Source organism: Saimiri boliviensis, chromosome 11, assembly GCF_048565385.1.
Source record: "Saimiri boliviensis isolate mSaiBol1 chromosome 11, mSaiBol1.pri, whole genome shotgun sequence".
Lineage (NCBI taxonomy): Eukaryota > Metazoa > Chordata > Mammalia > Primates > Cebidae > Saimiri > Saimiri boliviensis.
This window is the reverse complement of record NC_133459.1, coordinates 30,391,048-30,531,709: the sequence shown is the minus strand read 5'-3', so window position 1 is coordinate 30,531,709 and position 140,662 is coordinate 30,391,048. Positions and strand designations below refer to the sequence as shown.

The window sequence follows — 140,662 nt, the reverse complement described above, 5'->3', positions numbered from 1 at the left end:
CCTAAAGATACACTGAGAAAAATACCAAAATGACTTATACACAAGGTGTTCGTTGTGGCATGATTTGAAATTTTAGAAACAATCCAAATGTCCAACAGTAAGAGATGTCCTCCCAGCACTTTGGGAGGCCGAGTTCAGGAGTTTGAGACCAGCCTGGCCTGAGAAATCTTATCTCTACAAGAAATACAAAAATGAGTCAGGTGTGGTGGTGGGTGCCTATATTCCCAGCTACTAGGGAGACTGAAGAGGGAGGCTGGCTCAAGCCCAAGAGGTTGAGGCTGAGAGCCCTTACTTCTTTTTTTTTGTTTTTGTTTTTTTTTTTGTTTTTTCTTTTTGTGTGTGTGTGTGTGTTTTTTTTTTTTGAGAGCCCTTACTTCTTAATTATCTCCTGGAAGTCTTAAAAGCTCATCTTCATCTGGACATCTTGTTGTTAGTAAAAAATACTGGGATTATTTTTGAAACTGTTTTACAAAAATCACAGGATAATGCAAATAAGTAATTGTTGGTGCTGGAATCTAAAATCTTTAGTGTATGAGAAAAGAAGATATGAGGATAAGACCAAAGAGGTTAAATAAAAATCCTGAAATGTGAGATTGGAATTGGAACTACCAGCAGAAACTCTTCATCCTTTGTTTTCCCTGTTCAAAAGCATGCGTTTCCTAGCTCTGTCCACTGAAAAGGTTTAGAAACGATGGTAACCCGGCAGCAATGCACACATTCGTGCCTAGATTGTGTTTGCCATCTGCCAAGAACCAGGGCTCCTTGGAGGAATGGCAGATTCCAAGTCTGGAAAAAGGAGCAGACCGCAGGATCCTGGAGCATCTCGTTGGGCCAGAAAGCAAGGACATTGTCAAAGAGTCATGGCATCACATCCAAAAGACATAGGGGTCGACAAAAAGGGACACTCACTAGCTAAAGATGCGACAACTTATCATCAGAAAGAATAATGACTGAAATGGATCAAAACGTACTGACTATATAAACACTCATTTGTTCATATTGATAGAGAGAAAGCCCTAAATGCGTATCATTAAATACCACTGGAGGTAACCAGGGTACAATTCCTTCCTTGTCCTGGGAATTAGCAACGGAAAGAATTAGGCCCTCATCCTGTCATTTTTCTACTATTTCATCTCAACTTAAAAGCCCTAGTTTATGAAGGAAAGTTCTTTGTTAAAAAATTCCAGCCAATAAACGTGAAAGGATTAGAAAACCATCTTTTTTACAACTCTTAATAAAATGATGGATTCAGGCAATAATACCGTATGGATGAAATTATTAATGTGAAAAATTGATGGAGAATTTCATAATGGAGGAATCAGATTGTCACCACCTGAGCCCATGGGCCCACCCTAGCACTGCTCTGTAGCTCCTGAAGTGAAGCCAGGTGCAGTACACAGCCCCATGCAGAGAACGTCTGCCTTAGTTCAGATTTCCCAAAAAAGCAGACTCTAGGAAAAAGGATCTGGGTGCAAGCATTTATTTGGGAGATGATACCAGAAAGCATCTGTCTTTAAGGGAATAGGGAAGTGAGGCAGAGAAGGCAGAAAGCCAATACAAAGTGAATTAATGAGTGGGTCCCTACTCCGGGAACTGGAGCTCCGTTCCTCTGGGGACCCTCTGAAAGGCTGTACAGGACATGTTGGAAACCTTCCCTAGAGAAGCGGGGCTATTTAGCCACCAGTCTCCACCCAACACTGGCCAAAGGCTGCTCGGGGATGTTACCTCCCTGTCTCTTCTCAGGAGCAGAAAATGCCCTCAGGTTGCAAGACTCAGAAGGTTTGTAGGTGGCCTCCAGCACTGGCCCATAGGACATGGTGGGACACTAAGAGTGCCTGGTCTGGCATTTTGCCAGAAGAGTTGAACTTGAGGGCGGACGTCTATCTACAGGAAACGCAGGGATGGAGAAGCGAGTACATGATACGGGGCAAGGAGTCCGGTAGACACATCCAAGCTGTGGGGCGCCACAGGACCAGTGATTCCTTCAACAAGGGTGTTCTCTGAGCTGGTTTCCGCTGTAGGCAACTGGGCGTATCCCGCTGGGACCCCTTGGAGAAACCAGGAGGAATGCCCTCAGAATGGTTCCATGGAAGCTCGAATTTATCCACAACTCCAGTCACTCATTGCTGAGGGCTGTCCCAGGGCCATCAGCTTCCTGGACAGCCAAGCTGTGTCTGCTGGGGGGTCAAGTGGCCTTCTGCAGCTAAGGAGAAAGGCCAAGGGCAGAAAAGCTGAGGGAAGGGTACATTTGAAATGGGGTTCAAGCAGGGTGCACCCAAGTGTGCCCCCCAGATGCCCTGAGTCAAGTGGGCCAAACAGGCGTGAGGAGCGCCCCACCAGTGTCTGTTCGGTGTCTTGGCAGGTGATTTCCTGCTGCAGGTGCACTTCCTGCCTCGCGGGGCACCTCCAGCAGACGTAAGAGCTCTGGCCCTCACCAGGTACCAGAATCTCTCTGTATGGGTTGCAGTGGATGTGTGGACCCCCTATGGTGTGTGTGTGTGCGTGTGATATGAAAGCGCTTTGTAGCCCTGCCTTGCTCTTAGAGGTACCCGATAAGGCCAGGCATGGTGGCTCATGCCTGTAATCCCAGCACTTTGGGAGGCTGAGGCGGGTGGATCACCTGAGGTCAGGAGTTCGAGACCAGCCTGGCCAAGAAGGTGAAACCCCATCTTTACTAAAAAATACAAAAAATTAGCCGGGTGTGGTAGCAGGTGCCTGTAATTCCAGCTACTCTGAAGGCTGAGGAAGGAGAATTGCTTGAACTTGCTAGGCAGAGGTTGCAGCAAGCAGAGATTGCGCCATTGCACTCCAGCCTGGATGACAGTGAGACTCCAACTCAAAAAAAAAAAAAAAAAAAAAAAAAAAAAAAGAAGTACCCGGTATTTCTCAGAGTGGTTTTACTGGACCCAACCCATTTCCTCCTCGCAGACAGGGGCTCTGTGAACACTCGAGCTTGGTCATTGCCACTTCCCTGCTTAAGGTCATCCAAACAGCACTGATGGCTCCTGAGGTCATAGACCCTGAGATGCTGAGGGGCTGGAGGTCAGGCCACTGCTTGGCTGCCTGGGTCAGGCACCTGGGCCTGTGGGTCTTACATGGGTGTTGAGAAGTTGATGGGATGCGGAGGTCCAAAAGGGAGTACCATGGAGCTGGGCTTCTCCACCGGCCCCTGCCCCTGTTCTGGTCTCTGTCTCTCCCTGTCTTTCACCTCTGGGTCTCTTGGTCTCACTTTTCCTGTCTCGCTGTCTGCCTCAGGGTCCCCCTCTCTCCTTCCCCTCACCCCACCTCTGTACTGGTTTCCCTACCCCTGGACCCACTTCTTTCTCACTCCTGGCCCCTGCCCTCCACCCACCTCTAACTCCATTGCTCTTTGCACCCCTTCTCCCTCATCATAGTTTTCTTTTTCTTTTTTTCTGATGGAGTCTCACTCTGCCATCCAGGCTAGAGTGCAGTGGTATGATCTTGGCTCACTACAACCTCTGCCTCCTGAGTTCCAGACATGAGATTCTCCTGTCTCAGCCTCCTGAGTAGCTGGAATTACGGGCATGCCCCACCATGTCTGGCTAAGTTTTATATTTTTAGTAGAGATGGGGTTTCGCCATGTTGGCCAGGCTGGTCTCAAACTCCTGACCGCTTTGGCCTCCCAAAGTGCTGTGATTACAGGCATGAGCCACTGTGCCCAGCCCCTCCTGATAGTTTTCTGCCATCCTATCGAGAGCCAGTTTTCAAGACAACCAAACCCAACCCACCACAACCTAAAAAAAACTCTTAGAAACAGATTTAATCACAAACATGCAATACAGAAACATTAAAAGTTCGATAGAGGAAAAAACTTCATAATCCCTTCACCCTAACTTGGCAGCTGTGGTCAATTTTGATGATTCCCTTTCAACCTTTTAAAACGACTTTTTCAATATAGCATCTTATACTTTGATTTTACATTCTGCTTTTTAAATCTTAATAATAAATCCTTTCAGTGGTTTCCAATTTCATAGCAAAACCAAAGCGCCTTTACAACGGGCTGCAAGGTCCTTTGTGACGTGCCTGTTGGCTCCACCTCCCCTCTAGGAACCTCCCTGGCGTGCCCTCCTCTCAGTCCCCTCCCTCCTCCCTGCCACTCTGCTCCAGCTACAGTGGCGTCACCGCCCAAACATGCTAGGTATGTGCTCCCACCTCCCCTCGGGGTCTTCACACGGGCTATTTCCTTTTCCTGGAATGTCTTCTCCCAAAAGTAAGCATGGGCCACTCCTCACCTCCTTTAAGGGTGCCTCCTCACCTTCTATGGGTCACTCAAGGATCGCACTCTCAGTCCAGCCTATCATGGTCACCACCTAAATGGCAACATCCCCAACTTAATTCCAAACCCAGTTTTTCACGACAACGATGCTGCAAAACCATTCTGCACATACATGTTGGACAGACCCTTTTGCTCCTGACTTTCTCAACCATCCTCTGGTTGGACATTTTGGTTGAAGTGGAATTGCTGGGTTTAAAAGTGTACACACTCAAAATTTCTATAGAATTACCAAATTGCCCTTTAATAAGCCTTCACCCATGGATATTTCCACCAATGTCAAAAGAGGATGCTTTCTTCCCTTATCTGCCTTTTAAATTTTTGCCAATTTGCTAAGCAAAATGTATCTTATTGTTGTTTTAACTTGCATTTTTCTAATTATAAAGTCACTGAACATCTTTTCATATACTTATTAGACATCTCTATTTCTTCTGTGAATTCTCTTTTCATATTTTGCCAATTTAGTTACTAGGTTGTTGGCCCACTTTTTGTTGATTTATAGGAGCTCTTTACATATTGTAGATCACTTTAACCAGGGTAGATTATACCATTATCTAGTTCTACCCAAGAACAGCTTGCAGGTGGTCTTCATGCCATATTACTGCCTCCTCTGTGGGTATCAAACATCCCACCCTTGGTTTGGGAGGCTGGTGAATATCCTGAGCCATGTGAAAAGGGAAGGCATTACTAGGGGTAAGGAAGTGGATGGGGGCCCTCAACAAAGTATCAGGACATGGGTCGGTATTATGCCGCTGAGCACTCCAGACAGCTGTTAATGAATGCCCTCGTCAGACAGCGCAGAGTCGAATGGCTGATATGGTTTGGATTTGTGTCTCTGCCTAAATCTCATGTTGAATTGTAACCCCCAATGTAGGAGGAGGAGTCTGGTGGAAGGTGATTGGATCATGGGTGTGGACATCCTCCGTGCTGTTCTTGTGATAGTGAGTTCTCATGAGACACGGCTGTTTAAAAGTGTGTAGCACCTCCCCCTTCACTCTCTTCCTCCTTTTCTGGCCATATAAGACGTGTCTCTGCTTCCCCTTCACCGTCTGCCATGATTGTAAGTTTCCTGAGGCCTCCCCAACCATGCTTCCTGTACAGCCTTAATTGACTTCCTGTACGCCATGAGTCAATTAAACCTCTTTTCTTTATAAATTACCCAGTCTCAGGTAGTTCTTTATAGCAATGAGAGAATGGACTAATACAATGGCTAATGAAGCTCTTCAGCCAAGGTGGCTTGTGGTATCCAGTGGCCACAGAAGGTCTGCTGGGGATGACTCAGTCCCCAGGAAGCTCCCCAGTAGTGGTGACGGAGGGGGCTTAGCTGTCTCTGGGCACTGACTCCACTCCTCTCCTTGGGGTCCTACAGGTCCAATTCCCCATGCCGGATTCCCCTGACCTCTTCCAAGGTCACCTCTCACTCCTACTCCTTTTCTCTTTCCCAGCTCAGTGACCCATTTACTTCCCTCAGGAAAACACAACGTGGGTCTTCTCCATTCCCTCTCAATCCATCGTTAAGGCATACATTTTATCTTCAACTTCCTCCAAGACCTTCCCTTTTGATTTTCAAGAGCATTTTCTTCTCTCTGCAGAAGGAGCCTCTTGCAAATCAAAAGACTTTGCCTTTCAAAAGTGTGATTTCTGATGTGGGCTTCAGTAGACTATGCAGAAAGTTAAAAAAACAATGACGTCTAAACACTGTTTCTCTCTCTTTATATTCCTGCTACAAAAGTACAAATTCTCCTGGAGGTAAAATGAAATCTCTGACTGATGTGAGGAAGTGAGCAAAATAAAAGCCAAACTGTTATTATTTCAAGGTATGTTTTTGTTGCATTCCCACGTCTATGGTGGGTTTGTTTTCCTCACCTGTTGCTCGTCTTTTAACTTTGTTCACCAAGTCTTCTGTCATTCAGAAGTTAAATGCTTTTATGTAGTCAGATCTGTCCATCTTCCTTACTTTTCTTCGAATGATTTTATGGGGCTTTGTTTTTTACATCGAGTTCTTTAAAGAACTTCGCATGTGTGTGGTGTGAGGTAGGGTTCAAAGTTTCTGTTTTTCAAATTGGAGAGCCATTTGTCCTCATGCCATTTATTAAATAGTCTGTCTTTTCCTCATGGATTTGAAATGCGACATTTATGATTGATAGACAGAATTTATCTTGTTTTATAAGGTTTCTTTATTTCTGGCTTAACAGTTTTCTTATTTTTATTCATTAATTTTTTTTTCCTGTGGGGAAGGGAGAATGGGGAGTTGGCGTTTGATGGGTACAGAGTTTCAGCTGGGAAGATAAAAAAGTTCTGGAGCTGGGCGGTGGTGATGGGGGCACATCATTGTGAATGTACTGAATGCCACTGAACTGTAAACTTAAAAATGGTTTAAATGATAAATATCATGTTATATGTGTTTTACCACAATAAAAACTACTGAAAATGTTTTCTTGGATATTCTATTCTTGTGTATTTTCTTTGTATTTTTTTTCCCTTCTGCATTAACTTGAGAATCAACTTGTCAAATCCATTTAAAATGCATTTCCTTTTTATTTGTTTTAGAGACAGGATCTTGCTCTGTCTCTCCTAGGCTGAAGTGCAGTGGCATGATCAGGGCTCACTGCAGCCTTGAACTCCTGGGCTCAAGGGATCCTCATGTCTCAGCCTCCTGAGTAGCTTAGACTAAAGGCTCCTGCCACCATGCCCAGCTAATTATTATTGTTATTTGCTTTAGAGACAGGGTCTTGCTATGGTGGCCCAGGCTGGTCTCAAACTCCTGGTCTCAAGTGATCCTCCCACCTTGGCTTCTAGAAGCACTGGGATTACAGGTGTGAGCCACCATGCCTGGCCAAAAAACACCTTTGCTATTTGGATTTGAATCACATTGAATTTATAGATTACTCTTAAGAGAACTGACATCTTTACAGTACTGAGTTTTACCGCCCAGGAACATGGCATGTCTCTCCATTTATTCAGATCTCCTTTTATGACCTTCAGTAAAGTTTCATAATTTTATTCATATCGGCTTATTCCTAGATTTGTGATGGCTTGTATTGCCACTGGGAATGGAATTCTGAGTATGGCCCAGGGGCTGTTGCTCAGTTCTGTCCCCAGCCCGGCCTCTAGGATGCATGACTGGCTCCAAAAGGCACCTGTGACAGGAAGTCCCAGTTGCAGGGGTCACTGACTGTTGCAAGCCTCGGCAACAGGAAGCAGGTGGATCCTAGCGCTAGAGGTTTGGCAGCCAGAGGGAGGAGAGAGGCTGGGATGAGCTGAAGGAGCTGGCAAGGTCAAGAGGAGGGACCTTCAGGATCAGAGGAACTCGAGCTTATAATCAAACGGATCAGGAAGAGGGAGAATCTGAAACGGTGGAGATCGGGGCTGATGCTCAGAATGAATACTGATGTAGCTCAAATGCCTCTTGCATGCTGCAGAACAGATTGTGGCTTTGGAGCCAGGAGCCCAGAGTTTCAACCCTGACCCTATCACTCACTGTCTAAGTCACTTAGCTTCCAGAAAACCCAGTGTCCTCACCAGCAAAATAAGGGTGAATTCTAATTATATGTTTAATTGTTTAATTATGTGTCTGTCTTGCACTGGACTGGAGCTCTGCAAGGGCAGGGACCATGTGGGTTTAATTCATTAACGTGCAGGGCTGCAGCCAGCCCATGCGGTGCTTTTGAGGGAATTCGAAAAAAGGAATCCTTTGGGGCAGATGCTGCTCTCTGAGCCCACAGCTTGGCAAACAGTCCCTGGGCTGGATCTCAGCCCTACTTGCCCCTGGGCTGGGTGCCCTTGTGCCAGGAACAGTCTGCCCTGGTGTGTCTACCCAGTGCTTAGCACAGGCTGGCACTGGGGAAGTGCTCACACAGCATATTGAGTAAACAGATGATTAGATGTGGCAGTTTAGAGAGACAGATAGAGAGAGAGAGAGAAAAAAAGAGAGAGCCACAGAGAGAAAGAGAGAGGGGAGCCAGGTATTTCTGGGAGCTCTTGAGGGGTTCTCACTTGTGCTCAGAAAGAAGTCCTCTGCTTCCAGGTGCTGAATAACATGGAATTTTCCAAGTGCTTCATTTCATATATTTCTGCAAGGGTCAGAGATGGTGTCCACTAGTCCCGAGGTTGGGACAGGAATGGGCCAGGCTGATGACCTGAGGGGAGAGACCCCCATTTCCCTGAGGCCTGGGGAACCCCCATGAAGCATTCTCCTCGTGAAAGGGGGAGCCTGACTTGGTAAAAAAGCCTTGAGCAACGCAAGGAAGTGCTACTCAAGTGCCCACCCAAGGAAGAGCAGAGAAGAACATTCTAGGCAAAGGGATAAAGATACAACAGCCCTGCAGCTGCACAGAGCTGGCTCGGTCCTTTGGAGAGCTGAATATTGGCTGGCGTGGCTGGCTCTCCAGGCATCACAGGACCTTCTTTCATTTGGTGCCCTTTGGGATTTCCTGCAACTGTGAACTTTATGAAGTTCGGATAACTGAGACATACGCACTGCACCTCTGTACCTGCCAACACATACTGCAGTTCTTTCTATGGGGCCAGCCTAGGGGTGGATAGAGTCATCCCATGAAATAGATAAGCATCCCAGCTCCACTGGGTATTTCCTGTGGACTTTGCCAATTCCTCTCTGACTCCTCTATCTGCAAAAAGGAAATAAGAACGTCCAACTTGCCAATTTGTTGGGAACTTTCTGCCCTCAATAATAAAGGCAGATGCGGTCAGGCACGGTGGCTAACACCTGTAATCCCAGCACTTTGGGAGGCCGAGGCAGGTGGATCATGAGCAACATGGTGAAACACCGTCTTTACTAAAAATACAAAAATTAGCCAGGTGTGGTGGCACACACCTGTAATCCTAGTTACTTGGGAGGCTGAGGCAGGAGAATCGCTTCAATCTGGGAGGTGGAGGTTGCAGTGAGCTGAGATCGCACCACAGCACTCAAGCCTGGGTAACAGAGCAAGACTATCTCAAAAAAAAAAAAAAAAAAAAAAGAAAGAAAGAAAGAAAGAAAAGAAATAATAATAAAGGCAGATAGTGTAATAAAACAAAGATAATTTAAAACTCCAGGAAAAACATAAAGGGCAGAAGGAGGGAATTATACCAGGACACTCCTTGACTCAGCAATAAAAAATATGTGGATGGTCACAGTAATCCTCAAGCTCTTTCTTTTTCTGTGTTGGTGGAACTCTTCAGTACAGTGCTGAACAGAAGCAGCAACAGCAGGCAAACTTGCCTCGCTTCTGACTTTGCAGGAAATGATTCTGGTGTGCACCGTTAGGTGTGACTGCTAGAATAAACAATTGTGGGAATGGCTGAATTCTCACGAAACCTCTGAACCTTTTCTTGTTGCGAAGGTTTCAAGGTATCTCCTTGTCTCCTTGAATTTTCCTGCTTCACTCATTCCATGACTCCACATTGCCTGTGGGATAAAGTTTGAGCCTTATTTTTTTTTTAAGATTGAGTCTTGCTCTGTCGCCCGGGTAGGAGTGAGTTCAGTGGTGTGATCTTGGCTCACTACAACCTCCGCCTCTGCCTCCCAGTTTCAAGAAATTCTTGTGCCTCAGCCTCCTGAGTAGCTGGATTACAGGCATGTGCCACTATGCCCACTATGCCTAGCTAATTTTTGTATTTTTAGTAGAGACGGGGTTTCACTATGTTGGCCAGACTGGTCTGAAACACCTGGTCTCAGGTGATCCCCCCACCTCAGCCTCCCAACGTGTTGGGATTACAGGTGTGAGCTATGCACCCAGCCAAGTTTGACCCTCTTGAAAATCCAGTGTGCAAGCTCTTTCCCTCTTTCCCAATCCTGAGTCTTCAGGGTTTACCCATTTCTCCTGGATATTCCAGGTACCACCCTTGATGATAGCTTGGCTTCTGCCTTAGAATATCTGCTGTATGCTTCCAAGCCCACTGCCTTTGCTCATGCCCTTTTCTTTACCTAGATCTTTGCCTGGGATCCTTTGTTACTCTGACTGACCTTCAAAGGCCAACTCACTTCTTCAAGATGCTTTCCTCTCACGCATCTTGGCATTTGGTATAGGACAGTTCCGGACACACGGCCCAACACCTTCTCGAGTCTTAAAGAATCTGTTTAAGCCTGGGCCGGGCACGGTGGCTCAAGCCTGTAATCCCAGCACTTTAGGAGGCCGAGGAGGGTGGATCACGTGGTCAAGAGATCTAGACCATCCTGGCCAACATGGTGAAACCCCGTCTCTACTAAAAATACAAAAAATTAGCTGGGCATGGTGGCACGTGCCTGTAATCCCGGCTACTCAGGAGGCTGAGGCAGGAGAATTGCCTGAACCCAGGAGGCGGAGGTTGCGGTGAGCCGAGATCGCGCCATTGCACTCCAGCCTGGGTAACAAGAGCGAAACTCTGTCTCAAAAAAAAAAAAAAAAAAAAAAGAATCTGTTTAAGCCAGGCATGGTGGCTCATGCCTGTAATCCCAACACTTTGGGAAGATCACTTGAGCTGGGAGTTGAATATCAGCCTGGGCAACCTAGGGAGACCCCATCTCTACAAGAAATTTAAAAGTTCAAAAAATTAGCCTGGCGTGGTGGCGCGCAGCTGTGCTCCCAGCTACTTGGGGTGGGGAGATGAGGTGGGAGGACCGCTCGAGCCTGGGAGGTCCAGACTGCAGTGAGCAGTGATCGTGTCATTGTGCTCCAGCCTGGGCAACAGAGCAAGACCCTGTTTCAAAACAGAGAGAGAGAGAAAAAATCTGTTGAATAAATATATAAATGAACCTCTAAGTAAAACTCTGGGTCACCCCATAAGGAAAAAAATCCTATTCTTTCAACAAATCTAGACTGTGCTGCTGCCTCAGCCTCCAAACTTCCCACACATGTTCCAAAAGTTTGCCTTTTGCCTTTCTCCTTCAACAGCAGTTTGGCTGAAAATAAAATTCTTGAGTCACACTTTCTCTCCCTGATGACTTTGTAGGTATCTCTCTATTGTATGCTAATGCTAGATATTGCTGTGAAGAAGTCAGAGGCCAGCCTGGGATTTTTAAGTGACTTTTTTCTTTCTGTGTAGATTCTCAAAGGAATCTTTCTTAACTTTATTTTATTATGTTTTATTTTTTTGTTCTTAACTTTAAAATCTAATAATTTTTAAATAGTATATGTATATACATATATATAGTGTGTGTGTGTGTGTGCGCGCGTGCGCGCGTGTGTGTGTGTGAGAGAGAGAGAGAAAGACAGACAGAGAGAGACAGAGTCTTGCTCTGTTGCTCAGGCTGAAGTGCAGTGGTGCAGTCTCGGCTCACTGCAACCTCTGCCTCCCAGGTTCACCCAGTTAATTTTTTGTATTTTTAGTAGAGATGGGGTTTCTCCATGTCGGAGAAGGCTGGTCTGAAACTCCTGATGTCAGGTGATCTGCCCACCTCGGCCTCCCAAAGTGCTGGGATTACAGGCATGAGCCACTGCGCCCGGTCTATTTTATTGTGTTTAGAGACAGGGTCTCACATTTTCTCTCTTATCGTTTAAACGTTAAAATTTTTTTCTCATTTAATTTTTCTTTCTTCATTTCTCTCTGACATGTTGCAGCAGTCTGTCTTGTGTTACTTTCTCTTTAACTTCAAGGTCACAATGAACTAGGATCGTGCCATCGAACTCCAGCCTGGACAGCAGAGTGAGGCTCTTTCTTCCGTGTTTTTTTTTTTTTTTGGCCTGGCTGACTCCTACTCACCTTCCAGATCTCAGCTGAAAAAGTCCACTCCCCAGGGAGACCCCCCTGACTCTCCAGAACTCAGCAACCTGGGATTCTGTACCTTTTCTGCTGGTACACAGGGTCAGGACATACTTTCATCCAAGGACAGACACTAGAAGCACTTGGTCAGCCCACAAGGCCTCGTTAAGGTGAAAGCACAATTTCCATTTGGCCTTTTGAAATACTGACAGTAGTACTGGGGCCCCCATGACAGGGCTAACTAGAGTTGTTGGGCACCCTCAAATGAAAGGAGAGTCTTAGTGAGGGGGTGAAGGAAATGCCAGGTCCCTCCCGTGGGCTTTAAATCCAATGAAGAGGGACAGAAAATTCAGCAGGGCTGTGTTCTGGGATTGTCTGGGCCAAACCATGGGTGTCGGCCAGGAGCGGGGTGGGGCTCTGGTCCATGGAGCTCTCTGGAGGAACAGAGACTAAACTGCCTTACTGAGACAGCTTTGGCTTTTCGTTTAATTGTGTTTTAATTGCGCAAGTGACATTTAAACAGCACTAAAGGCAATGTTTAAAAAGAAATAAAAGTCATTGGATTACATCCATCTTACACATCTGATGAGTTGGAAAGAGCACCGAACTCGGAGTCCAACACAGCGGGGTTGGCGCGCGTCTCCGCTAATTACTGCCTGCACCTCCTCTTGCCCTTCTCTTTGCCTTCGCTGCCTTACCTGTAAAGGGAAACAACTCTTAGCTCACAGGGAGCAGGGGAGAACTGGAGGATTCAGGGAGATCATGTGTGTGTAAGCCCTGGGCATGGTGTCTGGCCTGTGGGGGCACTCAGTAAAGTTTCTCTTTTTTATCAAGACGACTGTTTTCATTTTGTTATATTCTCTGCCAAGCTTTTATCAAGTCCAGATGAACATTTCGCACACGGTGATCATGTTTTAAGTTTAATTTTGCAATCTGCTTGCAAACTTTCTGTGTCATAAATGCTTGTTTCAACATTTTCATAATGATTTTACGGTGGAACATCACGCCATTGGGCCTATATATCATTATTTATGTAACCATTCTTCTGCCATTGGACATTTCTCGGTGTTATAGATAGTTCTATATTTAATTCTGCATTCTGTGATACTGTTGCTGTCATTTGTAGCTCATCTGTGGAAGACTGACTCTTCCTCCCTATTTTACTTACTACTTCAATTTCTGCACTTGAATCGCCTGCTCATGACCTTTGTACCCATCTCTCTTAGCAACTCAGATATTTTTTATAGATGTGTATAAAATCTTTACATCATATATCTATTATCCATTTTTCATTTTCCCCACTCCCAGGTGACATTTTAGTTAGAAGTTATTTTTCTATTACACAAACTCTAAACATTTTATCTTTCCGTCTTTGCATTTGTGATTTCTTTGGTTGAGTTTATACAACAACAAATATTATGTGAACATCCAATCTGGATGCCAGGTACATGAAGAGGTATGGGGTTAAAAGACATCCCAGTTCCTGACCCCAGAAGGCCTCAGTTAAGTTGGGGACATACACTGGAAAACAATCACAATATTGCCCTCCTAAGTTCTAGAGCAGCAAAGAATTGCAGCAACAGCAGAGGCTGATTGCACGGTCTCTCTCTCTCTCTGTACCAGGTCCCATTCTAAGAACTTGCATATACTATCTCATTTAAACCTCACAACAATTTTGTGACTTAACTATTTTTATCCCCATTTGATAGATGAGGAGAATGATCGTCAGAATGGCCACACGACTTACCTACGTGCCAACAGTCAGTAAGAGCTGAAGCCAGTATTTGAAATCAGACAGTTGGAATTCAGAGCTTGCCTTCTTAATTACCATACAAAAGTAGCTCTTAGGGCAAGGATGTGGTGATGATGCCAACAGAGGTGATAGGCATGGAGGTGTACATCAAGGAAACCCTCCAGGAGGAGGTGAGTCAAAGCTGAGAACAGATAGACAAAGACCACTTCACCACCAGGCAAGGGGATGTGGAGGAATGGACATTCCATGAATAAGGAAGAGCTTTTCCAAAGGCTTGGAGACATAGCCCCTTGAGAGACTGGCCAGAAGCCTCCAAGTTGAGGTGGTTCTATTATTACTTACATTTCCTTTACCTGTTTTTTCATCACAAATTCCACGTTAGGTGCTGGAGATTCAGTGATGAACAAGATATTCAAGGTACCTGCCTACCTGGAGTTAACAATCTAATTGAGGGACACAGGAAAAAAGCCGTATTGGCCATTTATCTTTCATTGCTGCTCAACAATTTAAAAAATTATTCTCTAATAAATAATCCAAAATAACTTTGGATTATTCCTGATATCTTGAGTTCCTCCTCAGAGCCAGTCGAGCCTCCCGTGCAGCTAGGGTGCAGGGCTGTGACCTCGGTTCCTCCAGTCACACTTGTCCACCTGAGACACCAACGGGAGATGAGCTATGTGTGGGAACAGGGCACCCTGTTTCTGCCAGCCTGGCGGAAGCCTGCGGTCTGGAGTCCGTGACAGTGGCAGCGGGTCCCCATGAATGGGGCTCCGCAGTATGCTTCCTGGAGAGCTTCCTGAGGCATCCAGATCTTCTTTCTCTAACATCCCTAAATAACTTTCCCTTCTACGGAAACTGGCCGGAGTGCACTCTGTTGTCTACAAGTGAGAATACTCATAAACATGCAAATAAACAAATAAATATGCAGCTGATCCTTGAACAACCCAGGTTTGAACTGTGCGGGTCCACTTACACACAGGTTTTCTTCTGCCTCTGCCACCCCTGAGACAGCAGTACCAAGCCCTCCTTTTCCTCCTCTTCAGCCTACTCAGCGTGAAGACGACGAGGGTGAAGTCCTTTATGATGACCCATGATCCATTTCCACTTAAGGATTTGTGTTATTGGTGAGATTTCTGGTCCACGGTAGGCTGTTATTAGTTAAGTTTTGGGGGAGTCAAAAGTTATTAATAGACGTGGATTTCCGACTATGCAGGGGTCGGCGCCCCCATGTTGTTTAAGGGGCAACTGCACACGCTGAGGAACTAAGATTTGAGAGGTTAAGAGAGTGGCCTAGAGTCACCCAATGCTGTAGCTGGGACTGAAACCCAAGAAAATGAGAATCTAGAGCCCCGTCTCTTACAGGATGCTGTCAGATCAACACCCCCATCTGGTGGGAGCAGTCCTACAGGGGTTGCTAGTATCCTCTGGTGATCATCCTGCTCAGCCTGGGCAAAACATGAATTTCTTCTCTGCTTGTGAGGGGCACAGGTTGCAGGTGGCTCGGAAGAGAGCCTTTTCATGTGGTGCCGTGGCCCAAGGCTGTCGAGCTCTTTTTTTTTTTTTTTTTTTGAGACAGACTCTCGCTGAGTCACCCAGGCTGGAGTGCAGTGCCGTGATCTCCGCTCACTGCAACTTCCGCCTCCTGGGATCAAGTGATTCTCATGTCTCAGCCTCCCAAGTAGCTGGGATTACAGGCACCTGCCACCATTCCAGGCTAATCTTTTTTGTATTTTTAGTAGAGACAAGGTTTCACCATGTCGGCCAGGCTGGTTTTGAACTCCTGACCTCAAATGATCCGCCCATCTCGGCTTCCCAAAGTGTTAGGATCACAGGCGTGAGCCACTGTGCCCAGCCCTTGTTGAGCTCTTGCAGAAATCTATTATCATCCTCCCTTGACGACTGCAATGTGATGGGATTGTGTATTTATTTTATTTTATTTAAGGAGAGTCTTGCTCTGTTGCCCAGGCTGAAGTGCAGTGGCACGATTTCGGCTCCCTGCAAACTCTGCCTCCTGGATTCAAGCAATTCTCATGCATCAGCCACCAAGTATCTGGGATTACAGGTGTGCACCACCATGTCTGGCTAATTTCTATATTTTTAGTAGAAACAGGGTTTCTATGTTGGCCAGACTGGTCTCGAACTCCTGACCTCTAGTGATCTGCCCACCTTGGCCTCCCAAAGTGCTGGGATTACAGGCATGAGCCACCATGTTGCTTTGTCCTGCCAAAGGAAGACTTTTAAAAATGAACCGAGGGTTCAGGTCAAGAAGGATTTAAAATAACAATGGTAGGCCGGATGCCATGGCTCACAGCTATAAGCCCAGAGCTTGGATTGTGAAATCCCATGCCTGGCCAAGATTGTGTATTTTTATTAATGTTATTGTCATGAAATTCCATATCCATCTCAGGGTCAGAAATGAGTGAGGGACAGGGTTTGGAGCCTGATGGGCCTGCCCCAGGAAGGGAAGGAAGACACAATCCAGGAGTGTGGCCCTGATGCCATGGGCCATCTTGCCCCCTGAGTGTCTACTTGAAGGAGGCTGGCTCAGTGGCCCTGGAAGCCAGATATATGCCCTTTGACATCACTGCTAAGACTCCCTGCAGAAGGGAAAGTGGGAGTTCCTGCCCACAATTCAGGATCTGCTTTAATTAAACCAGTGTCTTGTCCAGGGTGACAAAACAAGTTGCCAAGAGTGCTGAGCTGACAGCAGGGGAAGTCAATCGCACAGAAATGATTTACCTACTGGCAGGACCAGTCTGTTAGCAGCTCAAGATGTGAAGGGTTTTTCCATTGATGCATTTCTTTGCATTTTCCAAGGCTGGTAGATCAATAGTTACAAACAGCTAAAATAAATGTGTCGGCTCCGTATGCCCTCAGACCGGAAGATGGACTATTAGATAACTCAGGTGCCCATCAGGTGTTACTGCTGTCAGCAGCTGCTGTCCACGACCTTGCTGCATCCTCACAACAGCTTTGTAAGTCGGGGCTGCTGTGTCTGTTTCAGAGATATGGAAACTGAGGCTCAGAGAGGGGACACCATTACCCTGAGTCCCAGAGCTGGCTGGTCATTGACCTCAAGGTCTCTGCCAGTGTCAGTTGTTTGCTTTATATATATATATATGTGTGTGTGTGTGTGTGTGTGTGTGTGTGTGTGTGTGTGTGTGTAATATATATGTAACATATATGTAATATATATAAAGTAACAGCATTGTTAATGTTGTCAGTTTCTGTGACGATCCTCTGAGAGGAAGCGCTGCTTGCCCAAGGTCACACAGCCACTGAATGGCAGGGGTAGGGTGAGAAGCCAGCACGTTTGTTCGCAGAGCCTCTGCTCTGAGCTCACCTGACTAGCCGTCTGGCCTCTGCACTCCTGCCCTGGAAATCAATGAGAGAAAGGCCAGAGACATCAAGATTTGTGTTTCTCTGAGAGGCCCCTGAAGGGAGAGGCCAGCTCCTTCCCCATTCACAGCACCAAAGGTGTCAATTCCCAGCTCGGAAGGACCTACTCCCCAAGGCTGCCGCTCTATTTTTAACCTTGAATCCATCAATAAATGGAGCCTGGGAGAGCAGCCTGATAGTAAGAAGAGAGGGAGGGACAAATGATTAAGCACTTTCTGTGTGCTGGGTGTTATGTGAAATGCTTGACATGGATTATGTACTTAAATCTCCACAGCATTCCTATAAAATAACTACTGTTACCACAATTTTATAAATAAGGGAAAGGAAGCTTATAGAGGTTACGGAGCTTGCTGAGGCCAAGCAGCTGAGGTGCAGAGCCATGATCCCAAGGCAGATCACACTCAAGTGTGAAGTCCATCAAGTCCACATCCATGCCCTTTCTTCCTCACCTCCTGGCTCTAATGCAGCATGACTTGACCATTGGGCAGCCTGGTTGGAGGAAGGGTGGGATGGAGCAGAGAGTCAGCACATAATCTCTCCAAGTACTAGGGACATGCAGGAAGGTAGGAAGGAACTTGCTCCAGCTGGTTGGCTGGGAAAGGTTTCATGGAGACTGAAACCCAGACCTTAAGTCCCCAGATGGAGGAAGGAAGAGCCCTGTAGGAGAGGATATTAGGTACTTTTCAAAAGTTATCGCCTGATATTGACAGCAGTGATCAATCCGTGTGAGCTAGTCAGAGGCTATTAATGCCTCTCTTTTACAGATGACAAAAAAGTGAGGCTTTGAGGGATCAGCTGACTTCCTGGGGTCATTGGGATTGGAATCAGAGTCCGGTGGGATTACAGGCATGATTCCAGCAACCATGACGCTATCCTGGCCAATGAGAGGGTGTGGGATAAAACCAGTTGCCGGCAAATGGACATACATCTAAAGTGTGGGAGTGGAGAAGATAAGGTAGGTTTCAAAGGCAATAGAGGGGCAGGGCTTTTTGTTTTGCTTTGTCCTTTGAGTAGGTTTGTTCATACGCACTGAAGTTGGCAGCTTTGGCACTAAAGTGATAAAGCTTTTTGGAAGCTGGAACTGGAGGACAGACAGACTCAACCAGGGGAAAGGGCATTGTTTGTGCGTGGCAGTGGCTGGGTGGGGGAAGGGCAAGGTTCGAAGTTCAGTGTGTCCAGCCGCTCTGAGGTCCCCAGGACCGGAGGCTCAGCCAGGGCTCAGGGTCCAGAGTAGCAAGTGGCAGGGGTGAGTGAAGGCGGGAGAGGTGAATTGGAGTCTCAGTGGCATTTGATGTTTGACATCAGGGGAGTGGAAAGCCTTCAAGGAGGTAGGAAATATACCATACCCTGCATTAATTGGGGTACAACAAAATGTTAAAGAGACACAGGGGCCTACTAACAGCCAAACTGAATACTTTGAGCAACAAACTAAGTAAAGTAGCAATGGATTATAACCCAAAGTGTAAAACCAATACACTGAGTCCAGATGACATAAATAAGTAATTGAACAAATGATATAAATAAGTGAATGAGAAGGGACAAATCTCCCCTGCAGATTCCAAATAATTTATGTAGATGGTCCACCCTCAAGGAGGTGGCACATAAGCTCCCACTCCTTATGTGTGGGCTGTGCATAATGACTTCCTTCCTAAGGGTAAGTATGGGAGGGAGCGTGGACAGGAGGAGTCACCTTCTCAGTGGAGAAACCTGACAAACCCTACTGGGGCCAGGTGACCCAGGTCGCCGTCGGCAGTGTAAGCCACGTTTATCCAAGTGTGTCCCTCAACAGCCTGGGTCAGGCTGCCAGCAGCTCCTGGCGGCCTCGGAAAAGGGCCATTTTTCATAAGTACGAGCACATGCACCCCAGCAGCCAGCGCTCTGGTTTCCTCCTGGCTGTGTCTGTCCATGTGCCCTTGGGATGAGGATCAGGAGCCATGGGGCATCTGGCTGTGTCCACAGAGCCAGAGGCACAGAAAATCCAGCCACCTTGGCTGCAGCCCAGGACTTAGAGGTGCAACCAGGCTGAGTGGTGTCTGCACAGTCAGAGGCACAAACAATGCCCAGTACACTTGCCGGTGACCTGCAGCTACGGTTAGCAGTGTCCAGGGGCAGCAGCCATGACCTTCAGTGCAGAGGACCAAGGGGCTCGGGAGGAGGCCCCAAGGAGCAGAGGCAGCTGGCAGCTTCAGTGGGTCCTGGTGCTGGTGGCCCTGGGGGGCAGCGGTGTCCATCTCTACGCAGGAACTAAGCCTCAGGACACGGAGCTGCAAGCCCTGTATCACCAAGCCTCTTACTTGGGTCCCTGAGGATCTGCTCTGGTTTTCCAGTTCACAAGACAGACAACCATGAACATGACCTTTAGCAAATGAGAGAAGCTGGGAGTTGGGGTGACAAAGTGACCTGAAGCATGTTGGGCTGGTCAGTGGAGCTGTGGACAGTAGTGGTGACTGTTGGCTGAGCGGCCCCACTGCCTTCTGCTGAAGGGCTTGGAAGGGCCTGGCGTGCACAGTGCAAAGCAGTGGTGCCTGCTGCCTGCTGACCAAGGCTGGGCTGGCACAGGACGGGCAGGTTAGAGAGTGCCCTGGGCAAGCGTGATTTGCAGAGAACTGCTCTTCCTCCGGGGTTCACGTCCTGGCTGCTCAGTATGGTCCAGATCCTCCCTTTCCCTCCCTCATTCCCACAGCTCATAAAGCCAAGTTGAGGGATGTGTGCGCAAAGGCATCCATGGAAAATGAAATTTTATTCTCCCCAGCCCTCTCCAGCAGCTTGAGAAGCCAGTTCCCCAAAATCAGTACACCTTAGGGAGGCAAGACCAAGAGCTCCCCTCAGCTGAGCGCATGATGGATCCTTTTGGGAGCTAGAGGGAGCCAGTGAAGCCCCCAGCCTCCTGCGGAAAGACCACAAGGAGTCCCGCCTGATGAGAGCTGCCCGGGGCAGCCGGGAAGGTGCCCCAGCCCCAGGAGCCTTCTGGGAAAATCAGAGTGAGGCTGAGTCCATACCCAGGATGGCTGCTGAGTGGGGGAGGCAAGGCTGACGCCCAGATTTCTGGCTGGAGAACTCAGTGGAAGGACCGCAGGACCTGAGCTGGGGACAAAGGAGGAAGAGCAGCTGGGGTAGGAATTGGGTACTGGCCACACGACATAAGCAGGCTTGGAGGCTGGAAGTGGAAGGTGGCTCCACTTGGGCACGGCAGGACACAGCGTGTTTCTGCCCGCACTTCACTTGTATCCTGCTGGACCTCAGCCTGGAAGGCCCAGCCCCCACCCTAATCCATGGCCATTTCCCTGCCTCGGCAGTAGCACCTCAACCTCCTCCATCATCACCCTTGCAGGAGCCCCTTTGTTCTCACTCTCTAGAAACTCGCTCTGCCGGGCGCGGTGGCTCAAGCCTGTAATCCCAGCACTTTGGGAGGCCGAGGCGGGTGGATCACGAGGTCGAGAGATCGAGACCATCCTGGTCAACATGGTGAAACCCTGTCTCTACTAAAAATACAAAAAATTAGCTGGGCATGGTGGCTCGTGCCTGTAATCCCAGCTACTCAGGAGGCTGAGGCAGGAGAATTGCCTGAACCCAGGAGGCGGAGGTTGCCGTGAGCCGAGATCGCGCCATTGCACTCCAGCCTGGGTAACAAGAGCGAAACTCCGCCTCAAAAAAAAAAAAAAAAAAAAGAAAAGAAAAGAAAAGAAACTCGCTCTGACCTGGCCTCCCTGAGACTCATAGAATTCCAAGGCTTGCAGCCCACTCAGCCAAGAGCCACTCCTGCAGACCCTCCCAGCTTCTGCATCTGACTGGCTTCAGCCACAGGCTCTTTTGGAGGAAGAAGGGAGAGAGCACAAACTAGCAGGCATTGAGCACCTTCTGGTCTAGGTGCTCCTCTGTCCTCACCCTCTCTGACGCCTCATAACTGGCAGCACTGGGATTTGAACCTGCATATGACTGGCCGCGAAGTCAATACTCTTTCCTTGAGAGGACTGTGATGCCCCCATTACTCTTCTTTTTTTGTGTGGGGCTGACAGAGTCTTGCTATATCACCCAGGCTGGAGTGCAATGGCACAATCTCAGCTCACTGCAACCTCTGCCTCCCGGGTTCAAGTGATTCTCTTGCCTTAGCCTCCTGAGTAGCTGGGACTACAGGCGCCACCACGCCCAGCTAATTTTTGTATTTTTAGTAGAGATGGAGTTTCACCATGTTGGCCAGGCTTGTTTTGAACTCCTGACCTTGTGATCCACCCACCTCAACCTTCCAAAGTGCTGGGATTACAGGTGTGAGCCACTGCGCCCGGCCCCACTGCTCCTAACACGGAGTTAGCCGCTTGCTTCTGCCTCTCCATCACCCCCTCCTTCCCGGCTCCTCCTCATTTCACCATAAACTCAGTTCTTTTCTACACATGCCCACCACTTGACCTTGCAATCTTCTCCTTCTTTTGGCTACCCGACCTGTTACTTGGCTTTCTTCTGTTGCATCCATATTGTTCCACCCTCACCCCCTTGAGGTTTCCTCAGCCTCCCTCCCCTGCCAGCCACTACCCCAGAGTCGCCAGTAACCTGGGGCCTCACAATGGGTCCTTTCTTAGTCATTACATTTCTAGGCCCCTCTGCAATGACTGACACTCTCAACAGGTAAGCTACTCCTTGAAAAAAATAAGATTTTTTTCTACTTCTGAATTTAAAAGACACACACACACACACACACACACACACACACACACACACGCATATTTATGAAAGATAGAGAACAAGAGAGAGAGAAAGCTACCAAGGGCCAGAAATTGGTCATTAAGAAGCCTGATGGCTGGGCCTGGTGGCTCACGCCTGTAATCCCAGTACTTTGGGAGGCTAAGGGGGACGATCACTTGAGTCCAGAAGTTTGGGACAAGGCTAGGCAACATGGTAAGACCTCATCTCTACAAATAATTTTAAAAAATGAGCCGGGCCTGGTGGTGCATGCCACCAGTTGTACACCCGTAGTTCCAGATACTTGGGAGGCTGAGGTGGGAGAATTGCTTGAGCCCAGAAGGTCGAGGCTGCAGCGAGCTGTGGAGCTGTGATCATGCCACTGCACTCCAGCCTGGGAGACAGAGCCAGAAGACCTCATCTCGAAAAAAAAAAAAGAACGCTGATAATACCAGGCGTTAGAGAGGATATGGGTTCACAGGGTTTCTCAGAGGCTGCAGATGGGAGTGTCAATTGGCACGAGCACTCGGGAAGACAGTTTGGCGTTCGTTTGTAAAGTGGAACATTCACTTATCCTCTCTGGAGCTGCCTCTGGTGCAGCACCGCCTCCCCTCCACTCACCTCTAATTTGAGCCCCGGCTGCAGCTCCCCTGACCGCATGGCTCACCCAACACTAGCAAGTCCCACCTCAGCATAAGTTGTATATCTTTTTGTTTTCAGCCCACACCCAAGCACAGCTTGGAGGTGTGGGGAAGATAACATGCCAGGGGCAGCCCTTGACAGATGGGACTCAGGAGCTTGTCGATAAAAATGCCCCTGTCGTCCATTCTCTGGGCCCACAGTTCCAAAAATCGAGTTCTCCAGCAGTGACCCTGATGTCTTCCCTGTCTCACTCTTTCTGCCACCTTCCTCCTGCTTCCTGAGCTTACCCCCAGGTAAACAACCAACAACAGACGCAGGGAGCATCTTAGTCTCTGTCTCAGGCTCTGCTTTAGGGAGACCCAAACTAAGACAACTATGACCTAGCAATTTCACTCCTTACTTCATATGCAAGGGACACTCTCATGCTGGAGTGTTCCTGTCAGCACAAAACCTAGAAATAATCCAGAGAACATTCCAGAGAACCACCGAGAGGAGAACAGACACATACATTTTAGAATAACATGCAACGGAATATTACACAGGAGCATGGGTAAATGCAACAATATAGATGAAACTTAGCAATATAATTTTGAATGGTAAAAGGAAATTCTGGCCAGGTGCCGTGGCTGATGCCTATAATCCCAGTACTTTGGGAGGCTGAGATGGGTGGATAACCTGAGGTCAGGAGTTCGAGACCAGCCTGGCTAATATGATGAAACCCTGTCTCTATTGAAAATACACAAAAAAATTAACGTGATATGGTAGCAGGTGCCTGTAATTCCTTCCAGCTACTTGGGAGGCTGAGGCAGGAGAATCACTTGAACCCAGGAGGTGGAGGCTGCAGTGAGCTGAGATCAGGCCTCTGCAATCCAGGTTGGGTGACCCGGATTTCTAATTTGAGAGCAGGATGCCATCTTAAATAAGAAAAGAAAAAAAGAAAATTCCAACATATATATAATTTGGGGAAATAGATGTGGATGTGATAAAACTACATAAAACAGAAAGCAAAAGAACACAACGCAGGATTCAAATTAGGGGTTGCTGTGGGTGGATAAAAGTGAGGAGAATTATATCAGTTGGTGTAAGTTCTTTTTTTTTTTTTTTTTTTTTGAGACGGGAGTTTCACTCTTGTTACCCAGTCTGGAGTGCAATGGCACGAGCTTGGCTCACCGCAACCTCCACCTCCTGGATTCAGGCAATTCTCCTGCCTCAGCCTCCTGAGTAGCTGGGATTACAGGCACGCACCACCATGCCCAGCTAATGTTTTGTATTTTTAGTAGAGACGGGGTTTCACCATGTTGACCAGGATGGTCTCAATCTCTTGACCTCATGATCCACCTGCCTCGGCCTCCCAAAGTGCTGGGATTACAGGTTTGAGCCACCGTGCCCGGCCTGGTGTAAGTTCTTATCAGCATTTTGGTTTTCATCTTGGGCAGTGGTTCCATGGATATTTTTATATAATTAAAATAGGCATCCTAATACATAAATTCATAAACGATTTAAGGAAGGCCTTTTGTGGACCAGTGATGAGAATGTGTACCATATACCCAATTATTATGATAAACCTCATTCTATGCAATTGAAGCCAAATTAAAAAGAGTAATAAACAAGGCTAGTGCAGTGGCATGCCTGTAGTCTCAACTATGCAGGAGGCTGAGATGGGAGGATCGCTTGAGCCCAGGAGTTGGAAGCTGCAGTGAGCTATGATTGTACTACTTACACTCCAGTCTGGGTGACAGAGCAAAGCCTTGTCTCTAAAAAAAATTAAAAAGTAAAGTAAGATTATTATTTTTAAATGTAAAAATACATAAAATCACAAGAAATAAAAGTTGTCATCCAGAGATAATCTCTAGCTATCAACATATAATGGAGATTTTATACATTGTTCTTGGGAATAAATATGTCTGCATGTGTTATCTGTATAAGGAGGTGATACTATATACAATTTTTTAAAAACTTTAAAGAAATTTCAAGTCCTATATATTTATTGTAGAGTAATGAAAAAACACAAGAGGAGAAAGAAGAGGCAACTTAGGGCCACTGTCTGGTGGCGCATACCTATAATCCCAGCACTTTGGGAGGCCAAGGTGGGCAGATCATGAGGTCAGGAGTTCCAGACCACCCTGACCGACATGGTAAATCTGTCTCTACTAAAAGTACAAAAATCAGCCGGACATCGTGTCACGTGCCTATAATCCCAGCTACTCAGGAGGCTGAGGCAGGAGAATTGCTTGAACCTGGGAGGCGGATGTTGCAGTGAGCTGAGATACGGCCATTGCACTCCAGCCCGGGCAAGACTCTGTCTCAGAAAAAAAAAAAGAGCCACTGTGAGCATTCTGGTACATTTCCTTCCATTCTCTTCCTTTGCATAATATCACATTATGACACTTCCTCCACACCATTCAATATTCTTTGAAAACACTACTTCTTTCTATCTTAAATTTTTTTGAGATGGAGTCTCGCTCTGTTGCTCAGGCTGAAGTGCAGTGGCGCAATCTCAGCTTACTACAACCTCGGCCTCCTGGGTTCAAGTGATCCTCTTGCCTCAGCCTCCTGGGAAGCTGAGCTTACAGATGCCCACCAATACATCCAGCTAAGTTTTGTATTTTTAGTAGAGACAGGGTTTCACCATGTTGGCCAAGCTGGTCTCAAACTCCTGACCTCAAGTGATCTGCCTGCCCTGGCCTCCCAAAGTGTTGGGAGTACAGGCGTGAGCCACTGTGCCTAGCCTTTAAAATTCTTAGTGTAGTAATTTGGCAGTGGAGAAGTCTGGAAAACACTTTCTACCAAGCGGTGAAGGTTAATATCACCTGCCCCCCTGCTATGTTGAGAGGAGAAGGCATTTTCCCCATGTGGCATTCTTTCCAAAACTCCTGAGACCAGTTTAATCTGGAGAAAAACATCAGGGAAATCCAAATGAAGAAACACTCTACAACACACCTGACGATTACTCCTCAACACTGCCAAGGTCATGAATCACAGGGAATGACTGAGAAACTGTCACAGATCAGAGCAGACTAAGGCCATGGTAGCTAAATGCAATGTGGTAGCCCACACGGGAGCCTGGAACAGACAGAGGACCTGAAGGGGAGAACTGGTGGAATCCACATAACGCTTGGAATTTAGTTAATAGTAATGTACCAATGTTGGTTTCTTAGTTTACACAGAGACCACAGTAATAGAAGATGTTAACAATCAGGGAAAATAGGTGAGGAGTAGATGGAACTTCTTATATATTTGCAACTTTTTCTTAAGTCTAAAATTATTCCAAAATAAATAATTTATTAGGGAAAAAAATCCACAAAACCCCAAATGGTCTTTCCATGGCTTCCAGGATGTCATGCCACTGTTTCCTTCCTCCTTCTCTGACTGCCTCTGGGTATGTTTTCCTATTAAAAGACAGGCACCACCACAAGGCAGACCCAGTCTGATTCCTGCCCTTGTGGGGCTACAGTCTGGCATAGGGACTTTGGATGGAGCTGGACGTGAAGTTGGCCACCAGCTCTGCTTCTCTCCAGCCAAACAATCCCTAGCAGGTCACGTATGTGAAGCCCACCTTTGCTCTTCTGTAAAAAATGAATAATGGGCAGGGTGCAGTGGCTCATACCTGTATTTCCAGCACTTTGGGAGGCTGAGGCAGGAAGATCACTTGAGCCCAGACAGGCACTTGAGCCCAAGAGGTAGAGGCTGCAGTGAGCCATAATCGTGCCACTGCACTTAAGCTGGGTGACAGAGCATGATCCTGTCTCTGAAAAAAAAAAAAAAAAAAAAAAGCACACTCACAAAATTATACCAGGTAAATACTGATCACAAGGAAGCAGTGTGCCAATATTAATATCAGAAAAACTGAATTAAAGCAGAAGAACATTAATAGGAAGAAAAGGCACATTTGGCACTGATGAAAGTTATAATCTCCCAAAAAGACGTAAAAATTTATGAATTTGCATGATTCTAAAAAAGTGTTTTTAAATATATATAAAGCAGGAACTTACAGAGGTAAAGGAAAAAATTGACAAGTCCATAATAATTGCATGAGATTAAAAAAAATTTTTTTTGAGATGGTGTCTCACTCTGTTGCCCAGGCTGGAGTGCAATGTCTTGGTTCACTGCAACGTCTGCCTCTCCAGTTCATGCGATTCTCCTGCCTCAGCCTCCCAAGTAGATGGGGTTATGGGTGCCTGCTACCATGCCCAGCTAATTTTTGTATTTTTAGGGGAGACGGGGTTTCGCAATGTTAGTCAGGATGGTCTTGAACTCCTGACCTCAAGTGATTTGCCTGCCTCGGCCTCCTAGAGTGCAGGGATTATAGGCATGAGCCACTGCACCTGGCTGATTTTTATTTTTTATTTTATTTTTATTTTTATTTTTTTGAGACAGAGTTTCACTCTTATTACCCAGGCTGGAGTGCAATGGCGCGATCTCGGCTCACCGCAACCTCCGCCTCCTGGGTTTATGCAATTCTCCTGCCTCAGCCTCCTGAGTAGCTGGGACTACAGGCACGTGCCACCATGCCCAGCTAATTTTTTTTGTATTTTTAGTAGAGACAGGGTTTCACCATGTTGACCAAGATGGTCTCAATCTCTCGACCTCATGATCCACATGCCTCGGCCTCCCAAAGTGCTGGGATTACAGGCTTGAGCCACCGCGCCCAGCATGTTTTATATTTTTAGTAGAGATGGGGTTTCACCATGTTGACCAGGATGGTCTCGATCTCTTGACCTCGTGATCCATCCACCTCGGCCTCCCAAAGTGCTGGGATTACAGGCTTGAGCCACTGCACCTGGCCACCTGGCTGATTAAAAAAATTTTATTTAAAACATTTTTTTAGAGAAAGGGCCTCACTCTGTTGGCCAGGTTGGAGTGCAGTGGTGCTATCGTAGCTCATGGAAGCTTTGAACTTCTGAGCTCAACTGATCTTCCACATACTAGTATGCCTTCCTATAGAGGGTTGAAAGCCAAAAGCTCTTTCCCAGATTCCCTTACAATGTGTGTCTCAGATGTGAATTATTTTCCACCACTTAGTGCTATTGTGCAAGATCTGAAAGGCAGATGAGAGGCCAAGACCATTGTCCTTTTCTGTGGGCTGTTGCTGCTTCCAGGCACAGCTGTGGCTCTGTTGAGTTTGCCCGCATCAGTGTCTGGCCCCTAGTGTTGCGCACGTGGGCAGTAGGAGCAGCAACGGCAGTGCCTGTATGAGATATTTGTATTGTCGCTCTAACAGTGTATTTATAAATACAGTTCTAATGTGTGTTCTAGGCCCAGCCTCGGGTCCATTCCTACAGCCTCCCAGTGACTTTTTTTTTTTTTTTTTTTAAATATAATAGGGTCTGGCTCTGTCTCCCAGGCTGGAGTTCAGTGGTGTGATGTTGGCTCACTCTAACCTCTGCCTCCTGGGGTCAAGCCATCCCCCTACCTCAGCCTCCTAAGTAACTGGGACTACAGGTGCACACCACCACATCCAGCTAATTTTTGTACTTTTTGTAGGGACAGGGTTTTTCCATGTTGCCTGGGCTGGCCTCGAACTCCTCTAAGCTCAAGCAGTCTGCCTGCCTCTGCCTCCCAAAGTGCTGGGATTACAGTCATGAGCCACTGCGCCTGGCTTTCCAATGACTTCTGAAACACTCAATGCCCTGTATTAAACCTCATTCTGCTTAAAATACCTAGAGTAGTTTCTGTTCCCTGCATTTAACACTGATTTCCATAGATTCAAGTTACTATAGATTACTATGGATTTGAAAAACATGAGTAAAAAGCTTGAGATAAGAAAAGCTTAAACTGTTGGCTGGGCGCGGTGGCTCATGCCTGTAATTCCAGCATTTTGGGATGCTGAGGCGGGTGGATCACGAGGTCAGGAGTTTAAGACCAGCCTGGCCAACATGGCAAAACCTTGTTTCTGCCCAAAATACAAAAATTAGCCAGGCGAGGTGGTGGGCACCATCTTTTTTGTGATCCCAGCTACTCGGGAGGCTGAGGCAGGAGAATCGCTTGAACCCAGGAGGCAAAGGTTGCAGTGAGTCGAGATTTTGCCACTGCATTCCAGCCTAGGTGACAGAACAAGCCTTCGCCTTGAGGAAAAAAAAAAAAAAAAAAAAAAAAGGAAAAGCTTAAACTCTTAAACTGATAATTTTAATCATTTTTCAAGCATACAATGAATATTAACAATGACTGACAGTATATGAGATGACAAAGGAAATCTTTAAAAAAAATCAACATCATATAGACCATTTTACCTTATCACAAGGTAGTAAAAGTACATTTTAATTTTCTTTTTAATAGAGAGGGTCTCACTGTGTTGCCTAGGCTGGTCTCAAACTCTTGAGTTCAAGGGATTTTCCCACCTCAGCCACCAGAGTAGCTGAAATTACAGGGGTTCACCACCATGCTTGGCTGAAACATTTATGTATATATGATTTATTTGTTTTTATTTAGAGATGGGGGTATGTCTCACTATGTTGACCAGACTGGTCTTGAACTTCTGGCCTCGAGTGATCCTCCCATGTTGGCTTCCCAAAGTGCTGGGATTATAAGTGTGAGCCACCATGCCTAACCTGAAACTACATTTATTTTTAGTAATAACAGGTAGCCACTGGGCCTGGTGGCTTATGCCTGTAATCCCAGTGCTCTGGGAGCCTGAGGCAGAAAGATTGCTTGAGCCTTAGAATTTAAGACCAGCCTGGGCAACATAGGGAGACTTCATCTTTACAAAAAATAAAACTGTGAGTCAGGCACTAATACTTTGTTTCCCTAGAGACCCTGTCTCTAGGCTGGGACTACATGCATGCACCACCATGCCTGGCTAATTTTTGTATCTTTTATAGAGACAAGTTCTCACTATGCTGTCCAGCTTGTTTTGAACTCCTGGATGCAAGTGATCCTCCCGCCTTGGCCTCCCAAAGTGTTGGCATTACAGTTGTAAGTTACCTCATCCAGCTAAAGGAAGAGTTTTAAAAATGAACTGATGGGCTGGGCGCAGTGGCACACGCTTGTAATCCCAGCACTTTGGGAGGCGGAGGTGGGCAGATCACGAGTCAGGAGTTCAAGACCAACCTGGCCAACATGGTGAAACTCCGTCTCTACTAAAAATACAAAAATTAGCTGGGCATGGTGGCATGTGCCTGTAGTCCCCTACTCGGGAGGCTAAGGCTGGAGAACTGCTTGAATTGGGACCCGGGAGGCAGAGGTTGCAGTGAGCTGAGATCCCGCCACTGCACTCCAGCCTAAGTGACATGGTGATAGACACTTGTAGTACCAGTCACTCAGGAGGCTGAGGTGGGAGAATCATCTGAGCCCAGGTGACTGTACACTGCACTTCAGCCTGTACACAGAGCGAGACCCTATTTAAAAAAAAAGAAGGAGGAAAAGAAAGAGAAAGAAAGAAAAAAGAAAATGCAATAACAATATTAAAGAATAGAATAATTTAATTAAAATGTGTGCTATTTTGATGAAGAAAAATCACAGAAATGAATTGAAGGCCTGAAAGAATGGAAATACTGTACATTTATGGATGAGAAGACTCGGTATTATCCAATTTTATCCCTTATCTGTAAATTCGATGAAATTCTAATTTAAATCCCAACAGAATTCTTCAAGGAACTTGACAAAATGATTCTACAGCTCATATGGAAGAATAAAGGTATACAGTTAGCTAAAATGATTATAAAAAACAGAAACCAAGTGGGGGGGGGTGGAGCTTGCTCCCCCAATAGCAATATTTATCACGAAACCATAGATCTAAAACAATAGAAAGAATAGACAAATTGATCAATGGAAAAGAAAAGAAAGCCAATAAATAGGCCAGGCGCAGTGGCCCATGCCTGTAATTTCAGCACTTTGGGAGGCCAAGCTGGGCTGATCACCTGAGGTCAGGAGTTTGAGACCAGCCTGGTCAACATGGTGAAACCCCATCTCTACTAAAAATACAATAAATTAGCTGGGCTTGGTGGCAGACGCCTGTAATCCCAGCTACTTGAGAGGTTGAGGCAGGGGAATCATTTGAACCCATGAGGTGAAGGTTGCAGTGAGCCAAGATCCCACCACTGCTCACCAGCCTGGGCAATGAGAGTGAAACTCCATTTCAAAAACAAACAAAAAAGCCAAGAAATAAATTGCATTCGTTCATGGGAACCAGGTATATCGCAGAGGTGCTGTCATGAATCAGTGGAGCAAACAGCTAGTAATGGGGGTAAATGGCGTTAGCCCAAACCTGGGCAAAACCTTACTTTATTTTTTTACGACAATGAGACATTTTAGAATACCAGGAGATAGGCTGGGCACAGTGGCTCATGCTTGTAATCCCAGCACTTTGAGAGGCCGAGATGGGCAGATCACTTGAGGTCAGGAGTTTGAGAACCATCTGGCCAACACGGTGAAACCTCGTCTCTACTTAAAACACAAAAATTAGCCGGCTGTGGTGGCACATGCCTGTAATCCCAGCTACTCTGGAGGCCGAGGTAGAAGAATTGCTTGGACCTGGGAGGCGGAGGTTGCAGTGAGCTGAGATTGTGCCACTGCACTCCAGACTGGGTGATGGAGTGAGACTGTCTCAAAAAACAAACAAACAAACAAACAAACAAACAAACAAACAAAGAAAACCTAAGTAGAATACCAGGAGATAGAGAAACTGACCAGAGACTGGCTGGCTTCCAAAACCAGTACTCGCTAACCTTGAACAAATTACTTAATCTCTCTGCCTATTTCCTCATCTGTCAAATAAGGATAATAACAGTTCTGACCTCATATACTTGGTGTAAGGATTAACATAGGTAAATTAATAGAGGCAAAGTATTTAGACTAGACCCTGGCTCAGTACAGCACTACCTAAGTGTTAGCCATGCTTTTTTTTTTGAGACAGAGTCTCACTCCTTCAAGCAGGCTGGAGTGCAGTGGTGGTGGTGAGATCTCGGCTCAAGCGATTCTCCTGCCTCAGCCTCCCGAGTAGCTGAGACTACTGGCACGCGCCACCACGCCCAGCTAATTTTTGTATTTTTAGTAGAGACAGGGTCTCACCATATTGGCCAGGTTGGTCTTGAACGCCTGAACCTTGTGATTTGCCCACCTCGGCCTCCCAAAGTGCTGGGATTATAGACGTGAGCCCCCTCACCTGGCCGGCCATTCTTTATCTCTATACCATGTGGTACTAACAACTCCACTCACGCTTTCTCTGCCCAATATTGGAGACTTCTGTTATCCAAATGGACCAGAATGGCTTAGTTCACTGGTCTTAGGAAACCTGGTCAATTCTCTGCCATCATGACCAAGACTTTCCTTAGTGGGAGGACTTCTCATTTACAAAAACTATTTCCTTAGTAATTTTGGTTATTAGTGACATCCAATGTCCACCCTTCCCTCATCTGTGACTCTGACTGCCAGATCATGACAGTTTTCAATACGGATTACCCAATAGCTTGTTCACCTGTTGTTGTTTGTTTGTTTGTTTGTTTTGAGGCTGAGTTTCACTCTGTAGCCAGGCTGGAGTGCAACGGTGCCCTCTCGGCTTGTTGCAACCTCTGACTCCATGGTTCAAGCAATTGTCCTGCCTCAGCCTCCCGAGTATCCAGGATTACAGGCTTGCCACCACGTCCAGCTAATTTTTGTATTTTTAGTAGAGATGGGGTTTCACCATGTTGACCAGTCTCGATCTCCTGACCTCGTGATTCGCCCGCCTTGGCCTTCCAAAGTGCTGGGATTACAGGTGTGAGCCACCGAGCCCAGCTGGACATTTTTTTTTTTTTTTTTTTGTAATAAACCTTGTTTTTAGAACAGTTTTAGGTCTACAGAAAAATCTGAAGATTAGTACAGGGAGTTCCCGTGTACTCCAGACTCAGTTTCCCTTATTATTATGTTGTTTTTAAAATTCCACATTGTGTCATTGAGATACATTCATGTTGATATAGAGATCTAATTTGTGTAGTCTAACTGTGGTTTAGTATTCCATTGACCTGGAAGGTTCTCACAGTCTCACCTGGCACAACTTTAGTGCCAGGGAATTCTATCTCCCTCGAAATCAGACCTATCAAATTCCTGGTTCTGGCCAAGTACAGTGGCTCACGCCTGTCATCCCAGACCAAGATGGGAGGATTGCTTGAGCCCAGGAGTTCAAGACCAGTCTGGGCCACACAGTGAGATTTAGTCTCCACCAAAAATAATTTTTTTAAAAATTAGCTGGGCCTGGTGGTACATGCCTGTAGTACCAGCTACTCAGGAGGCTGAGACAGGAGCATCTCTGGAGCTCAGGTAGTTGAGCTCAGGAGTGAGCTCTGATTATGCTACTGCAACCCAGCCTGGGTGACAGAGCCAGATGCTATCTCAGAAAAAGCCAAACACCCCTGTTTCTGCAGTAAAAGTATTTACATAATCATAACGCCATAGATGTCATTTGGTTTTCAGTGTTAAGAATCAATCTACAGGTAAACTATGGTAAACTGAATTACCTTTACCGGATAGAATGTAAATGCTATAAACCTCAATGATACAAAAGTAAAATCAGGCCAGGGGCGGTGGCTCACACCTGTAATCCCAGCCCTTTGGGAGGCTGAGGGGTGTGGATCACGAGGTCAGGAGATAGAGACTAGCCTGGCCAATATGGTGAAACCCCGTCTCTACCAAAAATACAAAAACCAGCCGGGCACCTGTACTCCCAGCTACTCGGGAGACTGAGGCAGGAGAATTGCTTGAACCTGGGAGGCGGAGGTTGCAGTGAGCTGAGATTGTGTCACTGAACTCCAGCCTGGTGACAGAGCGAGATTCTGTCTCAAAAATAAAAAAAATAAAAGCTTAGTTCATGGATGAAAGCAGACACAGGGAGCGGATATTAAGGGAAATCATCCATTTCACACGGAGTAGAGTCAAGAGATACAAAATACAGAAGAAACAGACATTTAAGAATATTATTCAAAGCGATAATAGAAACTAATAGAAAAACTTAAAATATAAATATAAAAAAGAAAAACTGGGAGGAGAAAGGGGGAAAGGGTGGTGCTTAAAATCACCACAGCAGGAAATCAACAGGTACAGTTAAAATTAGTAAATCGAGTAATAGAAGTATAAGTGTATTATTCAGAGTTAGGAAATTGAAAAAACTGAAACAACAACAAACACGGTAAAAAACAAAAACAAAACACAGTTGTTTCCAGGAGTTGGGGGATTGGGAAATGAGAGAAAGCTTTAAACTTTTTATTTCTGGCCGGGCGCAGTGGCTCACGCCTGTAATCCCAGCACTCTGGGAGGCTGAGGTGGGTGGATCACCTGAGGTAAGGAGTTTGAGACCAGCCTGACCAATATAGTGAAACCCCATTTAAAAAAAAAAAAACAAAAACCTTTTTATTTCTAACCTTCTATTGGGCTTGAATTTGCATTTCCATCTACATTAATTATAGTTGAGTTTTTTTTTTTTAATTAGGCAAGCACTATTCACAATAGCAAAGACATGGAATCAACCTAAATACCCACTGGCAAAAAATGGAATACTGTGGAATACTATGCAGCCGTCCAAAAGAACGGGATCATGTGCTTTGCAGGAACACGGATGGAGCTGTAGGCCATATCCCTAGCAAATTAATGCAGGAACAGAAAAACCAAATATCGCATGTTCTTGCTTATAAGTGGGAGCTAAACGATGAGAACACCCGGACAGAAAGTGGGGAGCAACAGACACCGGAGCCTACTTGAGGGTGGAGGGTGGGAGGAGGGAGAGGATGAGAAAAAATAAATATTGGGTACTAGGCTTAGTAACTGGGTGACGAAATAATCTGTACAACAACCCCTATGACACAAGTTTATCTCTATAAAAAACCTGTATATGTACCTCTGAACCTGAAATAAAAGTTTAAAAAAAAACTTACGCAAAAAATCTCGATAATTCTGACATTCCCCTATTGGCTCAGGGACTGTTGCGGGAGGATCAAGTTAAACTCTCAGGCAGTCAGTCAAGGCCCTTCGCCGCCCCATGCACCCAGCTACCTCTGCCTGCGAGCCAGAAGGATTGGCACCTCCTCCGGGAAGCCCTCGGGAGGAAGAGGGCGGCCTCTATCGTGGCAGGAACGCCAGCACGCCCGGGGAGCCTCCCTGTGCGCAGGAACTCCATCCCCATCCCTCACCAGGGGCCTCCCTCCCCCGCACCACGTGATCCCAGCTCCATCTTAGCTGGTGGGTGGAACCCCAGGAGGGAAAATCCGGGGAAGCCCAGGTGAGAGCGCTGGGACTGGTGGGGCCCGGTTTCCCGGATGCTGGGGGGCTGCCCCAGGAAGGCCTGGGAACCTGGGTGAGGCGCCTTTTAGAACGCGAGCGAGGGGAGAGGGACGGGAGGGGTGATGGGCACGAACCGCGTTTAGTATCTGCTCCTTGCAGAGCGTTTAGGAGCTGGGAGAGGATTTAATTGAGAAGGAAAATTGAGACCGGGCAGGGTGACTCACGCCTGTAATCCCAGCCCTTTGGGAGGCCGAGGCGGCCAGATCTTGAGGTCAAGAAATTGAGACCATCCTGGCCAGCATGGCGAAACCCTGTCCCTACTAAAAATACAAAAATTATCTGGGCCTGGTGGCGCACGCCTCAGCTACTCGGGAGGCTGATACAGGAGAATTGCTTGAACCCGGGAGGCAGAGAGAGAGAAAATTGAGAGAGAAAATTGAGAAAGAAAAGATAATTGAGAGAGAATCCTGGCCCTTGTACTTCCTGTGTGCCCTTGGATGAGTGTCTTAACATCTCAGAATCTCAGTGTCGGTGCCTGTGGCTGCCAGCGTGGAGTGAAGTAAGCACATAAGCCATTAATAAATGGTATCTTACTAGAGCCCGTTTAAGCCAGTGAGTGAACTCTCAGAGACAAGAAGGCCCTGGAGGCCGCTTGTAGCTCAGCCCTGTTTGGAGGCAGGCCTCTCCACCCTCACCCAGGGCACCAGCTCCTGCTGGGTGCTCCCCTCCCTGGAGTGCTCACGCCTAGGCCTCAGGAGTGGAAGGGTCTGGAAGCACTGCCAGGGAGAGGGGCTCCTCCTACTTCCCATTGAATGGGCTAACAGGTCCGACTCTCCATGACAAAGTCTCCTCTTTCTGTCTCCACACAGGGCCCGTGTTGTGCCTTTAGCCCAGATAGGTGGACAGACATGTCCCAAGCGGGTGATGCAGAGGTTCCCAGCACAGAAGACCCTGTGCTCAGTCCCCAACACAACTGTGAGCTTTTACAGAACATGGAAGGAGCCAGCTCCACTCCAGGCTTGGCACCAAATGGGCCAGGAACAAGCTCTGGGCCCCAAGTCAGGGCTGGCAGCAGAAGGAAGATCCCCAGGAAGGAGGCCCATCAAGCTGCCAGCTCCTGGGCTGAGGGTGCTGCTGGGGTCTGCCCAGGGGTCTCAGAGCTGCTCGCTATGGGACAGAGCCAAGGCTCGAGGCCGGGTCCTGGGCTCCACATGCAGCCGCCCTCGGTACCAGCTCAGGGGAGAGCTCTGACCTTCAAGAGGCTCCAGGTTTATCTGTGTGACATCTTAGCTGACAGTTGCCCCAGGAAACTTTGTCACAGGTCTGCTGGCCTTCCAGAGAGAGCTCTGGTCTGCAGGGAGAGGCTTGCAGGGGTGAAGGAGGTGAGCTGCCCCAGGTCCAGGGAGGCCAGAGACGGTGGGATGAGTTCTCCAGGGTGTGACAGAAGAAGCCCCACAGTCCGCAAAGAGGAGCCCCATGGAAGGCCCCCGACATCCTCACCAGGCCCAGCCTCTGTGAGGGTAAGAAAGAAAAGCAGGAAGCAGGAGGCCCATTTGGAGGGTGGGGAAGGGGCCGGCAGCTTCCTGTGGCTTGACTGGAGCCCTGGTGGAGACAAGCCCTTGTCTGTGGGAGACCCTCCCCAGGGTGCTGACCTGGCGTCCTTGGGAGGCCCCTGCAGAGACACTGGGTCTGGGCCTGCAGAGCCAGGTGGAAGTGGGGCAGGATGTGCCTCAGGGACCGAGAAGTTTGGATATTTGCCTGCTGCAGGGGATGGGGCCCAGCCAGGCAGCCCCCATGGCGCTGTCGGGTTCCCAGCGCCCAGTGGAGGGGAGTCCCTCAGTCCAGCTGCACAGGCTCCTCCACAGAGCGCGGCACTGTGCCTGGGGGTGTCAGCAAGGGCCTCTGCAGAGCAGCGAGAAGCTGTGCATGTCGTGCGGGCTGGCGGCGATGAAGGCCGGGCTGCAGTGCAGGACCAGGAGGAGCCGCAGGTCAAGGGTCAGCCAGCATCCAGGGGAAGGCTGGAGCAAGGACCCGCTGCCCCTGCTGACGGCTGCGTTGGCTCCCTGGAGTCCTTGGGCGGCCCCAGCTGCTCCCTGGACCCTGAAGCCAGCAAGGCCTGCTCAGGCCCATTCACGGAGCAGAGAAGATCCAGGGATGCTAAGAAGCTGAAGAAGGGTCCGGTGCCCTGTGCCCAAGACCAGGGTGCAGACAGAAGCTTAGACAACGCCCACCAGGACAGACCCGAGGAACCCGGCCCAGGAGGCTGCCCCAGACTGGTGAGCTGAGTCTGAGAGTTTGGGATACGAGGGGGGCCTGGCCACGTCTCTCAATGTCGTGCTTGACAGTATAATTTAATAGAGCTAAGCTAGATGGCCTCTTCATGAACATTCTCTTTCACATGCCTATTAACTAAATGGGTAAAACGAGGCCCACAAGCCAGGAAAGAGAAAATAAAATACATTTGTGGAATCCTTGTGAGGGGTCATTATCTTTTGGAGCCAGTGAGTCCTGGGTTCGAATTTTGCCTCTGCCCACTTTGTAGCTGAGTGACCGTGGGACGTTTTTAAAATCACTCTAGGTTTCCTCATTAGTTAAAAAAAAAGGCGGGGGGGCGGGGCTGGGGGTGGATACTAGGCCAGTTGCAGTGGCTCACACCTGTAATCCCAGAACTTTGGGAGGCCGAGGCGGGCGGATCACCTGAGGTTGGGAGTTCAAGACCAGCCTAACCAACATGGAGAAGCCCTGTCTCTACTAAAAATACAAAATTAGCTGGGCATGGTGGCGCATGCCTGTAATCCCAGCTACTTGGGAGGCTGAGGCAGGAGAACCGCTCGCTTGAACCCCGAAGGCTGAGGTTGCGGTGAGCCGAGGGCACATCATTCTACTCCAGCCTGGGCAACAAGAGTGAAACTTTGTCTCAAAAGAATGGATACTAAAGAAAACAAAAATAAAAAAAAATTTTTTTAAAGTGATACTAATTCCAGCTTCATGGGATTGTTTTGAGGATTAAATGAGATTATGGTATAAAATTATGTGCCTAGCACAGCACAAGGCACAAGGTAAATTGTTTTTCCTTTACTGCTCACAGTTACCCTGTAAGATAGGTGTTAACTCCATATAACCAGACGGGGAAACTGAGGCTCAAGGGGTTAACAGTATTCTTCAGGCTCACACAGCTAGGGAGACAGTGCCCAGCCATGTTCCCTGTATCACCATTTCCCTTTCCGTTGTTGTTTTACTTAAACTAATCATCAGTTCATTAATAATCATAGCTAACATTTACACACCAAAGGCGGAAGATGACTCTACCTGGTTTTGGTGTATATTTCTCACGCAGTTGAATTTTCATCACGTTTATTGAATGTGCATGACGTGGCTAAGTGTTTCTGATTTCATCTTCACATGGTGTCCACAGAGGTGAGGTAACAGACACAACTGGTGAATGGGAGCAAGGGTATAACCCCAGGCGATCTATCTTGAGAGCTCACTGCACTGCCCTTCTCTGTGCATGTTCTGTGTTATCAGCACAGTCGTAACAGCATCTAGCTTGCTTAACACGTGCTGGATATTGTGCTAAGCACTTTATCTTCAATCTTTGTAACAAACCTGTGAGGTAGACACTATTGATACATACCCATTTTACTGATCGGAACACTGAGGCTCTGAGAGGTGACATGAGTACTCAAGGCCAAATGGCCAATTAGTAAAATAGAACCAGTGAGCTCTTTTCCACTATGCATCAAGCCTTTTTATCTATAAATAGGCTCCTATTATGCCTTCTTGTTCCAGGACTTGGCTTCGTTTTGTAAGTTCTATAGTATTTGAAGATCTTTCTTGGTTGGTTCACCTTGTTCACCTGCCGAATTTGATCTTTTCCCGAGCCCTGCATCATAACTGTCTGTGGATGTATTTGTCACAGCCACAGGCGCTGTCAGGATGAGAGGGTGGGCTGGGACTTCCTCTTCTCATTTTCAACCACTGTAGTGGAGTTAGGAGCGTGAGCCATGGAGGCCAATAGGCTGACGTTCAGTCCTGACTTTGCTGCTATCTGAACAACTGAGGCGAGTGTAATTCTCTCATCTGCAAAATGTGGGTATTAAGAGGACTTGCCTCCTAGGGAGGTGGTGAGGATGAAATGAGACGACACCTGTTTGCCGTTTAACAGAGTGCTTGGTGCAAGAAAAATACTCAGATAGGTTACCTGTTACCAACCTAGACAAATTCGTCCTGCTGTCAGTAATGCAGGGGTGGACCATCCTTGTGCATCTGGCTTTTCCCTTCTTCACGTGATTTATTTGGACTAGATGCCCAGAATTGGGATTCCTGGGTCTGCAGCCTTTGAGGGGGCTGGTTGGAGTGTGGTGGTGGAGCCAGCTTCCTGCCTGGCTTGACTTGAAGCAGCCCATGACTGCTGGCTCCTTCCGGCTCTGTCCTTGACTCTGCGGCATAGCCCATCATCCCACAGCTTTCCAAACAACTCGTTGCCATGACAACCAGTCCCAGCTGCGGGAGAAGAATTGAGTCTGGGATGTGAGAGGGATGGGTGGGTGATTGCGGACAGGGCTGAGTGGGGCCTGGGCAATGGGGGGCACAGTGCCCGGCTGGTCCAGAGCCTGGCTTAGGGCCCTAGCACCTTCCCCTGGAGACAGCCTGGCTTGTGGCGGCGGCAGAGAGGGTCAAGATCAAGCTCTGTTTCTTACTGCAGGGTGACTTTAGACCTGTCTTTAGACATTTAGATGAGTTTAGCTCCCCCCCCCACCTTTCTTAAGCTCAGTAACAGGAAGACTTTATTATTATTATTATTATTATTTTGGAGACAGGGTTTCTCCATGTTGGTGTCAGGTTGGTCTTGAACTCCCGACCTCAGGTGATCCGCCTGCCTCAGACTCTCAAAGTGCTGGGATTGCAGGAGTGAGCCACCACACCTGGCCACATATTATTATATTTTTAAGATGGAGTCTCGCTTTTTTGCCTAGGCTAGAGTGCAGTGGCACAATCTTGGCTCACTGCAACCTCTGCCTCCCAGTTTGAAGCGATTCTCCTGCCTCAGTCTCCCGAGTAGCTGGGACTACAGGTGCGTGCCACCACGCCTGGCTTATTTTTGTATTTTTAGTAGAGACAGGATTTCACTGTGTTGGCCAGGCTGGTCTCGAACTCCTGACCTCATGTGATCTGCTGTCTCAGCCTCCCAAAGTGCTGGGATTACAGGTGTGAGCCACCGCGCCCGACCGCAAGACTTTAGATATTTAAAAATGTCTCTTCTGAATCTGAGTTGCCTCATCTGCGAAATGGGGATAATGAACTGGGCCCTAGAACTCTGATATCAGAGACTGGACAGAGACCTTAGAGGAGAGATGGGAGGGGGAGTGGATACCATTCTCTTGTCTGTGTTGGGCCCCACAGTGGCTAGTGAGGTTTGGAGCTGCGCTGTGGATGGGATAGCAGTGGGCGTGTGGAGGGCAGCTCTGCCAGGAACCCTATGCTGCTCACAGACCACCTGTTGCAACCAGGGAGGCACAGAGCTCCTCTGGCCTGGCCCAGAATCCCTGGTTCAAGGTCAGCTGTCTGCAGCTGCAGAGTGTCAGGAGATGCGTGGAGGAGCGTGTCTTCCCAGCAGATGAACAGCCTAAGAGGAGCTGGTTTCATTAGTGTGCTTACTATAGACAGAGCTTCACATATGTCATCTCATGTAATCCTCATACTAACCATTAAAGGTCAATGTTGGCTGGGCGGGGTGGCTCACAGCTGTAATCCCAGCACTTTGGGAGGCCAAGGCGGGTGGATTGCTTGAGCCCAAGAGACCAGCTTGGGCAATGTGGTAAAACCGTGTCTCTATAAAAAATACAAAAATTAGCTGGGCTTGGCGGTGTGTGCCTGTAGTCCCACCTACCCGGGAGGCTGAGGTGAAAGGATCACCTGATTCCAGGAGGTCAAGTCTGTGCTGGCATTGTTGTCCTCTAGCTTGGGCAACAGAGTGAGACCCTGTCTCCAAAAAAAAAAAAAAAAAAAAAAAAAAAAAAAAAAAAAAGTCAGTGTTAATATCCCCATTTTACTGAGTAAGAAAACTGGGATTCAGAGAGGTTAAATGACTCACTCAGGGCACATAGTGAGTGAGTGTTGGCATAACTTGGGTGCTTATGGGGCTTTGCTATAATTTGTTGAACAAAGAGTGGGGCTCGTCCAGGGATCTTACAGTCTAGGGGGAGCAGAAAGCAACTAGCCAGAGCACTGAAATACAGATGGAAGCCCAGTAGATGGAGGATGCCCAGAGGGGAGAGGAGGGGAGAGGAAGGGGATGTCTGAGCTGGGTCTGGGCAAGGTAAGTGGGTGTTCAGCAGTTGAGAAAGTAGGAGAGGCTTGCTAGGAAGAGGGCAGTGCCTTGCAGGGCTGCATTGCGGGAGGCAGCTGGGAGTGTTGCAGGAGTGGAAGGGTAGGTGGGCGTTACAGGTGGGACAGGAGCCAGGTGGGAGAGACCAGCGAGGACAATACTACTTGGATGGAAATGGAGAGCCTGCAGGGTGGTCAAATGTCAGCATGGCCTTTCTCCAGGGCAGGGACCAAGGAACGTTAGCAACACCAACATTTACAGAGAGAACTTGTTCTGCTGCAGCCACTGTTCTGAGAGTCTGGAATAATGATAATGAACCTTGCCCCAACAGTGAAGTAAATACTGGTATTATCCTCATGTTACTGATGAGAAAACTGAGGCACAGAGGGATTAAGTAACTTTCCCAAGATCACACAGTTCCTTAGTGTTGGCAGCAGGTACCCCCATTGCATGAATATGCCGCAATTTATTTGTTGACTCCGCGTGGACATTTCGTTTTTTTTTTTTTTTTCCTGCTACATATGGTGCTGCTATGCCTAGTTTTGTATGTTTTTTGGTATATATGGGCAAGAGTATCTCCAGGGAATATTTTCTGGGGTGGAATTGCTAGGTTATAGGGTGCACACATGTTTTCTAAAGTGGTTGAGACAGTATACACCCCCATCAGCAGTGTATAAATGTTCCGGCGACTTCACGTCTTTGCCAAGCTGTGATACTATCAGACTTGGATTTTTTGCTGAAATGGTGGTATGCTGTGGTGTCTCAGTGTTGTTTTAATTTTCACTGCCCTCTTACTAAGGAGCATCTTTTCACGCATTTTGGTTATTCGTAAGTCTTTTGCCAAAAAAGTTTTTTGGTTGTTTAACTTTTCCTCATTGATTTGTAGAAGTTCTTTTTAAAATTATTTTTTTGTTAAAGATAGGGTCTTGCTCTGTCACCCAGGCTGGAGTGCAGTGGTAAGATCATAATTCACTGCAGCCTTAAATTCCAGGGCCCCAACAATCCTCTCACCTCAAACTCCTGAGTAGCTGGGAGTACAGGCATGCGCCACCATGCCCAGCTTATTTAAGAAAATACTTTTTTTTTTTTTTTTTGAGACGGAGGCTCGCTCTGTTGCCAGGCTGGAGTGCAGTGGCACGATCTCAGCTCACACTGACTGCAACCTCTGTCTCCCTGGTTCAAGCAAGTCTCCTGCTTCAGCCTGCCAGGTAGCTGGGACTACAGGCACACTACCACACCCAGCTAATTTTTGTATTTTTAATAGAGATGGGGTTTTGCCATATTTGGCCAGAATGGTCTTGATCTCTTGAACTCATGATCTGCCCACCTCGGCCTCCCAAAGTGCTGGGATTACAGGCATGAGCTTTCATGCCCGGCTTTTTTTGTTTTTGTTTTTGTTTTTGTTTTTGTTTTTGAGACAGAGTTTCGCTCTTGTTGCCCGGGCTGGAGTGCAATGGCGCCATCTCAGCTCACTGCAACTCTGCCTCCCGGGTTCAAGTGATTCTCCTGCCTCAGCCTCCTGAGTAGCTGGGATTACAGGTGCCCACCACCATGTTCCGCTACATTTTTTTGTATTTTTAGTAGAGACAGGGTTTTACCATGTTGGCCAAGGCTAGTTTCGAATTCCTGACTTCAAGTGATCCTCCTGCCTCAGCCTCCCTCTCAAAGTGCTAGGATAATAGGCGTGAGCCACTATGCCAGGCTAAAAAAATTTTTTATAGAGATGGGATCTAACTATATTGTCCACATTGGCCTTGAACTCCTGGCTTCAAGCAGTCTTCCTATATTGGTCTTTTAAAGTGTTGGGATTACAAGCATGAGGGACTGCACCTGGCCAGAATTCTTTATCTATTCTAGTTAGTACTCCTTTGTTGCTCATGTATTTTGTAAATATATTCTCCTAGAGTATGGCTCATAATTTTGCTTTCCTTGTGGTATATGTTGAGCAGAAATTCTTAATTTTTCAAAACTGTGGTAAAGTATATACATAACTTAAAATTTACCATTTTAACAACTTTTAAGTGTACAGTTCAGTGGCATTAAGTACACTCACACTGTTGTGCAATCATCACCAACATCCATCTCCAGAATGTTTTCCTCACCCCAAACTGAAACTCTGTACCTATTAAACAAGAACCCCCTATTTCCCTCCCCAAATCCCAATTCCCACCATTCTACTTTCTGTCTCTATGAATTTGGCTACTCTAAGTACTTCACATAAGTGAAATCACTAAATAATTGTCCTTTTGTGACTGACTTATTTCACTTAGCATAAAGTTTTCAATGTTACACCACATTGTAGTGGGTACTGGAATTTCATTCCTTTTTGAGGATGAATAACATACCATTGTATTCATCTATCAATGGACACTTGGATGGTTTTCACCATTTGGCATTTGTGAATTATGTTGCTAAGAACATTGGTGTACAAATATCTGTTTCAATCCCTGCTTTAAATTCTTTTTTGCATATGTACCCAGAAGTAAAATTGCTGATGTAATTCTTAATTTTAAAATATCCAAGTTTATCAATTATTTCATTTATAGTTTGTTTTAAAAGTATTTTTAAAGAATTCCTTTCCTATCTCAAGGTAGTGATGAAGTTCTCATATATTGTGTCTTATTAAAAATTCTTGATAGTTGGTGAGACAAGTCTTCCAACTTTGTTGTTCTCGAGAGGATCTTCACTCTTACATTCTTCTGCTTTTTCATATCTTACAATCAGATTGTCAATTTCCAGACACACACACACACACACACACACACACACACACAGGTTGGGATCTTGATTGGAAACATATTGAACCTATAAATCAGTTTGAGGAGAACTAACTTTTTTTTTAAGAGATGGGGTCTCACTATGTTGCCCAGGGTGATCTTGAACTCCTGGGCTCAAGTGATCTGCCTTCCTTGGCCTCCCAAAGTGTTGGGATTACAGGCATGAACCACTGCACCCAGCTGAGAACTACCATCTTTACAATATTGAGTCTTCCAATCCATGAACATAGCATATTCATTTATTTTGATGTTTATGTCTTTATATTTTCTCCATAAAAATCTTGCACCTTATTTTTTTTGAGACAGGGTCTCACTCTGTTGCCCAAGCTGGAGTGCAGTGGCATGAGCTCCATGGCATGAGCTCAGCCTCCCAAGTAGCTGGGCTTACAGGAATGGCTACCACACCTGGCTAATTTTTGTATCTTTAGTAGAGGTGGGGTTTGACCATGTTGGATTTCACCAAGTTAGGATTCTATCCTCTGGTAGAGATTGGAGGCAGAGGTCTTAGCCTCAGGTGTTGGCTAGAACAAACAGTACATTTTGGAGGCAGCCTTGAGTTTTCTTAGGCATCTACTTTAAGAGGGCTAGAGTCGTCTTAGGGATGTGCCATGATCTCTTAGAAACTGTGTTAGTGTCTCTTCAAGTCTTTACAGACAAAGGTTGAGGCATAGCTGAGAAGGAGATTCAGAGGAGCCTGGCTAGAGTTTGGTCAAGAAGAGAAACTGTCACTTGGCAGTCCTAAAATTTTTTTTTTTTTTTCTTTTTTCTTTTTTGAGACTGATTCTTGCTCTGTCCCTCAGGCTGGAGTGCAGTGGTGCAATCTCGACTCACTGCAGCCTCTGCCTCCTGGGTTAAAGCGATTTTCCTCCTCATCCTCCCAAGTAGCTGGGATTACAGGTGCCCACCATGATGCCTGGCTGATTTTTGTATTTTTAGTAGAGACAGGGTTTCACCATGTTGGCCGGGCTGGTCTTGATATCCTGACCTCAGGTGATCCACCCACCTTAGTGTCCCAAAGTGCTAAGATTACAGGTTTGAGCCACCGCACTCAGCCTAGAATATTTTCTCTCTGGCTCTTTACAGAAAAAAAGTTTGCTGACCCCTGGAATGAATCCTTTTGTGCTTAACACCCAGCCCTAGCCGTCATGTGTTATCTTGCCTGAAAATCATCAAATATTCATTTACTATCCAAATTTGCAATAGTTTCATAAAGATGACCATTTTTAAAAAAATTAATTAATCAATCAATGTATTTTTTTGGAGAGTCAGTCCTGCTGTTTCCCAGGCTGTAGTGCAGTGGCATGGTCTCAGCTCACTGCAACCTTCACCTCCTGGGCTCAAGCGATCCGCCTGTCTCAGCCTCCCGAGTAGCTGGGACTACAGGCATGTGCCATCACGTGTGGCTAATTTTTTTGTATTTTTTGTAAAGATGGGGTTTTGCCATGTTGCCCAGGCTGGTCTCAAACTCTTGAGCTCGAGCATTCTGCCTACCTTGGCCTCTCAAAGTGCTGGCATTACAAGCGTGAGCCACTGTACCTGACCAGCAACTTCTTAGTATAGCTTGTCTTTTTAAAGTCAGGATACAAACAAGGGCCACGCTTTGTGATTGGTTGATGTCTCTTTTAAGTCTTTTAAACTTAAAAAAGTTCTCCCTCCATATCTTGTTTTTTCTTGCAATCTTTTTCTCTTTTTTTTTTTTGAAGAAATTAGATTGTCCTGTCATTTTTGCCTTCTGTACTAGAGTTAAACACGTTCCTCTGTCTTCACTTGAAGCTGTGAACTGGTGGTTGAATCTAGAGGTTTTATTAAAATTGGATTCAGCTTTTGGCCTGAACTACTTCATAGGTGGTGGTATGTTCTTTCCATCAGAGGTACATGTCTCCTTGTACTCCTTTATGTTTACTGATGCTATTGTGTGTGTGTGTGTGTGTGTGTATGTGTGTGTGTGTATATGTGTATATGTATGTGTGTGTGTGTGTGTGTATATATATATATATATATATAGAGAGAGAGAGAGAGAGAGAGAGAGAGAGAGAGATGGAGCGATTGAGAGAGAGATATGGAGTCTCACTCTATCACCCAGGCTGGAGTGCAATGGCGCGATCTTGGCTCCCTGCAACATCTGCCTCCCGGGTTCAAGCAATTCTCCAGTCTCAGCATCCTGAGTGGCTGGGACTACAGGCATCCACCACCACGCCCGGCTAATTTTTGTATTTTTAGTAGAGATGGGGTTTCACCATATTGGCCAGGCTGGTCTCGAACTCCTGACCTCAGGTGATCCACCTGCTTGGGCCTCCCAAAGTGTCGGGCATATGTTTTGTGCTTTGCATATGTTTTGCATTTCTACACTGTCTCCCATGTAAAACCATAATTGAGTTTTGTTTATTGATTTTGCACCCAGAAATCTTGCTTTTATTAATCTATAGAATTTATCTATTTGGATTTTGGTTTCTATGTAGACAATCATATGTAGACAAATGACAGTTGTTATTTCCTTTCCAATTCTTTACATTTCTCTTCCCTTCCCTTTCCTTACTGTGCTAAGACTGTTAGTTTAATGTTGCATAGAAGTAGTGATAGCAAGGAACCCACGACTTGTTCTGGATTTTAAAGGAAATGACGTTATCATTTCACCTTAAGTATGAAACTTGCTAGGTTTTCAATTTTGTTTTGTTTTGTTTTGAGACAGAGTTTCACTCTTGTTACCCAGGCTGGAGTGTAATGGCTCGATCTCGGCTCACTGCAATTTCCACCTCCTGGAAATTGCAGTGAGAAGCGATTCTCCTGCCTCAGCCTCCCAAGTAGCTGGGATTACAGGTGCCTGCCACCATGTCCGGCTGATTTTTTGCATTTTTAGTAGAGTTGGGGTTTCAGTATGTTGGCCAGGCTGGTCTCGAGCTCCTGACATCAAGTGATCTGCACACCTTGACCTCCCAAAATGCTGGGATTACAGGCGTGAGCCACTGCACCTGGCCTACACTTGCTATGCTTTTGTATAGATGCTCTTTGTCAGGTAAAGGAAACGCCCTTCTCTTCCTCATTTGCTAATTATTCTGAGTGCACAGTGCATTTACTCAAATCTGTTTTCTTTGTTTCTAAGATAATATGATTTTTATCCTCGAATTTATTAATGTTAATTTAAGGAATTGGGTTTTTTTTTTGTTTGTTTTTTTTATTTGTTTGTTTTGAGACAGAGTCTCTCTCTATCACCCAGGCTGGGTGCAATGGCTTGATCTCAGCTCTCTGCAACCTCCGCCTCTCAGGTTCAAGCCCTTCTCCTGCCTCAGCCTCCCGAGTAGCTGGGATTACAGGTGCCCACCGCCACGCCTGGATTATTTTTGTATTTTTAGTAGAGATGGGGTTTCGCCGCGCAAGCCAGGCTGGTCTTGAGCTCCTGACTTTGGGTAATCTGCCTGCCTTGGCCTCCCAAAGTGCTGGGGTTACAGGCACGAGCCACCGCACCGAGCTGTGAGTTTTTTTTATTTTTATTTTTTTAATGTGAAGCTTTTAAAAATGTTAAGTTCTTGCGTTGCTGGAACAAACCCAATTTGATAATGGTACATCTTTTTTTATATCTTGTGAATTCAATTTCATATTTTGTTTGGGGTTTTTTATAGTTCAATTGATGAATTAACTGGCCTGAAATGATTTGTTCTCATACTACCCTTGTGAGATTTTGGTATCAGGGTTTTGCTAGCTTCATAGAATGAATTGTGGATTATCTTTTTGTTTTCTATTCTCCTGGCATAATGTATTTAAGATTGGAATTATTTGTTCTTTGCACATTTTGATAGAATGGCTGGATTAAAAAAAAGTCTGGACTGATGTTTTCTTTAGGGAAGATATTTTCTTCCCTGTTGATTCAATTTATCTTACAGCTATAGGTTTATTCAGTGTTGTTTTTCTCTTGAATCAATTTTAGTAAGTTGTACTTTTCTTTTCTTTTTTAAGATGGAGTCTTGCTCTGTTGCCGGGCTGGAGTGCAGTGGCACGATCCCAGCTCACTGCAACCTCTGTCTCCTGGGTTCAAGTGATTCTCCTGCCTCAGCCTCTTGTGTAACTGGGACTACAGGTGCATGCCACCATGCCCAGCTAATTTTTGTATTTTTAGTAGAGACGGGGCTTGGCCAGGATGGTCTTGATATCTTGGCCTTGTGATTCTCCTGCCTTAGCCTCCCAAAGTGCTGTGATTACAGGGGTGAGCCGCCGCGCCCAGCTTACTTTTCTAGATGTCTATTTGTTTCATCTGAGTTTTCAAATTTATCGGTATGTTGGCATACAGAATTTCACAAGGGCCTCTTATCTTTAAGGACTGTGCATTTGTAATGATATGTTCCAAATGTTATCTGGTTATACCTTCTCTCTTTGCCTTAATCAGTCTTGTCAGAGAATTGTCAGTTTTTTCAAGAACCGATCTTTGGTTTGTCCACCCTCTCCATTGTATGTTTGGTGTCGATGTGATCTTCCTTTCAGTTTATTCTATTCTTTATAAAGTCTTAAAAATTATACTTAGCTCCTTAGTTTTCTGCAGTTTTTCTTTTCTAATAAAGTCATTTAAAACTATAGAGGAACCTTTTAATTATCACTTTTGCTGCATTCATAGTCTTTACATACATATAGTCTTATTATCATTCAACCTCAATATTTTATCTTTTTTTTTTTTTTTTTTTTTTTTTTTTAGACAGAGTCTCACTTTGTCGCCAGGTGCCAGGCTAGACAGCACTGGCATGATCTCGGCTCACTGCAACCTCTACCTCCCGGGTTCAAGCAATTCTCCTGCCTCAGCCTCCCCAGTAGCTGGGACTATAGGCACGCGCCACCACACCCAGCTAATCTTTGTATTTTTTAGTAGAGACGGGGTTTCACCATGTCGGCCAGGATGGTCTCAATCTCTTGACCTTGTGATCCACCCGCCTTGGCCTCCCAAAGTGCTGGGATTACAGGTGTGAGCCACCTCACCTGGCCTATTTTATCATTTTTAACTACAATTTTTCTTTGACCTATGTGTTATTTAAAAGTGTATTTCTTTTTTTTTTTTTTTTGGAGACAGAGCCTGGCTCTGTCCCCCAGGCTGGAGTGCAGTGGCGCTTTCTTGACTTACTGCAACCTCTACCTTCCAGTTTCAAGTAATTCTCATGCCTCAGCCTCCCGAGTAGCTGAGACCACAGGTATTTGCCACCACGCCAGGCTGATTTTTGTATTTTTAGTAGAGATGGAGTTTCACCATGTTGGCCAGGCTGGTCTCAAACTCCTGACCTCAGGTGATCCACCCGCCTCGGCCTCCCAAAGTGCTGGGATTACAGGCATGAGCTACCACGCCTGGCTAAAAGTGTTATTTCTTAATTTCCAAACATAATCTTGTGTTGATATTGTCATTATTGCCTTCTAACTGAATCATGTTGTGGTCTGAGAAGTTGGTCTTCACCTGAGTTACCAGTCTGATAGCCACTGGCTACTCATGTCTCTTGAGCACTTTAAATTTGGTTAGTCCAAATTGAGATGTACTCTAGGTGTAAAACATACAATGAATTGCAAAGACTAAGAACAAAAAGTAGAATGTAAAAATCTCATTAATAGTTTTTCTTATTGATTACATGTTGAAATGATAATATATTGGATATGGTGAATTAAATAAATACAAAATTAATTTCACTTTTTAAAACGTGGCTACCAGAATATTTAAAAGTACACATGTGGCTTATGTTTCTGTTGGGCAGGGATGATCTAAAAACATCTTTTGAAATTTGTTGATATTTGCTTTTTGGCCCAGGCTTTGCTCAATTTTTATGTATGTTACATGTATACTGGAAAAGAGCACGTATTCTCTAGTTATTAGGATTAATATTCTGTATATATTTGTGTATATATATATACACAGATTAAGCTTGTTGATCATTTTCATTAATTATTTTTTATTCCTACTGATTCTTTTGTCAGCTTTATTTATCAATAGTTAGATACATGAAATGTTCTTGCTATCACGGTGGATTTGTCTTTTGCTTACAATTCTACCATTTTTTGCTTTATATTTTTTGAGCTGATGCTTTTAGATACTTATAAATTTAGAGTTGTTATAGCTTCCTGGTGAAACTGCATATCATTATGTAGTCAAGTGTTTGCCTCTAATGATTTTTTGCCTTCAAGTCTGTTTTATCTGACTATTAATATAGCTACAAAGCTTTATTTTGGTTGGGATTTGCCTGTTCATATATTATTCCATTTTGTTATTTTAACCTTTTTACGTCATTATGTTTTAGAAATGGGTCTCATAAAGACTTTATAATTGTATTTTCTTTCCTTGAAGATCTGATCATTTTTGTATTTTTCCAAAGTATTACATTAGTTCATTTACATTTGTTATGGTTACTGATTTATTTACATCTACTCCTACCATTTTATTTTGGGCTTTTTTTTTTTTGAGGCACAGCCTCATTCTGTTGTCCAGGCTAGAGTTCAGGGGCATGATCATAGCTCACTGCAGCTTTGATCCCCGGCTGACAATTCTCTCACCTTAGTCTCTCAAGCAGCTGGGACTTTGGGTACATGTCACTGTGCCTGGCTCTTTTAAAAACATTTTTAGTAGGGTCAGGATCTGGCTATGTTGGCCAGACTGGTCTCGAATTTCTGAGCTCAAGCAGTCGCCCTGCCTCAGCCTCCCAAGGTGCTGGGATTATAGGCATGAGCCACCCCGCCCAGCCTGTTTTGTGCTTTGTGTGTGTTTTGTATTTCTTCACTTTCTTTGTTTCATCGCCTCCTTTTGGATTATTTTTTCTTACCTCTTTTTATTCCTCTAGTAGTTTAGATGTTTCCTATCCTCAGCTTATATTTTTTTGGTGGTTCTCTTAGAAATTTGAGCACAAATAACTGACTTATCAAAGTATGAAGGTCGTTACAATCTTTATCTTCCTCCAAAATGACATAGGGATCTTGGAATGCTCTAATTCCAAGCATGTAGATTTCCGATTTGTGTGCTGTAGTTATCCAGTAAATTGGTCCTATATATTTTTTAATCCCCAAATTACACACTGTTATTATAGTTTCATACAATGTTTGTTTAGATTTAACAACATCTTCCTCATTTTATTTGCTCAAAATTCCTCCTTTCATCTCAGCTTTTCTCTTTGGGATCATTTTTCCTTCCTTCTGCCTCAGGTTTATCTTTTAGCATTTTGTTTATTGAGCAAAACAAAATTATCAAGAAAAACAACTCTGTTGATTTTCTCTACAGTATCTTTATTTCTTCTTTATTCTTGAAAAGTATTTTGTCTGGGTCCACAATTGATCATTATTTTCTTTAAGCAATCGAAAATACTATTTTTCTATGTTTTGCTTTTCATTATTACTATTGAGAAAGTATCTATTAGTCTAATTGCCATTCCTTTATAGATAACATGTATTTTGGTGAATGGGATCATAGTATAGTAGTTGAAGGTATGGCCTCTGGAATCAGACTGCCTGGATTTAAATCCTAGGTCTTTGGTTTTCTAGCTGTGTGCCATTGAGGAAGCTGATTAACCTCCCCATGCCTCTGCATGCCTCAGTTTCCTCTTTTGTAAAATGGGAGAGATAATAGTACCAGTACCTACCTCATAAGATTGTGGTGAGGATTAAATTAACTGATATGTAAAGCACTCACCACAGACATAGCTCATTTTAAATGCTATTCAAGTGTTAGCTATTATTTATTTTCTTTATGCTTGTAACGATCTCCTTATCATGAGTGTTGATGTGTCTAGGTATGAACTTCCTTTTATTTATTCTGAGATTCACTGAGCTTTTTGAATCTGTAAATTGCTGTCTTTTATCAATTTTGAAAAAATATTAGCCGTATTTCTTTAAACACTGCTTCTACACATTTTCTTTCCTCTCTCCTTCTGGAACTTCAGTTAGATTAATTAATCATTTTCTCTCTATCCATCTGTCTTTCTTTTCCCTCCCTCCCTCCCTTCCTTCCTTCTTTCCTTCCTTCCTTCTTTTCTTTTCTTTCTTTCTTCCTTTTCCCTTTCCTTTATGCTGAGACAGCATCTTGCTGTGTCACCCAGGCTCGAGTGCAGTGGTGTGATCTCAGCTCACTGCAGCCTTGACTTCTCAGGCTCAAACAATTCTGTCGTCTCAGCTCCTGAGCAGTTGGGACTACAGGTGCACACCACCACGCCTGGCTTTTTTTTTTTTTTTTTTTTTTTTTTTTCTTGTTTTTGTAGAGACGGGATCTAGCTGTGTTTCCCAGGCTGCTCTTGAACTTCTGGCCCCAAGCGATCCTCCTGTCTTGGCCTCCCAAAGTGCTGAGATTACAGGGGTGAGGTGTCTCTTGGTGCTTCACAGTGTCTGCTGTGAAGATTCTGGATAATTTATTTAAATCTATGGTCCGGTTAGCTGATTTGTTTCAGCAGCATTTAGTATGCTATTAAACCTGTATATTGACTTTGTAAACTTTAATGAAGATTGTTATATTTTTCATTTCCAGAAGTTGTATTTGTTCCCAACCAAATCTGCCTGGTCGTTTTTTGTAGGTTTTTTTTTTTTTTTTTTTTCTTTTTTGTCCTTCACTCATGCGTTCACCTCTTTCTTTTACTTCTTTAAACATATGATACATACATAGTTTGTATTCTGGTCTGATACGTCCAGTGGTGAAAGGCTTCGCTTGTCTCGTTCTCCTGCCTGCTCTTTTGGAGCCACGTAACGCTGACATTAGGACCCCTGAGACAGGGGCCAGCCAGAAGGCTTTGAACTGTGAAGAGCTGGTCTTGGGATTTTTCCTGCTCCTCTTCTTCCCACCTCCCTTTCCTTTGTTTTTTTTTTCTCCCTCTTTCTTACTTTACTTTTTTGAAAGGCTGATTCATTTCCATGGTTCAAAAAAAGTGAAACTCATCTTTCTCGGCACCCAGTCGCTTCCCTACTGGCAGCCAGGGTTATATAGGTTCTTGCAGATACTTCCTGTGATATTTTATGCGTATTCAAGCAAATACAAATTTAAAAATTCATTCTGTCTGTAACACGAAGGGTAGCACACTACACGTATTGTTCTGAACTTGTTTTTAATGAAAAAAAGATGTTTCTGGTTGCAAAAGAAATACATGCTCATTTTGAATAACATGAATACCCAAGTATCTACAAGTAGAAAGTGAAAGTCTCGCTGGAATTTCATTCCGCAGAGATAACCTCTATTATGTGTCTATAAATATATATTTACATAAATGGGCTTATGCAGCTGATACTGTTCTGTGATCTGTTTTTTTTTTTTCTCCCAGTAATACTTCATGACATCCTCCCATGAATCTTTCCATGTCTCCACATAGCCCCTGAGTTAAGTGCTTGGGTTTGGGAGTCAGACAGAGCGAGGTTCTAATGCTAGCTCTGCAGCTTAGCAGGTATAGGACTTTTCAGAGCCTCTCTGAGCCTCAGTTTCCTCATCTGTAAAATGGGGATAGAAATAGTATATACCTCATGGTGTCATTCTGAGACCTTAAAAGCCTGCATGATGTGCTTCCTGTGGGGCCAGCTACTTCATAAGTCCTCAACAAGTGGCCATTTTTATGATGACTTCCTTACCCCTTTGTAAGACACATAGAAGTGTGAAGTGTCACCAGGTACTAACCATTTTCCCTTTGATGGACTTTTTTTTTTTTTTTTGAGATAGAGCTTCGCTGTATCCCCCAGGCTGGAGTACAGTGGTGTGATCTCGGCTTATTGCAACCTCCACCTCCTGGGTTCAAGTGATTCTCTTGCTTCAGCCTCCCGAGTAGCTGGGATGATAGGCGCCTGCTACCACTTGGGCTAATTTTTGTATTTTTAGGAGAGACAGGGTTTCACCATGTTGGCCAGGCTGGTCTCGAACTCCTGGCCTCAGGTGATCTGCCCACCTCAGCCTCCCAAAGTGCTGTGATTACAGGTGTGAGCCACTGAGCCTGGCCTGATGGACATTTTGTTGTTAACCATTTTCCCTTTGATGGACAACTTTTTTGCTGTAAATATAACTCAGTGAACACTGAACACTCACCCTTTCAACAAGAATGTCGTCTTTTTGTGAATTCCCTGCCATGGGGTGGCTGGGTCCTCTGGATTCTAATCTCTGCATCCTCTTTCTCTTCAAGGAGGAAGTGAAAATATCCCATGGGGTGAAGCTTGTGTATTACGTAAGTTTTTACTGTTTATTACTGCTTTTCTTCCTCCCTTTCCTCAGGTGGGCTGGAGGGGGAGGGCTCCTGCACACTAGATGTGATCCTACCCCCATCCAGCCTGCCCTCCTCCAGCATCCTAGTGCTCCCCTCCCTCTATAATGTTGGGTCTTAGACTTTTCATTTCCTGCAGACCTTGGATACTGACCATTTCATGATCATTCGTTTAAGGATTAGTTTTCAGACTCACCTACTTTTAAGACAACTGCCTGTGGTTTGCAATAAATCAAAGGCATCAAAACACACTTAAAATGGGCTAAAAGCCTAAAGAAAGCAAGAAAAGAGGAAGGAGAAGGGGGAATCTTGTTACAACACTTTATTCTCCACCAATCCTGGAAAGGTACAACTGCTAGGCTCAAAGTTAATGCTGAGCTTCCTGGCAGCCATAGCAAAAAGGGGATCAGGATAGATTCTGTAGTTCATTAGAAGAACAAAATCTACTCTGCACCTTGAAATGGTCATGAAGGTATTTTTTTTTTTTTTAATCGGCAATAGAGAAGTGATCAGCAGCGTTACAAAAGGTGATGACTGCATTTGGCTGCTTCAAGGGAGAGGCAGAGAGCAAGTCAGTGACCCCTGGAAGGGGCATGACGGAACTTTGAGTGGGAGGAGGTGGAGTCAGAACAGGGCGTGTCCCTCCTGATGAGATGCATCTGCCGTCAGGAGGGTGAGAGGGTCCTGGCGCAGAGTCCAGCTAACTCTGAATGTGACTGGGGGTTAAGGGAAGGTTGAGAAGGGATGGAGATGGAGACAGGCTTCTCTCCTGGGACAGAGGCTAGCCAGGTAGCAAACATTCACTGAACGCTATGGGCCAGGCCTTTTCCAGCCATTGGGAATACAGGGGGGCTCAAGACAGGCATGCTGTCTATCCACACGGAGCTTACAGTCCAGTGGGAGAGAGACATGAACCGATTACAGGTGAGGGGAGTACTCTGAAGTTGGGACAGCCACTGGCCCTGCTTGCTTCTAAAGTGCCGTCTCCCCGCAGTTGGATTCCAGGCCAGTGATCCGTCTCCTGGGGGCCGTCAGCCATGGCCAGGCAGGGGGGCAGCTGGCACCAAAGCTGGAGGTTCTGGGGGACTTGATGGAGGTCAGCTCGCTCTTACCTGCCAAGAGGCTCAGAAAGAAGAAAAGACCCATGGCGCAGGGCCCTGCTGGGTGCCAGGTACAGAACACGTGACGTCATTTAATCCTGCCGAGAGAGGCAGCTTCACACCTGATTCACAGAGATGTCACCAAGGCTCAGAGAGAGGGTGCCACTTGCTCGCTATCACACAGAATAGCCAGAGGCAGGGTTAGGCCCCAGCGGGATGGCTGGCCTGCCTGCCTTCCGCAGCTCTGGATTCAGGGTGGGCTGCAGGAGGAAGGGGCTGGGCCTCCAGTGCACCTGAGGAGGGAACGGTCCCTGGCCTCCATTTCCGGCTGGCTAGTTTGTCCTGCTGCCTGCCTGAAGGTTTGCCCGCCTCCTCCTTCAGGAGGCATAGCATGGGACTCTGGTGGCCTGTCTGACCCCTTCCACCCTCCAAGAAGTGGTTCCCTGTCCCTCAGCGACCCCGTCTCAGACCCTGCGTGTCACCAGGGGCGTGCTTCTGCCCTGGCCACGTGCCTCCTTCGCTGGAGCATGCATCAGGGAGGACGTGGGAGTGGGGAGGTGACTAGAGGAAGCAGTGTCTCCTGGGCTGGAAGGCCAGGCCCCCCGGCACAGCCTTGGTTCCTCTCGCCTCCCCTGCAGAGGGGCCCAATGGAGGCTGAAGAAGAGGAAGCTCTGCTGGAGGAGGAGGCGGAGGACTCAGGTGAAGGACCCTGGAGGGAGCCTCCCCTGCTGCCCCCTGGCTTCCAGGCACTGCTGGGGTCTGCGGAGGACTTGGGCCTTGCTCTTGGCCCCAGCCCCTGCTAGGACTCTTCTCTCCTCGCATCCCATCAGCCTGTAGCTCTTCCCCAAAGGGGTTGGGGCCGCTGGCTTGCCTGGGCTTGGCTCTCGGACGGATGGAGAGAGGGGTCTAGGTCTTTGAGGGTGGGACCCCTCTCTGTCTGCCGAAGCCCATCAGCCTTGAGTCAGCCCCTCCCCTTTACCCTGGGCACCCCTGGGAGCCTGTGACATTCTCTCCCCACAGCTCAGCTCCAACAGGAGAAGCCATCCCTGTATATCGGGGTGCGGGGCACTGTTTTCCGTTCCATGCAGGAGGTGCTGTGGACTCGGTGAGGCCCTGCTCCCCGCTATGCTGACATCTCAAGGGACACCCTCACATGTCCCGCCTCTGGGGCCCTGCCACATTCTGAGGGCTTCTGGGTATCTGGTTAACCCCGTTTGGTAGCTGTGCAAGGTTCCTTGGCCACACAAAGTGCCAGTGGAGAGCTGAAATTTGAAGCCGGGTCTCTCTGGCTTCCAGGCTGTGTTTCCCCCACTCAGCTGCGGCAGCTCTCAGCCTCAGCGCAGGTCCAGCCATGTCAATGTCACCTGCAGCAGATGCTTTCAGCTGGTGAGAGCCTGTGCGGGGAGCGTCTCAGAGACCCGAGTCCAGAGCTCTCATTTGCTGATGGGGAGACCAAGGCCCAAAGAGGGTCGGACTTTGCAAAAGCCACAAGCGAGTCGATGACAGATGACACCCAGGGCCAGGGCTGCATTCCCTCCCCTGACTCAGGCCTTACTCTGACCTGACCTGGGCTTCCTCCCCTCCACACACACCCCACACATTGCATGGGCCAGAGACGGAGCACGGGCTGACGAATCAGACAGTCGGGTTTCCAGTATTGCTTTTGCCACTAATGGCACGGCTGTGAGTAAGCCCTTATTTTCTCTGAGCCCTCGTAACCCCATCTGTAAAAGGAGAATGATCCTATTTCCTCCGCACAGAATTGGGGTGAGAATAACTGGGTTCCTGCAGGGAAACGCCCACGATAGGAACAAGCTGGCCCAGACCCTGCCGCCCACCCACCTGCCTCCCTCTGAGACCAAGTGCCTGGCGAGCCTCCCGGGCTCATGGCCACGCCCTGCCCTGGCCTCCACAGCCTTCGGGAGCTCCCAGACCTGGTGCTGAGTGAGGAGGTGGTGGAGGGCATCGCTGCTGGCATCGAGGCAGCCCTCTGGGACCTGACGCAAGGCACCGACGGCCGCTACAAGGCCAAGTACCGCAGCCTGCTGTTCAACCTGCGGGACCCCAGGAACCTGGTAAGCGGGGCTCTGGGCTGCGCCGGGTCTCCTGTCTGAGGCTCATAGCCCCTGCACGATGTGAGGTGGAGGGCCGTTTCAGCCATGTGCCGCAGCCCTGCGCCCTGTCCCCACAGGACCTGTTTCTCAGAGTGGTTCATGGAGATGTCAACCCCTATGACCTGGTGCGGATGAGCTCGATGCAGCTGGCCCCCCAGGAGCTGGCCCGCTGGCGGGACCAGGAGGAGAAACGGGTGAGTGCTGAGCTCAGTCAGGACGGTAAGGGGATGTAGGAGCAGAGAGGGTGGAGGAGGGAGAGACGGAGACAGGGAGCGAGGGAGGACGAACTCAGAAAGACAGAAACAAGGAAACAGAAGGCAGACGGGGAGTCAGAGACCCTTCCCACAGCAGGAGAAGGGGTGGAAATGAAAGGGACTGGGAAGAAATGAAAGCGCTTGGTAGAGACGGGACGCACTTGGCCGTGTGTGCGTGGGTCTGTCCCTGCCTGGGAACCGCTCGGGGTCTGGGAAGCTGTGGCACTGAGCGGGCTTTAGAGAACGCTCACCTCATGCTTGTTGGTGGCCCATTGAGAGAGGAAGGGACTGATTTAGGGGCCGAGGCCACTGGGAAGGGGCAGGGCCCTCCAGGCCCTGCTCCGGAAGACACTGAGCTGATTAGAAGGAATAACCAGAGTCCATCAGGTGAATCCATCCTATAGACTGAGCTTCCGTCCGGGCTCTGTGGGGCCCCGGGATCAGGACTGGCTTTATAATTTTCAGGAGCCAGTGCAGAATGAAAATTAGGAGCCCTCTGTTCAACTGCTAAGAATTGCAAGGAGCACTAAGCCATGCAGGGGCCTCCTAAGCGCAGGGCCTTGTGCAATTGCACAGATCTCACACCCACGAGGCTGAGCCCACCAGAGAGGAGTGGACCCCCTGTCCTCCAGGGGGTTGTTAGGAAAGGAGACACAGGCTTTCAGGGAGCATTGCAGATAGAGTGACATCGATCGACAGTAAGACTTACAACTAGCATTTGCTATGAGCCACGTTCCAGGCTAAGCACTCTCTATATGTTGTTTAATATAGTGCTTTTCACTAAATTCTTACAAATAGATAAACTGAAGTTTAGAGCCTCTAAGTGCTTGCCCCAGGCCATACCACCTTATGATTCTTTTTTTTTTTTTTGAGATGGAGTTTCGCTCGTAACCCAGGCTGGAGTGCAGTGGCGCGATCTCGGCTCACCGCAACCTCCGCCTCCTGGGCTCAGGCAATTCTCCTGCCTCAGCCTTCTGAGTAGCTGGGATTACAGGCACGCGCCACCATGCCCAGCTAATTTTTTGTATTTTTAGTAGAGACGGGTTTCACCATGTTGACCAGGATGGTCTCGATCTCTTGACCTCGTGATCCACCCGCCTCGGCCTCCCAAAGTGCTGGGATTACAGGCTTGAGCCACCGCGCCCGGCCCTTATGAATCTTTATTAATGGCCCAGTGGGGACTTCAAAGCCTGTACTGTTTCAGCGATACCACACCGTTCCCAGAAGGGGATGAGATACAGTCAGAGGTTGAACTGACCTGTGGGTGAAAGCGAAATCCGGGAAGGCTTCCTGGAGGAGGCAGGATTTGAAGGGTGAATCAGTGGAACATGGAGAGGTAGCACTAAGGGTGGAAGGCTTCCCAGGGGAGGGGTATGGCAGAATTAAAAGTGTTGAGGAGAGGTGAACCACAAGAGACGGCCTCAAGGGAGGAAAGTGAGCGCTTGGGCTTTTGATGGCCAGAGGTCCCCTAACCGGGCTCAGCTTTGGCTGCTCCTCCTCTTCAGGGCCTGGACATCATTGAGCAGCAACAGAAGGAGCCGCGCAGACTTCCAGCCTCCAAAATGACCCACAAAGGCGAAGTGGAGATCCAGCGGGACATGGACCAGACGCTGACCCTGGAGGATCTGGTGGTAAGCTGGAGCCCGACCTGGTGCTGGGCAGAGCCCATGCCTGGGGGTCCCACGCCTCGCCTCGCCAGTGGCGTGGCCTTGGGCATGTCACCTGACTGCTCTGAGGCCCGACTTACTTGTGATAAAATGGGGACAGTGATCCTTAACGCACAGGGGAGCATGGGAGGAGACAGTGCTGCTGGCACAGGCCTGCCAGCGCCTTGTCACTGTTGGTCCCCCTCCTTTTGGCCTCACCCCAAGGCCCCCACACGAGTGACATTAAGTCCCATCATCATAGTCACCCCCAACCTCAGGCCTTCTGCCAAGATCTCTGCTGGGAAGCAGCAGGCTGCACTGTTCCAGGCAGTGAATTTTTCAGATGGAAGGAATGAAGACCCACTGTAGTCAGTGGATTGATTTGGGGATGCTCCAGGCAGGGAACCCCCTGGCACCCAGGCAGTCAGTCCAGAGGGCCTCCTGGAACTTGTCCTGAGACCTGGAAAGCCACAGGAGTGACAGAAGCCCACAGGAGTGACAAGAGTCTAGGGCTCTTGCCACTGAGGATCTGCTCCATCCCCATGTCCATCCTGCCCCTTCCTCCCCCTTGGCCGAGGCTTGCACAGAACCTGACGTGGTGGCCCAGCAGTCCCGGAATCCGTGAGGCCTTCCCTTCAGACTCCTGCAGTCCACCGGAACTTCCCCTGACTCCCCTTGATCACTCTCAGAAGGCCACTCTGGCTGTGGTCGAGTGTTCTGTGGGTCAGATTTCACCTGGGTCTTATCAGCTGTGTGTCCAGGAGAGGGGTGGGGGGCAGGTCTCTTTAATCATACTCAAGTCAGTCAGGACATTTATGGGGCACCTACCAGGTACCAGGCATGGTTCTAGGCACTGGGAAACAGTGAACAGACAGAAATCTCTGCTCCCCACTCCTGCCACCAATGACTGGGAGAATTTCTGCCTGTGCCAAGAGGAGCCCCAAGGGGGTGTGGCTGCTTCCCAATCAAAATCGATTTGTAGCCTGGGCTCGGTGGCTCATGCCTGTAATCCCAGCACTTTGGGAGGCTGAGGCGGGCAGATCACGAAGTCAGGAGTTCGAGACCAGCCCGATAAACATGGTGAAACCCTGTCTCTACTAAAAATACAAAAATTAGCTGGGCCTGGTGGTGCTCACCTGTAGTCCCAGCTACTTGGGAGGCTGAGGCGGGAGAATCGCTTGAGCCTGAGAGGCGGAGGTTGCAGTGAGCCGACATTGCACCACTGCACTCTTGTGCAACAGAGTGAGACTCTGTCTTAGAAAATAAATAAATAAATAAATAAATAAATAAATAAAATAAAATCAATTTGTATTCCCTGAACAAACTGAATGGCAATGTAGGAGAAAGACCTAGATAGCGCCAGAGGGGAGGAGACAGAGGAGGTGGTGGGGAGGGGAGGGGAAAATAACACACGATAACAGTCTTTACTGTTTATTGAACACTTACTATGTGCCCCTTTTGCAAGCAGTGTCTCATTCACACCTCACAGTGATCTAGGAGGTCGGTGCTATTTCCTGCCCGTTTCTGGGATGAGAAACCTGACGCTGTTTACCCAAGGCCACGCAATGTGCAGTGGGAGCTGAGATTTGAACCCAGGCTGCCTGACTCCAAAGTCTGTGCTTTGAGACTGTTCCGGAGGTGGCTGATAAGAGCAGAGTTTCAAAATCTTCTTAAACCTTCCTAGAGCAATGATTGTTTTATGTTTAAAGCTATTTCTAGTATGAGGAAAAAAAAAGTGATTTGGCAATAGACGTCAAGAGTCTTTAAAATGTTCCTTCTCCCTGATTCTGTCATCTGCTTCTGAAATCTTGTCCTAAGGACGTAATTTAAAGTTTAGGAAACTACTTTCTGCAAAAAGATGTCCTCAGTGCTATTTTGTAATAGTGAAAACCTGGAAATAACCCAAATGTATAGCAGCAGAGGGGATACGTCTGCTCTATCCACCCCGTCACAGCAGCGGCTACAGGGACTATGTGATGTGACAAATGCCCCTGCTATTGTTAGTGGACAGAAAGAGATCACTAAGTCGAATATGTGATCCCAGCTGTTTTAGGAAAAGGACCCCCCAACCCTGTGTCTAGAAAAAGATTATTAAAAATACCCAGAAAAGCAACAGTGGTCTCTGACTGGTGGGACAAGAAGTGATTTTCTTTTCAATTTTCAAGTTTTGGTGTTTTCCAAATTTCCTTTGTGAGTTCACAGTAATAAACAACATTTATTATGGAGAAAAAAATAAACCACGTCCTGGAGCTCCCAACCCACTCTGGGCTCCTGGCCTCCCCAGCCACCTTCTCAGTCTGCCCCTCTGTCTTCTGCCTCCCAGGGACTGCAGGTGTCCAGGGACTGCAGCCCACAGGCCCCGCGCATCACATCAGAGGACACCACGGGGCAGCACGAACACCACTTCCTAGACCCTGACTGCCGCATCTGCATGGGTGGGAGGGGACACAGGAGGGGTGCAGGGGTGGTGGGCAGGCTGGGGCTGAGTGTGCAATTCAGCAGCAACAGGGATTTGTGGCCCGGGGAGAGGGTGGCAGAGTGGGGGTGCCTGTGCCCCAGGTCACCTAGAAAAGAACCTGGTTCAACCCTGGCTCTAAAGCCCTGGGCTGGGTCCAGCCCCGCTGCCGCCCCTGTTTCAGCTTCTGCCTCTGCTGTTTGCAGATCGGGAGCCCTCGAGTGAGCTGCTGGGCTCCTTCAAAGCCACCAAGAGGCTTGGGGACAATATCTTCCAGAAAGTCCTAAGCCAAACTCCTGTGCCTGCTGCAGAGATGCCCAAAGCCAGGGAGATGCCTCCTACAGAACCACAGGACAGGTGTCGGGCTGGGAGCAGGGAGGTAGCCCAGCAGGGTTGAGGGGAGGCCACCAGCTGGGGCAACAGATGGAGCACTGCTTTTCTTTCTGGGTGGCCCCGGCGAGTCTTCCCTCCCTTGGGAGCCTCCCTTTCCCCATCTGTGCAATGGAACTTATCACCCCAGCCTCCTGGTTGCATCCTGCACAAGGTCAAGCTTGGACCAATGTTCCAGTTCCCACAGTGGGGATTCAGGACCTGCTCTGAAAAGAAAGGAGGAGCCGGAGAAGTCTTGATGGCTCCATCTCTGTCCCTCCCTCTAGGGTCCCTCCATCTGGGCCCCAGGTGCCTTCTGTGCCCACAGAGGCCCTGCCCTGTCCGCTGCCCTGGGAAGGTGTGCTGGACATGTTCTCCATCAAGCGGTTCCGGGCCAGGGCCCAGCTGGTCTCGGGACACAGCTGTCGGCTTGTCCAGGTGCACCTGCCCTCCTCGCCGAGGACTCCCTCATATACTGACCATCCCAGGCACCTGCCTCCCTCCCTCCTTCCCTTCCTCCCTCCCTCCCTCCCTCCTTCCTCCCTCCCTCCTTCTCTCTCTCGTTTTCTTTCTTTTCTCCCATTCTAAAACAAGTCATTGGCACCCCTCTCTGTGCCTGGCCCCATGTGAGGCATGAGGGCAAATGAGATGTTGGCCCCATTCCTACAGAGACACAGGGTGAAGGACTCCCTGTCACCCAAAGCACATAGCAAGAATGGCCCACAGGAGGGTTTTAGGAGTGATGGTTGAGTGACTGAATGATCAGCTAAAGTGTTGGATGAGGGCAGAGGATAGAGGAGGGAGGGGCTTTGGAGAAGTTGTAGTTTAGCCAGGCCAGGCTGCAGGCCTCCATGGGGCAATTAGAGATTTCTGGGCAGCCACCGAGGGTCCTGGAATACGGCCTACCCATCTTTGCCACAGGCTGAAGCCTTCCAGGTGGCTGGGAATGCATCCACCCCGAGTGGGCGGGAAGCTGGCAGTCTGACTGGCCATCCCTCCTGTCCCCAGGCTCTGCCCACCGTGATCCGCTCAGCAGGCTGCGTCTCCCCCAACACTGTCTGGGACCTTCTGGCCAGCATCTGCCCGGCCAAGGCCAAGGTAACTGCCCACTCTCGGGAACCCCCTCTTCCTAGCACCTTATTCCCACCCCAGACACTCTCCCTCTCCACTTCTGGAGGAGAGGCCTGGCTTGGGATACCCAGGTCTGGTTCCCAGAGTGACTGCAGACTCACTGTGTGACCCTGGGCAGGTCCCTCTGTTTCCTCCTCTGGAAGATGGGGACACACTTCCTCGTGGGGTTCTCAGGGGTTTCAGGGAGCCCAGGGGTGCTGGCAGGAGCAGAGGAGGACTAAGCTTACAGCTGCTCTCCTCCTGCCACCGCAGGATGTCTGCGTGATCAGACTGTGCCCACATGGGGCCCGGGACACCCAGAACTGCCGCCTGCTCTATTCATACCTCAACGACAGGCAGCGCCACGGCCTGGCCTCTGTGGAGCGCCTGGGGATGGTTCTGCTGCCCCTGCCCGCCTTCCAGCCGCTGCCCACCAGGCTGCGCCTTCTGGGGGGCCCAGGTGAGTGCCCAAGGCCCATAGCAGACCCTGCCTCCGCTCACTTGGTCACCAGACCAGGCATGGTGGACGCAGTCACCCAGCAGAGGCAGGCGCATCCCAGAAGGGAACTCCTCACCCAACCAAGCAAATGTGAGAACAGTGACAGCAATAGCTCACGCTTACGTTGTGAACTGCGTGCCAGCCATTGTTCTAAAATCACCCTATCAGAATGGTACTATTAGACTAGACTCTCCATTTCATCGATGAAGAAACAGGTAGGAAGAAGGCAAGTAACTTGCAAAGTCACACAGCTAGTCAATAGCAGAGCTGGGCTTCACAGCCAGGCAGCGTGGCTTCGGAAACCCAGCCCCTCGGCATACCACACTGCCCCTCAAGGTAGGCACCCCCCGAAGAGAAACTCCTGGGACAGCCACATGTGACCCAGGCAGCAGGACAGAGACAGGGTCTACACACGCTTGACTGCAAATGTCACCTAAGAGAGGAGGGAGGGATGTTTCACCACAGCTATGTGGGGGGCCGGGCTCGGCCTCTCTACCTGGACACCCAGCACGGCGCAGCTCAGGACAGCAGCGAGGGCGGCGGCGGGGGCCCTGTCCACTCCTGAGCAAAGCACTTGGCCTTTCCTGGCTGTATGTCCCAAGACAACGAGGTAGAACCTGAGTCCGGAGAGCCTTCAGGTCAAACCGTCCATACCCCAGCCTCAGCCAGAGGACCCTTGATCCTGCAGAGCTCAAATCTTCCGAGATGGCCCCACCATCCCACTTACTCTTCCCAGCATCTCACGGGCCTCATCGTACTGCGGAGAGGCCCTTCTTGGGATCCAGCCTCCAGATCTGCTGCAGCTAAGCTGAACGTAGTTCTTCCCCACAGGACTTGGGGCTCTTCCTGTCTCTCCTCTTCCTTCCCCAGGTCTGGAAGTCACTCACTCAAGTCTGTTGCTGGCTGTGCTGCTCCCCAAGGAAGAGCTTCCGGACATAGCAGCGTCCAGCCCCTGGGTGGGGAAGGTTCAAAAGATGGTCTCCTTCAACTGTAAGGTAGAGAAGAGATACTACCAGCCGGACGACAGGAGGCGAAGCATGCCCCTGAAGGGCACCTCTCCCCCAGGAGGCGCCTGGCAGCAGAGCCAGGGCAGGGGCAGTATAGCTCCAAGGGGAATCTGTGCTTGGCAGAGACCCCCCAGAGGCAGGGGGAGGCTCTGGCCAAAGCCTGAAATTTGGCAGGGTCCTGGGCAAGGGCAATGGCCCCCAGAACCAGACTTGTGCCAGTCCTGGCATCCCTATTCAGCAGCACCAGCTGGCCATGGCTTTGGCCGTGGCCAGCACCTCCACAGGGACTCCTGTCCCCACAAAGCCCTGCTTCAGCACCTGGAATCCCTGGTGACCATGAGTCACCAGCTCCAAGCCTTCCTGTGCTCCCCAGACCAAGAGCTCCATCTCTCACCCTCTGTAGCATCTGTCCAGCCCCCTGCAGCTCCAGAACCCCCTGCCCCAGCCCCTGACTCCTATTTGGGGCTTACAGATGAAGCTGGCTCTGAGTGTCCCCTCCCTAGAAAGGCCTAACTCTCCTTACCCACCAGAACAGGGGTTTTGATGCTCTCACTAGTGTTGAAGCCTGTTCCAGAGAGATACTGGGCTGCAAGGAGAGGAGGGTCAGCTCTACCCATCTGCCCTGTCTGAGCTTCCTGTTTGACAATGTTTGCTGTTGATTTTTCGTTCAGTAAAGAATTTGGCAAAACTGGGATTGCATCTACTGGCTGGTCAGGAGAGTCCCTGGTCCTGGTCCCATGTGGGTTGGGTGGGTGTGTCAGTGGGTGTCTTGTGCACAGATATGTAGCCTTACTCATTGCTGGGCTGAGGTCCTGAACCATCTTTGTGCCCCAGGGCACAGTTATTGCCACAGTGGCTTCTGGAAGCATTTTGCAAGTATTCTGAACTAGGAGGAAGAGGAGGTGGTGGGAAAGAAGGCAGGACTGAGGTTGGGGGTGGAGAGAGAAATGGACAGAGCCTTTTGGAGGGTCACAGACATCAACGGATTGCTAGAGAGGAAAAGAAGAGCAAGTTGCAATGGTTTTTACATTTTTCAGTTAATATTAAGATTTTTTTCCTTTGACTAGATGGGGAAGGGTAGTACCTACCTCCACCGTATCCCCTCTGTGTCTCTGTGCTTCTGAGGGATCTCTGTGCATGTGTGTGCCTGCGTGCATGTGTGTGAGTATCTGTGAGTCTCATGGCCTGCCTGTGGGTAGGTCTCTGTTAGGAAGTTGGGAGATCCAGATTGGGTGACTCCTCTCTGTATCTCTTGCCAGATCGCAGACCGGTGTTAGAAAAAGTCGAGGGTCTTGGCCTTGGTGGTGGGCATTCAGGGTGGGGTTGGGGACTGGTATTAGGGTTGGACAGTGCTACCCCGCCTTGGGCCTAGAATACGCTTCCAACAGCAGCTGTAACTGTCAAGCGTCTCAAGTAGGGTGTACCTCGAGAGAACTGAGTCTGCGGACTGATGGAGAACCAGCTGTCAGGGCCAACCAATCCAGCGTGGGGAAAGGGGCCTGGCTTCCAGAAGAGAAACTCTTTAGAACCCCACCCTTCGCCCCATAGTGAGAAGGGCCCCTCCCTCCCCACCCCTTCGCGAAGGCCACCCACGTACAGGCCTCGCCCTAGACCCTACTGGACGGGGAAGGTTGGGCGATGGTCAGTTGGGAGAGCCCCTCTTTGCCCCATGAACTCTGCGGCTGCCCTACCCGCGGACGACAGCAGAGGGGGCCCTCGGCCTTGGGATGGAGGTCGGGGCTGGCAGGACCAGAGTCAAGGCGGCTGGGGGCGGGGGTGGTGCGAGGTGCAGGAATTTAGCGGGAGTTGGAAGCGGGGTCGGGGTGGGATGCGGGTGGAATGCAGGTGGGGTGCGGGTCAGGGGTAGGGAGAGGGAGCTGGACAGTTGAACCCGGGGAGGGAGCGGGGCTCCTTCGGGAACTTTTCCGGCTCAGAATGGCATGGGAACGCCGCAGCCTCCGCGCTATATGCAAATGATGCAAATTACTATGCAGACCTACAGCTCGGTTCTGAGCCCACAGTTTGGGTGGTTTTCCTAATGCAGTTGGTGCAGAGGGAGACGGCTGTGCACCCCCTCCCCTCCAGGCTCAGGGCTTCCTCCGGAGAGACGCCAGAGCCGCTTTCCCAAAGCACTCAGGGTAGAGCGAGCTTTGTACTCTGGGCAGGGATTTCTTTTGGGAGCTTCAGTTTTCCCCTCTGCAAATGGGGCTCGCCCTCAGGAGGGCTGCTGTAGATGAGCCCCGAAATCCTGCTACCCGCTAAACATAACACCCTCCCCCACCCCTGCCACCTTTTGGCCCCAGTCCAAGAGTCCCTAGCCTCTCTCTTTCGGCAGAGGCCGGGAACAAGGATTAGGCACGACGTTGCTAGGGGGCGTGGCTGGCGGTTGCTAGGCTCCGGGGACGTTGCTATGCAACGCTGGGCGGGGCTCGTTGTTGCTAGGCCGGAGCTGGAATCGCCCCGGACCCGAAGAAACACCTCGCGCCCTGGGTTTTAGTGGAAGGCGCCCCAGGCTACCAGAGATCGCGACTCCGCTCTCCCGGTGACTTTCTTCGGGCCTGAGCTTCCCCCGGCTGGACGCAGTTTCTAAGGGTCCTTCCGGTCACACCCTCTGACACTCGGTGATCCTCTTGGCGGCGGAGTGAAGAACCCTGGGTCTTTGTGCACGTGTCTGTGCGCCTGCCTTTGGGGTGGGGGGGGGAGTACAGAGCGGATATCGCTTTTGGATTTCCATAGCAACCGCTCCTGTGTCACCCCATTGCTCCCAAAGGTTTGAGCGGTTGCGTGTACAAATTTACATATATCTGCATCTCATTAGCATAGAGGCGGGGCCGGAACTTGTTTGGGCAACTATCCCTGGACGGTTCCCTTTGCTTCCTCCTCATCCCTTCTGATGGGCACGTGGACTGCGCATGCGCGAGTGTTTCGCCTGTCCGTGTTCTCAGATGTGGGGTAGATGAGTGAGCTGTGATAGTGACCACCGGTTCCCTTTCCCCACGTCCTCTTATGGAACCATTAGTTTGAATCCATCCAGGTATCTCTGACTGAAGACACCCAGCTTCCCAAGCAATGCTGAGCCTTGCTGGCACCCCAATTCTGCCCTTTTCTGGCTGTGTGGTCTTGGGCAAGTTTAGTTACCCTCTCTGTGGCTCAGTTTCCTTCTCTGTAAACAGGGATATTAATCCCTAACTTACTAGGTTATGGGAGCGTTAAACGGGATGCCACTTGTACACACACTAATTGCTGCTTTCTGGCATACAGTGGGCACTCGGTGGTACTCCCTCCCTCTCTCAAGCCCAACCCTTCTTAGAATCCAACCAAAGCAAATCAACTTCCTTTGCCGCTTGAGACATGGCAACCGGACACCAGGAAGAACTCCCAGATGTCAAGGCAGACTGGATTTGACACACAACATGAGGACTGTTGGTTTGCCTGTTTGTCCGTTTTGGAAGCTGGAGGTCAGGTTGGTGAGCATGGACTCTCCTACCGCCACCCCCCTGACATCCTTGTCTCTCTCAGGGAGCCCACAACTTGCTTTCCTGTCCCAAAGGCTGGGAACCTGAGGCAGCTGCAGCAGTGACAGCTGAGCCTGGGAGGCCTGAAGACCAGGGCTGAGCAGGTGGTGGCTGAGGAAGTATCTTCCAGGACTGAGATGTCTGGGATGGAGCAGGACTGGGGGGTGAAAGGAGACTGAGAGCAGAATCTGCCTGGAGTGCCTTTTCCAGAGAGGACTGGGGAACCCTGGGCCACCCCCTTGCCCTTTCTGAGCCTCAGTTTCCCTGTTGTGGACAGCAGGGACTCCTCTGCTGCCACTTGGGTTGGGGATAAGAAGTCAGCTCAGTATGGAGAACCCTCTCGCTGCTGCAGCTATGTAACAGGGCCGTGGAGGGAATTCCCTGTTCTTTGTGCTGTGCAAGCAGAAGCCGAGAGGGACCCCTTAAGTGTGCTGGATAGGGGAAGCAGAACTCCTGGAAGCTCTTGTTCGTTTAGAAACTGGGGTTGGCTTCTATCCTGGGTGCAGGAAGATTGTTGGTGATGGTCAGGGGCATAGGAACTGGGTTCCCAGGGGTTGAGTGGCTTCCTGGAGGGGGTAGGACTGCATGGGGGCCATACTCTGCAGTTGTCACTCTGACTGCCACATGCAAGACTGCTGTCTGCTGGCGGATGGCAGTGGGCCAGCCACCTGTGCTTCACAGGTGAGGGTTCCAGGGACAGGCTGTGAGCCTAGCAGTGCCTGGCTGGCCTGCCTGTGTCCTGCTCTGGGGGCCAATTAAGTCTCCATCCCTAGCCGAGCCGATTAACAGTTAATAAGGCAGCAAACACCTGCAGCTATGGAGGCGAATTAAGAGCAACAGTCGGCATAATACACAACCCGATAAGTGAGCAATTAACAACCGGAGAAAGATTAATAGAAGCAATTACGTCCTACTCGGAGCTCTGTAAATACAACTGTCAACGGCCAGGGTATTCAGTTCAGTCCTGCCTGGCCCCACCCCAGGCCACAGCCTCTGTTGGCAGGGGTGTCTACTGAGCCAGACTGTGGATCCTGGACCGAAGAGCCATGATGGATATGCAAATGCACAGAGATATACACATACAGTCATATTCAGAGAGGTAGCCCACAGAATGCAGTCACACAGATATAAAAGTTCCCCACTGTCTCGTATACTCACATTCACACAGATGGGTACACATACACACACACAAAGGGCCTCCGGCAGCATGCACAGAGATACACAGAAAAATGCCCACAGTGCCACAAAGGGACACTTTCACAGAGCTAGAACCACACAGACTACCAGTGACACTCACATATATAAACGTAGACCTGCACACACACAGCTTTCTACTCACGGGTCACAGGTGCATACGTCCCTCCTGTGGTGACCTTCAGAGGGCTGTTCACAGTGGGTGAGGGCAGCAGCAGGGTATTGGACCGAGAGAGAACTGGAGTGAGTGTGGGAGGGGACACTGGGGGGCAGAATGTGTGTGAAAACATGCAAGCGTGTCTGCATGCCTGTGACTCCTTGTAGAATGTGTTTCATCCGTGTATGGGCACATTCCTGTGTGTAAACATGCATGTGCTGTACATCTGTGTGGCTGCCTGAGGTGAGTGTCTGTCATGATGCATGGGTATGTGTACATGTGCTGTGCCCAGCAGATCTGTGACTACACGTGTGGGTGTCTGAATCACGTGTGATCACACTGCCAGTGTCCGTGTCTGCGTAATTGTGTGCCTGTACTTTCGAGTGGCTTTACATGTATGTGTCTTGTCTCTGTGCTGGGGCCAGGGAGGGATGCTTCCCTGGGAAGCCTGGGATGGTGTCTGAAAGCAGAGTCGTCCCCCCATCCCCCACCCCCCCCCCCACCGGACTGGGGCTCAAGGACAGGCAGGGATGCTCTCAGGCTGACTCGGCTTCCCTCACAGGGACTTCTAGCCCCTTTCAAGAGATTGACATGGAGGTTAATTTCTCCTACTTGAAAGCTGAGGCAGGAATTCACTGTGCACCTTCCTCTTAAAGCCACAGCTCCAGTCCCCACTGGGCTCAAGCCCTCCCATCCTTATCTCCACCCTGAGCTTCCCTTAGAAAACCCCCAGACCTGAGACGCGTGCACTTCACTCACATTCTGGGACATACACTGTCATGCACAGGGTATAGATGCAGACACACAAACCTGGCCAGTCATGAATATGAACATATCAAATGCTGCTTACTGTCACATCCCAACCTAGCCACCATGTACAGGCTGGCCGCGCACATGAAGTCCCACAAAACTGCACCCCCACATGCCCATTAGCTCATCAGTCTCTGAGATGAGCCAAGTGCCAAGTCAGAGGGCCCAAAGGGGCATCCTGCGACAGGTCCCTCCACTTTCCCCAGCCTGGCCAGATGGTGGAGGCTGACAGGCCCCAAGGGAGCTCTCCATCACCGCTAACCCGCTGGCTGACAGGCAGGCACTGAGGCCTGGTTGCGCCAGAAGCAGGCTAGTGTAAGTAAGGAGGTAGTGTGTCTCATCAGCCTCCCCCCTCAGACCCCGCCGCCCCAGACCAGGATGGAGCCTGCCCCACGGTCTCTCATTCACACTCAGACATCTACAGGACCAGAAGGACCTGGATGCATGTGGGCATTCTCCCTCTAACAGCCACAGGCACAAGGGCCCCTTCTGTAGGGTGAAGTCACCAGGCCAGAGCTGACCTTGGTGAGAGCCGGCCTCCCCTTTCTGACTCCCACCATCTAATCAAAACAGGCAGAAAACGATGATGTGCAGGGACACGGATCTGAGGGCCCCAAAGCCAAAACACGTGCCTGTCAGTCTGTTCTTCCATCAGTCCGTCCAGCCTTGTTTCACTTGTTTTGTTTTGTTTTGTTTTTGAGACAGTTTCACTCTTGTTACCCAGGCTGGAGTGCAATGGCATGATTTCGGCTCACTGCAACCTCTGCCTCCTGAGTAGCTGGGATTACAGGCACGCGCCACCATGCCCAGCTAATTTTTTGTATTTTTAGTAGAGACGGAGTTTCACCATGTTGACCAGGATGGTCTCGATCTCTTGACCTCGTGATCCACCCGCCTCGGCCTCCCAAAGTGCTGGGATTACAGGCTTGAGCCACCGCGCCCGGCCTCTCGTTTCACTTTTATTCACTCAGTCCTTGTTTTTCATTTATTCACTTGCTCATTCAGTCATTCAGCCAATAAAGACTTTAAACAAATCATGACATTCAGTCCAATGACCTGGCTGCCCTCCTGGCATGAAGGCCTGGGAGTGCAGGAGCTGGCAAAGGGGGCCTGGGCTGTGAGGGAGGGGGAAGAGGAAGTGGAGGGGATCCCCTTCCCCTGCTTCTTGCTCAGTCTCTCAAATGAAAGAGAAGGGACTTCTGCAGCTGGAGAGAAAAAAACGCCAAATTCTAGGATAATAGATAATAATAGCTCACGCTTACGCATTGGTACTCTGCGCCAGGCACTGTTCAAAGTGCTTTACATGAATTAACTCAGTTCATCCTCATAACAACTCTGAGAGGCAAGTACTATTATTAACCTTACTGGGGGGGCACAGTAGCTTGTCCAAGGTCAAATAGCTTGTCAGAGCCACCCCAAGTGTTTAAAGAACCTAGGGCGACAACACAAAAGGAGGTCCCCCGCCCTCCGCCCACCGCCTTCTCATCCTACCTTGGGCTCCAAGGGCCCAAGGTATAAGGGCCCTTGTATGGATGCCTGTGGGCACCCCAACACTCCAATCCCTGCTTGGTCGACACTCCTGGCAAACAGCTGCCCTTTGGGCTTGAGGAGGAAGGATGCGCGTGGCAAAGTGGCTCCATAGACCCTAGTAATTGGCTTAGGCCTACCTGGGGAGGGGATTCCAGGGTCGTGGGTTGGAATATAGTCTAGAAGGGGACTGGAGCTCCAGGGGGACCCATGAATCTTTGACTTCCTCGCCCCATGCAGAAGAGAGCCAAGGGGGGTCATCTAAAGTGGGACCCCAGGACATGGACCTTGTTTGCCCAGGTCTGAGAGTCCTGGGGACAATAAGCAGCAGGTCCCAGATTTGCTCCCAGTCATTTCTGCCAGAGAGGTACTCTCCCGAGACTGGTGGGGGCTGAGGGTGTGGGGAGGGACGAGGTTGCTGAGTTTCACTTCCTCATCCCGACTCTGACCTTACCAAGTTGAGGTCATTTCCACCCATGGGTGCATACCCAGCTCCATGCTGGGTGCTGGGGACTGTTAAGGATGACTCAATTTTTTTTTTTTTCTTATTGTAAATTGACCAATTATAGTTGTATTTATTTATGGGGCACAAAGTGGTGTTATGATTTTTTAATACACTGTGTAATGATTAAATTAAGCTAATCAGCATATCTAGCTCTTCAAATATTTAACATTTTTTTGTGATGAGAACATTAGAAATTTACTCTTTTAGCGATATTAGAATGAGTCCTCATCTTGTCACCCCTGCCTCTCCGTTTCTGCCAGTGCCCCCCGACCTCCTGCACCAGGGATGGGGAAGAAGTGGAGGCTCCTGGGATTGGACAGGGACCTTCCGAGTCAACAACACGAGTCAACACCACCGGCTCCTGTCTCTGCTTCCCCAGGATTTCTGCTGGGCCTCCAGAGGCTTTTTCACACAATTACCCAGGCCAGGAATTTCGATCTCTAGTGCCAGCCAGGCCCTTGTTATGCAAATATAGGGAAATGAGATGCAAACAGAGCCGTCCCAGATTAAGAGAGAAATCCCTGGCAGCTGGAGGAGTCACCTTAAAGTCAGTTCACCCCAGCTTCCCCAGTACCCCTCTCTTGGGCTCTGTCTGGCTGGGCCTGCCTGGTCCCTCCCCTTCCTGACACCACCTTTCTACCCCCTCAGAAGCCTGCTTAGACACAGGAAGGGGCTGGACAAGGGGGGCCACCAAGGCCCACCCAGCTTGAGATCTCTGCTCCCTCCCCTCACCTTAGATAAATCCCAGCAGGGGTGGAAGTTAGTGGGGAGTGGCTAGTGCAGCTGAGACAGAGGGAGACCTCTATTTTGCCCTGTAGAAGAGGAAATTCACACACACAAACACACACACACACACACACACACACACACACACTTTCTCTCTCTCACACACACACACACACACACATACAGTTGAGAGTGAGAGCAGCCCCTGCAATACGCACATATGCACTCACGCTGACAACGACACACAAGCCTTGCAACACCACCGTACAGGCCTGGCCAAGCTCCGCTTCCCCTGATACCGTCAATCAAAGACACTCAGAGGCTGCTGTGCAGAGGGCAAGCAGGCTGTGTCTCCAGCCTGGGGCCTGGTGGGTGGTGTGTGCTGTTGGTAGGCCCCTGGCTGTGTTTGAACAGAGGGAATGCAAGATCTCACCTGGAGCATGACCCCGGGGAAGGGGGCTGGAAGTGCTTGGAAGAATCGGAAGCATGGTAGCTGCCCACCAGGGCCCCTGAGGGTGTTCAGGCTGGTGTCTATGCCCTGGGCATACCCGGGGGAGCCTGGCCCCTGGCCGGCCCAACCAGCCCAGGCCTAACTTCTAAAAATAAGAGCTGAGAATCTAAGCCTCTGGTTGGTTCTGCAGGAGCCTGTTGCCTTGGCAACCCTTTCTCAGAGGCCTCCCTCCTGGCTGGGCTGCCCCGTTGGGCTGTGGGTCCCTGTGCCAGCCCCCCCCACACCATGCTGGCCCCTCTACCAGCCAGCCCTCTGCCCTGTCCTCTTGAAGGAAAGTGGGGTGTGGGGGTGGGGCAGGAGGGAGGACCCTGGGGACTCTGGCTGAGCTCGATGGCCTGCTTGTGAGACCCAGGCTGGGGCTGGCAGTGTCAGAGGCTGTGTGACTGTGGGGTTGTGACTGTGTATGTGATAGTCCCTATCTTACAGCCCCTGGCAGGCTGTGTCCCTGGGTGTACATCAGTGCCTGTGACTTGACTCTCAGAGCCCCATGGATGGCTGTGCTCTCTCTCTCTGAGGATGTGTGTCCCCATGTGTGACAGTGTATGCCCGTGTCCCAAAGGAGAGGCCTGGCCGGGGACTTCCTGGGCATGTCCCTGGGCTCCTCTCCTCCCTGTGGGCTTCCCTTATTGCTGCCTGCCCCACCTTCCGGGGCTGGCAGTGCAGAGGTGACAAGGGTGTGGGGTGCTCAGGGTGAGCCGGGGGTCAGGCTGCGTGTGGTGGCGGGGCCGAGGTCAATGTCTCCCTGGCTCTGCAGCCTAATATCATAGAAGCCCCAAATCTGTCTATCTGGGGGAAATGGAGGAGGAAGCCTCCCCTAAAACTGTGGTCGAAATCTCTGAGCGTGCTCTAGTCACTGTCAACAGCAGAGGCCCCCTCCCACCTCTGCCTCCACTCTCTAATTAAACACCAAGTCCTGTCCAATCTCCTCCTAATCACTGCTTCCAAGGGCCCCTCCTCTCTTGGCCACCGCTGCCCAGCCCAGGCCAAACGCCTCCCTCCCCAGGACGTGCAGCAGCCTCCCCACCGCTGGCCCCTGGGCCCAGGTTCCACATCTTGCCTCTATTTATCTCCCATGCCCCATCCCCTCATCATTCTGTGTCCATGAAGATAAAACACAGCTTAGATTCTGTCACGCCTCTGCTTAGGACCCATCACCGCTGCACCTTGTTCCTAGGGCAAAGTGTCAGCTCCTCAGCCTGGTCTTCCCTGGTCAGGCCTCTGCCCACCCCGTCCTCTCCCTGTTGCTCCCTCCCTCAGCCACACCAGCAACTGAGAGTTTCCAGAAGAGGCCAGGATCTCTCTTGCCTCTGTGCCTTTGCACATAACTGTTCCCCAGCCTGGACCTCGAATCCTCCCTCCATTGGATAAAGCTTAGTTATCATGGGATACAGCGCAGGTATTGCCTCCAACGGGAAGCCTTCCTGACTGCCCGAAGGCTGAGTTAGGAGCCTCTGCTTCTCCTAACATCTTGGGCTGCTCCCCCACCCCCACCCACACATTGCATATATTTCTAATGGATTTTCTCCCCCTGAAAATGTATAGATTTGGAAGAAACAGAAAAGTATAAATTAAAACAAAAAATCACCCAGAATCCTCTCAGATTACCTCTCAGTTTATTTCCTTTCAGACTTCTTTAAATGAATTGATGAAATATTTTCTTTCTAAAATAAAGGCCATTTGTTTCATGTATCATTATATTGTGAGCATTTGCCCAGGTTATTAGAAATTCTTCAAGAACCTGACTTTTTTTTTTTTTTTTTTTTTTTTTGCCAGGATGGAATAAGGTTTAATCCAGATAGTTAGTGTTCATCTTCAGGCTTGAGAGAAAAGAGAAGGGCTTGGCTACAGCCAGACCAGGAAGAGCTGGAGGGGTCAGGGACATAGAAGGTAGAATCGGGGAGCAAAAGCACTATAGGCGATGGACAGACATTTCTAAGCTCAAGACTGGGTCTGCTAGGTCTGAGTTGAAGGACGAAGCCTCGGTCTGCGCTGCAGGTCAGGAGTGCCGGGGTCAATGAAGACCACAAAGAAAAAGGTGAATCTTCATTTGCTCTTTTCTTTCCACTGCAGCCCCAGAAGGTTGACGTTGACTGTTGCTCTCCTAGCTCTTCTCTGTGCCTCAGCCTCTGCCAATGCCAGTAAATGAGATACCAGGAGCCTGGTAATGGGGACATGGGAAGGCAACCTTGGGCACTGCTGTTGGCCAAGGCTTTTGGAGGCTGGCTTGGGGTGGGGGAGCTGGGATGTGGGAGGAACAGGGGTGGTGCAGAGAAACTGAACTCCTGGAAGATTTCTCCCTCTAACTCCTGCTTGCCCCTGCAGTTCAGGCCAGGTCTTCCTCCTATAGCGGAGAGTATGGAGGGGGTGGTGGAGAGCGATTCTCTCATTCTCGCAACCACCTGGATGGTCCCATCACCGCCCTTAGGGTCCGAGTCAGCAGATACTACATCGTAGGGTAAGATTCTTTGAGATCCTGACTTTCAATGTTTGCATAATATCTTTATATATGGCTATATCATAATTTATTTATCCAACCCTGTATTGCTAAACATTTATGTTGGTTATGATTTTTCATAGTTGTAAATAACAGTAATAAGCATCTTTGTACATGGTTCTTTTTTAACAGCTGTGGTTATTTTTTGGATTGCGTTCCTTCAAGTAGCTTGATGGGACCAAAGGGTCTATCTGTTTTTAAAGCTCTAACACACCTGCCCAGTGTTAGAGCTTTCTAGAAAAGTTGTTCTAATTTACCTTTTCATCAACGGAGTCTGAGAACGGCCCAGATTTCAGTTTTCACAACACTGGTGTTGTCTTTCAAAAACAAAACAAAAGAAAACCTGTCTTAATTTCAATAGATAAAACTGTATTATACTGTTGTTTTGATTTACATTTCTTTGATTACTGGGGAGGATCAACCTCTTTTGTGTCATGCGTGCATCACACTGAGCTATAATTATATTTCACATCCTGCCTCTGCCTCGCCAATCTCAGCTCTGAGGGTGGGAGCTTCCGAGTCCTGCATAGATTGAATGGAGGCCTCGGGCTTCAGTCTGAACTTTGGCCTCAGGCAGACCTGGGGGTCAAGCTCAGCTCTGAGGCTTGAACTTGGGCAAATGGCCTTGTTTCTCTGAGCCTCAGTTTCCTCGTGTGTCAAGTGGGTTTGAAAGAGCACTATACATGACGAGCGTGGAGAGGCGTGTGAAGAGTTGTGAGCAGAGGCGAGTTTTTCAGGGCTAGGAGGCAGTGTTCTGTTCACATCCAGGAAGCTGACTTTGCTGAGGGAAGAGAAAATGGTCAGGAACTGCCAACTCCTCCTTCCCTGAGCCAGGATGGCACCCAGATGTCTCTTGGTCCAGAGGTGGATAGGAGCTCGGAGAAAAGTGTCCAGGCAAGACTGGGAAGGACCATGGCACAGCAGGCAGGCTTCAAGTTCAAGTTCAGCCCCGACCAGGGAGTTCCTGTCCTTGTGGTAAGTCAAGAGTGACTCCGTTCATGTGTGGCAGGATTTCCGTGTTGTGGGCTATTGCCCACACCATTGCCTGTTATGATTGAATCACCATCGTTAGTGCCCATTGAACAGAGGGGGAGAGCATCTCTGCCCTGGTGGCACAGCATCTCTTCTGGAGACTGGCTCTCAGCCTTGGGGAGTGTCTTGGAGACAAAACCCTGCTCGGGGCGCCCTCGCACATTCTGGCTCAGGACATATTCCAAGATAGACACGCACAATTTCTCCGCACATTACCAACCTAATGATACTGTCATTTGGAGTCTGGAAATGAGGAGAAATCGGCTCTTTCTTGGTAATTAATCTGAGCGATGGGCCTTGAGATAGAGTAGCAGCCCCCCAAGTGAGAACCAAGCTCTCAGGCAAGTCAGCCAGGTCATCCCCCTGCCTCTGGAAAGATCTGTGTTTCACCCCCAGCTTCTTCTTCCTGACACCCCTTGGACAGGTCAAGTCCCCTCCCCTTCCCCATTGGTCATTCCCTTAGGGATCACCTGAGCTCTGATGGCCAGGAGGTTCTTCCTTGAGCCTGCCCAGAGTCCTTGATGCTGCAGGTCAGTCTGCTCTGCTACAGTCCCATGAGAGCTGCCTTTGCTTTTTGGGAAGTCTTGGCTGTAGGGGCTTTCTTCATCTCACTTACTGAAAGCAGAGGTGAACTCACCAGGGCAGGGCTGGTGGAGATGGGTGCTTCAGACTGTGATGGTCTTTAGGAGGAAACCATACAGGGGATGGGGGCAGGGCTCGGCTCCAATGGGCAGAGGCTGGAAGGTAAGCCAGCTTTCCTTTCTGAGAGAAGCATTCACTAGCTTTATAAATATTTCTCTGGGCCGCTGCCTCAGTTTCCCCACTGTGCGTGGTGGGGGGAAATGTTTTTGTCCTATCCCTTTGTCTTCTTTCTCCATTCACTTTTGGTGCTGGGTGAAGGAGACATCAAGTAAATCAGCACCAGGCTCTGCTGCTTCTTTTTTTTTTTTTTTTTTTTTTTTTTGAGGTGGAGTTTTGTTCTTGTGCACCAGGCTGGAGTGCAATGGCGCGATCTCGGCTCACTGCAACCTCTGCCTCCTGGGTTCAAGCAATTCTCCTGCCTCAGCCTCCAGAGTAGCCGGGATTACAGGCATGCGCCACCAGGCCCAGCTAACTTTTGTATTTTTAGTAGAGACGGGGTTTCACCATGTTGGCCAAGCTGGTCTCAAACTCCTGACCTCAGGGGACGATCTGCCTGCCTTGGCCTCCAAAGTGCTGGGGTTACAGGCATAAGCCACTGCAGCCGAGCCAGGCCATGCTTCTAATCAGCTCCAAGTCAGGTGGGACAGGCAAAGCCTGGTACAAAGAGCTCTGATATGGAGTGACCTGTGCCACAGAAGAAGGAGTTTACAGACAGAGCCCAGGGGAGAGAATAATTGGTATTTCCCGGGGAAATCTGGGAGGCAGAGGAGGGAGCCTGGGAGGATGCATTTGGTAACAAAAAAGGGGTGCTGGGAACGCAATCTGGGAAGAGGGAACAACACGGCCAAAGGCTTCGAGGTGCGACAGAGCTTGGCACAATCTGTAAATGGTATCTAGCTCCCAGGGAACAGGGTGGATGCAGAGGGGGGAAGGGAGGGAAAGCTGGAATGTCTACAGCGGGTTGGAAATTTATTCTGAGAGCATTGGGGAGACATTGAGGGTTTAAGCAGAGGAAGAATATGGGGTAGGTTTGTGCCATAGGGTGGTCACTTGGAGGAAACATGGACAGGGAATGGTTGGGGGATAGTAGTGGCAGCTACTGCTATGGTACCTGTGGTCCTGAACAAGGATGGTGGGTTCTAGAGATGTTAACAGGGCAAACCACATGGGACTCCATGGCAGGCTATAGGTGGGATGGATGGCAGCTGGTGATCCAAGATCCCGAGTTTAAGATGTGTCCCAGCACAGTCCACTCCTTTCACCCTGAAGCCTTGGTGGCTCCCAAGGCCTCCAGGAGAATGGTCAAATTTTCTGGAATGACAGTCCCAGTCTGGCCCTATATATCTCTGTGGCCTCAGCTCCCCTACCTTCCCGTGCTCTGGTCCACCTGGTTTCTCCGTTAGCCTTGAGCTCCTATGGTTTATTCCAGCATCCAAGCCGATGCTCACATTAATTCCTGTTCCCCTTCCCCACGCTGTTATCCCTCTTCTCTCCCTCCCCAAATCTTCCCCATCTTCTCACTAAAGGCAGCCCTGTAGGCCTTGGCGTCCCTCCTCCTTCACTTTCACCTTCCCTCCCTTTCCTCTACCCTCTTCACTTAGCACAGGCCTGGGCTGGCCATGTAATCAACATAAACAGTTGCCTAGAGATCCTATAAGGAGAACCGCAGACCTTGGCCCAGATTAGACCAGAAAGCTGGCTCCCATCCTCCAGGGGCCCTGACAGGGCCAGGCCAGGGGAACAGTCTTGTCTGCAGCTATGTTCCTCGGCCATTGGAGCTGCCGTTATTGCTCCAAATTAGGCACCAATTTGCCCGTGTAATTGTTTGCTAATTAGCATGAAATCCTAATGTAATTAGTTGGGCCCCTTATCCGGGAGCCTGGGGAGCCAGAGGCAGTGGGGGGCCGCTGGAGCAGGGAGGGTCTAGGAGGCTGGGGAAATGGTTGTTTGAGAGAGAAGGCCCTGAGCTGCCATCAGGGCTGAGACAGGGAGTGATAGAAATTCTGGAATCTCACAGTTGAAAGGGCCTTTGGAGAGGCTAGCACTTGCCACCACCTTACAGAGGGGGACACTGATAATAGATAGAGCGAGGAACCTCCTGGGAGATGGCGGCAGAGCTGGACCAAACATCCAAGCCATCCGTTGACACTGACCAGAGACGTGCTCGGGCTGAGGGTGAAGAGGACACGGCCCGTGGCTCTCTGGCATCTGCTTCTAAAGAAGGGAAACAGGAAGAGTGGGTGGGGTGTGGTATCAGCCCACCTTATTTTTCTTTGAGACAGGTTCTCACTCTTGTTGCCCAGGCTGGAGTGCAGTGCAGTGTTCTTGGCTCACTGGAACTTTGACTTCCCAGGCTTAAGTGATCCTCCTGCCTCAGCCTCCCAAGTAGGTGGGACTATTCACAGGCACCACTAAGCCTGGCTGATTTTTGTACTTTTATTACAGATGGGGTCTCGCCATGTTGCCCAAGCTGGTCTCAAACTCCTGGGCTCAAGTGATCTGCCTGCCTCAGCCTCCCAAAGTGCTGGGGTTATGGGTGTGTACCACTGTGCCCAGCCTAGCCCACCTTTTAGGTGGGAAATGCAATGGAAAGAGGGCCTAGGCAGGATGCCAAATTGTTAGAGCTGGAGGAGCAGCAGGAACACAGAAGAGGTTTCCAGAGCTTCCCGGGGAATGACTTGGGTGTCCAGAGGGAAGATGGGGAGGCCAGCATGCTTTCCTCCCTGACTGTCAGGCAGATCCCCTCATTGCCACTTTAGGCTTTCTGCCTCTCTCCATCTCTCTGGAAAGGCTCTGGAGAAGGTGCTAGAGCCAGCCCATACCAGCTTGTGAGAGTGGACTGTTAAATTTTTAGGAATTTTGCCAGCCAGTTAACTTCACATTGGTCATATAAATTGGCCATCATGGGAGGATTTACACCACGGAAATTGGCAAATGCTGCAAATCAGGGCTGCACTTCCCTGCCCCCAAGCCAGTTGTTGAACGGTACCAGCATACCACTGACCCCACCTGAAATGTGGTGAAATAGCCCCAGCTACTTCGGGAAGAGGAGCAGCTGCTCTCAGGACCATTCTGGGGATGCCACATTAGTCACATGGTCTCCATTCCCCACTCCCCGTCCCTAGCATCCAGTCTCCCCAGAATTGACTCTCACACCTCGGGTTGCTTCCTCTTCTCCTCCCTGCACTTATCCTCTGCATCACTTCCCAGGGTTCAATTCTCTTTACTCCCTATCATTTATTTTTTAGAGTTGGGGTCTTGCTCTGCCCAGTCTTACTCTGTACAGGCGGTGCTCATGGCTCACTGCAGCCTTGAACTTCTGGGCTCAAGCAATCCTTCTGCTTTAGCCTCCTGAGTAGTTAGGACTACAAGGGTGCACCACCATACCTGGCTAATCTATTTTTTTGCTGAGAACAGGTTCTCGATATGTTGCCCAGGCTGGTCTCAAACTCCTGGGCTCAAGTGATCCTTCCCCCTTGGCCTCTCAAAGTGCTGGGATTACAGGTGTGAGCCACCGCGCCCGGCCTCTTTAATCCCTATCTTTACGCAGATCTCTCCTGTTTCCTGGACACTGTCTCTGGATGTCCTGAAGGCACCTCAATGCAGCATGTCTAAAATAGAAATCATCGACTTCCCACAGTCTTTCCCCATCTGAGTAAATGGCACACTCCCCCTCAGGGCCTTTGCACTGGCAATTTCCCCTATTTGAACAGCTCTTCCTCCAAATATCCCTCACGTCCCTCAGGAGTCTGCTCAGATGTCACCTTCTCAGAGACATCTTCCTTGACCACCTTTCCTAAAACAGCCCCCATTCTCATCCGCCACTTATGCCCCCTTGCCAGACGCTCTTTTCCCTCTTCACACTTGTCCACAGAGGCATTACATATATTTAAGTGTTCGTGTCTGCCTCCCTTTCCCCACCAGAAGGTGAACTCCACATAAACACAGCAGTTACATGGTCAGATTCCAGACGTTCCTTAGAGTCCCAGAACTGTTCGACTGATTGTATCTGTTTGGCTCACTCAGTGCCGGACACTTTTAGTAAGCTCCCAATAAATTAATTCTTGAATGAATGAATGAGCCTCCAAGCCAGTCCCCTTCTTCAATCCTGACTCTCCAAATCCACCTTCCATTTGCCCCAGTTGTTTCTTAAACAAACTTGACTATGATTCATTTCCGTCCAAAACCCTTCATAGATCTCTTTTGCTTTCAGAATAAAATCTACCTCTGGTTTGGCTTACAAGGCCCTCAGTGATGTATTTCCAGCCTAACCTTTATTTCACACATCTTCCACCAAACATATGTACCACACACACACACACACACACACACACACACGCACACAGTCGTGCATACAGCCTGGGTATACTATTTCTGCCTCTTCTGTACAGTGCTTCCTCTTTTCTTAAGTGGTCCTGCATTCTCTGACTCATTTACTGCTTTCCTTCATTCCATCAATACGTGTTTTAAATGGAGTAGACCCTTGGTGCCAGGCCCATAGCTGAGCATTACTGGGAGGAGTCAGCCCACACCCCTTCTCAAAATGCTCCCAATCTGGCAGGGAAGGAGGCTGCGAAGTCATCATTCCATCTGCAGTTCCTCCTTTATTGTCCTTTGGACATCCTGACATCACCATCATGCCAGGTCTCTGTGGCTGGGGGAGGGGGGGCGTCCCCGTGAGGAGGCAGCCCCTGGCCCTTGCCTACTTCCGGCTGCGGTGTGGCACCTGATGGAAATGACTGGATTTGGGGTCTGCTTTTTCCTGCTAACCCTTGACTGAGAGCTTCAGGGAGGTAGGATGGAAGGTGAACCACCTCTGGTTCTCCAAAGCTGTTGGAGTAGAGGGGACCCCGAGTGACTCAAGGCTGCCCCTATTCTTTGGGACTTCTGAGTCTTGGCCTTCTTCAACCACAGAGTCCAAGACTCAGGGAGAGGTGGGGTTGTTTGAGTGTGGGGTGTGCACAGATCTGCCAAGTCTCTGGGTCAGGTGTGTGTGTGTGTGTGTGTGCACTCCTGGGTGTGCACCGCTGGGCTTGTCCCTGAGCCTCGTGTCAGGGGCCTGTCCCAGACTCCTGTGCCAGGTCAGCTGTGCTGGGGAACGTGGTGTGTCTGAATTATGGCAGTGTGTGCATGTGCTGCCTCGGACCCGGTGGTCCTTCTTGCACTCTAACTTGAGTCGCCAGCTCAGCCACAAGGCAGCAAGCAGGCCCAGTGCCCAAGACGGATGAGCTGCCCCCAAGCCCTCAGCAGAGCGAGAGCGTGAAGCCCGCGCCACTGGGTCCCTCCCGCTAACGACCCATCCTCTCCGGCCATTGCCTCCCGAGTGCCCATTGAATGCCCATGGGTCAGCGAGCGGGGCCGCTGGAGGAAGGGGCGGGTGTGCCCAATGCTGGCGGTGGGCCCGGGGTGCCTGGGAGGAAAGGGTCGTTTATTCAGCCCCCTCCCAGCGCCCAGAGAAGGCCCTCGCGGGGCGGGCACACAGCGCGCAGCGGGTGGGCGGTACTGGCCGTAGGGGGACACAAGGGCTGCTTAGCCCCCGGCACTCCCGCTCCCTGGCGCGCTCCCTGGCGCACACTCACACACACTCATTCCCACAGCTACACATTCACACACTCCAGCACTTGCAGGCGCACACCACGACGCAGACACCCAAGCACACACATACATCGGCCAGAACACGGACACACAAAGGCACAGGCAGGCTCAGAGACTCGTCCCTGAGTCACATATAGCCCAGACTGGGACGCACACACACAGATGGGAACGCTCGCCTGCACGTGCACAGACACACGGACATACCCGCACACCCCCCGCGGGTGTCCAAGCACACACGCGCCCCGGCAGACGCGCACAGACACACGCAGGGCTGGGCACGCCGACACACACAGACACAGGCTCAAATACACAGACTCGGTCCTAAAAATACGCACTTGCAGAGGCAAAGGCTTGCGCACAAGCACACACAGACACACCGACAGGCGACCCACGACACCGCACTCCCTGCCACACTCACAGCCCATGCAAGGGCTCGCACACGGCCTCACCGAGTACAGTCATAAAACACCCCGACACACGCCACACACGCAGGCGCGCATTCGCGGACACACAAAAGCGCCGCACACACAATCGCGCAACGCAGACGCACTTGGGCCCCAGTTGCCTTTGAAATTCAAATTCGCACTCCCTTCCGCCGCTCCCAGCCGCGGCGCGGCCCCACACACGGGCCCCGGACTCACGACGACGCCTGCCCTGAGCGGAAATTAACATTCATTTCAGGGGAGACCCGCACAAGGTGTGGGAAGCAAAGGCGGCCTCCGGCGGTGGGGCCCTTTGAGAGGGTAAGGGGTAAGGGCACCATAGGAACAGGAGCCTGTGTCCCTCCATATGTGACCTTGACCCGGAGGCTGTGCAGCCTCAGGGTTCCCTCACAAGGGGGACCTCCAGTGGAAAGTCAGGCTCACAGCTGGCCAAGCTGGTTATAAGGGAGGGCCCGATGGAGGATTCAGCCTGGGAATAGGAGAGGGCTTCCAGGGGAGGATTACTTCCCAAAGTCTCCAAAGACAAGAATCCCAAGGCCGCAGATACAGATCTACAGACGTACCCTACAGTGCATCCAAACCCCTCATCCAGACAGATACAGGACACCCAGACACACATACCCAACAGTTTCACACACAGACCTCCCTGGAAGTTGAGAGCCTGCCAGCACCTCAAGACACACACAGAGACACGCACCTCAGGCTGGCACAGACACATGCCACTGACACGTAGACGTGGTCACGTTGGGGCCTGCAAATGCCATGCACCCTGACTCACCAAAGGCACACACACACAGGCCTGCAAACATTTTCCACACGCACACACAGGCTCAGGCACACACTGAACACAAGGAAACACTGCACTCTGGCTGCACACAAACTCCAATGACATGCGAATACTGCCCTGTCAATACACCTCACATTTGCCCAGACACAGTAGAGGCCAAATCCCAGCGTCAGATGTGCATATGCGTTCTACCCCATACATACACACAGACAGAAAAGAAATGCATGCACACGCCACACACCCTGCAAACAAAGGCACACACTTGCACACGCAGCAGAGATCCCAGAGCCAGGTCCAGGCTTCTGACGTACAAAGTCTAGGCAGACACACACGAAAACTGCACACAGGCACGCCATAGACACACACAGACTCTCCCCCTACACATTGACGCACACAACCACCCACACGTGTACCGGAACTCAGCCCCACTCACTCCCACTCTGACACATAGAACGCTCACTTGGCGAGGTGCTCCAGGGCCCTCCCCTCCAACCACAAGGCTCTGGAGCCTTACACCCCTACTCATGCTCCATCCACAGGCCTCACCCCCAAGCCTGGGACCCTCTGAGGTCAGAGTTTGCCAGGGTTGGTGGTGAGCCGGAAGCACCGCTTCCTAACCCTGCAGTGATTGCTTTATTACCAGCGTGGGGTGGTGTACGTTCCTCTCCAGCAAGAGCGACAGATGTCCTCCTGGGGTGTGTCACTGTGTGGTCCTGTCCGTAAGGAGTGTGGTTGTTCCAGCCAGGGAGGCCTGTAGGTGTCACCAGTACTGCGTCTTGTCCTTCTCAGCACCCTCAGCAAGTCTGGTTGTCTCCCCCAAAACCTAGGGGTCCAGCCTCAGCCTCTTCTAGCAGGTGTCAAGCCTTGGGAGTCAGAACCCCACTGACCAAATCTCTCACCTCTAGGGAGCTGGTCTCCTCTGGAAGATCAACTCTAATCTCAAAATAAATTGTTTCAAAAGTTGGTGCTTGGTCTGTCCTCTGGAGGGTAGCAAGGAGGACCAGGCCCAGCCAGGCCGAGGCAGAACTGAAGCAGGGCCTCGACCAAACCCTGAATGGGGTGGAGGCCTGCCGCTTGTCTCAGCCTCTCTGTAAACCAGCTTCCTCATCTGTGAAAGGTGGGTGACCAGACTGATTGCAAGGGTTGTTCTGAAGGCTCATTTGAACAATAAGTGGAGAGCAGCTGGCACAGTGTCAGGTCCACAGAGGGGCTTGGCTGGTTGAGCCGGTGCCTCCACACCTCTAGGTCACTGCACCCCTGCCTGCTAAGCCCATGTGTCCTGCTTGGCACAAGCCCAGTTCAGCAGGATCCAGGTGGCACAGAGCCCAGGAGAGAGGACCTGGGGCATCCCAGGCAGTGAAACATACTGCCCCCCTCCCCTGCTACTGCCAGGGTGCCCCATGCCTGCTGAGAGTGTCCCAGCCCCTCCCTGAGGTATGCTCCTCACCCCCGCCCATGGCAGGAAGCTGGGAGCAGGTCTTCTTAGGTGCCTCTGCCTCCTGCATATCCACCAGCTTCAGGGTGTGGGTACAGGGGATGGTGCTGCCATCCCTGGCTGTCTGGAATGGCGCCAGGGCTCATTGACCTTAAGGCCTACAGTAGGGGAGTGTGGGATTAGACCTTAGGAAGAATTTACCAAGGGGGAGTGCCTGGGCTCCCTCCTGTGAGGGACTGTGTCTGACCTCAGTCTAGAGCCAGAGGTGGTAGGACTAATCAATAAGCCAGACATACCCCTACTGGACCAGAAAAATGGAGAGGGCTTGTGTCCCGGGGTTATGTGTACGTGGTTATTTATATACTTGTGAATCCCAGTCAAGTATATATGTCTATGGACCGGCAACTGTGTCAGTATGTAGATATGGCTTTATCTGTATATGCAGATGTGTGTGTGTGTGTGTGTGTGTGTGTGTGTGTGTGTGTGTTTACACAGACATGGAAGGCCAAAAAGGAAGAGGAACTTCCAGATAAGGAGAGGAGGTGCTGCAGAGAAGTGGATTCAGATTCAGTTTCTCTCCAGGGATTCCCCCCCCACCCCCCCCCCCCCCACACACACTGTCCCTGTCACTCTGGCAAAACCTTGGCTCCTGCCTCCTTCTCTGCAATGATCTCAGCAGATAAGAGCTCCTGCTGGTACACCTCTCTCCCTTTTGGGGATGTGGGGGTTGCTGGGAAGGTGTTAAGGTTAGGGCCCCAATTCTGAGTGATCTCTGTGTCCCCAGAACCCAGAACAGCCCATAGCCCTGGTAAGTCTGAAAGGGGCCCACATTCATGCAGATGGCATCTGGGCATAGCACTGTGTGAAGCACTTCCTCTTTTTCATCTGATGTGAACCACATCAGCTCTAAGTTGGGATCATTGTTTCCATTTTACAGAAGAGCAAACTGAGGCTTGGATATCATAAGTGATCTGCCCAAGGACACAAAACTGGTGAGGGACAGAGGCAGGAATCCAGGTCTCTGTGACCTCAGAGGCTGAATCCTTTCTGGTTCATCACGTGGAAAACTGTGAACCAGTGTTTTACTGCACAAACATCAGTCAGGGGTCACAGATCGAAAGCTCTGTGAGAGCAAGGTGTCTGCTTGCCATTTCACCATGCATTCACTCAGCAGTACTTACCTTGTACCTGGTGCTGCGTACCATGGGCTCCAGCTGTGAATGGATGGACAAGGTCCCTTACTTCATGGAACTCACAGTCCAGGGGGGCAAAAAAACAGGTGGCATGTGTGTAAATAAACAATGTGCTTTCAGAGCAATGAGTACTGCCAAGGAAATATAACAGGGATATGGGATGAAGCGACTGGGAGTGGGACAGGGCTAGTTTAGGAGTGTGGTCAGGGGAGGCTCCCTGGAGGAAGTGATGATGGAGCTGAGACCTTCTTGATAAGGAGTCAGCCATGGGAATTGCTGGGGGAAGGGTTTGGAGTTTTCTAAGAGCAGCAAGGAGAACTGTGTGGCTGCAGCATAGTGTGGGGTGGGGGTAGGGGACTGGAGATGGTCTGAGAGCCTGCTAAGGGCCAGAACATTCAGGGTCTGGAAGGCCACATTGTCAAGTGCAGTGGGAAGCCACTAGAAGGCTCAAGAGGTACCCTGATTTACATTTTTAAAGAGATGGCTCAGTGGGCTCCAGGAGAATGGGCTAGGGTGGAGGAGGTAGGAGTGGGAGCTCAGAAATTAAGTAAGGGAGAATCTAGGCACTGAATGACGGTGGCGTGGACTACCCTGTTGGCAGTGGGGATGTAGAGTGGATAGATCTGGGATATTTTGGGAAGTAGAAGCAACAAGACTTGCTGATGGCCGGGATCCCAGTGCCTAGAACATAGTAGACTCAATAAATATTTGTTGAATAAATGAATAAAGGTGCCAGGCTCTATATACACTTACGTGTACCCTCTGGTATGTTAAGATCACCCAGGACCCTGTAGGGCTGCTCTCTCCTCTGCCCTGGGGGCCAGAGAATGCAGGCACTGCTCAATGAGTTGCACACAAACCAGGCATTTCTGGGAGGATTTGGCTAGGGAGCAAGGCATCCTCCCTTCTTTCCCCAGTCTGCGGCAGCAAGAAAACGACAAACACTCAACCTGGGTTGCCCCAGGCTCCTAACCCATTTGGCATCTGCAGCAGGAAGGATGGAAGCTAGACATGCAGGATTTCCCACAGGCAGAGAGGGCCAGTCCACCTTTTCCAGGATGGCCTCCCGGATGCATGCCATTCAGAGCTCTCAGGTGTTGGTCATACGAACTCTGGGGCAGAAGATTGTCATATGGATTTGTGTGTCTTTATGGACATGTTATGAGCTCCTGATAGGTGTCTGGGGTAGGGGCGGGGCTGGAAGGAGACCTTGGCACCCACAGTTCTGGATGGCCCTAGAGGGTGCCTATTTGAATGGCAGTGGTGAACAGGGCTGAGTGAGGGGTGCTCTCAGGTCCCACTGGCTGGAAGAAAACCTGCCTAGGCTCTGGGCCAAATAAATCATTGGGAAGGGAAGAAGAACATTTTCTCATCTGTTTAAAGGGCAACGAAGCATAGCTGCGGCCGGCCCAGCGGGAGGCATGGCTGAGGCCAGGCGGGTGAGGCCAGGGCAGCTCCCTTCCTCGACACACCATCCTCTCCTGAGCAGCCCTACCGGCTTAGGCTTTGAGAGCTGTCTGCCTTCCAACTGGGCCATTGATGGTTGTTATTGTTGACAAAAATATTAATTAATTGGGAATAAAATAATTACTTACACAGACCCCTTCAGGGAAATAGCCCTTGCTAATCCATCTTTTATCTCACTGGATCCCAGGCTGAGATCATTTATACCATTTCCCAGATAAGGAAACAGAGGCCCAGAAAGCTGAAGGGACTTTCTCAAGGTCACCTAGCAAGGCAGTTGCCCTTGTGGGTTGGGTCCCCATAATCCCATCAGAGGTTCCAGAGGGAGCCCCAATGGGGCGAAAGGGCTGAGGTCATTTTCCTTTGTCCAGCTTAGGGGGCTCAAGGGGATGTCCCTTTATTCTGCCCAAGCCCTTTGCACTCAAGCTCTGGCCGGTGCCCCTTCCCATGCCCAGTCTCTGCCCCAGGCTCCCTGGAGGCCCCTCATGGGGCTAAGACTTGCTCTCTTCACCCCCGCCTGAGCATCAGATAAGTAATTTATCTTCAACCAGCTGGATTTGAATATGGAAACGATTTGTAATTACTCCAAGTCCTCCCGGGCGGCATTATTACCAAAGTGAGTCTGGAAGGGCAGGGGCTCCTGGGAAAGGAGGTGGGGAAACCCTGATTCAGAGAGACGCGTCCAGGGAGAGCCTTCTAGAGGTCAGCCCTAGTCTTGCCTGCTCACTCCTATGCAACCCCGGGAGTCCTGCTCTCCCAACACAGCTCCCACAGCTCCTTTTGCCTTGCTGACCTCCCCACCTTGCCCCAGTGAGATCCTGGGTATGGGACACCATCTCTGTCAGTCCCTTACTCTGTCTGACCACCTGTCTTTCCCTGGGTGTACATTTTTGTGGCCGATCGAAGGGGTCAAGAAGTCAGAGGGCTACTAAGGAACAGAGAGACAGACAAAAACCGCTGCTATCTGTCTGGAGCCAGTCCCTCCCATCACCTCTCACTCAGCTGCATCCTGGAGAAGGAGGAGGGGGGCCTCAGGGATCCAGCTGCATTACATCTGCAAGAGACCTGCCTGGTTTTCTCTGGGCTCTGGTCTCTAATATGCTAATTATCATGAATATTCATAAAGAGGGAAGCAGGCTCCTTGTAGGAGAAGGGTGGGCTCCCTGCAGAAGAGGAGCTTGGACAGGGTCCTGGAGATTTCTAAGGGGCTTGCATCCTTATGGGCAACCCATGTTCCGACCATTTTCCCCACTTTTCCCCATCTCCTTGAAGCCCCAGTCTCAGTAACCCCACTGCCCCTCCCAGTGCCCATGTAAGGAGGGTGCCCAGATTTCCCACTGCTCTGGGATTGTTCCCAACACACTTTGCCGCTGGCAAGGCCTGCCTAGAGTGGCTTTCACAGTAGCAGCTGAGTCTTGAAACCCAGAGATGTCTGGGTGTGTTTGAGGGTGCCCAGCAAACCCTAGGAGCCCTGCTTGCCAGTGCTAGGCCCAAGGCACAGGCCTCCTTGGGCAACCACAGGGAAAGGGAAGGTGCTGGCCCAGTCCTCCTCCCTGTCTCATAAGGCCTCATAAATTCTCTTAAGGTGACAGGTGAGATTCCTCCATCGCCCCTTATTACCTCCTTCCATTAAAGTCGATAATCTCTCACAATCACTCACAACAAATGTCACTGAGCCTGCTGAGGCGGGAAACACAGAAAGAGGGAAAAGAAGGCGGTTCTCAGCCTCTTCCTGGTACTGCCCCTGGGAAGAGGTAGGCTTTTTTCATCTTGTCCCATCTCGGGGGGGGTGACACAACTCAAGGGGCATCAGAGGAGAGGTGGGGTCGGTATTGGCTGGACTGAGGATTTCTTTGCCCTGCAAATTTGGCCCTTCCTGGCTGGTGAACCTTCAAAAAGTATGGTCCTGAAACCATCCCACCCTCATTGCAAAGCTGAAACCATCCCACCCTTATTGCAAAGCTGCCCCCTGCTGGTTTCTTCTCTGACGAAAGCCCTGGGATTAACCTACTTGTGTTGGCTGCAATGGTGTGTCCCCGGTCAGCCTACCTTACTGACGGCAACGTGCCCAGGCCACAGATCGCCTGACCAGGGCCCTGAGCCATGGGCATCTCCCTGTGTACCGTCTGAACCATGTGGGCTCAGGCCCCACCCAACTGTTTCTGGGCACAGTGCCAAGATGGGGAAGGGGTGGGTCTGTACATCTCTGCTGCTTCCACACAAACAGATGCAACATGGGGGCGCCCCTGGCACAGGGAAAGGCACTTGTGGGAATAGACGGGGACTCAAGAAAACATGTAACACACTGCACACGTGTAGCATCCCCGTGCCTAGGGACGTGCAACATTGCAGTTTACAGTATGCATCAAACATGTCACACTGCAGTATACGTATGTGGCTGCTACATATGAGTTACCCACAGTCCTCAACACACATGTGGCACCTGTAAGCTTGCATACATATAGCTTCCCTGAGCACAGGAACAAGCAACATGCATTGAGGACCTGGGCAGATGTTAATACACCATGCATGTGCGTAGCTCTTGCATGCACCTACCCAAGGCAACATGGCAGTGCACACTTAGGGCACCTGTATGCATATGCAAAGTTAAGCGCACATGACTGGCACCTGCAGGCACAGGGACATGCAATATGCAATGCACACGGGAAGGTGAGCAAATGCTTCAGCCCGCAGGGCCCGGGAGACTCTGGCGGCGCGACATGCCTCCGGCCTGGGTATCGCTGGAGGGGCGTCGCAGATCGCCTCATTCTGCGGTCCGGGAGGCGGCGGGCGGGGCGGGGGCTTACCCAGAGCTTCTCCCGCGCCGGCGCCTGGGGCTCAAGGCAGGGAGGTGGGGGGCGCGCTCGGCTCGGCTGGCGCTGTTCCCCCTTTAACAGGAGGCGGCGCGCGTCGCCCCCGCCCCCCCGCCCCTTCTCCCGCGGCTCCTCGCGCCCGGCCCGGCGCGCGCCCCCTCCCGGGCCCGGCCCGCGCAGGCGCCGCGTCCCGCCTCGGCCGTCACTCGGCCCGGCGCGCGCTGCGGGCAGCGGCCGGAGCGGCCAGAGGAAGCGGGTTCGGCGGCAGCGGCGGCGGCGCTCGGAGACCGAGGACGATGCGGCACCGGCTTTCAGAGTCCGGGGCTGCGGCCGCCGCCTGCAAATAGGAGGCGGCGCGCGGCGCGCAGCGCGGGCGGTGTTCGGGGCGGGGGAGCGGGGGGCGGCGCGGCGAGGAGGCGGCGGCGGCGGCGGCGGCGGCGGCAGCGGCAGCGGCAGGAGCCCGCGCCCTGCCCGGCGCCCGCCCGCCGGCCCCGCGCTGCTCCGCGGCGCCTTTTCTGCACCCGCCGCCCGGGGGAGCGGGAGCCTCGGCCCTCCGCGCGGCTGCAGCTACCTGCCCTGCGTCCGGCCCGGCCCCCGACTTAGGGATGGCAAACTTGCGCCCAGTGGCCGCCCCCGCCAGCGCCGGCCCCCGCTCCTGCTGCTGACGGCGCCCAGGTGAGTGCTCGGCCCCAGACCCAGACCTGGCCTCGCACCGAGCCCTCCCGGCGCGGTCCCGAGTTTCCGCACCGGCCCGGACTCGGGGCGCTCTCCTCACCCATCTCTGCTGAATTCTCCCCCAGCTCGAACTGAGTTCGTTCAGCGTTCGCCCACCCCCATCTTCTGGGGAACTCCCAAGCCTGGGGCCGAGGCCCCCTTAATCGCTGGTGAATCTCTAATCTCTGCCCACCGCCGCCCCCCCACCCCCAGCCTGGACGGACCCTCTTACCCATCTATGCTAAAGTCTCCCCTTCCAGAATCCTGACACAGACCGTGCCCCCTTTGCTGTCTCGAGTCTTTCCCTATCTCGGCCTGGATCCGTGCAGTGCGCCCCCCCACCTTGGTTAGAGCCCCCCCATTAACCTGCAGCTCAACTGTGTCTCCCCCTCCATCTCCCTTCCCAGTGGGAATGCCTGCTCCTCTCCTCCACTTCATCTCTGCTCGAAGTCTTTCCAGTCCCCATCTATGTCTGCCCATAGTTACTACCCTCCCCCGCGCCTGTACCCCGACCATGCTTCTTCTCTATTTCTGCCCCGAGTGCCCCCTCCCCCATATCTGCCCGGAGTCCCGCCTTCCCTCGCCAATCTTGCTGCAAGTCCCCTCCCCCCCACCCCCTAGCTTGGAATTGGGGCCGTGTCCCCCGTGTCTGCTCTGCGCCCCCTCCCCTCCAGCTGAGAACCCGACTGGACCGGCATCCCTGACTTCCGTGTCCATCTTTGGCCGGAGTCTGTCTGTCCATCCCCCATCCCTATCCTCCCACCCCTGGTCATAGAATTGGGCACCAGACGCACCCTCCCGCAGCCCCAGGGCCGGCATGATCGAGAGGGGGCTGTAAGCTGTGAAGTTGGCGGCCACTCCCGCAGTCAGCTCGGTCCGAGGGCACAGCCGCGGGAAGTCCTCCGCGCCACGGCCGGTGCAGAGCGAGCGACGGATCTGTTGCCCGCGGGGGGGAGGGGCGCCCGGGCTGAGAAATGCCGCCTGCCTGCCCGCCTCGCCAGCTGCCGGCCGGGCCCCTGGGCGTCCTCTGGCGCCCCCTGCCCGAAGCCCGGGACCCGCCACCCCTTCTCCCGCGGGCAGCACCGGGTTTCCGCAGCCAGAGTATTAGCGGTGGCTGCGGGACTGACGCTGGGAAGTCCCTGGGGAGAGGAGATTGGTGGGCCGGGCCAGGCCAGGTGCCTCCGCGTGCTAGCCATGCCCAAACACTCCTGGTTGTCAGGCCATATGTTCTGGGGGTGGGATGGGTGGGGTGGAGGGCTCACCCCAGCAGCAAGTCAAGGGTCCTTTGAGCCTTCAGGCACAGACCAGTAGGACTGGCCGCGGGCTCGCCGGCTCCAGGACCTGGTCGAGCTTGTTTGTGCTTGGTCAGGTGTTGCCAGGGAGCCTCTACCCCATGGCATTTCCCATGAGGGGAGGGCTGGGAGCAACGGTGGGCTCTGCCTGGCGGCATGGAGTAGGTGGTGGGGGAATCCACCTGACCCTGGGACAGAGCAAGCACCTAGGGAGTATCCTCTGCACTGCTACTGGGGTGAGGGTCAGTGTAGACTGCACAGGATATGCCCTGGTGATGGTAGTGGGGAGGTTAGGGAGGGTCTTCTCTGGATGAAAATTGAGAGAAGAGATCTTCCCCTCTTCTTCCGTCTCCTCTCCTTCCCCTCTCCCTTCTGCCCCTTTCTGTACTACTCTTCAAAGGACATGTCTAGTCTGGGGTGTGTGTGCGTGGTCTGCATTTCTGTAACACAAAGTGAGATTCCCATCTGGTCTCTGCCCCCATCCCTCCCTCCCTCCCCACCCCAGGTAATGAAGCTGAGTAAGTAGTTAGGAACTCAGCTTTCAGTCAGATGACCTAGGTTCAAAAGCTGTGGGACATGGGCAAGCTACTTAATCCTTCTGAGCCTCAGTTGACCCTCTATAAAATGGGTCAGTGATCCCTGCCTCATATAGCTGTGGGGAGAATGAAGTTAGGTTGTTTCTATAGGGTATCTGCCACCTAGCAATGCTCAATCATGATAGGGGTGTGGGGCAGTTTCTGCTCAAGGCCAAGGTCAGGCCCCTCTCCACTCCATTTCAAATCCCAAAGGAGAAAAATGAAAAACGTGTTTCAGTGCCTTCAAACCAACCCCAAGAATAATAAAGACAGAAACACCTTTAGCCCCCATGCCCTCTTCCCATCCCTCCCCCCCCCAAAGTGTGGGTGCTGGGGAAGCTGGTGACTGTCAGTTACCCTCATCTCCTTCCTGGTCCTGCAGCTTCCCACTATATTTCTCTAGGATCAGCTCTGGCCAGAGGGACATCAGTGAAAGCCAAGTCAAGGTCTCTGGGGTCTTGGTTCAAGTGTAGAGGCTGCAGAGGTGGGAAAAGTACTGAGAAGAAACCCCAGTCAGAGTCCCCGAAGGCAGGCAGCCCGTTAGGGGGAGGCCAGGTGGGAAATCAGTCACTCAGCCACAAAAGAGCCTCTACCCTCCCGCAGGAGGTCAGACACCATCAGGAACTTCCCAGGGCCCTTCAACTCTGGTCAGAGTTAGCAGGGCCACCTGGCCTGAGGGCTTGAGGAGTTTGAAGAAAACTGGCTTTGGCCCGAGTGGCTTGGGGGAAGGGAAGGTGGCGGGGAGGAAGGGGACTCGAACCTGTGATGATGGCGGGGAGGAAGTCCTCTGGGCACTGTGGCCGGACCTGGGTCCCACTGCAGAGTGGCAGCCTGCTCGCCACCCGCCTGCCCCCGGCAGCCCTGACATTGGGGAACAAAAGCATTCGGTTCCTGTAGCAACGGTGGCTCCAGCTGCTGCAAAGTTCCGGGGAGGCGGGCGGAGGGCGGCTGAGTCACCGCCCCCTCCCCCCGCAGCCCTCGCGGCACCGCCCCCAGGGGCCGAGGGCTGCCCCTTGTCCCCCTCCCAGTTCTGTCGGCCTTTTCCTCCTTAAGGAGGAACCCCCCCCCCCCAAGAGATCGACCCTCTCTTGGAGTTGGAGCGGGAGGGCTGCACCGAGGGGTCGCTCCCTCCCCTCGGCAGGGTCCCCCGGCTCCGGAGGCAGGATGGAGGGTGTGCGCCCCCAGGGGTGACAGAGCTTTGGGAGAGCGGCCTCTGCGGACCCTGTCCCCGGGTCTGCGCACTGGCAGAGGCCCCGGAGGCCCCGAGTGGGGGTCCCCGCCTGCGTGGCGGCCTGGGCAGGCGAGCGCCCGGGAGGCTGAGGGTGAGTGACGGGCGGGCGAATTGGAACTGCCAGGTGGATAAACGCGACGAATGTGCGCGTCGCCGCGCCCCCACCCCCGGCCCGCCCCTCCCCCGCCGCCCAGCGACGAATGGGAGTCATCCCGGGAATCCCAGACCGGCCGCGGCCCCGAGACACTCCTCCCCGCCGCTCTACCCACCAACCCCTCAGTCTGGCCTTGGCCCTTTTAGCAGCTGAAAGCCTTGGATTCCTTTATTGGTGCCGAAGGGAAGCTGGGGAGGCCTGAGGGGTGGGAAAGGAAGGGGGCTTGAGTGTGTTTAGGCAGAGTGGGATTCTTGGGTTTGCTGGGGTCAGGGGCATGTGACAAAGGCAACCCCCAGCCCCCGCTAGGAGGGGGCTTGGAGAGGGAGACTACTCCAGCCAGCTCTGCACCCATCTCTAGAGAGAGGTCCTGAGGGAGGAGGCCTTTTGATCCTCCTCTCCATCAGCCACCTCTAGCCCAGGAAGTTCTTCCTCAGTGCTGACCTTAGTACCTCTCCTCTCTAGCTCTTGTGCAGGGATGGGTCTCTGGTCTTCCTGGGTTTGGAGGTAGCCAAGCCCCTTATGGTTCAACCCAAAGAGACTTCCCAGAGGCAGTGCCCTGTACCTCAGCAAGAGGGCAGCGTTTATGAGGCCCTGAGAAGACCAAGAGACAGAGCTGTGAGCCAGGCTCTGTGCTGGGAACTTGTTGGGAGGCTGATGAGGTGTCTACCATCTTGAGGGCAAGGCTCATGGTCTGCATTGCACCGAGAGGGAAACTGAGGCTCAGGGAGGTTAATCATGACTAAGAGCCACTTGGGCTGCCTGTGAAGCAAGGATCATCTTTCTAGGTCCCCTTCCGGGGGTGGCTCAGGGAGAGGCATCTGGGTGAGCAGTGCCCCGGCGACGACAGGCCTGGCCACACATAGGCAGGAGGGTCTTCAATGAACCGGTGGCTCTCTGTGACCCAGCTTGGATTTGGGTCTTTGCCTTATTTTGAGTGGTGGCAAGTGATATAGAAAGGGGCCCCAAAAGGTCTTATGCTGCAGCCGGCACGGTGAGGGTCAGGCATGTCCAGGGCGAAATCCCAGAATGAGCGTGAACGTGTCTGAAGGAGACGGAGGGGAGGAGGGGGCTTGGGTCGCGTTAAAAGTGGCTCAGTTCTGGAGAAGCCAGCCTGCGGCTCTGAAGGATGTGGACCCTGTGCTGCTTGATGGGGCGGGGCTATGGAGTAGGGAGCAGTAGCCCAGGAGGGGCCAGGGGAATAAGCCCCAGCTTCAGACAAGCCAAGAAAGGGCCCCCAGAGGCTCCTGCCTGACACCTACCTGTCATATCCCGAGCCTCAGAGGGCCCAATACTCATGTATGTTCTCACTTGAGAATGCATATGCACCTCTGTGCATGTGTACAAGTATCGGCCTCTACACCCCTGTGTGTGCGTGTTCACTTCTGAGTGCATGTGAGAGCATGAATCTGTGGTTTTCATCTGTCTGTGTGCATATCTGTGTGCGTACGTATCTGTTGGCATGCAGAACACCTGCGAATGGCTGTCTATACATACGTCTGTGTACACATGCTTTGGTGTGTATGTCCTGAGGGCACAAGGGTGTTCAAACCCACGTGTATTGGTGTGTGTGTGTGAGGGGAGGTTCCCCAAGCTGCTCTAAGCGGGGGAAGGGAAGCCAGTTATAATGAGCCCCCACCTCCCCTCCACTGAGCCGCAGCCATGGCCTGAATTTTGCAGCCTGCTTAAAAATAGTTGGGGGCAGCAGGGGGATTGGATGTCACTCACCATCAGCTTCTGGCTTTGCTAGTGCCACAGCAGGCAGGGCGGGCTGAACAGTTTGGGACAGGCATGATGGAGGGTCAGAAAGACTAGGGGTCTGATCTGTTTTTCAGCTCTGAGGACGAGGGTGTGTTCGTGGGGGAGATGCAGAGCCTGTCTGGCTTCCGCTGAATAACTCCGTGTGGGTCTTGGGAGCAGGGGAGGGGGTAGCTGCTCTGCAGTGAGTAGGTCTGCCTGGAGCTTGCCTGCTCCACCATGTCTCCCAACCCCTGTATGGCTGGGAGGGGCAGGTGCTTGCTTGGGGCTAGCTTGGAGGTGTAGCACGTGGGGATGTGGGACCTGGGGCAGTGGGGAGCTCCATGGATGCTCCACAGGGACTGGAAAATTGGGGTTCTAAATCCTGTCCCCGCTCTGCCCACTGTTTAGACTCCTGAAGACCCCACGGGAAGTCTATCCCCTGGGAGCAACTGTGTCTTAGGAGAATCTAGCCACACCTGTGAATTGTCCTGTGTTTCTGATTCAGTCCCCAGAGCTAATAGCTTGTCCATCTGGCCTGAAGCCTGAGCAGCAAGCATAGGGAAGGAGCAGAGGCTACTGGTGGAGGGAGGCTGGCCTGGGCTGGGCCTCAGATCCCGGGCCTGAGTCCCCTCTGGCCACCTTTGTGTGATCTGGAGCAGGTTGCCTCCCTTTTTCTGTCCCCATCTTTTCTCCTCTAATGTGGACCAGCTGGGCTCTAGGGGCCCATGCAGTGCTGTGAGCTGTCCTGTGGCATGGAGAAGGGAGGCTGTGTGGATTGCTTGAGGGGTAGGACTGGAAGTGGGGGTGACCAGACCATGTGCTAGCTTCCATGTTTTAGACAGTTGGGTAGAGACTGGGCAGGCTGTGGGCGGTGACACAGCCCTGGCCTGAGAGGTGGGAGGGCATCCGCAGCTCTCCCCATCCTCAGCTGTTACCCACTCTGGCCTGATTGCTCTGTGTCGTGGGGGTAGGGCTTGAGTCCTAGGTGCCCACCCACACCTGGAGCACATTTACACCTGTTGAGGGCTTAGCTTAGTACAGCCCTTTAAGGGAAGGCAGAAATCAGCAAGCTCTGGTCCCCACCCTTAGGCACTGGAAGACCCATGAGCTGACTGAGCTAGCCTTGGGGAAATAGTATAGGAGAGAAGTCACGACTGGCTGGTGGCTTCACTGGGGATAGCAGGCCCTGAACCAGGCCTCGGAAGATAATCCCATGGGGCTGGAAGGGAAGAGGGAAGTAAGAGGGGAATTCCTGCACCCATTGTACAGATGAGAAAACTGAGGCTCATGAGGGCCACCCAGCCAGTAGGTGGCAGCTGGGTTGGGGCTCAAGCCCAATGTCCCCTTCCTTGGTGCCTCTCCCCCTTGTTCCAACCAGGAAATCCACAGCAGCGAGACACATGACGTCCACACTGGCAGTGCCCTCCTGTGGGCATGGCTCAGGTTGTGCGCAGTTCCTGGCACACTGGCTGTAACTCCGCCCCTTGCTCTCCCTCGCAGTAAAGCAAGTGAGTGAGAATGACATTGTTCCAGGAATAACCTCGAATTGCTCTAATTTATAAAAAAGCAAATCGTAGTCAAACATCACCACTTTGACAATTACTGCAGGATTACGCGTGACATGCCTCACAGCTGATCATGACACACTGGGACTGAGAGCAACAGTTCTGGAGAATACAGGTTGGATGGTGGGGCTGGGGCTGGATCTGAATGTCAGTCGAACGACTTGTAGTTGATGGGCTGACTCTGAGGAAACGGAATGATAGCAACAACAACTCCTGTTTCCTCCAGGCTCACAAGATTCCAGGCGAGCTCCCGAACCCTTTCCCTTACTTATCTCCTTTCACCCTTGTAGGAAACCTGTGAGATAGGTACTATCATCGCTTCATTTTACAGGTAAGGAAACTGAGGCTCAGAGAGGTCAAGTCCCTTGTCTAAGTTCACACAGAGGAGCTGGGTGACACTCCATAGACTATGGTCTTAACTATGAGGCCCCCTCCCGCAGCTCAGCATAGGAGGTTCAGAGCCCAGGCTGTCTGTGGTGGGGGCCCACTGACCACTGTCTCTCTCCACAGGGCAAGGGACATAGGATGACCCCAGCCTGTCCCCTCTTACTGTCTGTGATTCTGTCCCTGCGCCTGGCCGCCGCCTTCGACCCCGCCCCCAGTGCCTGCTCTGCCCTGGCCTCGGGTGTGCTCTACGGGGCCTTCTCGCTGCAGGACCTCTTTCCCACCATCGCCTCGGGCTGCTCCTGGACCCTGGAGAACCCTGACCCCACCAAGTACTCCCTCTACCTGCGCTTCAACCGCCAGGAGCAGGTGTGCACACACTTTGCCCCCCGCCTGCTGCCCCTGGACCACTACCTGGTCAACTTTACCTGCCTGCGGCCTAGCCCGGAGGAGGCGGTGGCCCAGGTGGAGTCCGAGGTGGGGCGGCCGGAGGAGGAGGAGGCGGAGGCGGCAGCGGGGTTGGAGCTGTGCAGTGGCTCGGGCCCCTTTACCTTCCTGCACTTCGACAAGAACTTCGTGCAGCTGTGCCTGTCGGCTGAGCCCTCCGAGGCCCCGCGCCTGCTGGCGCCCGCTGCCCTGGCCTTCCGCTTTGTGGAGGTCTTGCTCATCAACAACAACAACTCCAGCCAGTTCACCTGTGGTGTGCTCTGCCGCTGGAGTGAGGAGTGTGGCCGCGCTGCTGGCAGGGCCTGTGGCTTTGCTCAGCCAGGCTGCAGCTGCCCCGGAGAGGCGGGGGCCGGCTCCGCCACCACCACATCTCCAGGCCCTCCTGCTGCCCACACCCTGTCTAATGCCCTGGTGCCCGGGGGCCCAGCCCCACCTGCTGAGGCTGATTTGCACTCGGGGAGCAGCAATGATCTATTCACAACTGAGATGAGATATGGTGAGTATGAGCAGGGCCTGGGTGGGGTGGGGTCTGCAGGGGCTGACGGTGTCCCTGGTGTCCATCCTGGCAGATCCTCGGCCATTCATGTAGCTGTTCTCTGATATCACTCCTGTGCCAAGCCTTGTCCAACTGTTGCAGTCACCAGAATGCTTGGGAGTGAGAGCTCACTCTTGAAGAGTCTGCAGACTGGCTGGATGAATGGGGGCACAGATCAGATAATGCAGAGTGATATGGAAACCCAGGGAGGGACCTCCTTACTGGGCAGCCAGGGGAGGCTCCCTGAAGGAAGTGATGCAGAAACAGAGACCTGAAGGACAAGCAGAAATGGGATGAGGGCATTCTAGGCAGAGGGAGCAGCGTGCACACAAGCCCAAGGCTGCGAGTGATTGTGGCAGGCCCTGGTGCTGTGAGTTGACGAGTTTGCCTGGAGGCTGGAGTAGGCAGGCAGCAAGGATACATTCCTGTCCACCCAGGTCAGTGAGTTTTGGCAGTTGCTCCGGGGTCAGGGCAGAGAGAGGCAAGGAAGGGTGCGCCTGGGTGAAGAGGCCTGAGCTCCCAGGCTGCCTTGGAGGGCTGGGCTGGCTCAGCTCCCAGTGTCCCCTGTCTCCCCCCTCAGGGCCCATGTCTTCTGGGACTGAGGCCGCCAGCTGCTAGAGCTTCCTGCTGACTGGGCAAAAGCTCTGCGAGCCCCGCTCCCACCCCAGCTTCCTCAGCCACGGCTGCCTTCCGCAGACCCTGCTTCCTGCAGCTTCAAGGCCCTGAGGGCCTCAGCTGGATCCTCTGTGCCTGCTGAACAGTGCTGGGCCAGGGACTGAGCAGGAGACCTGGAGGGAACAGGACCGATGGCATGGGGATGGGAAGGAGGCAGGTCTGGGGTGTGGTCTGCAGCTCTGGTACTGACAGGGAGGCCTCTTCTCTCTCTGGGCCTCAGTTTCCCCATTTGGGATAACAGGTGCTGGCCTACCTCCTGGGAATCAAGGATGCAGGGATAAGAGGTTAGAAGGGGCATCTGGATTTCACTGGGAGAGTGTGTGTAAGGAGACGGGGTGTCGTGTGAGGGCCGCTAGGAGTACTGGCGGAGTACGGCCTGTCCCCAGCCCTGCTTTGCTGGCTAGAGCCCTGGAGTTGGGCCCTACCTTTGACTGTTACCTTGATGATCCTTTTATTTTTGGTGGGCGGTGGTTTCTTTGTAGAACGGGGAGGAGGTTGTTATCATGAAAGTAGCCTGACCCAGTACTTTGACCTCCCCAGTGAGACATCTGGCATTGCGCCTATCCACGGCAAGTACCCAGTGGCCTTGCTGTGGCCTCTCTCCCAGGCTAGCTTGTCCTCTAACGGTGGTCAATGAAGCCGTCCGAGTGACAGCCAGGCTGTGGGCAGGTTTTAGGCCCTGGAGGCTGGCCTGGGATTTAGTGCCTGTAGGAAGAAATTGAATTTTGCTTCTTTGTTGAACATCGGCGGAGAATGCCAAGCGTATATCAGGAGGTTTATGGCTCTTCCTGCATGGCCGACACTGCCTGTCACTCTGTGGGGGTCTCCCCCATTGTGCTCAGCTGCGGGCGGGTACGTTTGTCTGGCTTTCCCTGCGGTCCATCGGCCCAGTGATCTGCAGTGGACGGAGCAAGGCTCTGCCCTCATGGGCGGGCACCATCTGGGCAGGCTGCCATGTGGAGCACAGAGCCAGGAGCAGCCAGCTGGGCTTGGTTGAAGCCGGAAGCAGGAGTTGGTTGGTAGCTGGGGTGTCTTTGGGGATCAGAGAGGGCCGGCAATGGGAAAGGCACCATCATCAGAGCCTCTGTGGAGGCCTCTGGGGCTAGAGATGGGTGGAGATTGGATGTCTGATTATTCCTGGGCACGAGGCCAGGTATCTCTCTGAGCAGGGAGCCCTGAGCTGGGGCTCCCAGCTGTTCCCAAGCCTGACCTCTGCTCTTGCCCCTTGTCCTACTTGGCATGTTTCCTTGGGGTTGCTTTTCAGGGAGGGTCCCCGTAGGGAGTTGGCATGGGATGATGTGGTGTCAGCTGTCATAAGTGGGCTCACATGGCACACTAGTGCCCAGAGCTGGGCTGGCACAGCCCCTTCCCCTCCCTTGGCAGGCAGGAAGCTCTTCCATTCTGCCGTCTCCTCCCTCTTGCTCAGTCTTTCTGGTGTGAGACGCAGCAGGCACATGACTGTTGTTCCACCTGTCGGGGCATGTCTGAGGGTCCGTGGCACTGTCTGTACTTGGGGGCAGCACCACCCTTGTCAAGGCTTTGGCCCCTTCCATTCCTCCCCTTGTCTCCTCCCCACTGGGCTGCAGGAGAATGGGCTGGCACCTGCAGCTGCCAGGCCGAGAGCAAGATTCATGGGGATGGTGGTGAACAGGAAGGGCAAGAGCCTTGTCCTTGTCCTGGCCCCGCTGCCAGGCACCAGGGCAGGGAAGCTGTGTTCAGCTTCTCTGGGACACTCCTGAGGAGGATCCACAGCAAGACCCAGCAGGGTAGGCTTGGGCTGGTACCAGAAGAGCACTAGGCGGGGGGCTGGTGGGCAGTGACTGGGCCGCCTCAGAGCCGAGTGCGTTTGACAAGAGGGTACAGGCGCCTGTTAATTTCACGCAAACTGCCTTTGATAGATCTCTTGTTATTTTTGGTGAGTTGAGCCATAAATTTGTGCCATCTTGCTGCCGCAATCTGTTAAGTGGGGGGAAAGGAAGAAAAGAAAGGCAGGCAGGAAGGAGCTTGGTGGAGGACTGGCACGGAGGCTGGCTGAGGCCAGGGCTGGAAGGCGGGCCGTAGAGGTAGTGCCAGCTTCAGAGTTCAGCTCCTGAGGGCTGGCACCAGCCTGCAGTTCCTGCCCACTGACCCTCTAATCCTGAGGAGGCACTGGGCGGTGGGCATGGCTGCACAAGTGACACTTGGGAGAAAGAACCCTGCCTCATGCTTGCCTCTCTCCTTGGCCATAATCCCTACCACCCCCATGGGCGCTGGCCTGCCTGTGGCTGCTTGCTGCAGGCTCACCCTCCCCATCATCAGGCTCCATCCTTGAGGTGTGGCCTCAAGGTGAACGTGGGGTCTCCCAGGAGGCAAGAGTAGACTCAGACCCCCACCCTGCCACTGCTTCTCTGTGACTTGGACATGGTGCCGCCCATCTTGGGGCCTTAGAACCCCCAGTTCTATGTGTGTCACTCCCTGATCTAGACCCCGGCAAATCCCCAGTGCTACCCAAACTCCTCAGCCTGGCGTTCAAGCCCCACCTGCTTTTCAGCCTTCTCTCAATTCTCCTGCACCTTTTCAAAGGAGGCTCGTGCCCTGGAATGCTCTTTGCCCTTGGTTATCCGAACTCATGCATCCTTCTAAGCACCGCCCAAGCCCTGTCCCCTCTAGGAAGTTGCCTCTGATTTGCCCAGCCCAGTTCTAAGATTGGCATTTCCCTCCCATCACTCAGACCCTACTGCTGTCTTTTGGCCATCCTGGTCTGGCAGCAGGAAGTGGGGGGTCTTCCCTGCCTGTTGGGGGCTCAGAGAGTGAGGAGGCAGGGTGGGGGCAGGGAAACCCAGCACACTCGGTGCTGTTTCCTGGCAGGTCCTTCTAGCCCAGATCTGTGCTGGTGGAGCTCTGTATGCTCTATCATGGGGTGGGAAGTGGGGCCCAGACGTCCCCACACATCCCAGCCAGGTCTGAGTTCCAGCCAATCCCTCGCACACATCTTCATGTCTTTATCAGCGTGGAGTTTGTGCCAGGCCTGGGGCGGCTCTGAGAGGAGAGGTGAGCTAGGCACACTGTCTGCCTGCCGTTGGGAGAGAGGGCATTTACTAGGACAGAAGTAGTCAAGGCCACAGACTGAAGTCGCCCAGTCCGGATTCAGTTCCGGACCTTACCACTGACTTGCCGAGTGACTGTTTTCAAGTCCCTTCACCCCGGTTTCATCACCTGTAAAACAGGGGTAGTGACAGCGATTCCACGGGGCTGTGGGAAGCATCCAGTGAGAGGATGAGAGTAAGTGCTCAGCGCCTGGCACATGGTAGATGCCTAACACATCATAGCTGGCTCGTCATAATTTAGTGTAAAAGGTACGATTGTGCCGGTGCCAGATGTCAAAGGAGGAGGAAGAGTCAGGGATTAAACCGCAAAGGGAGGAAGGTGGTCTCAAGAAGGTGATTTGGACTTGAGTTTTAAGGAATGAATAGGAATTCACTAGTCTGTGAAATTTCTCTTTCAATTGTATCATTTTAAAAATTTAATATATTAAAAATAAGTTTCATTTCCTAAATGGAAAGAGTATCATTTATCTGAAACAGAAGATAACCAAAGAAACAACCACAGTGAAAACAAAGTGCCATTATTAACTTTTAGCTAGATGCTTTTCCTACTCTCCATTTGTTAGAGAAATTAGCTCACATTGGGGATACGTTAGAGTCTAGGTCTGCACGGCCTTTATCTCTCATGCAGTTGGAAGGATGAAAATGACTGTGTAATTTATCATCTAAACTGTGACATTTCTGAGGTTATGAAGGGGAAGAGGTGGGTACCATCAATTACATCAGGACAACAGGCACAAACCAGACTATCCCATACAAACGGCTTGAGAGACCTGGGGAGAGCCTGACTGCCTCAGTCCGGGATCCAGTGTTATTTAACGGTACATTTGTGAGCCGCCCCAAGTCATCTTCCGCCCCATGCTTTGGGGAAGCTCTCAGGAGGAAGGGCTTTCGAGGTAGAGGAAACAGCCTGTGCAAGGGCGTGGAGGTGTGAACCACGCTGGGTGTAGGAGCTATAAAGAGACTACAGCTGCTGGATGGTAGCCCTAGTGGAGGGAGATGGGGCCAGAGCTTTGACTGCTGTCCCAGGACACTGGGGCCTCATCTTCTTGGCCAAGGGCTTTATGGCAGCAAAAACTGGGCGTCGTGGGGGAAGCAGCCTGAGTCAGACACGATCCCTGCTCTCGAGGAGCTTCTGGCCACATGGGGGAGGTGGCAGGGACCCAGCTATCTGTGGTGGGAGGCTGGGTAGATAGGTAGGCAGTTTGGGGAGGAAGAGTTATTGGAGGGGGTCGTCTAGCATTCTGGCTAGGTACATGATCTCATAGGGTACCCAGTTTCATTGAACTGCAGGGGTAGAGCCTGTACCTTTCAAAAGCCACCTCCTTCCCCCACTGCACCCCTGTGATTCTGATACACTGTGGGGTACAAGAAGCACTGCTGGGGACGGGGTGCCATGGAGGGTCATGATAGAGCATGTGTAAAGGGCATCAGTTGGCATCTGCTCTGGGACCAGCCTCAGGGAGGAAGCAGGGAGCCAGGGGAAGGGAGGACTGCTTTGTAAATCACAGCGTTCTCTTCCCGTGGAAGTGATGTTTATTGTGGTTATTTTTAACACATTCATACCATAGTAGGCTGAGGGCACAGGACTGCATGGAGTTTGGGGGACAGGGTCTGTGGAGCACAGCATAGCAGGTGTGTGCAAGTGGCAAACAGCCCGTGCTCACCCCTCCTGCTGGCACCAGGGGTGGGGCAAGAGGGGCCTCTGTGTGGTTAGGGTCGAGGAACTCCCAGCGATATCTGGCCCCATGTTTGCTGAATGTCTGTCTTTTCAAAAGCTAGGCCCTGTGGGCAAGAGGAACACAGGAGACTGAGACCCCTCCTCAAGGTCCACAGGAGGGATCAGCCCAGGATTCTCACAGCTATAGAAGAAGGTGGCCTGGGGACTAGGCCACAGAAAAGGGTACCGGCATATCCAAACCCCTGTATTTTCAGCCTAAGAAGGCTTCCTGGAGGAGGTGGCAACTGACATGTAGATGACTTTGGCAGACTGCAATAGAGAGAAGGGTATTTCAAGGGCAGGGAATCATGTTAGCAGATGTATGGAGGGAGGAAAGCATTTGTACAATTCTAGGGATCATGAAAAGGGGTGACATCGCCTCTTCTTTCTTCCTCTTTTCTTTTTCTTTGTCATTCTTTCTTTTTCTGAGACAGGGCGTCCTCTGTCTCCCAGGCTGGAGTGCACAATCATTGCTTACTGCAGCCTCGAACTCCTGGCCTCAAGCATTCCTCCCATCTCAGGTTTCCAAGTAGCTGGGACTACAGGCACATGCCATCGAGCCCAGCTACTTTTTATTTGAATTTTAATTTAATTTAATTTAATTTTTTGAGACAGGGATTCACCATGTTTCCCAGGCTGGTCTTGAATTTCTGGGCTCAAATGATCTGCCCTCCTCCGCCTCCCAAAGTGCTGAGATTGCAGGCGTGAGCCACCGTGTTCAGCTGACATCTCCTTTTCATTGAGAGCCAATTGTACTTCAGGCAGTACACACCTCTGCTTTCACTGAATTCTCACAATGAACCTATGTGGTAGGAAGTGTCCTCCTTACTTTCAGAATCTGAAGCTCAGAGAGGTGAGATGCCTTGGCCAAGGTACGCAGTAAGACGGTGGCAGAGCTGAGAATCAAACCTACATGCGTCTGGCTCCAGAATCTGCCCTTCCCACGAGTCCATATGGCCTTGCAGTGTGCTTGGCTGTCCAGTGGGGTGACGGAAACAGGATTGGACAAGCCAGCAGGGGCTGGAGCATGCCAGGCTCAGAGTTTCACACTCTGGCTGTGGCAGTGAGGGAACCACTGAAGATTTCCTCAGCTGGGGAGTGGTCTGGCTGGAGCTGGGATCCCCGAGGCTCACTTCGGAGGTTACACAGAGGAGACTGCAAAGGAGCGATTAGACAGTAGCATGGGAGCAGGATAAGAGAGGCAGGTACTAGGGGCTTAGATGGAGGTGGAGGTGACTCAGGGTCCCATGCAAATCAGGGAAGGTGTCTCCAAGGAGGTCCAAGTTGAGGGGCATTTTGTCAGAGCCAGTGTAGCACAGTGGAAGGGGCAGGGCCTCTGGAGTCAGGCAGGCCTGGGTTCGAACCCACCTTCGCCTCTCTCCAATGTGAGACCTTGGAGCCTCCTTTTCATTAGGAAAATGGGGAAACCAGCCCTGAGGAGGACGAAATGAGGTGGTGCTGAGTGCAGTGACTGGCCTGTAGGAGTTGTTTAGTAAACATTGCTTTCTTCAGAACGGAACAGTTATGAGGTCATCAGGTGGTTGAGTGGGGAAGTGTGTCTCAGGCAGCACATCTCTCTGTGCCCACGACTGGCAGCCCGATGGGGAAAGCGGATAGATGGCAGAACTGCAGGCCTCAGGGCGCTTGCCCCCCAGGCTGCTGGGCTCACTAGGTGGAACACTCAGGAGTGCTCAGGGTACTCACATCCCTTCTGGGGTCCCCTTCTTGTCCTCTTGGACCCTGCCTGGCTCACTTCCTCTTGACTTGCTCTGTTCTGGGTTCAGGGCTGGTTGGGGCCCGCACATGGTGTGTGCTGACTGTTTCAGTAAATGACACCTCTGCTCTTATCTGTCTTCCTCCCCCTCCAGGGAGAACCAGCCTTCCCATGTGTGGGAGTAAATTGCTGGCCTCTCTTCTGAGTGGGGTGGGTGGGAATGGAGGGGCAGGCAGGCAGGGTAGGGCTAGTTCTGTGACCCTGGGCTTGTTCCTTCCCCACTCTGGCCCGGTTCAGGAGGCTGGAAAAGGGATCCAAAAGCTGGAGCTCGGACATGTTCTGATTTTCAAATAGGGTGGATTCTGGAAACCACTGACCCCAACCCACTTCCCGCTTGCCCTGCCCTTCCTGTTACATTGTGGGGCTGGCCAGCGGATGGTCCGTGAGCGGTGAGAAGAGGAGCAGGGACCACAGGAAGCAGTGTGAGTCCCCGACACAGGTCAGGGGGGTCTCTCACATGTCCTTGTTTGGTGGGTACTGAATGCCAGGCTGGTAGATGCCCCAGACATAGCGATGGGCAGGAAGCCCACACAGGAGCTGGATGGGAGGACTGAGGCCTGAGAGTTGCATTTACACCTCCAAAGTGTATGAATAAATGGGGGATCAGGCCTGAGGACCCAGGACCCCTGTCTTTGAGCCTATCTTAGCAGTCCCTTCCATGCAGGCCGGTGTATCAAATCTGAATGCTGGCACTGTGGGTTGGAGCTGATACCTTGCACTGGGAGTCAAGATTATAAATGACCATTCTCCATGATCCCCATTGTGGGGGAATCTGGGAACAATGTATTCATTGGTCCTTATTTTCTTGGTATTTCACTGGGCTGAATTTTATGCTGGCATTCCCTGGGTGTCAGGGAGAGGACTCACCTACAGCCTTCCCTCAAAGGGCTCATGGTTGGAAATGGGGGGTGTTTCTGACAGTCAGAAGATAGACCCATGGGTGATAAAGGGGCACATAGAAGAAGGGCTGGCCAACTCCGCCTGGGTAGTTGACAATATGGAAGTCTCCATAGATGAGAGGTCATTTGAGGTGGGTTTTGAAGGTCAAGTAGGAGTTTTCTAGGCAAAGAGAGTGGGGGAACAAGCAGGTAGAGATTTGAGAGGAGATCGTGGGCCTGTTTTGAGAGTTTGATTGTCAGGAGAGATGTTCAGGAGGCAGGAGGATATCCAGGAGGGGAGCACAGGAAAGGCAGGGCCTGGGGATGATGATTTTGGGGACATTGGTTCAGAGAGGGTTAATTAAGCCTAGGGGGATCACATGCAGTGAAAACAGGACAAAGCATGGACTCCTGATGTGGAAAACAGCAGGAAAATAGACCACTCAAGGAGATGGGGACAGAGTAGCCAGAGAGGTAGGAAACCAGGAGAGTGCTTCAAGGCAGGACGAGTCAACAGGACCAAATGCCGCTGAGGGGTCAGGCGAGACCAGGCCTGCAACGTGTCCACAGGATTTAGCAACAAGGAGGGTGCTGATGACTTTATCAAGAACACATTCGGCAGAGAGATGTGGGCAGAAGCCAGACTGCAGTGGATTAACAGGGGAGGTGACATTTGAGCCAGGCAGTGAGTGTCAGGTGCAAAACGAGAGTGCCGGCCACGGACTGCTCACTGATGGAGGAGGGGAGTGGAGGGTCAGAGGAAGGCCTCTCTGAGCATGGAGCAGGCCTGGGTGCCTTCCTGGGCTGCCACAGGGGAGAATGCTGACGGGATGCTGATGAGGCGGAGTGATGGGTGGAGCCCTCCCCAGAAGGCAGGAGGAGGGGGATGCAGGCCCAGGCCTCGGGTCTGGCCTTTGTGGGGAGAAGGGCTGCAAGGAAGTTAGTAGTTGGAGAGGCTGGGCAAAAAGCTGGGGGGCTCTCATGTCGAGGTCATCACTGAGAGAGTGGGCAGAGATGGGCTTGAAGAGAGAGGACGAGGAGCAGTATGGCCACAGCAGGGTAATGAAGAAGGAACGGAGCCGAGAAGGGCCACCGAGAAGCCCCTGGGCACCCAGCGGATGTGGAGCCCCTGAAGCTGTCATGGTGCCAGTTGGCACAGCCGTAGATTTCTTCAGCGGCCTGGGGGTGGGCGTGGAGAGGGTAGTTTGTCACAAGGCTCCAGGGCTGGGGATGGCTGAGCGGGCGTGGCGGAAGGGCTGGGGGAGGGGATCAAGGAGCTGGCAGGCCTGGCCTTGCCACCTCCTCTGTGGTCCCGAGAGAGGCAGGGGCCAAGTGGAATCGCAGATGCGATTCAGAGGGAGTAGGCTCGGGACTGAGGGGTGGCACGTGAGGGGCTGGAAGGAGTGGAGGCTGTGAAGAGAGGGGAGATGATAAAAGTAAACGAGAGCCACTGTCTTATGTATGAGTACTTGCAGTGTGCCAGGCACGGTGCTGAGAGCTTCAGGGCCTTGCCAGCAGGGAGTCCTCACGTGAGTCCTGGGGCTGGAGCATAATGTTGTTTTCCAGAGGATAAAGCAAGGTCAGAGAGGTGAAGAGACGTGCCCAAGGCCACGCAGCTGGTCAGTGTCCACACCCCATTTGGGGATCCAGGGTTAACTTACTCCAGAGCTCTCCTGGGAGTCCAGGTTTTCAGGGACCAGGTGGATCAGGCCCTGGGGCTGGTGGCTGACGTGGAGGGGAAGGCCCGGAGTGGGTGAGACCAAAGGCTGGGCTGGGTGGCAGTTTGGAGCCCCCAGGCAGCAGGTTTGCTCAGGGTGGCAGCTCCTCAAGTTTGGTGAGAAAGAACTGCAGAACCTGGGCTAGGCAGCAGGGGGCAGGAAGAGGCAGCCCTGGTGAGTCCCTTCACACTCAGAGCGCCCGTCCTGTGCTGCCGGCTTTTAGAAATTGGAAGGAACCTGGAGATGGGGGAGAGGAGCACCTAGTGGTCTGGGGACAGCATGCGATGAGCCCATCCTCAGAGGGCCTTCCAGTCATACCTGCTCATGCAGAGGCTGCTGGGCCTTTTCCTTCTGTGCCTCTGTCTCCCCCTCCCTGATACCCTATTGCGGGAGAGGACCCTGATGAGCTCATGTCTGTGTAGGAGGGTTAGGCTTTGGAGGATGGAAGCCTCCAGGGCTGGTAGCGCTTCCAAGGCCTAGATTAGACACACAAGTCAGGGCAGCTGAAGGCCTGGTGAGGCCAAGGTCAAGGTAGCACAGCCCCCTCAAGCTACCTGCTGCTCTCTTGGCCTCAGGGCCAGTGGAAGAAAGGTCTATGGGAGCACCTGCCTTAGGTCCCTTGGGTCTCAGAAGAGTGGCATTCTGACCTGGGCCTCCAGGACAGTCCACTGCTGCTTGGGGAGCACGAATCCTCAGAGATAGGCTCCGGGCCAGAATTGCAGTGGCTCAGCTTGGATGTTTTTTCAGCCCTTAGGAGTCAGTCCAGTGAAGGAGCAAACACAGCTGTGTGCTCTTGGACAAGGCACTTCCCCTGTCTTGCCCTCAGTTTCCTCATCGGTAAACAGAGATAATGGTCTTTCTTTCCAGCGAGAGGGCTAAAGGAGAATGGTATAGGCCAGACTTGGCACAGACGCATTCCCAGAGCTCTTTCATCTGAGTGGCCACTCCCCTCCAATCTCCCCCCATCTGGCTGAGACAAGAGGTGAAAAAGATGGCTGTGAGGCCGGTGGGCTAGTCCCGTGTAGCCTTCTGAGCCTCAGTTTCCTTGTCTGTGAAATAGTGGTGGTGAGGAAGGGGCAGGATGTGATCCTGAGAGAGCATCAGGCTGTTGGTTCCAGGCCCTCAGGCCAAGGGCAAGCAAGGCTGCCCTCGCTGTGCCACTGTGGCAGGACCGAGCTGGCCTTTGCTGAGCCCCTGCCGCCACCTCCGTGTTCCAGGTGAGGAGCCGGAAGAGGAACCGAAGGTGAAAACCCAGTGGCCAAGGTCTGCAGATGAGCCTGGGCTATACATGGCACAGACAGGTAACTCGGGCCGGCCTCCCTTCCTCTGCGGGAGGGGCCCGACTGTGTGCGTCTGATGGTGTATGCGCTTGGTGTGTGCCTGTCTGTCTCTGTCCTGGAGCTCAGTCTCGTCTGTACCACATGAAGCTTGTGGGAAGGGCTGGGTGGCCTCCTGAAGAGCCTGTTACTTGGGGTCAGGGTAGGAGGGTCCCTCTGATGCCTAGCCCACCTTGCTGCCGCTCCCCCTACCCCTATGAGACTGAGTACTTGGGAGGTGCCCCCTGCCGCCGACGCTGTCCCTCTCTCGTAGGCGACCCGGCGGCTGAGGAGTGGTCCCCGTGGAGCGTGTGTTCCCTGACGTGTGGGCAGGGTCTGCAGGTGCGGACCCGCTCCTGCGTGTCCTCCCCCTATGGGACCCTGTGCAGCGGGCCCCTGCGGGAAACCCGGCCCTGCAACAATTCAGCCACCTGCCCAGGTAGGCCCATCCTCCTCCCCACCCCCATCTGCCTGCAGGGTTAGGTCCTGCCTGAGACTCGGGCAGATTAATCTCCAAAATGGTGGGTCGCCTCCTCCTTTCATTCAACAAATGTGGCTGTTCCCCATACCATGCCCAACTCTGCATACCATGCCAGCCCAGCCCAGGGCACTGGGGGCACAGATGGATCAGACCGGGGCCCATGCTACTGGGCCCGGTTCTGGGCACATAATTCCCCCAGTGCCTGTGTCCCGGTAACCAAGGCTCATGTTTTTACCCACTCCGCTCTGGCCATAGCAGCAGCTCACGCACTTTCCCACCTCCCTGCATTTGCTGATTCTTGTCCTACCCTTCCTCCCCTACCTTGGCTATTCAAATTCAGCCTGTCCTTCAAAATCTAAGACAAATGCCACTTCCCTGACCTTCCCCTCCCTCCTTTGGGCTCCCCCTCTCCAGGGAGCCTCCGCTAAGCCTCCATCAGTTGAGTGTGTAGTTGTTAAGGAAATGCATGTGCTTGCTTGAGACAGTAAGGGCAGGGCAGCCTCAGCCAGTCCTGCTCCTTGCTCTCTGAGGGGTGAAGTGGTGCCTACCATGCCAATGGTGCTGTGCATTTAGAGTAGGGCCTACCTGGGAAGGGCTCTTGGTAACTGCGGGTGTGGCAGGAGCTTGCAAAGGCCTGGGGCAAAGCTGTGTTCCAGTGTGTGAGCTCGATGTGTCGGTGTCCATGTAGAGGTTCATGTTTATCTGTGTGTCTATGCGCTTGGGGCTGGGAAGGGCACTTGTCTTGCCCTGAGGACTGCTGTGTTGCATTCAGGCTCTGGGTCTTGGGGTGGAGTGGGGAGGGGTGGAATGGTGTGGATCCTGGGTCATTTCCTAAATTTTCCTGTGGCCCCAGGAGAGGAGGACCCCAGGTTCCCCTCCTAGGTTGGTCCTAGCCTCCTTGTCCAGGCGTCCACAGGGGCTGTCCTATGTGAATTGAGACCAGAAGCCTGTGTCTTGCACATTCCTTCAAAGGGTGGCACCTCGGTGGGGCCCTGAGAGATCTGGGCAAGGAACCCGGGGCAGAGCCAATGAGGAGCGGCCGCAGAGCTGCAGAGCTCCTGATTGGTGGGCGGATGGGCAGGTGCCGGTGGTGGGCGGGGCCATGGTGCTGCCCAGCCACCGGCCACGTGCTTCCTTGCAGTGCACGGCGTGTGGGAGGAGTGGGGGTCCTGGAGCCTGTGCTCCCGCAGCTGCGGGCGGGGGTCCCGGAGCCGGATGCGGACCTGCGTGCCCCCCCAGCACGGCGGCAAGGCCTGCGAGGGTCCCGAGCTGCAGACTAAGCTCTGCAGTATGGCTGCCTGCCCGGGTCAGTAGTGCCCGCGGGCTTCCACGAGGGCGCTGCCCAGCCTGGCGGGAGGGGTCGGGAGACCTGGGGAGGCAGTCAGGTCCAGTGACCTGCTCCTGGGGGCCCCATAAACTTTGACCAAGCATGGGGAGAGTGGAGAAGTATGCTTGCCTGTGTGTGAGGTGACCCCTTAACGCTGACTTGAGTTAGCACCCTGTGACCCTGTCAAAAGCAGGCCGCCCTTTCTCCAAGCCCTGAGCTGCCCTTGCTGGTACTAGCATATTGGTGCATGGCCAGCTGGACTGTGAGAGGACACAAAGCTGGGCTGAAGTGCTGGCAAAGAGCAGAAGACACCCCTGCAGCCCCCTCCCTTAGCTAGAAGTGAGCTGTGCTTGGTGCTAAGAGGAGAGGTGTCCTGTATTTCTGGAGCTGGTAGCAGGCAGGCAGCATGAGGCAGCACTCCACCTGCTCACTCCAGCCTCCCTCATAACCCCCTCCCCTCCCCACTCCAGTGGGTCTGGCCTGGCTCAAATCTGAATGCCTGGCAGGCTCTGGGTCTCCCTCTGGTGCTCCACACCACCAGCCCTCCCACATCCTGCTCAACGGCCACCCCTGCTTGTGTCTCCCCATGCAGTGGAAGGCCAGTGGCTAGAATGGGGTCCCTGGGGCCCATGCTCCACATCCTGTGCCAACGGGACCCAGCAGCGCAGCCGGAAGTGCAGTGTGGCAGGCCCAGCCTGGGCCACATGCACGGGTGCCCTGACTGACACCCGGGAGTGCAGCAACCTCGAGTGCCCAGGTGAGTGCTTGGCACAGCAGTGGCAGGTGGCAGCTCTGGCCCTGGGGGCACCTGGGGCCACTCATGCCTCCCCTCTCCCACAGCCACTGATGGCAAGTGGGGGCCATGGAATGCATGGAGCCTGTGCTCTAAGACGTGTGACACAGGCTGGCAGCGCCGCTTCCGCATGTGCCAGGCCACGGGCACACAGGGCTACCCCTGTGAGGGCACCGGAGAGGAGGTGAAGCCTTGTAGTGAGAAGAGGTGTCCAGGTACTGCCCTAATGACCCTGGGGGGCTGGGGGTCCCAGCTATGGGCCCAGCTGAGCCTTACCCCTGCACCCACAGCCTTCCATGAGATGTGCAGGGATGAGTACGTGATGCTGATGACATGGAAGAAGGCGGCTGCTGGCGAGATCATCTACAACAAGTGTCCCCCGAATGCCTCAGGTAAGGGACAGGTGGCTTTCCCCCACCACCCCCACCCCTGCCATTTTCACTGCCCCCTTCTGCACCCTCAGCCTCTCTGAGGTGTGGAGGGGTGTGGGTGAGAGCTCGGCCTACATGTCCAGCCCTCTGTCCTATCGCCCTGCAGGGTCTGCCAGCCGCCGCTGTCTCCTCAGTGCCCAAGGCGTGGCGTACTGGGGGCTGCCCAGCTTTGCTCGCTGCATCTCCCACGAGTACCGCTACCTGTATCTGTCAGTGAGTACGCCCCGCTGGGCTGGGGCACCGCAGGATCTGTCTCAAACTCTGCTAGGGGGTGGAGGGAGCGTGATTCTCACTCATTCCCACGTGCCTTGGCATATGCTGTGCCCACTTCTGCCTGGCTATGCCTCTCCTTGTCTGGCAAACTCCTACTCATACCTCAAGGTCTGACTCCCAAGTGTCTTCTTTTATTCCTGATACCTACCTCTGTGCTCCTGCAGAATGAGCTCCTCAGTCATTAGGTGCTCATCCAAGTGTCTGTGTGTGCTGCTAGACTGGGGCCTCCTGGAAGGCAGGGGAAAAGTTGAATTTATTTTTGTGTCCCCAGCGCCCAGCCCAGGGCCAGTCGTGGGGTAAGAGTAGTGTCAGCAAATGTGTGTACATGTTTGACTGTAACTGGGTTTTAATTGTGTGAATGCATTTAGAACTTGTGTTGAGAGAGAGAAAGAGAGAGAGACTGTGTGCATGTGCGTGTTGCGTGTGTGTGCATGTGTGTCTGTGCACCCACACACAAGCTCATTACACTCCAGAATGTACATGACCCCTTCGGGCTGGGGAGGTACCCTGTTCCCATACTGTGCTTCTGTCTTTTATATGTACATCTGAGCACCTTTTTTCTCTAGGTGTTTCTATTTCTGTCTTTTTAAAAGTACCTTTGGGATTCTCTCTCTTTATGAGTCTCTTTCTTGGACTCTGTGTCCCCTGTGCGCCCCTTTGAGCCTCTCTGACCCTTTCCCCCTTTCTCTCCCGTGGATGCAAGCAGTGGGTGGACTGGAGTGGGATGGGCCCGGGTCTGGTTCCAGCTCCTGACACTTCAGTGACTGCGGTCCCCTCGTCACCTACAGCTTAGGGAGCACCTGGCCAAGGGGCAGCGCATGCTGGCGGGTGAGGGCATGTCGCAGGTGGTGCGAAGCCTGCAGGAGCTACTGGCCCGGCGCACCTACTATAGTGGGGACCTGCTCTTCTCTGTGGACATTCTGAGGAATGTCACTGACACCTTTAAGAGGGCCACCTATGTGCCCTCGGCTGATGATGTGCAGGTACCACCTGGGAGGAAGGAGGGTGGAGGGTGGAGGGTGGAGAAGGCCCAAACTGAGGGGGGAGGCCAGGCCCCTAGGCAGAGTCTGCTGCAGGGGCGGCAAGTGTGGCTGTAGTGGGGGAGCCGCCTGTTCCCTGGGGTTCGGACCCCCTGCCGCTCATTCATTGCTCTCTCCCCAGCGCTTCTTCCAGGTGGTGAGCTTCATGGTGGACGCGGAAAATAAGGAGAAGTGGGACGATGCTCAGCAGGTGCGGGGCACAGATGCCAGCTTCTCCTCTTGGGACCTACCCCGCCTTGCACCCTTACACACTCTCTGTCCCCAGGTGTCTCCTGGCTCTGTGCACCTGCTCCGTGTCGTGGAGGACTTCATTCACCTGGTGGGCGATGCTCTCAAGGCCTTCCAGAGCTCTCTGATTGTCACGGACAACCTGGGTACAAGGAGGCAGGCAGGGGAGGGGGTCCTGAATGTGGCAGAACTCAGGAGGACCTGTCTTTCCTCTATCTAACCCTATATTTGTATCTTTCTCTCCACATTCCATCCTCTCCTTCATCTGTGTTGTCTGTTTCTCTGTGTACATCTTGCTGTCTCTGTGTTTGGACCAAATTCCGTGTCCACATCTACCTTTCCTGGTATGTGTCTCCCCTACATCTGTCTCTTCCCCTGGTCTACCCTGCCACTCTTTGTCTCTGCCCCTCTGTCTGTCTCTGCCCACCCTTCTCCCACTGCAGTGATCAGCATTCAGCGAGAGCCTGTCTCAGCTGTGTCCAGCGACATCACGTTCCCCATGCGGGGCCGCCGGGGCATGAAGGACTGGGTGCGGCACTCAGAGGACCGCCTCTTCCTGCCCAAGGAGGTGCTCAGCCTCTCCTCCCCAGGGAAGCCAGCCACATCTGGGGCATCAGGCAGCCCTGGCAGGGGGAGGGGCCCAGGAACGGTGCCCCCTGGCCCGGGCCACTCCCATCAGCGCCTCCTCCCAGCAGACCCTGATGAGTCCTCCTACTTTGTGATCGGTGCTGTGCTCTACCGCACCCTTGGCCTCATCCTGCCGCCCCCCAGGTGAGTCCTGGGGATGGGTGGATGGGGCTGCTGAGGGTCCAGGAAGGCCCAGGTAAGAACAGGGAGCACTGAGCCGGTGCTGGCTGCTGAGAGATCCGTGGCAGCCTCCTGCACCTTCAGGGACCCCTTGCCTGGCTCTGGACACATGTGCTTCTCAGATACGTCCATGCTGCTTCCGGAGGCTGGGCTGCCATCCAGAGGGTGATGGACAGAGCTCTAGACCTCACCTGAAGTCCTGGACCCCACTGAGCTAGGCCTTCCTCTGGACTTTGGCTCCCTGGAAGCCTCTGGCCCCCCCCATCCAAAGCGGCTTCAGGGTTTCTGACTGGGCTTGGCACCCACTGGCAGGAACTGACTTCAGCGTCTGTTCCCCAGGCCCCCACTGGCTGTCACATCCCGGGTGATGACAGTGACTGTGCGGCCCCCTACCCAGCCTCCAGCTGAGCCCCTCATCACAGTGGAGCTCTCCTACATCATCAATGTGAGTGGAGGTCCACGCAGGAACCTTGGGCGCACCCCAGCCTGGGCAGCTAGAGGCCTGTCTCTGGCCCTGACGGTGGACTGAACCTTGGACCTATGTGGGAGCTGCTGTGGCCCCCACGGCATGGGCGGTGGTCGGCGCTGGTGACTTTTCCTCCCTAACTGTACTCATGTCTTCTGCTCCCCAGGGCACCACGGATCCCCATTGTGCCAGCTGGGACTACTCCAGAGCGTGAGTTGGGTGGCTCCTCTGGCTGAGGAAGGGAGCAGCCCTAGGGCCCCTTATCAGGAAAGAGTCTCTTGCCTGAAAGGCAAGAGGGATTTTTGGTGCCATCCTAGCCTAAGGGGTCAAGAACCTTTCCTGGGAGCCCTTGCTGTGGCCTTGTGCATATGGCCTTATGTGGATTTAGCCTGTCCTTGGGCAGTGGCCAGGACAGGGGGCGGGGCCACGTAGCTTGCCTGGAGCTCATTCCATCTCTTCCGTCCCTACCCAAGAGATGCCAGCTCAGGAGACTGGGACACTGAGAATTGCCAGACCCTGGAGACCCAGGCAGCTCACACCCGCTGCCAGTGCCAGCGCCTGTCCACTTTTGCTGTGCTGGCCCAGCCACCCAAGGACTTGGTGAGTGGAATGGAGGTGCCTGGGCTGGACAAGACAGGAGGCCCTGGGCTTCCAGCAGCCATCAGTGATGGTGTTGGCAGGCGCCCGGGTGATCCTGAATGTGCATCCGCAGGTGCGCTTGTGGGAGTGCACTTGGATGTCTGTGCCCCTGGGATTGTGCTCACAGCAGGGATACTTGCCTGGAGGTGTGCAGCAGTGACCGGATGTATGTGTGTGTGCGTGTCTGGTTGCGTGTGGAAGAGTGTGGTGACTGAGTATAAATATGAGTCCACGTGGGTACCCAGGTCTGCTCTGTGCAGCATGAGTACAACGGCAGGAAGGCGTTGCCCTTCTCTCTGTGGGTATGCCAGTCTGTGCTAGATGAGGGGACAGGGGCCCCTGCAGCCACCCTCTTCCAGCAACCCATCTGACCGTCTGCCCGTCTCCTCTAGACCCTGGAGCTGGCGGGCTCCCCCTCGGTCCCCCTTGTGATCGGCTGTGCAGTGTCCTGCATGGCGCTGCTCACCCTGCTCGCCATCTATGCCGCCTTTTGGAGGTAGGCCTGACACCTGCCTCTGGTGGGGGTGGGGTGGGGCGGGAGGTGGCCAGCCACACCAGGTCGGGTGGGGCAGCCAGCGCCTCTGTCCCTGCTTGCTGTACCCCGGCAGGTTCATAAAATCTGAACGCTCCATCATCTTGCTGAACTTCTGCCTGTCCATCTTGGCATCCAACATCCTGATCCTCGTGGGCCAGTCCCGGGTGCTGAGCAAGGCAGGTGCAGGCTGCCAGGGCTGCCAGGGGTGTGAGTGGGGGAAGGGGCGGAGAGCACGCAGTGTGTGTGTTTGCTTGTACGTCCCTCGAGGTGGCGTGTGAGCGCCCCATGTTGGGATGAATGTGTGTGAAATAGTGTGTGAGACCATATGTGAGGACTTGGAGAGGAGGTGTGTACTTGAGTGAGGAACTTCTGTGAACATCAGTAAATGTGTGTGTGAGCTGAGCACCGGGTGTGTGTTGGGCAGGTGGCATTGGGCCTCCTCGTGTCTGTGAGCATGTGGGAGCCTGCGCGAGGCCTCTTTTGCCACCTGCCTGTGGATGACTGGTGCAGACTGTTCCCCATGCCCCCTTGGCCTTCTCTGCACAGCGCCAGCACTGTGCATGCCGGGCATGGGCCCTGCCCGGCTGTGACGTGGCAGGTGCTCACGTCTATCCCCCTCCCTGCCAGCCCCGTCTGTGTGTGGGCGGCCTGCCCACCCGCCTCCCTGGATGCCGAGTGCTGTGTGTGTCACCAGGCCCATGTCGTGCTGTGTGTGGGTGCAGGAAGGCGGGGGTGCCTGGCAGGGCTCTGTGGGGGGCGGGGCTCAGGTGGGCGGCCGTGGCAGCGCCCAGCAGCGGGCGTGGGAAGCCCGGCACCTCCTGCCCTGGCGGCTGCTCAGGGCCACTCCCTCCCATTCCCTCTCCCTGCAGGGCGTGTGCACCATGACGGCTGCCTTCCTGCACTTCTTCTTTCTCTCCTCCTTTTGCTGGGTGCTTACCGAGGCCTGGCAGTCCTACCTGGCTGTCATTGGGCGGATGCGCACCCGCCTCGTTCGCAAGCGCTTCCTCTGCCTGGGCTGGGGTGAGCAGGGCCAGTGCTGGACTCTGCTGCTGGGCCTTGGTGGGCAGGGGCAGCAAGAGAGGTTCAGCTTTGGCCCTGGCCCAGCTCTCTGGGCACAGGGGTCAGCTGGGCTGGGAGTCTGGGAGAACGAGGGGGCCCTGAAGACCCACAGCTGTCTCACTCTGGTGCCCCCACTCCCCCAGGTCTGCCTGCCCTGGTGGTGGCCGTGTCTGTTGGCTTTACCCGAACCAAAGGATACGGTACATCCAGCTAGTACGTGGGCCTCCCATGGTGGGCAGTAGGGGTTAGTGGATCTGTGAGGGAACTGGACTGGGCAGCTGGCTGAAATCCTGGCCCACGCCTGTTGTGGGTCTTTGGGCAAATTCCTCCCATTTCTGAGCCTCAGTTTCCCTGACTGAGGGGATGTGCTGGGACTGGGTCATCCCTAAGGGACTGTTTAGCTCAGGAGTCAGCCTTGTTTCATCCCCATGAGAGCACTGGGGGATGAGCCTGATGTTCTGGACCTCTGTTGGAGGGGAAACCAAGGCTCAACCGGAGCCAGTGGCTCACTCTCACCATCTGGGGCTCAGACGGCACTGGTGATGTGGGCTTGGGAGCCTGGGAGGACTGAGGGGTGGTGTTTGAGGGTAGGGAGGGAGCCTACTGGGTGTCTGACACCCCTCTTCTCCCCCACCCCAGCTGCTGGCTCTCCCTGGAGGGCGGCCTGCTCTACGCCTTTGTGGGCCCTGCAGCCGTCATTGTCCTGGTACGTGCCCAGTTCAGCATCCTGGAAGGGGCATGGCCCCAGAGGGTCATCCTGTTTCTCCCTCTACCTCCTCCTTGCACTCCAGCTCCCACGTGGGGATTTCCCTGCCAGGAGGGCACCTGGTGATCCTGTCTCCCCTACTCCACTCCACTGGGCCCCCAGGTGAACATGCTCATCGGAATCATCGTTTTCAACAAGCTCATGGCACGTGATGGCATCTCCGACAAATCCAAGAAGCAGAGGGCCGGGTAAGGGGAGGGCCTCTGAGACTTCACCTTTCTGGAAATGGTGCAGGGAGGGAGGGACGTGGGTGCTCTCGGAGACTCAGGGCTCGATGATGCAACCGGGGCTCCCCAACCTTGGTGCATCAAGGTTGCAGGCAAGGTGGGCACCCAGAGTGCTCAGCCGCAGCCCCTCACCCACCCTAACCCAGCTCTCTCTCTCTCGTCTGCCCTCCCCTCCCACCCAACTCGGGGCTCACTCTGCCCCATCTCCCGGCTTCCCGTGTGTTTCCCCCCTTCTCCCATGTCTGTGCCGCCCCCGAGGTCGGAGCGGTGCCCCTGGGCCAGCCTGCTCCTCCCCTGCTCAGCGTGTGGAGCGGTCCCCAGCCCCCTGCTCAGCTCAGCCTCGGCCAGGAACGCCATGTTAGTCGTGCCCCCTGGGGGGCGGTGGGGATGGGTGGGGCAAAGGAATTGGGGGGGCAGTGCCCATGGTGGGGGGAGGAGGAGGGATACCAGCCCAGTGCCCTGGAAAGCTTGCCCATTCCTGCCAGCCGCCACACACTCTCAAGGGCTCAGCAAGAGGTGGCCAAGGCGATGAGGAGTGGATGTCTGTGCCTCCCACAGGTGCCCAATTCCTTCGCCCACCCTTGGATCCCGCCCCTGCCCCCACTTCCAAATTAATGTTCTATCCTGCATAGCCCCACACCCCCAACCTTCAGAGGCTCAGACAATCTTAAGCCCTTAGAATTTTTGAGCTATAGAACCTTAGAATTAGAATGATAGAATCTTAGAATAAGACAATCAGAAGCTAAGAATGTTAGAATGAGTGAATCATCGAGTCTTATCATCTGTCATAGAATCGGAGACTTAGCATTTCAGAGGCATTGAATCTCACACCCCATTGGAGACAGAGAATCATGGAGGTAGAGAACGATTTCACTGAGACCCCCGCCCAAGCATCTGAGAATCTTAAAATCCCAGCTATGTGAGGGCAAAAGGAATCCACAAGACCTTGGGCTCAATCTCCCACCCAGGGCCAGAAATCCATCCCAGCCTCCCTGACCAGTGAGGTCCAGCTTTACCTTGCACACCTCCAGGGTCAGGGAGCTCAGGGCGTCTGGAGGCAGCTGGCACGGTCACTGTGAAGCTCCCTCTGTCTTGGGCATGCCGTCTGCCTCCCTCACCCCGTCTGCACTAGCTGTTTCAATGCTTGAGCTTTGGAGTCGGTCAAGCTGTGTTTGTATCCAACTGTGCCTCTCCCTGCCCAGCTGGGCACACTCCAGTTTCCTCATCTGTAAATTGGGATAATAATCCCCGTGCCTGTTAATTGGAGTTGTTTTGATCACTATTTGAAGTAATATATGTAAAGTGTTCAGTGTAGGGCCTGGTGGAGAATTGGTGGTTAATCAGCATAGCTCTTATTACTGTGATTAGACCCGCTCTTGGTCTTGGCTCCACCTCCAGGGGCTTCAGAGCCCACTGTGCCTGCCCCCTGCCAGGCTGAACAGCCCTGAACTGCTCTTCCTAGGGCAGGGCTTGGCCCCCTGCCCGTCTCTCTGCCTTGGCCTCCCCCAGCTGTCTCTGTGGAATGGTGCCACCCTCTGCCTTGCCCAGAGCTGTGCCTGACTCTCCCGCCAGGGGGTGTTTGTGAAGGAGAGTGGGCTGAGTGTGGCACCTGGCCCGGGAGGGTATGGTGGCCCTGCTGTCCCTCATGTGCTATAGCAGGTGGGGGAGGGGTGGGAATGGTTTGAATGCCAGGCCCATTGTTCTGCACTCGCCTGGCAGGGAGGCCGGGGAGGTGTAGGTCTGGTCCAGCCCCAGCTCTGATCCTTCTGACCAGGGCTCTGAGCAGTCCCTGGGAGCCTGGCACCTTCTCTGTGTGTTGCGGGGAGTTCTGCTTCACTGGTCCTGGCCCCCCATCTTCTCCCTGAGGATTTGTGCTCAGGCATCCCCCCACCAACCCCCGTGTGCTCTGCCTGTTGACTCTTTCTGACTAGGTGTCGCATGCACTCTCTCACTGTGGCTATTGTCTCTTTTCCCTCTTCGTCTGCCTCTCCCCAGCCTCCCCAGTTAGGCTCTGGGGATGCCGTCCAGGCCTGTGCATTTTTCAAACCCCTTCAGGTGATTCTGTGCAAGTTGGAGCTGAAATAGCAACTGCCTCTGTCTCCCTTCTCTTCTCTCTCCCTTTCTACTGTCTGTGGCTCGGTCCCACTGCGTCTGCGTGTCCATCTCCACCTTCCTGGTCCCTGCTCTGACCCTGTGGTTCTCTGCTTTCTGCCTCTGTCCGTTTCTCTGGCTCTAGCTCCTCAGCCCCTCTCTGCTTGGGGACGTTACTGAGGCCCTGGGGTTTGGGGCCCTCCCAGTCTTGGGCAGTTGAAGGGCTCCAGCTGAGTGGAGGCCTAGGTTCAAGCCATCCTGTCCTCTGGAGTGTCACTCTGATGGGCTCTGCCCCTGTCCCCTCAGGGCCTCACTCTGGAGCTCCTGCGTGGTGCTGCCCCTGCTGGCGCTCACCTGGATGTCTGCCGTCCTGGCTATGACAGACCGCCGTTCCGTCCTCTTCCAGGCCCTCTTTGCTGTCTTCAACTCCGCGCAGGGCTTTGTCATCACTGCTGTGCACTGCTTCCTGCGCCGAGAGGTGGGGCTGGGCCTCTCCCACCCCTGTGTGCCCACCACACTGTGCCAGGCCTCTGGCTTCTCGCCACTGTGCAGACCAGGAGGATTGAGGCCCTGACCGGGGTGCTTCAGGCCCCAGCTGGGCAGCCCTTGGTGTGGAAGCTGATGGCCCGGAGTACCCACCACTGTTCCCTAGCCTTATCCTTGGCCTTCTGGGTCTCCTTCTCCCCTTGCACCCCGCCCAGGCGTCATCACCTTCCCCAAGGCTGGATGTGCTGCCTTCTTTCCACGCTTACCTGGGCGTCTGGGTGGGGAAGCACAGCCAGCTGTGGCCGGGGGCCCTGCAGTGGCCTCAGGCCCAGCAGGCGCCTTCTGTCCCCAGGTCCAGGATGTGGTGAAGTGCCAGATGGGCGTATGCCGGGCTGATGAGAGCGAAGACTCCCCTGACTCGTGTAAGAATGGGCAGCTGCAGATCCTGGTGAGTTAGGGGGCCTGGCCAGGGCCTGGGTGGATTCTGGGCACCCCCCACCTGAGTCCTCCTGCCCTAGACCATTCACCTTCCCCATCCATGGTAGCACTGGGACAGAGATCGGGTTTGATTCGGTCTTAGCCACTAACACCTGGGTGGCATTGGGCAAGTCCTTCGCCAGTTCAGTTTTCCCAGCCATCAGGTAGGGCTGGGGTAGACCTTGCCTGGGCTCCGACGGGCCATGGGCTATGGGCAGCGGGCAGCCCTCAGGCAGGCAGACTCGGCAAAGCTGGCTGGGGAGGGCCTGAGCCCTCTCCCGCCCTGATACATTAATCCTCCCTCTGCCCACCTGCCCCTCCCTCTCCGCCTATAGTCAGACTTTGAAAAGGATGTGGATCTGGCTTGTCAAACAGGTGAGTGTGCCGTGGCAGAGCTGAGAATGGCCCTGGGGTTGGAGAAGAAGGGGAGGCCCCAAGTCCCAACATGGGAGCCCCTGATGGAGTTCTGGCTGCTGGAGTCCAGCTTCGAAGTTAGACAGCCCTGAGCTGGATGCAAGGCTGCGAATGTCCCTTACTGTATGGCCCTGGGCGAACAACCTGCCCCTCTAAGCCTCCGTTAACACACCTGTAAATGAGAGAATACTGTCCTCCCAAGGGCAGGTGGGAGGCTCAGGGGCATGCATGAATCAGGGGACTTCGCGTCCTTAGCAGGACCCCTGGCACAGAATGTTGTGTTATTATATCATTTCCAGATTCTTGCCAGAATCTCTTTCCAGTTCTGTCTCTTGGGGAGTTGCTGCCCAGGGAGGTGGGAAGACAAAGCCCTTTGACAGTCCTGGGCTGTGGGGTCAAGGTCAGGACCTGCACCAGGACTCGGGGAGCTGGGCCTTGCCTTTGTTTCTTGCCCTGTCTCACTGTGGGGACTTTGGAGCAGTTATCTTCTTAACCCCTCTTGTATGTGAGTGATTAGCAGCCACCCAGCCATCTCTGCAGGACCCAGTTTCCTTTCCTGTCCAAGTGCAGAGGCTTGGTACCTCCCCAGCCTGGGCAAGGGCACGTGCAGGTTCCTCCTTCTCGGGACTCACCCCCTCCCTCCCACTCCTGCCCCCAGTTCTGTTCAAGGAGGTCAACACTTGCAACCCGTCCACCATCACGGGCACACTATCCCGCCTGTCCCTGGACGAGGATGAGGAGCCCAAGTCCTGCCTCGTGGGCCCTGAGGGCAGCCTCAGCTTCTCACCATTGCCTGGGAATATCCTGGTGCCCATGGCAGCCTCACCAGGGCTGGGGGAGCCGCCGCCCCCTCAGGAGGCCAACCCTGTGTACATGTGTGGGGAGGGTGGCCTGCGGCAGCTGGACCTCACATGGCTGCGGCCCACCGAGCCGGGCTCTGAGGGGGACTACATGGTGCTGCCCCGGCGGACTTTGAGCCTGCAGCCTGGCGGTGGGGGTGGAGGTGGTGAGGATGCCCCCAGGGCCCGGCCCGAGGGGACCCCCCGGCGGGCTGCCAAGACAGTGGCCCACACTGAAGGCTACCCCAGCTTCCTGTCCGTGGACCACTCAGGCCTGGGGCTGGGCCCTGCCTATGGGTCTCTCCAGAACCCCTATGGAATGACTTTCCAACCGCCACCAACGACACCTAGCGCCCGCCAAGTGCCCGAGCCAGGGGAGCGCAGCCGGACCATGCCCCGCACCGTGCCCGGCTCTACCATGAAGATGGGCTCCCTGGAGGTGAGGGTCTGGAGCGAACGGGGGAGGGGGAGGTCTGCCTGCTGTGTGTCTGAGACTGTGTGTCAATCACAGGCTGCAGCCAGGAGGGGACAGCCTCAACCTCCCCAGAGCGGCCTCTGTATGAGTCACTGGGTGCGTGTACACTGCGCATTTCTCCTTCCATTTCTGCGTGTGGCAGCTCCGTGGTGTCTGTGGATCCCTCACAGGCTGGGGCTTCACGCACTGGAAGCACCCTTCTCCACTCGTTCGCACCTGCTTTAGGCCAACTTTGGGGTGACTGGGTTAGGATGAGTCCTCATTTCAGGAGATTGTGGCTCAGGCAACATACTGTGCTCTGTTGGGGAAGCCATATACTAGGGGCTGAGCCGGGGCCTCCGCGTCATACAGGTCTGAGTTCCAGTCTGGACTCTGTGATCGGCAGTGGGATGAGTGGGCTTCGGTCTTCTCGTGTGTGAAGTGGGGATAACATAGCAGTCTCTTGGTAGAGTTGTTTTGAGGACTGAGTGATATAAAGCATTTATTTTCATGTGCAACAGGTAGACAGTGCTAGATAATTAGGGATTGCTGCTGTTAGCACCCCTGAAATCTGCTGCAGGCGCTGCCCACAGGCCTGGGATAACCGCCCCTCTCTTCCTGAGAAAAGCAGACCCCTCCGTGCCCCTGCCTGTGTGTGTTCTGTGAATGCTCCTCCTTCCCTCTGGCCTCCCCGGGTCTGCTCTCTGCAGAGGATCACTGGGAACAGACAGACGGTAGTGGCCTGCTGTGGAACTCTAGAACATTCTACAGCTCTCTTGGAGGCATAAAAGGGGTGTGGTTAAGGAAAGGGGCAGAAGTCGTGGCCTAGCCACAACTGGCTGTTCCTACTGGGTCTCAGAAACCCACTCCTGATCCTCCACACGACCAAAATTAAGTTAGTACCTAGGGGCTCGAAAGTTAAGTTTTTCTCCCAAAATGCTTCTGGAACATTTGGTGCCTCCTCCTGCCACAGATGGCAAAAACAAAAACAGGAAGGTGTAACAAAGACAAAACGCGACACCAGCGTCGAGAAGGGCACGCTTGGCGTCATGGCGGGTTTTGTTCCGTGGATACCTGCCTGCCGGCCACTGAGGAGGGTGGACATCGGGCTCCTTGTGTGGGAGGCAGCAGCACATGCAGCAGCGCTCTGAGGGGTCAAGGATGACATCCAGAATTCCGGCATGGGCATCTGTGGTGGGTGGAGGAGCGGGTTTGGGCGGGGAATTACAAGTGTCTTCCATTGGCGTGAGCTGCCTGTGCAGTGCCCGTGCGGCATCAGACAGGGAGAGGTACCCTGTTGCCCCCAGAAGGAGAGATGCGGTTGGAATGGGGAGGAGACAAGTGTGTGTGGTACAGGCAGGAGAAGGTGCCAGGGCAGAGTGTGAGTGCCTAGTGTTAGAGAAGCCAGGGTGGGTGGTGAGGAGAAAGCAGGCAGGTGGAGGGGAGCAAAACCGGGAGAAAGGGTGCCATGGGCCTGCGGCGGTGCGCATGTCCACAGGCCTGGGAGGTCCAAATGATGGGCCTAAGTATCACCTTCGAAGGCCTGGGAGCAATTCCCTTCACCTCCCTGTGTCTCAGTTTCCCCATCTGTAGCCTGGGAAGGTCGGCCTTGGTTTCATGGGTCTCCCTGTGCCGACATTTTAAGACTCTCAGGTCTCTCTCTTGAGCAGCACTGGCTGCAGAACAGCTTACTGGGGCCTTGGAAGTGGTCTGGGGCGAGGAGGGCTGGGAGAGGCATGAGGGGGCAGAGAGGCCAGGGAGGCAGGGCTGGGTTGTGGGCAGGAAAAGGGGCAATGTGGGGTCCATGGAAGGTTCTGAAAGCCTATGTTTGTAAGTGGAAGGCTCCAAGGGAAGGGGTGGCTATGGCTGGCAGAGAGAATGGGGCAAGATGGGGATGGATGCAGGGGTGGGCTCTAGGGCACAGAAAATGAGCCTAGGCTCTGATTCCATGTGGGCATCTGGCCCTGCCATGTTGGAAGTCTGCACTGTGTGTGTGTCTGTGTGTGTGCTGTGAGGCCTGCAAAACTGCCCCATGCGGATCCCCAATTTCTGGGCCTGGGTTGGGGGGAAGGTACAGTGGGCAGGCCCCCGGGGAGCCAGGCCTCCTGTCTCTAAAGCCCCCGCGTGTGGTACAAAGCTTTTTTTTTCTCCTCCACTGCCTCCTTGGTGCTCCTTCACAGCGAAAGAAACTACGGTATTCAGACCTGGACTTTGAGGTAAGGGCCATGTGTGTGCTCAGGGTGGGGCATCTGTCTGTGGTGACTGTCCCTGGAGGGCCCACTCCTAAAATTAGTCCAAGCTCTGTTGCAGAGCCTGACCCCAGGATCCCAAGCCTGTGGGTTCCGTGGGATCTTCCCATGATTCCCTCCCTGCCCAAGCCCATAGCTCCGACATGAAGAGAGAACCAGGTCTTGTCCCAGAGGGGCTGGCAGCAGGGAGGGATGTGGGGGGCCCAGGGTGCTGAGTGCCCTGGGCAGGGGGATCATGGTGCTGCCCTGGGGAGCAACCCTCTGACGCCCTGCGGCCCCTAGAAGGTGATGCACACCCGGAAACGGCATTCGGAACTCTACCACGAGCTCAACCAGAAGTTCCACACTTTCGACCGCTACCGCAGCCAGTCCACGGCCAAGGTGAGGGCTCCTCCCGTGGCTGCCCCCACCCTGAAGCTCAGGGCCTGACCTGGTGCAGCGGCCCCTGGGGTTGAAGCCTGACCCGTGGCCCCCATTGCAGAGGGAGAAGCGGTGGAGTGTGTCCTCGGGTGGGGCGGCCGAGCGGAGCGTGTGCACCGTGAGTCCCCCCGGGCTGGGTGGGGTGAGGTGGGCCTGAGAGACCTGTGCCCTCCCTGCCCTCCTGTCCCTCCCAGGCAACCTCAGCTTGTCTCACCAAGGGCCTCCCATGGCATGGGCAACAGTCTGGGGCACCCAGGGGGTGGGGAAGGTGCCATAGATGGTGAGCAGGGGTGGAGGTCCTCTAGGATTGGGAGGGAGAGTGGTCAGCAGGAGACATGTCCCGGGGGCCACTGGGAACGGGCCAGGAGCCCCACCCTGGAACCAGGCAGGTCTGTATTTGAGCTCTGCTTTGACACCCGATTACTCTGTAACTTTGGGCATTACTGGCCCTTTCTGGGCCTCCTCAGTTTGTGCTTCTGTACCATGGGGGAGGATAGTGGCCCATCTCCACCGGCCCCTCCCGCTCCCTCCACAGGATAAGCCCAGCCCCGGGGAACGCCCCAGCTTGTCCCAACATCGGCGCCATCAGAGCTGGAGCACCTTCAAATCTATGACACTGGGCTCGCTGCCCCCCAAGCCCCGAGAACGGCTGACTCTGCACCGGGCGGCAGCCTGGGAGCCCACAGAACCACCAGATGGCGACTTCCAGACAGAGGTGTGAGTGCCACGCTGGACTGCCCACTGCATATAAATATATATATCTCTCTATTTTCACACTCCACTTTGGAACTACCCAGGAGCCAGCGCCCTCTCCCCTCTCCCGAGGGCTGGGCAGGGAGGCGCCGTGGACTCAGCCAGGCTGGGGGAGCCGGACACGGCTTGGCCTGGGGGCCCAGGGCCCTTCATTGTTTCTCAGAGGCCCCTCAGCCACTGGAACCCCATCTTCAGCCCAGCCTGTCCGTTCCTGTCCCGGGCTGGGGAGGGGGGAGGGGGAACTTTGTTGGGAATAAACTTCACTCTGTGGATTTTGCTGCTGAGCTGTTTGCTTCCCCCAGATGAAGGCCCAGCTCTGGGACCCCTACTTTGTTCCTGTCTCCTGGGTTCCTCATCAGATTATACGATGAGGTCAGGCCAGCCCTGCCTGGGAGGCGGCAGCCTGGGCTCTGAGCCCAACTTTGTCCCTGACCCTCTGGGTGACCCATCCTTTCCCCATCTGGGCTAGGGTAGCAGATTAGAAATGTGGGGGGGGGGGCCTGTTATGGCTGGACTTGCCTAGTGGCTGTGATGGCTGTGGCTGCCATTCACTGGGGCACAGGGGCCAGACTGCCTGGGCTAGAGCCAAGATAGGGCTTAGTGACCTCGGTTTCACATCTGTGAAATGGGGATGGCAACAGTGCCCATCTCACAGGTTGTTATGGGGATGAAACATTCCTCTGTGTAAAGTGTTCAGCAGATACCTGGGACAGGATGAGCTCTTGAAGGATTTGCTGTTACCACGTGGCAGCTGGGCTCATTTAGTGCTGTGAGCTAGAAGCCTCACACACATGTCCCCTGGCCCCTCTCAGCAACCCTGTTGGAAGTTTTTAGGTTGCCCATTTTGTGGATAGGAAAATGAGGCCAGAGGTGGGAAGTGCCCTGCTCAAGGCCACAGTCAGAGGCAGAGCTGGGACTTCAAACCCCTGCTTGCTGGAAGTGGGGCTTCAGCTCAGCTTCTTGGGACTTGACCATGGCTGCAGGGGAGCCGAAGGTGCTGCGTTGTGGTGGAGATGCAGGTGTTGGGCTGGGCCGGGGCTGGGGTAGCATGGGGTGCAGGAGCCAGGCTGGCTTGGTGCCAGGGGCTGGAGGCTCGTGCTCAGTTGCATTTGTTACATGCCTGAGTGAGGAAGGAGATCCTTGCTCAGTTCTCAGGTACCCAGAAAGAGGGGGCACAGGATGACACGTGGAAACGTCTTCTGGAGTCAGGCAGCAGCTGGAGTGGGGGCACAGTTAGCAAGGTCACAGATCCTTGCTCACCTGCTCATTTAGCAACATGGGCGCCTCTGGGCCCCTTCCTAGGGGCTTGGAAACACAGACACAGGTCCCTGGACAGCTGAGGGAGGGTTAGGTGCTGCAGCAGCCTGGATGAGGGTGACAGAAGAAGTGACTGGCTGCTGGAGTAGGGGGTATCACAGCTAATGGCTTGCCTGGAGGAACTGGAGGAGGGGTGGAGGCCCCCGTCAGAGTGTCGCAGGCCTTGATGACACAGGCTTGCTCTCAGTCTCATTTCAATTCTGCCTGCTGGGAGACCTGGTCAGAGGAGCCGTGCCGGCAGAGTCCACTCAGGGCCGTGCTCCTAGACCCTCAGAGCTCCTGCGACTCACTCTTCCATCCCCTCCCTTCGGGTGGCCCCAGCACCTAAGCGTATACAGAGCTCCCTCAAGCACTACCTCATTTGATTCAAGGTAGGCATTGTGACTACCCCATTTAACAGATGAGTAAATCAAGGCTCTGAAAGGACATGACTTTCCCAAGCTCCCACAGCTTGTGACTGGGACTTGTGGCTGGGAGTGGCAGAATCCGATATCAGCCAGCTTAGACACCTGGGACCTTTGTTCACTCAGGAGAGTGTGCTGCGCCAAGGACAGCAGTGGGCAAGTGTGGCTGGCCTTGGTGATGGGACCCGGGATCAGTAATGCCACCTGACATGTTTCATCCTCTCCTGGTGTGCTCTCGAATGTGTATTGGCTTCATTCTTTAAGGCCTCTTCCCCCTGGGCCTGCCAGGCTTCCTCCTCTCAGCTCCCATCACTCAGCGTTGCCCCTAGAGGGAAAGAAACTTTCTCTCTTGAATTCCGATTAGAAAACCCCCAAGGAAGGAAAGGCTCTGGTTGGCCCCAGGCAGGAGGCTGGGGCACTGTGATTGGCAGTCACATCAGGAGCCATGGGGGAGGGGGAAAGGGAGCAGGTCTTCAAAAAAGAGGGGCCTGTTCCTAGAAGGGGGGTTGCATAAACAAAGCCCCCATCCCTGTGTAACAAAGCCCCCTGACTGTGTACCACCAGACCCTGCTCCACATCCTGGGCCATGCCTTCCTCTGACCACCACCCTAGAGGCCCTCTTAGTGCCTTTCCCTGTGCTCACACCTCTGTGCTTTGCTGGTCCCCACCTCTGGGGCCCTCTGGGACGGAGATTCAATGTGCACATCCCTGTCTTCCTGTCCATTCTTGGTTTGCATCTGGTTGAAGAGGAAGTTTAGTATTTACCTTGTTGATGTCGGCTCAAACACAAACCACAGCTGTCAGCAGAGGCCCCTGCTGGCTTTGGAACCAGCCACTTAGCTTTCATGGGGTAGGGGCTTTGTCTCTCCCTAGCCCCAGGCATTGGCCTGCTTGTGACCTTGGACAGGCCACTGGACCCTGTCTGACTTGGGTTTCCCTATCTGTGAGATGAGTTGGCCCATAGCCCTTCCATTTGAGCTAATATCTAACAACCTGTCATTTCTTTCCTGGACTCAAATTTCTCACATCATTGCCCTCATTTTCTCTGCCTCCAATCTTCAGCCCTTCATCCACATGGCCCAGGTGATCTTTCCAAAATGCAGATCTGGATCTGGCCAGGCTACTGCTCAGATGCCTTCTGTAGATCCCGGAATTAGCCTAGAATTCAAGGGCCTTGGTGATGTGGCCCTTGCATCCCTCCTCTGCCCATCTCTCTGATCTCTGTGCCTGTGCATGCACCATTCCTTCTGCCTGAAGCTCCCTCCTCCTCACAGAGGGAAAACTCTCTTTTAGCCTTCCACACCCAGCCCAAGTAGCCCCCGTCTGATGCTGTCCCTAACTCCCTGGCCCCCTAACTCCTGCATGGGGGCCCCCACAGCCCTTGCCATGCACTGTCGCTACTGCACTGATCACACAGAACTGCTGTCATCTGTGTTGGCCTTGCTCTGGTTTGTGCACTCAGAGGCCCACATGAAGCAGGCATCAGTGAATCTTTAGTGGGTGAAGGATGGAATACACAAATCTCCCTGAGCATTGATTTCCTCATCTGCAAAACTGGGATAAATGACAATCCCTACCTGGTCTCCCTCACTGGATATCCGGAGCATGACTTGAGATGATTCACTGGAAGCATTTTGTAGGTGTTAATCTACTCCTCCCACAGTTATTCCTTCCTCAACCCCAAATGGGAAGCCAGCCCTGGATGCTGTCCAGGGTGCTGAAAGTGACTTGTCTTCTCCCAACGGATGAGGAGACAAGACTGAGGCCCACGCAAGCTCAGATGCAGCCTTTCCTTGCTTCCAGACAGGCAGGGTCAAGGGGGAGCAGACTGTCCCTACCTTCATGAGAACAGACCTTGGGAGATGTCCAATAAAAATACAGTGTAAACTACATATGTGATTTAAAATTTTCTAGTAACCATTCTTTAAAAGTTTAAAAAGGCAAAATTAATTTTAATAATATATTTCATTCAATATATGAAAAAACAATCATGACATCATATAATCAATATAAAAATGACTGAGACATTTAACATTCTTTTTTTTATATTAAGTCTCGGAAATCTCATGTATAAAACACATGGGCCATGTGTTTTATACATACAGTGCATCTCAATTCAGTCTCACCACCTTCTGACTGCTCAGTACCCCCATGAGGCTACCATGTTGGACAGCACAGCTGTAGGTGGAACAAAGGCAGTGACCTTGAGCATGCGAACTCAGTGCCCTCTGTGAAAGGGAGGTACTTCCTCACAGCCTGCCTCATGGGGCCATGGAGAGGGCTTGAGGAGGTGATGGAGGGAATGTTGCCAGCACAAAGGAGGTCCAAAGCCAGGGTTCCTGGACTCCAAATCCTGGGGATAAGAGTAGGGAGGGAAGGGGTATGGGGAAGTAGGAGAAGGTCCTGGGGAGACCTGTGGACTGGTATCAGGCCTCCCTCAGCCGGGCTGGGGGAAGGGTGGCACCCTCACCCTCACCCTTAACCTTACCCTTGCAGCCCCAGACTCTGGGAGAAGGGAAGCAAGTTGAGGCTAGACTTGAACAGACACATTAAGACTCAATTGGGCTTAAATCACTTCCATTAGGCACCAATTAAAAGGAAATTAGGTGGCCTGAGAGACGACCTGGGTGCGGGATGCTGCTGACTTCTGCTTCTCTGGACTCATTTCTCTTCGGGCTTCCTCATGCCCACCCTGGCAGCTCATGGGGTCCCCAGTTGGGGCTTTCCTAGATCTAGTCCCCAGTACCCACCGCATTCCTTCCTCCACTCCTCCAAGGCCACCTTCTCCAGGAAGACTTCCACCTTCTCAGGTCCTCAAAACACATGCTAAGTGTCTCAGGCTGAGGAGATCCATTGATGGTTTTGGCCTTTAAGGAGAGTGAGAAGCTAAGGAAGAGTGTTGAGCAGGGGACTGGCATGATCAGATTTCTATCTCAACACGATTTCTCTTGAGCGGATGGAAAATGGATTGGTTGGGGCAGGGACACTGAAGAGTGAGGGTGGATGGATGCCGAGAGACCTGTAAGGAGGTGATGTGCGTGAAGGAGACTTTAACTAGAGGGCGCTGTGGAGGAGGAATGGAGTTTCTATGTGTGTAGAGGGTAGAACTGTCAGCACTCAGTGCCTGGTGTGGACTGGGTATCAGAGAGGAGCCAAGGATGACCACTTGGATGGATGACTGTGTCATTGGCTTACAGGTACAGGAAGAGGACCAGCTTCGAGGAAGACAGTCATGAATTTGGCCTTGGACATTGTCCTAGTCTGTTTTGTGCTGCTGTAATAGTGCCGGAGACTGGGTAATTTATAAAGAACAGAGATTTTTTTCTTGCAGCTCTGGAGGCTGGGAAGTCCAAGGTTGTGGGGTCCTCATCTGGTGAGGTCTTTCTTGCTGCATCATCTTATGGCAGAAGGCAGAAGGGTGAGAGAGAGCTAGCAAGCGAGGAAGAGAGCAAGAGATTGAATTCAAAGACCCACACTCTTTTTTTTTTTTTGAAACAGATTTTCACTCTTGTTGCCCAGGCTGGAGTGCAATGATGTAATCTTGGCTCACTGCAACCTCCACCTCCCGGTTTCAAGTAATTCTGCCTCAGCCTCCCGAGTAGCTGGGACTACAGGCATGCATCACCATGCCCAGCTAATTTTTTGTATTTTTTTTTTTTTAGGAGAAACGGGGTTTCACCATGTTAGCCAGGTTTGTCTCAAACACCTGACCTCAGGTGATCCACCTGCCTCAGCCTCCCAGAGTGCTGGGATTACAGGCATGAGTCACCATGCCGGGCCCCAAGCTCTCTTATAATCAGTGTTAATCCATTCATGAGGGTGGTGCCCTCATGACTGAAACACACCCCCCCATTAGACCCCATCTCCCAACACCGTTGCATTGGAGATTAAGTTTCTAATACATACTTTTGGGGGGACACAGTCAAACCATAGCAGGCATGTTAACTTTGAGATGGTCAAGGGGGGATGTCAAGTAGAAAGTAGGCAGTTGAGCACACAGGGTTGGAACTCAGAATGAGGGGCTGGGCTGGAGTCATTACTATGGGAAGAACCAGCATTGAGGTGGGTTGTAGAGTGGGGTGGGAGGTAAATAAATCAAGGGACTACAGGCAGTTCTGGAAGTGAACTGCTTTAAAAAGACGGAGACTGCCTTTGTTCAGAACAGGTGAAAAAAAAAAGAAAAGAGGAAGAGAAAGCTGAGGCCTACTGTAGTCTCTGAAAGTGAATTAGCTGGAGAGAATGATGGAAGATTTTCATGAATAGAGAGGCTGTTCCTACCTCCTTCCCAAGATCCTACATAATGATCAGAAATAACCAGTCCTACCTTGGGAGGCTGGGTCCTGAGACCCAGTAATGTGTATCACCACAGAGATTAATTCTGCTCATTTGTTGCACTTCAGGTTAGCCACAGTTCCTGGAGGTGGGATGGGGGTGGGGGGACACTCAACAAAGCCCAGACTCCAAGATCTGGAAGGATGGGACTCTGGACTCCATGGGGAAGGTGGAGATGCAGGCACCATGCCCCAGGCTCCCTGAAGCCCTCACCCCTACTCCTCCTGAGCAGGCAGAAGCAAAGGTGAGCCCCACCTCCCCAGGCCTCAGCTTCCCTATGGACCTGCTCCAGGCTAGTATGTCCCCATCTCCTGTGGTGGCACAGCAAAGCCTCAGCCATCAATCCAGTGTCCCTAGAGTCAACCAAGAAAGTCAATATTTAATTTGGGCACCATGTTAATGCCATCGATTGCCAGCTCCCCCCTCCTTCCTCAGGCTCATTTGTCACTTCCCACTCACTGGAGGTGGGGTGGGGTGCAGCCTAGTAGAGGCAGAGCTCAGCCTGGAAAACCAGCCTGCATGTGGAGGTGCTCCCCTGAACCACCCAGCTGCTAATCCCCCGCGAAACACTGAGATACTTTGTCTGAGTTTCCTAAGCGCCATCCCTGGGGAGGTTGGGGAGGTGAAGAGGAGAGGTCAGCTTTTCTCCCAGGCCCCCACATTGAGTCTAATTCCCTTCTGGGGCCATACACGGAGCAGGTGTGGTTGGGGGTTGACTGGGTGAAGGAGGACTAAAACCTGTGACGTATGCCACTGGGAGAGAAGTGAGAGCAAATCTTGAGACCTGGCTCTGGATTCTTCCTGGGTGCCCAGTTTTGCATCTGTGTGATGCTTTGGAAGCCACATGAAGGCCCTGAGATGAGGTCCATCTCTAGGCCCCAGAGAGGAGGCTGAGGAAGCCTTGAGCTTAGAGGTTTAGAGCTCAGCTGGGTAACGAAAGAGGGGCTACCTCTTACGGTGCATGAAAGAGACTTTAACTAGAGGGCGCTGTGGAGGAGGAATGGAGTTTCTATGTGTGTAGTGGGTAGAACTGTCAGCACTCAGCACCTGGTGTGGACTGGGTATCAGAGAGGAGCCAAGAATGACACCAGGGCTTCTGTCTTACACACCTGAATGGACGACCATGTCGAAAGAGGGGCTTGGGGAAGGGCAGGGCCCATTTAAACAAGTTGGGCTGGGTCCAACTTCCAGTTTCTTCTCATCATCAGTTCTGTGGATCCGGATAGGGGCCCCTCAGCACTCTTCCCCAGTCAGGCTCACCCATCCTTAGGGAGGGAATGCCTGCAGTCTGCTTTGGGGGCCAGGCATGGGTCCCAAATACAACTCCATCCCCAACTTGCTGAGTGATCTTAGGCAAGTTAAGTAACCTCTCTGAGCCTTAGATACCTCCTCTGAGAGATCTCTTGGACCTTGGTCACTTTGTACTGTTTTTAGAGGGTCAGGGATGGGCAGGATCAAGCCTTGATGGTCTAAGGAGGGTATTTCCCAGAGTTCTCACAAGGAGCAGTTCCCAAACCCGCTGACAGTGCTACTGTCTTCTTCTGACCTGTGGGGCTGCTTGCTGTCAATCAGGCCCAGGCCACAATGGCGCCCTTGGTCCTCCTCGTTATCCAGAGTGCACAAGCCAAGACCATGTCACTGTGGGGATGGCTGGGCAAGCCCTGCCATCTAGCACTGGGTGACCAATGGGCAGACTGAGTTCAGCTTGGGATGCCACCAAGGCAGTAACACATGTGTGCACACACATAAGCAGAAAGAAATTCTGAGGCCAGGCACAGTGGCTCACGCCTATAATCCCAGCACTTTGGGAGTCCTAGGCGGGAGGATCACCTGAGGTTAGGAGTTTGAGACAAGCTTGGCTAACATGGTGAAACCCCACCTCTACTAAAAAGACAAAAATTAGCCAGGTGTGGTGACACGTGCCTGCAATCCCAGCTACTCAAGAGGCTGAGGCAGGAGAATCGCTTGAACCTGGGAGGCAGAGGTTACAGTGAGCCAAGATTGTGCCTTTGCACGCAGCCTGGGCAATAAGAGTGAAACTCCATCTAAAAAAAAACCAAAAAACCAAAAAAACAAAAAAACTTCTGCTTCCATGAACTAATCCAGAATTTTGCAATTGAAAATCCAAAAGGAAGTGGTTTTTATTCTAGCATGTGCATAAAGTATGCTTCGTGGATTAGTATTATTTCTATTATGAATGATGCATACATACTCCCACAGGAGTGCCAGTCTTCCCAATGGATGGGATATAAATGTCTTAATCTGGCCTAGTTGACCCACTCTGATCTACTGAGTCAAGCCTTAAGCCAGGAGAGCTTGACTTGGTCATTTATTTATCAGTAAACAGTGTCTGGTGTCAACCCCTACGTTGTCGGCTGGGCACCGACAACGTAGAGATGAGGAAGGTGTGGTCTCTAAGAAGGAGCCCGAGATGGAGGAGCTGCGGGAAGGGAGGGATGTTTTTTTCAGGGGCTTCCCAGTGCTCTTTGATTACAGCGAAGGCTCTCACTGTGGCCCAGGAGGGCCGGTGTGCTCTGGTCCCTGCCCATTGCTCTGTCTGAATGTTCTGCCACTTGCTGTGACTGACTGAGCAGCTCCATGGCCCCCTCTCTGCTCCTCAAACACATTTCATAGCTGCTTCTTCCCCAGGACCTTTGCGTTTGCTGTGCCCTCAACTTGAAAGTCTCTTCCCTGTCTGTCTGCTTTGCTGCCTCTCATCTTTTGATAACTCCTCCAATGCCACCTCCTCAGAAAGGCCTTCCTTGACTACCCCTTCCCCCTGCCAAGTCATTTTTTAAACAATCATATCACCTAATCCTTTTCACAGTATCATTTCTCCTGATCTGAGTTTATATCACTTGTATCCTATTTATTGTCTGTCTCCGCCACTGGACTATGAGCCCCTGAGGGCAGAACAGGGTCAAACATTCATACTGTTGCTGGACGGGATAGGAACAGCATAGATATTGCTGAATGAGTGAATGAGGAGACGTTGGGAGAGGGCTGTCTAGGAAGCAATTAGAGCTGAAGGTCTAGTTCCTAGTGCCCTGCTGCAGGCAGAGTCTGTGTCTGTGCCTGTGGTGGGGTGGGACAGGCTTTGCCTGTGCAGGCCTGGGAAGGGGAGAGCCCCATAGGACACCAGCCTCAGGGCATGCATATTGCAGAAGGCTCATTCCTTGAATATTAACTCATGGCCGGACTGGCATCGCTGACTGCTGCTGAATTTTTCACTGTCAGGGCCAGTGGCTGAGGGGGTGTGGGGCTTGGGAGGACAGCATATCCGTGTCCAGAGGGCCACAGGCACTTTTGTGTGACCATGTCACGTGCAGCTGTTTAGGCAAGGGCTTGCCCCCAGGTGCCCGTGCATGGATGCCGTGTGTGTAGCTGCATCTCTGAGCATGTTCTGCACTTAGCTGGCCTGCCATGCACACAGGTGAGTTGTGTTTTACATGCTCTCATTTCCAAGCTCAACTGAGGGAAGAAAGGGCCCTTTGAGAACACTCAGTTCCACTCCTCCCATTGTGCCGAAAGGAAATCTGAGGCTCAGAAGGGAAAGGTTGCTTGAGGTCACGCCGTGGGTACTTGGAGGATCAGGGCTAAAGCCCTGTGAATAGTGAGCATTTATTGAGAGCCTGTGATGGTACCTGGCACGATGCTGGACATGGAGGACTTTAATAGACAAGCCCAGAGGCCAGGAAACCAGGCTTGGGAAGAGGAAGACAGACATGGGCCTGAGCATTAGGCTGCAGAGCACGAGGGATTTCCTCTGCCTTCAGAAGAGGGTGTCAGGGAAGACAGGGAAACACTTGCACTGAGCTCTGAGGACTAATAGAAAACTCAGCAGGCAGAGAAAGGGGAAAGGGCACTCCAGGCGGAGGGTGCCTCGTAAGCAAAGGCATGAGGCATGAAACAACTTGGCAAGTTTGAGGAATTGCAAATAGTGCAGGTCAGCTGGAGAGGATGGGCTGCGGATATGGGGTGGTGAGATCACAGTGGCTTTGTGGGCCATCATCAGGGTTTGGATTTTATCCTGAGGGCCAGAGGTGAACCATGGAAGCAGACTTGGGTTTTAGAAGGATTTCTGTAGCTATGGAGGAAAAATGAATTCAACCAATACTTTTGAGCACTCACTATGTGCCAGGTACCACACTGGGTGCTGAGGATGCAATTCTGAACGAGGCACATACAGTCTCAGCTCTGCAGTGTATTAAGAGACACACAGACAGGTGTAGTGGGGAGGAAGCTTGGCACACAAGCAAGAAATACCCCATTTCTGTATTCACTTTAAACCAACTCCAATCTGACTCACTCTAAATGCTTTCCTATGAGTTTGCAAAAAAATTAATCTCAACCGTAACTGAGGCTTCCTCCCACCTCTTCCACTGGTTTGTGCAAGGAGCTGCTGACCCCACCTGTGCATGGGCACAGAAGAGGTGCCTCCTGTCTTCGGGCTGCATTGGTCACACACAGGTGTCCATTGTCCTAGCAGTCCTTATGGTCCCATGAGGTTCAATGACTAAGCTGTTCCCTTGCTACTTTGGGGCGCTGAGGCAGGTACCCCAGTGTTCGCACGTCAGACACCCCAAGTGCACTACCACACATCCCCACAGCTCCACCTGTCAGGGGAGCTAGACACAGGTTCCCACCACACAAAGGAACCCCAGCTTCCACACACTCTGCAGCTAGCTTCCGTCTCTCCATTCTCTGTACAGCTTCCATACACTCTGCAGCTAGCTTCCGTCTCTCCATTCTCTGTCCAGCTTCCACACACTCTGCAGCTAGCTTCCGTCTCTCCATTCTCTGTCCTTTTCTCCTCATCCCTCTGGAACACGTGACACAGCTGCTTCCAGAAGGTTAGCCTTTTCCAAACTCAGAATGAGCCACCAGACTTCAAGCAGCTTTTGTGTTCAGCCCTGCACAGTTCCCCGAGGCTAGAAAAATCAAAGCACTTGGCTACCAGCTTGCAAGTGGGAGGCGAAACTACAGGAGAGCTAAGCAATTAATATCTCAATCAATTGTCCTGCCACTAGAGTGAATAAGCTATTGGAGACCCAGGCAGTGACTGCTCTGAGAGAGGCAGGCACATACTGGGGGCTGTGGGAGCTCAGACAAGGGGTACTCACTTAGACCTGGGGGTCAGGAAAGGCCTCCCAAGAAAGGGAGTCTCTGCCGGACTAAGCCCTGAAGATAGCAAAGATTAGGCCAGGGAGGCCGTTTCTGGAAAAGGGTTGAGGAGCTGACAATTGCCCTATATAAGTGGAACTTAGCCCCAGAGAGGGACTGGGGCTGAGGGACTTACGCTGAGGGATGAAGAGCTCAAGTCCCAAGTCAAAGTCTGGAGTCTATTTGGACCATGAGACGCCATTGAATGATTCTAATCAAGAGAGAGACACAACCGGATTCCTGCTTAGAAACACCACAAGGCTGTGAAGAATGGATGGGGAGAGGCTAAAACTGGTGACAGGAAGAGCAGCTGTCAGGTGTTCCAGGGACCGGGACGGACAGAGGACAGAGGCAGCTCCCAGGGGTAACTGCCAGGAAGAAGGGAAGGGGACAGGACCTGGAGGTGGGTGGGGGAAGAAGGGAAGACAGATGTTAGAATGACTCCCCTTTCTCTCGCTGGGGTGAATCCGGGAGATGGAGCGGGCTGGGCAGGACGGTGGTGGGTAGGCGCCAGTGGGACTTGCAGGGAGGAAAAGGAGGTTGGGCGCTTGGGGAGCCCTCCTCGCACCCCACCTCTGCACTCCGCGATTCCCAAACTTCCCGCTAGGTGGAGGGCTGGTGCCCGGGAGACCGGGCTCCGCCTCCCATCCTCCGCCCCTCACCCCAGGAGGATGGACTTGACTTGGGCCTCCCAAACCCCACGTCACCGTACTCGCCACCCAGAGCTCATGTGTCTTGAGCCATCAGCTGCCCCCGCTCCAGGGCTCCGGGGCAGGGGCATCGTCTTAGGCACTCTGCCCAGGTGCCTCCCTGGGCCTTTCTGTGCTCACGTATACAGGACTGTTTCTACGCCCGCGGTGGCCTCGGCCACTCCAGCTTCGCAACTGCCGGGTCCTCGCAGCTACATCCTGCAGCCTGGAGCCCTCCCCGTTCGCGGCGCCACGAACTTTCCCCCACGCCCCACCCTCGACGCCCTCCTTCCCCCTGACCCCACGCGGGAGGAAGGCCCCATGACTCTCAGAGGCAGGCTACCCCCTCTTCTAGGCCTCTCTGGACTCTGGGACAGGATCTAAGGTTGGCCGGGGCTGGGCGGA

The 140,662-nt window shown here is 52.3% G+C and overlaps 2 protein-coding genes and 1 long non-coding RNA gene across 17 annotated transcripts; 2 read left to right on the top strand and 1 right to left on the bottom strand.

Annotated features, from left to right (window-relative positions):
• Positions 1-35,536: 35,536 nt before the first annotated feature.
• SPOCD1 (SPOC domain containing 1) lies at positions 35,537-64,969 on the top strand. The gene is given in 17 exon segments (XM_003937579.3): positions 35,537-36,904; positions 53,825-53,866; positions 54,897-55,073; positions 55,362-55,489; positions 55,643-55,701; positions 56,023-56,107; positions 56,918-57,077; positions 57,194-57,310; positions 58,876-59,001; positions 61,340-61,451; positions 61,678-61,828; positions 62,128-62,278; positions 62,849-62,938; positions 63,224-63,410; positions 64,320-64,822; positions 64,824-64,872; positions 64,875-64,969. Coding segments are annotated over 17 exon segments (3,600 nt in total).
• A 10,031-nt stretch (positions 64,970-75,000) lies between these two features.
• On the bottom strand, positions 75,001-91,430 carry LOC141580223 (uncharacterized). The gene is made up of 3 exons (XR_012512365.1): positions 91,294-91,430; positions 77,398-87,703; positions 75,001-76,940 (listed from the first exon to the last, which is right to left on the bottom strand). It is a non-coding gene; the product is annotated as an uncharacterized LOC141580223 (long non-coding RNA).
• Positions 91,431-91,506: 76 nt separating this feature from the next.
• On the top strand, positions 91,507-128,624 carry ADGRB2 (adhesion G protein-coupled receptor B2). 15 transcript variants are annotated; one of them, XM_039473922.2, is made up of 34 exons: positions 91,507-91,974; positions 98,381-98,510; positions 98,611-98,682; positions 98,858-98,898; positions 99,078-99,894; positions 110,999-111,082; positions 111,372-111,536; positions 112,720-112,884; positions 113,498-113,662; positions 113,746-113,913; positions 113,989-114,090; positions 114,236-114,342; positions 115,191-115,385; positions 115,564-115,632; positions 115,708-115,816; positions 116,114-116,441; positions 116,817-116,922; positions 117,110-117,153; positions 117,417-117,543; positions 117,975-118,078; positions 118,191-118,293; positions 118,987-119,137; positions 119,320-119,389; positions 119,816-119,882; positions 120,045-120,130; positions 120,428-120,526; positions 122,567-122,738; positions 123,099-123,194; positions 123,559-123,598; positions 124,296-124,915; positions 127,111-127,146; positions 127,462-127,560; positions 127,661-127,717; positions 128,135-128,624. In XM_039473922.2, exons 5-34 carry the CDS (start codon positions 99,093-99,095, stop codon positions 128,318-128,320), a joined length of 4,722 nt encoding a protein of 1,573 aa, XP_039329856.1. In that variant the 5' UTR covers positions 91,507-91,974; positions 98,381-98,510; positions 98,611-98,682; positions 98,858-98,898; positions 99,078-99,092; the 3' UTR covers positions 128,321-128,624. The 15 variants fall into 15 exon arrangements, with proteins under 15 accessions (XP_039329856.1, XP_074236537.1, XP_074236534.1 ...); XM_074380436.1 differs by having other exon boundaries at positions 98,794-98,898; positions 127,465-127,560; XM_074380433.1 differs by having other exon boundaries at positions 98,794-98,898.
• Positions 128,625-140,662: the final 12,038 nt, after the last annotated feature.

Coding starts and splice junctions, on each gene's coding strand:
- ADGRB2 (XM_010348143.3), top strand. CDS start 99,093: ATGACCCCAGCCTGTCCCCTCTTACTGTCTGTGATTCTGTCCCTGCGC. Junction 115,817..116,113: donor GATTGTCACGGACAACCTGG/GTACAAGGAGGC, acceptor CTCCCACTGCAG/TGATCAGCATTCAGCGAGAG. Junction 122,739..123,098: donor ACTGCTTCCTGCGCCGAGAG/GTGGGGCTGGGC, acceptor TTCTGTCCCCAG/GTCCAGGATGTGGTGAAGTG.